Source organism: Somniosus microcephalus, chromosome 6, assembly GCF_052327205.1.
Source record: "Somniosus microcephalus isolate GS21.2 chromosome 6, FLI_Smic_1.0, whole genome shotgun sequence".
Classification (NCBI taxonomy): domain Eukaryota; kingdom Metazoa; phylum Chordata; class Chondrichthyes; order Squaliformes; family Somniosidae; genus Somniosus; species Somniosus microcephalus.
In genome coordinates, this window is record NC_140992.1 from 192,244,892 (window position 1) to 192,389,070 (window position 144,179).

Below are 144,179 nucleotides of genomic sequence, written 5' to 3' on the forward strand. Positions count from 1 at the left end.
CAGGTCACTCCTCCCCAAGAACTGGTTCCAATGCCTCAAGAATTTAAATCCCTCTCCCTTGCACCACTGCTCAAGCCACGTATTTAGCTTATCTATCTTACTCTCTCTAAACTTATTAGCTCGTGGCACTGGTAGCAATCCAGAGATTACTACCTTTGAGGTCCTACTTTTCAATTTAGCTCCTAACTCCCTAAATTCAGCTTGTAGGACCTCCTCCCTCTTTTTACCTACATCGTTGGTACCTACATGTACCACGACAACTGGCTGATCCCCCTCCCCCTTCAGAATGCTCTGCACCCGCTCCGAGACATCCTTGACCCGTGCACCAGGGAGGCAACATACCATCTTGGAGTCTCGGTCTCGGCCACAGAAACTCCTATCTATCCCCCTTACAATTGAATCCCCTATCACTATAGCCCTATCCCTCTTTTTCCCGCCCTTCTGTGCAGCAGAGCCAGTCATGGTGTCCTGAACCTGGCTGCTGGTGCCTTCCCCTGATAAGTCATCTCCCCCAACAGTACCCAAAACGGTAAACCTGTTTTGGAGGGAGATGACCGCAGGTGACTCCTGCACTACCTTCCTGCCTTTACCCTGCCTTTTGGTCACCCATTTACTGTCTGAGCTAGCCTTTACCTGCGGTGTGACCAACTCACTGAATGTGCTATCCACAACATCCTCAGCATCGCGTATGCTCCAGAGTGAGTCCATTCGCAGCTCCAGCGCCGCCATGCGGTCCAGGTTCTGCTGTAGACCCTCCTTAGTTGGTGACAGCAGAACCAGGTCGTCGGCATAGAGGAGGAATTTAACCTTGGATTCATATAGGGTGAGGCCGGGTGCTGTAGATTGTTCAAGTAGTTTTGCCAATCCATTAATGTAAATATTAAAGAGTGTCGGTGAGATTGGCGAGCCCTGCGTCACCCCCCGCCCCTGTGGGAAGTATTTTGTTTGTTTGTCTCCAATTTTAACTGCACATTTATTGTTTGTATACATTGATTTAATTACATCATATGTTTTCCCTCCTACCCCGCTTTCGATAAGTTTCAGGAATAAACCGTCATGCCAGATGGAGTCGAAAGCCTTCTGGAAATCTACAAAGCATGCGTAGATTTTGCTTTTGTTATGGTGAACGTGTTTGTCAATTAGGGTCTGTAGGGTGAAGATATGATCGGATGTTCTATAGTTTGGCAGGAATCCAATTTGGCTTTTACTCAAGACATTGTGCTCTTCAAGGAAGTTTATAAGTCTTTTGTTTATGATGCTACAGAATACCTTCCCCAGGTTACTGTTTACACAGATGCCTCGATAGTTGTTTGGGTCAATTTTGTCCCCACTTTTGTATATGGGTGTTATGAGTCCTTTGTTCCAGATGTCAGGGAAATAACCGACACTCAGAACCAAGTTGAAGAGTTTTAGGATAGCCAGTTTCAGTTTGTCGTCTGCGTGTTTAATCATCTCGTTTAGTATGCCGTCTGTCCCGCAAGCTTTTCCTGGTCGCAGGTCCTTGAGTTTTTCAAGAAGTTCTTTTTCTGTTATTATGGCGTCTAGCGGGTTTTGGTTATCTTTTATGGCCATTTCAAGCTTTTCAAGTTTTTTGCGTATTTGGTGTTGCTCTGGTCCTAGTGTGTTTTTCTGGTATAATTTTTCAAAGTGGTTTACCCATGTGTCCCCATTTTGAATGGACAAATCGTCGTGTTGTTTTTTGTGTAGTGTTTTCAAGTTGTCCCAGAAACAATTCGACTCAATGGATTCCTCCATGGAGCTGAGTGTATTCTTAATAAATTGCTCTTTTTTGGTCCTGAGTGTGTTTCTGTATTGTGTTAGCGTCTGACAATAAGTAAGGCGTAATTCCTCGTTTTCTGGATGTCTGTGTTTTTGGTTTGATAGTTTTCTAAGTTTTTTCCTCATGTTATGGCAATCATGGTCAAACCATTTTTCATAGTTTTTTGTTTTGGGTTTGTTCTTGCGAGCTTTCAAGTTTGCATTTGTTGCCAAATTATCAAAAATATTGTTTAGTTTACTAACTGCCCGGTTTACGCCTTCTTTATTGTGAGTGTATATGTTATCCAGAAAGGTGTCTAAGAGAGCTTGAGTTGATGCATTGCTAATTGTTTTCTGGTATTTTTCCGTGTCGTTTTTGGCCCATCTGTACGATTTTTTGGTGTTGTACAGTTTACTGGGTTGTGTTTCTATGTTGTTTGTTTCTGTCTTTTTGAGAAACATAGTAATTTGACTGTGATCTGACAGTGTTGTTTGTGGTTTGACTGTGAATGCTCTGAAAGAGGATGGGTCCAAGTCTGTAATCATATAGTCTACTGTGCTGCAGCCAAGAGGTGAGCAGTAGGTCGATCTTCCTAGGAGGTCTCCTATGAACCTACCATTGACAATGTACAGACCCAGGTTTCGACAGAGCTGTAGTAGCTGTTTACCGTTGGTATTTGACTGCTTGTCGCAGTTATGCCTGTATGGAAGGGAAGGGATGTCAAAGTGGTTATTCCCGAATACGTAATTGTTTCCCTGATTATTGGTGAAGTCTGGTTCTTCGCCCGTTCTTGAATTGAGGTCCCCACAGATCAACACGTTCCCCTGGGCCTGGTATTGGATAATTTCCCCCTCCATGTTGGAGAAGGTGTCCTCTTTGTAGTACGGGGAATCGATTGGAGGGATATAAAGTGCGCAAATGTAAACATCTTGGGTGTTTGAGATAATCTCCCTCTCAAGTTTGAGCCACATATGGTTTTTGCCCTTTTTTATAAATTTGATGTAATTCTTAAGTTCTGTTTTAAACCAGATCAGTATGCCTCCGGAGTCTCTGCCTTGGGTTACACTTGGTAATTTATTGGAGGGGACCACTAGCTCAGTGTACCCTTGGGGACAGCCGGTGTGTCCTTTTCCTTTATACCAAGTTTCCTGTAAAATGATAATATCTAGATCTTTAGTTTCCTCTATGAACTCTGGGGTCCTACTCTTCACTTCTCGCAGTGAAGAGCGTAGACCTTGGATATTCCAGGTCGAAATATATAAGGATTTCATGTTAAGTTTTATCTTTTTCTATGATAGGTTAAAGAGTGGTACGTGTTTGTCGTGTCTAAGTGTGGGGAAAAAAAAGATCACCCCAGTTGTCTACAAAAGTTAATACAATTTGGTTACAGTTCTTTCTATTAATTAGTCCTTGATCCATAAGGCGGAAGTAGATGCTGCTGCACATCTGCTTATTGTCTCTTAATGGATTGTTTCTGTCTGAGGTATTGTGTACGTCCTGTGCATCTCTCCCTCTGTCTGGCTGGTAGCGGTCCTATTCCCCTGTGGGACAGGAGTGGTGCAGGTCTGATAATGTTGTTTTGCATGGGGATCCTCTCCGGTCTCGGTTGGTGTGGTGGTGGTCTTTGTAGTGTTCCTGATATGTACCCCGCTGATCTCTGGTGGTCGGGGGGGGGGTCCTCTTGGAGTCTGGGTATGGACCCGGTTAAAAGCGACGTCCTTCAGGGCTTTAGCAAAGATCGATATTTTTTGCCTTTGGATGTGGACGTGGTCGTAAAGACATTCTTCATCGAGGGTGGGGTGTTGGGCCAGGTGTACGTTGTGGTTTGATTCGCATTCTGTTGCTATGCTGGCATTTATCTCATGAATTGTGTTGTTGTTGAAGTCTGTTCTCGGCAATATTGTGGAAACAGTGATTCTAGTGTTTGGAAATGTACTGCTTGCCTTCCTAATCATTGCTCTGAGCGATGTTGCTACCTCTTTCTGTTTGGCCTTTAGGTCATTTGTGCCCGTGTGTATTATTATGTGTTGGGGGGAGCCTAATCTGGCTTTGGTCAGCCATCCCATGGCTCTGTCTGTTGTTGGGCACCAAATCTTTTCTACTTTACTTCTAGGGAAGAGCTTTTTCTCCCATAGAAATTTCCCATTTGAGTCTATGAGTATTATGACGTCAGCCTTGTTTGTGTTTACTGTCTGGTGGCTTTCGCCTGGACTCATAGTGTGTGTGCTGGGCTGGGGTGTCTGGTGTGTGCGTACCTCTTGTGAGCGGCTCGCTTGTGGTTCCATGGTGGTGGGGGAAGATTGCGAGTCAGCATGCTGGTCGGTCTGTGTGGCACCCCTTGTATTGTGTGTCTGTTGCTTTTGTTCCGTGTGGGAGTGCAGCCGTTCCGTCCGGCTCTGTCTTGTCTTATCTCTAGTCTCTGGTTGCTGGTCTAATGGTGTTTTCTCTCCTCTATGGCTCTCTTCTTTTTCCTGCAGCTCTTTCACCTGATTCTTAAGTAGATTCACCTGGTTATCAAGTCTATTCAGCTCTCTCTTGTGTCTCTCCCTCTCCTGCTTTTGTTTGTCATTCAATTTGAGGACCTCCTCTCTAAGTTTAACCATCTCTATCTCTAATTGATAAAATTTATCTTTTGGTTGTATCTGGCTGTGTGATCCCGGGGTATGTGTCTGGTCGGCCCTGGAAGGCTCACTCACTTCCTGGCTAAGCTGGTCGGCCCTGGAAGGCTCACTCACTTCCTGGCTATGCTGCTCTTCTCTTGGTGGGCTGGGAATGGTAGGGGAACTATGTGTGGCTTCCTCCGTGGTAGTTATGCTGGGGTTTGTCAGTTGTATCGTGTGGCTGTGGTTCCCCGGGGTTAGTGTCTGGTTTGAACTGTGTGGCTCGTTCATCCCTTGACCATGCAGATTTTCTCCTGGTAAGTTGTCAATGTTGGGGGGAGTGCGGGCCACTCTGGGGCTGTTCATTCCCCTCGTAGTTGATCTTTTCAGTGTCCTGAAGGCCGTTGCAAATTTGTCGAGGTTGCCTTGCACTAATATTGTTCCGGTATTGTACGCGTTGACAGTCGTGATTGAACTGTCTCCTGGTGTGTTAATTTTCATTATGGACCCATTTGCGGTATTTTTTAGCTTAACACTGGTATAGTGTGATTTTATTGCTCTGATCCAAGCCGCTGGCTGATCTGAGTAGAATATGAGGTTACTTTTTGTCCCATTGTTGTAACAGTCAGTAAAGAGAGTTTCTGGTTTTTCTCTCATCTGAGCATGCTTGATCGTTTTTATAGCTTTTTTTGTGGTGTTGGGGGGAATCTGGAAGCGGGGCTGTTGTGGATCTTCTGATTCGCTCATTTTTGGTAAAGTATTGTTGATCTTAGAATAAGCTTTTCTGGGGCCCCGGGTTTGGTGTTACCCTCTCCCTGTTCGCGAACTTTCCCGGTCCCCCTCTCCGACCCCGTGGTCCCTGGGCCTCGGCTCCTGGGTTCACCCTTCTCAGGTCTGAGTCTGTGAGCCACTGTTTCCCGGTGCCTTCGGGCTGTTCCCCTCCCCCTCAGAGGTCTCTGGGCCTCTGTTTCGGCCTGGCTCCTCGGGCCTTTCCCTGGGCCTCCCTCCCTGGGCCCTGTACTCACGGTCTTGGTTGCGAGCCTTCTGGTTGCTCTCCTTCTCCTCAGAGGTCTCTGTGCCTGCTGGCCTGGCTCCTCGGGCCTTTCCCGTGCTGGATTGTTGGGCTGTGGCCCGAGTCCCCTCGGCTGTGCTGATTGCTGGATTTCCGGGCTGCGTTCCGAATCTCCTCGGCTGTGCCGATTTCTGCGATGCGGCCCGAGTCCTCTCCGCTGTGCCGATTGCCGGGCTGCGTTCCGGATCTCCTCGGCTGTGCCGATTTCTGGGATGCGGCCCGAGTCCTCTCCGCTGTGCCCGTTGCCGGGCTGCATTCCGATTTCTGGGATGCGGCCCGAGTCCCCTCGGCTGTGCCGGTTGCTGGACCGCTGGGCTGCGGCCCGAGTCACCTCGCCTCCTCGAACTCGGTCCCGATGCCGCCGACTCAACCACCGCTGCTGAAGCCCCGTGTGGCTGCCGTTCACTGGTTTGTGTAGTTCTTCTCTTGTTTCTTTTTTTTTTTGCTTTGGCTTTTTTTTTCCTCTATTTTCCTCTGGGTTTTTTTTTTCTTTGGTAGTCTTTCTGGCGGTCTTTTCCTTCTCTACTTTGTCTAGACTAATCTAAACTTAAACTAACCTAAACTAAACTAACTTAACTAGAACTAAATTTAATTTTAAAACCTTTTTAAAAATTGAAATGAAATGAAACTTTTTTTTCCCCACTTTAGACACTAAAAACACTAAAATCTCAGCAGCCCATCTTCAGCATGTGTATTCACTCCGTCTGCAATTCTCTCTCCCCACAGCAGCAGCAGGAGCAGCCAGACCATAAACAGATATACCCAGCTGGACGCATACCCCCTCCCCCGCATATCTGACATGGTCAATCAGATTGCACAGTATAAAGTATTCTCGACCATCGACCTGAAGTCGGCCTACCACCAACTCCCTATCCACCCTGAGGACCGCCAGTATACCGCCTTCGAGGCGAATGGGCGCCTATACCACTTCCTTAGGGTCCCCTTCGGTGTCACTAATGGGGTCTCGGTCTTCCAAAGGGAGATGGACCAGATGGTTGACCAGAACGAACTGCAGGCTACATTCCCCTACCTAGATAACGTCACTATCTGCGGCCGCGACCAGCAGGAACATGACGCGAATCTGGAGAAATTCCTCCGTACGGCCCAACGGCTGAACCTCACCTACAATAAGGAGAAATGCGTGTTTAACACCACGCACCTTGCCATCCTCGGCTGCGTAGTGGAGAACGGAATCATCGGCCCCGACCCAGAAAGAATGCGCCCCCTCATGGAGCTACCCCTCCCCCACTGCCCTAAAGCACTTAGGAGAACCCTGGGGCTTTTTGCCTACTATGCCCAATGGGTACCCAATTACGCGGACAAAGCCAGACCCCTCCTGAAAGCCACTTCCTTCCCCCTCACGGAGGAGGCGTGCGCGGCCTTCTCCCTCATTAAGGGAGACATAGCCAAGGCCACGATGCACGCAGTGGACGAGTCCATCCCCTTCCAGGTGGAGAGCGACGCATCCGACTTCGCCTTAGCCGCCACCCTAAACCAGGAGGGGAGGCCAGTGGCCTTCTTCTCAAGGACCCTACAGGGCCCCGAGATCCGACATTCGTCGGTCGAGAAAGAGGCCCAGGCGATCGTGGAGGCAGTACGGCGCTGGAGGCACTACCTGGCAGGCAAACGATTTACCCTCCTCACCGACCAGCGTTCGGTGGCTTTCATGTTTAATAATAAGCTGAAGGGCAAAATCAAGAATGACAAGATTTTGAGATGGAGAATCGAGCTCTCCACCTACGATTATGAGATCTTGTACCGGCCAGGCAAGCTGAACGAATCCCCTGATGCCCTTTCACGAATGACATGCGCCAGCGCGCATATCGATAGGCTTCAGACCCTCCACGACCAGCTCTGCCACCCCGGAGTCACCAGACTCTACCATTTCATTAAGGCCCGCAACCTGACCTACTCCATCGAGGAGGTCAGGACCATGACCAGGAACTGCCAGACCTGTGCGGAGTGCAAACCGCACTTCTATAGGCCGGACCGAGCAAGCCTGATCAAGGCCACCCGCCCCTTCGAGCGCCTGAGCATCGACTTTAAGGGGCCCCTCCCGTCCTCTGACCGTAATGTGTACTTCCTCAACATCGTTGATGAGTACTCCCATTTCCCCTTTGCCTTCCCCTGCCCCGACATGACCAGTAGCACGGTCATTAAGTGCCTGAATGCCCTCTTCGCCTTGTTCGGGTTCCCGAACTATATACACAGCGACCGGGGCTCCTCCTTCATGAGCGAGGAACTCCGGCAATTCCTCCTAGAGAGAGGTATTGCAGCAAGCAGGACCACCAGCTACAACCCCAGAGGTAACGGTCAGGTGGAAAGAGAGAACGCGACGGTATGGAAGGCTGTCCTCTTAGCCTTAAAGTCTAAGGGCCTCCCAACCTCCCGCTGGCAAGAAGTCCTCCCGACAGCGCTGCACTCCATCCGGTCATTACTTTGCACGGCCACTAACACCACCCCCCATGAACGAATGTTCGTTTTCCCCAGGAAGTCGACTACGGGAACCACTCTACCAACCTGGCTGACCGCCCCGGGGCCGGTCTGGCTGCGGAAACACGTGAGGGCCCATAAAACGGACCCCCTGGTCGAGAGGGTGAACCTCCTGCACGCCAACCCCCAGTACGCCTACGTGGTGTACCCAGACGGGCGGGAGGACACTGTCTCCCTACGAGACCTCGCACCCTCAGCCGATCCGGAAACACCGCCACCACCCCCCCCAACCTCAGCCCAGGTAGACGGCATGCCGGAACCCCACGAGCCCTCGCCGACCACGCAAACACCAGCATCAACACCGGATAAGGCACCAGCACCGGATAAGGCAACACCACCGCTGCGGCGATCGGAGAGGCTTACGAAGCCTCCGGACAGACTGACCTACCAGAATTGGTAGTACACTTCACCCCGCCGGACTTAATTCTAAACAAGGGGTGAATGTGGTAAACCACGTTCACTATCGTATCACTGTTAGTAGTTAGCACTGTTCACCACTGTTCGTTATAACTGTATCACTGACCACTATTGTATCACGGTACGAGGTCGCCTCTTGCCACACTGCTATACCTGGGATGACCACTGCCGACTCCGCCTTGGCTCCACCCACCAGGCCAGGTATAAAGGTGAGCGACTGGCTGGTATTCCTCCTGCTTGGATCGGATCACCCACGAGAGTGGGCTCTGTTATTTAGTCAATAAAAACCTTTAGTCACCTTTGTAACTCTTCGCCTTTTATTGGAGGAATTGATAGGTATATCAGTGTGCAAGACTCTTCTTACCCAGCATGTAAAAAGCCCAAAAGGAGAGGGAGCACTGCTGGATCTAGTAATGGGGAATGAACCAGAACAGATGAGAGAAGTAAGTGTAGGGGAACATCTAGGTAATAGCAATCACAACATAATAAGGTTTAAGATAAAGATTGAGAAGGACATAAGTAAGACAAAGACCACAGTAATAAATTGTAAAAAAGCTGATTTTAAGGGAATGAGAATGGAACCAGGGAAAATAAACTGGTAAAATTTACTGACAAAGAAATAGAACAGCAGTGAGAAACATTTAAAACGGTGATCAAGAGCATCCAGGTAAAATATATCCCACTAAAATGCAAGAACAAACTAGCCAGTATTGACAAACCATGGATGAATATAGAAATAAGGGCAAAAAGGCATACACGAAATACATTGACAGCAAAGGAGAGGATGACGAAAGGGAATACGAAAAGCCTAGGAAAGTAAAAAATTTGGAAGACAAAGAGAAACTATGAAATTAAAATTATCAAGGAATATAGAAAGAAACAGTAACGTATTCTACAGACACACAAATAAAGGAAAAATCAGGATAGGAATACTAAGGGATACATACGATAAACTCACAGGTAATGACAGCGAAATGGCAGAAATATTAAATAATTACTTTGCCTCAGTATTAACCAGGGAGACTAATATGGTGGACATGACATTAGAAGAGGTCAAAAAGGATATAAAGACATTTAAGATAGAAAGGGGGGGGGGGGGGTGGTTGGAAGAGATCATTGATAAACTGATCAAACTTAGAGGATTAAACCCCATTCCAGATGGATTGCATCTGCACATATTAAAAGAAGTTAGGGAAGAGATAGCAGAGGCACTATTACATATAAATAAAAATTCATTAAAAAGGATTAGTGCCAGTGGACTGGCAGACAGCTAATGTTATTATTCCTATATATAAAAAGGAAGATAGAACAAGCCCAGGGAACTATAGTGTCAGTCGTGGTTCAGTGGATAGCACTCTCGCCTGAGTCAGAAGGTTGTGGGTCCCACTCCAGAGACTTGAGCACAAAAAAGAATCTAGGCTGACATTCCAGTGCAGTACTAAGGGACTGTTGCACTGTCAGAGGTGCCATCTTTTGGATGCAATGTTAAATCGAGGCCCCGTCTGCTCTCTCTGGCGGATGTAAAAGATCCCATGGCACTATTTCGCAAAAGATCAGGGGAGTTATCCCCAGTGTCCTGGGCCAATATTTATCCCTCAATCACCATCACTAAGAAAAACAATTATCTGGTCATCATCACATTGCTGTTTGTGGTATTTTGTTGTGCGCAAATTAGCTGCCGAGTTTCCTACATTAGAACAGTAACTACATTTTTTAAAAGTACTTCATTGGCTCTAAAATGTTTTGGGATGTCCTGAGGTTGTGAAAGGCGCTATATAAATGCAAGTCTTTCTTTTCTTTGTTCCTATAGACCAATTAGTTTAATGTCAGTGGAAGGAAAGATAATGGAATCCTTAATCAAAAATGTAATAGAAAAACATCTCGAAACTGAAAATATAATAGTAGTCAGCACCAATTCCAAAAGGGAAGGTCATGCTTGACCGACCTTATTGAATTCTTTGAAGGAGTAACAGAGAGGGTAGATAAGGGTAACATAGCAGACATAATATATTTGAATTTCCAAAAAGCCTTCGATAAGGTTCCACATAGCAGACTCGAGGCTAAGGTCAGAACATGTGGAGTCGGGAGACAAGTAACACAATGGCTAGAAATCTGGCTACAAAACAGAAAAGAGAGTAGAGGTTAAAGGTAGTTTACTCGGATTGGCAAATGGTGGGAAGTGGTGTTCCACAAGGATCAGTGCTGGGACCACTGTTGTTCACCATTTAGACAAATGATTTGAACTTGGGAATCGGAAGTACAAATTCAAAATTTGCCGATAACACCAAATTTGTGGGGGGGGGGGGGGTAGTTAATACCGAGGAAGACTGTGACAAAATACAGGAAGACATTAATAAACTTGCTGAATGGGTGTGTAATTGGCAAATGAACTTCAATATAGTTAAGTATGAGGTAATACATTTTGGTAGGAAGAATAAGGAGACCACATAGTCCTTGGAAAACAAATGTCTAAATGGGGTAGAGGAGCAGAGGGATTTGAGGTACAGATACACAGATCACTAAAAGTAGAGACGCAGGTTAATAAGACCATTAAAAAAAAGCAAACACAGCACTGGGGTTCATTTCTAGAGGGATAGAATTGAAAAGCAGACAAGTTATGTTAAACTTGTATAGAACCTTGGTTAGACCACACTTGGGAGTACTATGTACAGTTCTGGTCTCCATATTATAAAAAGGATATAGAGGCATTGGAGAAGGTGCAAAAAAAGATTTACTAGAATTACCAGAACCGAGTGTTTATACCGATCAGGAAAGATTGAACGGGCTGGGGCTCTTTTCTCTAGAAAAGTGATTGAGGGGTGACCTGATAGAGGTCTTCAAGATTATGAAAGAGTTTAATAGGATAGACATAGAAAAGATGTTTCCACTTGTGGGCGAGACCAGAACTAGGGGCCTTAATATAAGAGTCACTAATAAATCCATTAGGGAATTCAAGAGAAACTTCTTTACCCAGAGTGGTTAGAATATGGATCTCACTACCACAGGAAGTAGTTGAGGCGAAAAGCACAGATGCATTCAAGGGGAAGCTGGAAAAGCACGAGGGAGAAAAGAATAGGATATGTTGATGGGGTTAGATGAAGAGGAATGGGAGGAGGCTCGTGTGGAGCATCAACAACGGCATGGACCTGTTGGGCCAAATGGCCTGTTTCTGTGCTGTAAATAATTTGTAACTTGTAATACCCGCTAGATTCCTGCTGTATGTAATATTGTTACTGCACATTTATTGTGCATTGTGGTGTTATTCTTAAGTTGATGGCAGGTTCAGTAATAACCAATTCATTCAATGCCAGCAGCAACTTTGAATATTTTCAAATTCAAGCAAGTTAAGATTTTTAACTGATACACTGATGACTGTATAGGTGCCATTTCCTGCTCTCGTCCCAAACTGGAAATTTTTTAATCAACTTTGCTTCCAATTTCCACCCTTCCCTCACCTTCACATGGTCCATCTCCAACTCTTTCCTTCCTTTCCTCTCTATCTCCATTTCTGGGGGTAGGCTATTGTCCAATATCTACTATAAGCCCACTGACTCCCACAGCTACCTTGACTACACTTCCTCCCACCCTACTTCCTGTAAGGACACTATTCCATTCTCCCAGCTTCTCTGTCTCCGTTGTTCTGTTCTGACAATGCCACCTTCCATACCAGTGCTTCCGATATGTCTTCCTTTTCCCTCAACCGAGGATTCCCCTCCATTGTGGTAGACCGGGCCCTCGACCGTGTCTGTCCCATTTCCCGCACTTCTGCTCTCACATCTTCCCCTCCCTCCCAGAACCACAATAGGGTTCCCCTTGTCCTCATCTTCCACCCCACCAGCTTCCACATTCAACGGATCATGCTTCGCCATTTCCGTCACCTCCAGCGTGATGCCACCACCAAACACATCTTCCCCTCCACTTTCAGCATTCCAAATAGACCGTTCCCTCCGTGACACCCTCGTCCACTCCTCAATTGCCCCAACACCCCCTCCCCTTGGCACCTTCCCATGCACGTGCAGGAGATGCAACACCTGCCCTTTTACCTCCTCCCTGCCAACCATCCAGGGCCCCAAACATTCCTTCCAGGTGAAACAGCAATTTACTTGCACTTCTTGCAATTTAGTATACTGTATTCGCTGCTCATGATGTGGTCTCCTCTACACCGAGGAGACCAATTGCAGATTGGTGACCGCTTTGCGGAACACCTCCAGTCAGTCCGCAAGCATGACCCGAGCTTCCGGTCGCCTGTCATTTTAATTCTCTGCCCACTCTCACTCTGACCTCTCTGTCCTCAGCCTCCTACACTGTTCCAATGAAGCTCAACGTAAGCTCAAGGAACAGCACCTCATCTGTCGATTAGGCACTTTACAGCCTTCTGGACTCAACATGAAGTTCAACAACTTCAGATCATGACCTCTGCCCGCTTTTTCCGGACGACAGCTGTTGCTGATGATTCTGCCATTCCCATTTACACCTCCTCTGGACCCATCTTTTGTTTCTTTACTTGTCCCATTACCATCACCATTTGCCATGCACCATCATCTCTTTTGACATTTAATCTCTCCTGCCTTCCACCCTATCACAGACTTTTCCCTTTTCTTCTTTCCTCCCCTCCTTTTCCCTGCCTCTGTACTTGCTTAAAACCCGTTATATCTCTAACTTTTTCCAGTTCTGACGCAAGGTCATCAACCTAAAACGTTAACTGTTTCTCTCTCCACAGATCCTGTCTGACCTGCTGAGTATTTCCAACATTTTCTGTTTTTATTCAAGATTTTAATAAAATAAACCAAAGAAATAAACATCTTCACAAATACTCTTTGCTTTTGATCAAAGGTCAATTGTACATTGATAGAGGAATGAGGACATCAGAGATTAAATGCATCATCTTCTTCATCGGATAAATTATGGCCTGGAAAATGAAAATAAACTTGGTTTAGAAAACAGTCTAGCTGAACAAATTTTATATCAATTTTCTAAAGCACTTCTCAAATAAAGCTAGTTCCTATTGTGAAGATGCCAAAAATACACAAATCAGTCTAAGAACCAAGTCCAGCCACAATCTTACTGGAAGCCTGTAGAGCTGGCTTCAAGACCCCTTCACAATTAAGAGAGGTGGGTAAAGGGCAGGAAGAGTCAGCCAGCATTCCTGCTCCAGATCAAAATCCAGTGAATCCCCTGGAAAATGTGAGTGTGCAGATATGAAGCAAGGGCAAGATATAATGTCATGGTTAAATTCAAAGTCTATGCTCACACATAAAGAATAACTACGTGGGCAAGATACCATAGGATTGCCCGCACCTCTAGAACTGTATCCCAGCCAGAGTCAGTGCTTTCGTGGGAGGATGAAAACACCTTGGAGTAGATCTCTCATTGTAATGCTGGCGGAAACCCCAGTGAAACCCCATAAACAGTTGTTTCTTTGGGGTTCTCTCAATCTTCCACCGAAGTTCCAACAGGAGAACGGTAACGTAGTGGTAATGTCATTGGGCTAGTAATCCAGAGACCTGGGCAAATGATCCATAGACATGAGTTCAAATCCCATCAATTTAAATTCAGTTAATTAAATAAAAATCTGTAATAAAAAATATCAGTAATGGTAACCATGAAACTGTTGGATTGTCATAAAAGCCCATCTGGTTCACTAATGTCCTTTAGGGAAGGAAATCTGCCGTCCTTACCTGGTCTGGCCTATATGTGACTCCAGACCCACCAGCAATTTGGTTGACTCTTAACTGCCCTCTGAAATGGCCTAGCAAGCTACTCAGTTGTAACAAACCTCTACGAAAAACAGTAAGAATAAAACCGGACAGACCACCCGGCATCGACTACGGACATGGCAATGGCACACCCAGCCCAGTCAAACCTGCAAAGTCCTCCTCACCAACATCTGGGGACTTGTGCCAAAATTGGGAGAGCTGTCCCACAGACTAGTCAAGCAACAGCCTGACACAGTCATACTCACAGAATCACACCTCTCAGCCAATGTCCCAAACTCCTCCATCACCATCCCACCGGCAGGACAGACCCCCCAGGAGTGCCGGCACAGTGGAATACAGTCGGGAAGGAGTGGCCCTGGGAGTCCTCAACATTGACTCTGGACCCCATGAAGTCTCATGGCTTCAGGCCAAGCATGAGCAAGGAAACCTCACTCAGCTGATGAATCAGTACTCCACCATGTTGACACCACTTGGAAGAAGTACCGAGGGCACAAAATGTACTCTGGGGGAATTCAATGTCCATCACCAAGAGTGCCTCGGTCGCACTACTACTGACCGAGTCCTGAGCCTGCGACAGGTGGTGAGAGAACCAACATGAGGGAAAAGCCAGCTTGACCTCGTCCTCACCAATCTACCTGTCGCAGATGCATCTGTCCATGACAGTATTGGTAGCAGTGATCACCGCACAGTCGTTGTGGAGGCGAAGTTCCGTCTTCACACGGAGGACACCTTCCATCGGGTTGTGTGGCACTACCACCGTGCTAAATGGGATAGATTCAGAACAGATCTAGCAGCTCAAAACTGGGCATCCATGAGGTGCTGTGGGCCATCAGCAGCAGCAGAATTGTATTCCACCACAATCTGTAACCTCATGGCCCAGCATATCCCTCACTCTACCATCACCAACCCTGGTTCAATAAGGTGTGTAGAAGAGCATACCAGGAGCAGCACCAGGCGTACCTAAAAATGAGGTGCCAACCTGGGGAAGCTGCAACACAGGACTACATGCATGCTAAAAAGCAGAAGCAGCATGGGCCCCATAGACAGGGCTAAGCAATCCCACAATCAACAGATCAGATCAAAGCTCTGCAGTCCTGCCACATCCAGTGGTGGACAACTAACAGGAGGCGGAGGTTCCTTGCATATCCCAATGCTCAATGATGATGGAGCCCAGCACGAGTGCAAAAGACAAGGCTGAAGCATTTGCAACCATCTTCAGCCAGAAGTGCCGAGTGGATGATCCATGTCGGCCTACCTCCTGAGGGCTCCACCATCACAGAAGCCAATCTTCAGCCAATTTGATTCACTCCATGTGAAATCAAGAAACGGCTCAGCGCACTGGATACAGCAAAGGCTATGGGTCCCGACAACATCCCGGCTATCGTGCTGAAGACTTGTGCTCCAGAACTAGCCGCGCCCCTAGCAAAGCTGTTCCAGTGCAGCTACAACACTGGCATCCATCAGACAATGTGGAAAACTGCCCAGGTATGTCCTGTCCACAAATAGCAGGACAAATCCAATCCGGCCAATTATTGCCCCATCAGTCTACTCTCAATCATCAGCAAAGTGATGGAAGGCGTCATCGACGGTGCTATCAAGCAGCACTTACTCACCAATAAGCTGCTCATTGATGCCCAGTTTGGGTTCCACCAAGACCACTCTGCTCCCGACCTCATTACAGCCTTGGTCCAAACACGGACAAAGGAGCTGAAGTCTAGAGGTGAGGTGAGAGTGACTGCCCTTGACATCAAAGCAGCATTTGACCAAGTGTGGCATCAAGGAGCCCTAGTAAAACTGAAGTCAATGGGAATCGGGGAGGAAAATGCTCCACTGGCTGGAATCATACCTCGCACAAAGAAAAATGGTTGTGATTGAAGATCAATCATCACAGCCCCAGGACATTGTTGCAGGAGTTCCTCAGGGCAGTGTCCTAGGCCCAACCATCTTCAGCTGCTTCATCAATGACCTTCCCTCCAACATAAGGTCAGAAATGGGGATGTTCGCTGATGACTGCACAGTGTTCTGTGCCATTCACAACTCCTCAGATACTGAAGCAGTCTATGCCCACATGCAACAAGACCTCGACAACGTTCAGGCTTGGGCTAAGTGGCAGGTAACATTCGCGCCACAGAAGTGCCAGGCAATGACTATCTCCAACAAGCGAGTCTAACCTCCACCCCTTGACATTCAACGGCAATACCATCGCCGAATCCCCCATCAACATCCTGGGGGGTCACCATTGACCAGAAACTTAACTGGACCAACCACATAAATACTGTGGCAACAAGAGCAGGTCAGAGGCTAGGTATTCTGTGGCAAGTGTCTCACCTCCTGACTCCCCAAAGCCTTTCTACCATTTACAAGGCACAAGTCAGGAGTGTGATGGAATACTCTCCACTCGCCTGGATGAGTGCAGCTCCAACAACACTCAAGAAGCTCGACACCATCCAGGACAAAGCAGCCCGTTTGATTGGCATCCCATCCACCACCTTAAACATTCACTCCCTCCACCACCGGCGTACCGTGGCTGCAGTGTGTACCATCTACAAGATGCACTGCAGCAACTCGCCAAGGCGTCTTCGGCAGCACCTCCCAAACACACGACCTCTTCCACCTAGAAGGGCAAGGGCAGCAGGCGCATGGGAACACCACCACCTCCAAGTTCCCCTCCAAGTCACACACCATCCTGACTTAGAAGTATATCGCCGATCCTTCATCGTCGCTGGGTCAAAATCCTGGAACTCCCTCCCTAACAGCACAGTGGGAGTACCTTCACCACATGTACTGCAGCGGTTCAAGAAGGCGGTTCACCACCACCTTCTCAAGGGCAATTAGGAATGAGCAATAAATGCTGGTGTTTCCAGCGACACCCACATCCCATAAATGAATACATTTAAAAAAAGATCCAAAGAACACCCGTGGAAATTCCAGTTGTTGATTTCTACTTTCTCCACTTCAATTATTAACATTCATAATGGCCAACCATACTTCTGCCTTACAGTAGGTGCAAGATACTTATGAAAGAAGCATATATACTTGAGACACCAGAACCATTTTCACTTGTAACGGATCAGTAATATTTTCAAATGAATCGATTGTAGCTTTTCACCATTTTATTATACATTGACATGATTTATACAAATAGAATGTCACTGTCAGGGAAATTAATCAGTAGTCACCATCTTCCTCCTCCATATCCTCTCCACTATTCCAGTAATTTTCAGCAAACGCATCCTCATCTGGGTAATCATTCCGCCAATTATTTTCTTCATTCTCATCATCTTCATCCTCATATGCTTCATCTGCAATCACTTCCTCGCCAACCTGTAACACAAGCAGTGTCACACAGTGTACCAAGAACATGCCCATCAGTTTGCACAGACGTACCACTGTCCAGGCCACAAAGATGCTGGTCAGTCTGCACACAGTCATTTATAGTCTTCTGGTGACATTAGGTCCAAGGGCCATCAATTGTAATGGACAACCTGGAATCACCCTGTACATTGTCTTCAGAGTTACTTACTTCTAGAAACTACACTCAAGTGTGACATCTTGCAATCCTGCCTTGTTTCGTAGCAAACAAGCAACACTTTGCTGAATAACAATGTGTTCAATTGTTGCTACATTCACAAACAAAGAAAATAACTCGACATGGAGCAGGCTGTGCAACTGCTAACTCACCAGTTCATTCTCCTCAAAATATGGTACCACCGAGAGGATGTCTTGGATCCCACCTCCAGTAATGTAGCTGTCAGTGTAATATATATCATAAACGTACTCCTCCATATTCTCCCGGTGCTCTGACCCTTGACCAGAATCCGACACTGTAAGCTTCTCCCGGATCATTCTTACAGAATTGCACAGAATTGCCTGAGGGTCGTCCTGCCCTGGACCAGGATCCTAAAATAGAACAAATCCTACAAGTAAGATAATGGGCTTCCCATGATGGTTCATTTGGCTAAGAAAATATGCAGCTGATCTCAGCCACTATGGCATTCGACCACCATTGGGTTAAGAAGAGGGAAAATCATCCGGGGCTATTGTTCTTATGTGAATGTCAGGTGATGACAGAATCAGAAGCAAAATACTGCGGATGCTGGAAATCTGAAATAAGAACAGAAAATGCTGGAAATACTCAAGTTAGACAGCATTTTTTTTATTCGTTCATGGGATGTGGGCGTTGCTGGCAAGGCCAGCATGTAATGTCACTCTCGCCTCACCTCTGCAATTCAGCTCTTTTATCCATGTTTGGACCAAGGCTGTAATGAGGTCTGGCGCCAAGTGGTCCTGGTGGAACCCAAACTGAGCATCAGTGAGCAGGTTATTGGTGAGTAAGTGCTGCTCGATAGCACTGTCGACAACACCTTCCATCACTTTGCTGATGATTGAGAGTAGACTGATGGGGCGGTAATTGGCCAGATTGGATTTGTCCTGCTTTTTGTGGACAGGACATACCTGGGCAGTTTGCCACATTGTTGGATAGATGCCAGTGTTATAGCTGTACTGGAACAGCTTGGCTAGAGGCGCGGCTAGTTCTGGAACACAAGTCTTCAACACAACAGCCGGGATGTTGTCGGGGGCCCATAGCCTTTGCTGTATCCAGTGCGCTCAGCTGTTTCTTGATATCACGTGGAGTGAATCAAATTGGCTGAAGACTGGCTTCTGTGGTGGTGGGGACCTCAGGAGGAGGCCGATATGGATCATCCACTCGGCACTTCTGGCTGAAGATGGCTGCAAACGCTTCAGCTTTGTCTTTTGCACTCGGGTGCTGGGCTCCACTATCATTGAGGATGGGGATATTCATGGAGCCTCCTGTGGAGAGAGAAAGAGAGCTAACGTTTCAGGTCGTTAACCTTTCGTCAGAACTCAATGACAGAATCAGGCTCAGATGTGGTGCACCCAATGGTCAAATAGCTGGCCAACCTGCACAAGAATGGCCTCGAGTAAGGTACTACAGAGCATCCAGCAGCCATGGACTCATACTCCAACACGAGTCAATAAACTTCAGGAAAAAAGTAGCGCACAAAACAAGTGAGATATTAACATTATCGAGTTGCATCTGGCATGGACAAGGAATATCAGGGACAGGAAGGGTTTGAGTGACAGAGGGCATGAAGGAGGGAAGGGGATGTGGACAGATACATAAAGCTTGGAGGCATAGGAAAGAATACTGTGGTCAAAACCATGTAGCGCTCCCCCCAATAGAAGACACTGGTAGAGTTAATCTAAGAATACATGTACCATCTAAAACAGCAGTAGCTACTGTTGTTATAGTGAATGGGAATTGGGCCGAATTCCCAAACTAACTTCACACCATTCTATCAACAGAAATAAGAATTTAAGCATATCTGTCAATGATGATCCCTTTCCTCATGTACCCAGTGCCCAATTTTCAGGACATCCTTACAGATAACATGGACCACATCTCCTCCTTTCTGTTGATGTACCAGACCAATGGCGTCTATTGTCAGAACTGACCCACTTTGGACCAGAGCCTGAAACAAGTATATCGGATATCCTGCTCCAGCCCACTTATATGCCAGGTGGACTGAAAAATGTTTCTATGCACCCTGCCCTATCTGTCATCCAACTAGACAAGCCTTTTATAGAGGGTAGCACCAGTGGTCAGTTAGAGGGCAGTGAGGGCTCCAACATTATATCAACCAGAATACTGCTTCCAACCTGGCATGTGGCTTCTGCCCATGTAGAGTTTACCAGCCCGTTTGATCATTCATGATTAAATGCACAGAGCTGAAGGATTGAATTTCAACCAGGCACCACTGGGAACTATTTTCCACTGACTTGTGACATGAAGCAATCTGCCCTGATAGTGGACAGTATCTTATCAATAACAAATACCTCAGCTTCATATTACGGAATGGACAGAAAGGCAGCAGCTAATTCCTTCTCTTGGAACCCATGGGAGTTGGCACTTGGTTTGTGGAGAAGCCTTTTTCCCCCTAAACAAACCTTGTTTATGTGCCAACTTTTCCTGTCCAGAGACTGTCAAGGAAGCTTAGATTTAAAAGCAAGACTAGGAATGGCCTGTGTGGCATATTGGCTCTCCTTGGAACTTGGTGAAGATCAGCTTAACCTCAGCACTGAGGAGTCACTCACCAAAGAACATATTTGCTACCAGATTCTGCATGCCCGTGAGGTATTCCCAATAGCAAAATCTAGGCTGTACACAGAGCATCAGCTCCAGTGTCACTACCATCAAAAATATTGGTCTGAAACAGCCCTGCTATAATCACAACCCAACATAATCACAGAACATACAAACAATACTCTTTACTGCATGAAGTGAAATTAAGCATACGGGATCCTTGGCTTTATAAATAGAAGTAGATTACAAAAGCAAGGAAGTTATGCTAAACCTTTATAAATCATTGGTTAGGCCTCAGTTGGGAGTATTGTGTCCAATTCTGGGCACCGCACTTTAGGAAGGATGTCAAGGCCTTAGAGAGGGTGCAGAGGAGATTTACTAGAATGGTACCAGGGATTAACAACTTCAGTTATGTGGAGATTGGAGAAGCTGGGGTTTTTCTCCTTACAGCAGAGAAGGATAAGGGGAGATTTGATAGAGTAAATGAGGAGAAACGGTTTCCACTGGCAGGAGGATTGGTAACCAGAGGACAGATTCAAGGTAATTGGCAAAAGAATCAGAGGAGATGAGGAAAATTTGTTTTTTAACGCATCAAGTTGTTGTGATCTGGAATGCACTGCCTGAAAGGGTGGTGGAAGCAGATTCAATAGTATCTTTCAAAAGGGAATTGGATAAATACTTGAAGGGGAAAAAATTGCAGGGTTATGGGGAAGAGCGGCGGAGTGGGACTAATTGGATCGCTCTTTCAGAGAGCCGGCACAGGCATGATGGGCCAAGTGGCCTCCTTCTGTGCTGTATGATTCAATTATTCTATGAAAGCAAAACATATCAGATAATTTCACAACAGTTCAGATCAGTTTCACAAGTGCCTGGCCTTACCTTACAACCTTTGTGTTTTGAGCTTCCTTCATCCTTTTCAAGCTGTTCATCATGCTGGACAATATCAAACACTTGGAATTCCGCTGCAGACCCAATGCCATCTTTGTTACTTCCAGAAGTTGTGTCGCTTTTCTTTAAAACAAGCACCACCAATACATACTTATATAAAAACAAGTCATGAATTTTATGTGAAACCAAGCTCTGCCCAAGTCAGGAAGAACTCAATACTCCCCCCTGCTGAGTCCATCTCAGTATTGCGGTGAGACCCGAGAACACTCAGTGCTACATTACCCATTCCAACTATCTGGACATCAGCCATCATTCTTTTCCTCCCACAAAGCATCACTCTCCTCTCTCTCTTCTTGTGCCCCCCCCCCTGTTGATCCTTCACACAAGATCAATAGAAATGAGGGAGGCCATTCATCCCAAATGAGCTGATCCTTTCAGAACAAAGACCTACAATCACCATCACATCATCTAACTGACGAATAATTCTAAGATTTTCCTCTCTACTACCTTACCCAGAAGGCCATTCCAAGTACAGGTCACTCTTTGCATGAAGAACTTCCTAACATCAGTCCCAGATTTCCTTTCATTGCTTTTAACCTTGTTCTAGTCTCCAGGCTTAAGAACATAAGAGGAGCAGGAGGAGGCCATTCAGCCCTTCGAGCCTGCTCCACCATTCAATGAGATCATGGCTGATCTTCTGCCTCAACTCCATTCACCGGCCCTATCGCCATATCCCTTGATGCCCTTACTGGTCAGAAATCTATCGACTTCTGTTTTGAATAAACCCAATGACTGAGCCTCCACAGCCCTCTGGGGTAGAGAATTCCAAAGATTCACCACCCTCAGTGAAGAAATTTCTTCTCATCTCAATCCTGAATGGCCGACCCTTTATCCTGAGGCCCCTGGTTCTAGACTCCCCAGCCAAGCATGTCTTAAAAATAATCCTCCAGGTTAATCTTCTCTGTGCCATTAACATCTTTTTATACTTTTATCAAGTCCCCTCTAAGTGGCCTCTTTCCAAAGCTGATGAGCCCAGTTTCCCCCCTCATAACTCAATCCTTTAACTCTAAGGGACAGCCTTGTGTCTGTTCCCTGCAACACCACACGACTTGAATGTGTCAGACCATCTGCTGCTGCCTTGTTCCAGAAAAAGTGTTGAATGAGATTGATGCTATGGGAGATGGAGCTTAGCCATCAACCTTGCTGCAAGTGAAACCACCGTGCTGCTAACAACCCAAATTGAATGCCGTATTATTACCACAGTTCTTTTGCCTGTTCTATGAAATCTTGAACCAAAAGAAACAAGTTATTTAGAATCTATAACGCAGTTGAAAATACAATTGTGCCACCAACATTTTCCAATGGCTCAGTGGGTGAATGCACTGCATGGTGTGGTTTGAGCCCTAGTCTCTGCAAAGTTCTCTGATCTCAGCCAGGAGGGTGGTAGGGGCACAACAAATTAGCCTCACTGTTCCTAAAGCTAGGGAGATGGGGGGGCGAATAATGGCCAGCTTTCTACTCCCGATTTCTATCCAGTGACAGTCCTGCTGGAAAGTGCAGATTTTTGGCTTAGCTGGGATCTCCAGACGCGCTCCACAGTCAAACAGTTTACCAATACTCACTGTCTACATTTACGCATAGAAAATAGGAGCAGGAGTAGGCCATTCGGCCCCTCGAGCCTGCTCCGCCATTTAATGAGATCATGGCTGATCATCCAAATTCAGTACCCTGTCCCTGCTTTCTCCCCATATCCCTTGATCCCTTTAGCCTTAAGAAATATATCTAACTCCTTCTTGAATATATTTAATGAATTGGCCTCAACTGCCTGCTGTGGTAGAGAATTCCATATGTTCACCACTCTCTGGGTGAAGAAATTCCTCCTCATCTCTGTCCTAAATGGCTTATCCCTTATCCTTAGACTGTGACCCCTGGTTCTGGACTCCCCTGCCATCGGGAACATCCTTCCTGCATCTAGTCTGTCTAGTCCTGTTAGAATTTTATAAGTTTCAATGAGATCCCCTCATTCTTCTAAACTCCAGCAAATATAAGCCCAATCGACCCAATCTCTCCTCATACGTCATTCCTGCCATCCCAGGTATCAGTCTGGTGAATCTTCACTGCACTCCCTCCATGGCAAGAACATCCTTCCTCAGATAAGGCGACCAAAAACTGCACACAATACTCAAGGTGAGGTCTCACCAAGGCCCTGTACAACTGCAGCAAGACATCCTTGCTCCTGTACTCGAATCCTCTCGCTACGAAGGCCAACATACCATTTGCCTTCTTAACCGCCTGCTGCGCCTGCATGCTTACCTTCAGTGACTGGTGCACAAGGACACCCAGGTCTCGTTGCACTTCCCCATCTCCCACTCTATTGCCGTTCAGATAATAATCTGTCTTCCTGTTTTTGCCACCAAAGTGGATAACCTTGCATTTGTCCACATTATACTGCATCTGCCATGCATCTGCCCAATCACCCAACCTGTCCAAAACATACTGGAGTTTCTCGGCATCCTCCTCACAGCACACACGCCCACCCAGCTTTGTGTCGTCTGCAAATTTGGAGATATTACATGAAGAACGCCTGTTTATGGAAGGTACTGAAAGGCTGTTGCCACCCGTGTAAATATATTCCAGCATGGCACAGCACCTTTAAGAGAGGATGGGAGAAACCTGGGGAAGCGACGAATGATAAACAGAACTGATCCTGGCCAGTAGTGAGATATGATAAATGTTCTGAAGCTTCTCATAAATCACTCACACAAAATGTCACTTGAGAAAGTAATTGTTAGATCATTGGTCAGCAGTAGTTTCCATTTACTACTGAGTCTTACATCAACTACTGTTCGCTACAGACAGGCAATTTTTAATACAGTTGTCTCTTTAGTAGAGGCAGTCACATTACCTTCCAGCTGTCTCGGTCACGTTCACACTGAGCTCCAGAGGTTTCTGTTCCACACTTTCGAGCATCCTTCACATCACCTGATTGAGGTTCAGAAACCTCTTCTGTGGAAAGATTTCTTCTGTGGCTAGCGATGACTTTGTACCGACTATCCTGACTGGCTGCCTGGCGAGATGCTCGTGCACAGAGTTGGATACGTTCGGCACTGGTCCCAGAGGGATAAAGGGCCAGCAAGGCCTTGTCTTTAGAGATTGCTTCTCTCACGTGCTTCTGAACAGGGTCATCCTACAGAGACAGTGCAGTCAATCCCTCTGCTGTTACAGTACACAATTTATCAAACTGCTTGTGTATAGATTATTCATGCATTTAAAGAAGGGAAGTCCTCTTCCATTTGATCAAAGAAAGTAATAGGCCGAGGAGAATTTTGCTTTCATATTAGAAAAAACACAATTTTTATGCCAGGCCGCGACAGTGGTATTACTGATGACAAAATGCTCCTCCATCTCCTGGAAATTTGCATTCCTGCCATTAATATTGGTTCCAGACGCTAGGTAGGGCTACGGTGCAGGCCCTGCTGGTTTTTTTTTTTAATGGACACATGGGATATCTCCCATCAGTGATACTGCAAGAGTGGCTTTAAACATCCCTTCAGCAGCCTATTATTTCTTGCATAAAATAGGGAAATACCTTAAACAAAAGATATTTCTCCTAAACTTTCACCTTTAATAAATGCATATTTCAGCACTGCTGGTCAATGGTTTGCGTCAAGATCTCACCTCACTTACTCCTCCTGAAACTGCCCCTTAACAACTACACAACATGCTTTCTCAGCTTTGCTTCAAAGAAAATCACAGAGAAATAAATGCGCTAAACTCCTTTCATGTCAAGTATCTGAGCAACCATCAACCCGCATGCCTTGCTGAGTAAAACTGTCAATAGAATGTTTCCATGGAATTAGACAGCTCCATATTGGTGCCCTGCGGCCAGGCCAAACCTGCGTTGTAACATCCTATAAATACATTAATGGCCCAGAAATTCCGATCGCAGGCCTCCCGCGGGCGGAGGGCTGCAATCTAGAAAAATCTGCGCCCTCACCTGAGGGCTCCCGGGAGGCGCACAGTTCCGATGCTGGGCCTCTCCAAACTGCCGGTGCGCAGGGCCCACGTATCCCAGAGGCGCAGGTAGTTCGCAGTGTCCCTGGGATCACGTGGGCCATGGGGAGCCAATCACAGAAGGGAATCTCCCTTCATACATTTGACAGGAAGACCTGTTAAACATATGAATGGAGATCACCCCCAAAACATAGTAAAACTTCAAATAAATTATTTAAAAAACATATTTTTAAAATGACTTGAAATTACATAAATTAAGTATTTTAAACAAAAATTAAAATTTGTGAGAAAAAATTAAAGTTTTTAACGGGGCTAAAAATAAACTTACCTTTCTTTAAAGTATTTTTAAATGATAAATCAGTGTTTTTTTCACTTTTTTCAACTCTTATCCTGGTAAAAGCAGGCCAGCACAAACAGGCCAAACGCCTGCTTTTACCAGGCACAAGAATTGTAAGTGTTTTCTGCGGGCGGAGGGTCTCCAAAAAGCGGAACTATCTGCCTGCAGAGGCCCTTCTCTCGGGCAGCCAGAGGATCTGTCAAGGGCTTTCTTGACAGATCGGAAATGCCGGTTTCCAGCGCATGCGCAGTGCATGCCTGAAACCGTCATTTCCAATGTCCCTACGGGTGGGTACACAACGCGTACCCACCCGTGGGAACGGAACATCCGGCCCATTAAGATCAAGAGGATAACTAAAGTAAGAATAGGGCCTATTAAGGACCATAACGGTAACCTGTGTGTGGAGGTGGAAGACATGGGTATGGTTCGTAATTAATACTTTGCGTCTGTTTTCACAAAATAGAGGGATGATGCAGACATTGCAATCAGGGAGGAGGAGTGTGAAATATTACATGAAATAAACATAGTGGAAGAGGAAGTATTAAGGAGTTTAGCATCTTTGAAAGTGGATAAATCCCCAGGCCTGGATGAAATGTATCCCAGACTGTTAAGAGAAGTAAGAGGAAATAGCAGAGGCTCTGACCATCATTTTCCAATCCTCTGTGGCTACAGATGTGGTGCCAGAGGACTACTAACATGGTACCGTTGTTTAAAAATGGAGAAAGGGATAGGCCGAGTAACTACCGGCCAGTCAGCCTAACCTCGGTGGTGGAAAAATTATTGGAAAAATTCTGAGGGGCAGGATAAATCTTCATTTAGAAAGACACGGATTAATCAGGGACAGTCAGCATGGATTTGTCAAGGGAAGGTCGTGCCTGACTAACTTAATTGAATTTTTTGAGGTGGTAACAAGGAGGGTCGTTGAGGGTAGTGTGTTTGATGTAGTCTATATGGATTTTAGCAAGGCTTTTGATAAGGTTCCGCATGGTAGACTGGTCACAAAAGTTAAAGCCCATGGGATCCAAGGCAAACTGGCATGTTGGATCCAAAATTGGCTCAGAGGCAGGAAACAAAGGGTAATGGTCGAAGGGTGTTTTTGTGACTAGAAGGCTGTTTCCAGTGGGATTCCGCAGGGCTCAGTACTGGGTCCTTTGCTTTTTGTGGTATATATCAATGATTTGGACTTGAATGTAGGAAAGTATGATCAAGAAGTTTGCAGATGATACAAAAATTGGCCGTGTGATTGATAATGAAGAAAGCTGCAGACTGCAGGAAGCCATCAATGGACTGGGCAGAACAGTGGCAAATGGAATTCAATCTAGAGAAGTGTGAGGTAATGCATTTGGGGAGGGCTAACAAGGCAAGGGACTATACTATAAATGGTAGGACACTGAGAAGTGCAGAAGATCAGAGGGACCTTGGAATGCACGTCCACAGATCCCTGAAAATAGCAAGACAGGTAGATAAGGTGGTAAAGGAAAGTATCCCGTATGCCTTCTTAATTAGCCAAGCCATAGAATATAAGAGCAGGGAGGTTATGCTTGAACTGTATAAAACACTATTTAGGCTGCAGCTGGAATACTGTGTACAGTTCTGGTCACCACATTACAGGAAGGGTGTGATTGCACTAGAGGGGGTGCAGAGAAGATTTACAAGGATGTTGTCTGGGCTGGGTACTTTTAGCTATGAGGAAAGATTGGCTAGGCTGGAGTTGTTTTCTTTGGAACAGAGGAGGCTGAGGGGAGACCTAATTGAGGTGTATAAAATTATAAGAGGCCTAGATAGAGTGGATAGGAAGGACCTATTTCCCTTAGCAGAAGGGTCAATAACCAGGGGGCATAGATTTAAGGTAATTGGTTGGAGGTTTAGAGGGGATTTGAGGAGAAATGTTTTCACCCAGAGGGTGGTGGGGGGTCTGGAACTCACTGCCTGAAAGGGAAGTAGAGGCAGAGACCCTCATCACATTTAAAAAGTACTTGGATATGCATTTGAAATGCCATAACCTTCAGGGCTATGGACCAAGTGCTGGAAAGTGGGATTAGGGTGGATAGCTGTTTGTCAGCCGGCTCAGACAAGATGGGCCAAATGGCCTCCTTCTGTGCTGTAAATTTCTATGATTCTATCAAAATTAGTAAACTTTTCCACATTAGTAACATTGCCAGAGCAACCATCAAGGGAACGAAGTTATAAAAAGATAGGTTACCGTCAAAGCACGATTTATTTACAGTTTTGAAAAGATATATTCTTTTAGGAGGCACCCGGTGACACTGGCTGTCCCGGGCCTTCGGAATAGTTCATGGAAAAGCTGGGGTTTGGGTCTAATTTAATGGGGAGCGGCAGTGACTGTGGCCCAATCCCTCCCCCAGGAGCCTGTCAAGGGGCAGGGAGGCTGTGGCCTGTTGTTGAGGCCCACCGACACTGCTGGCCGAGCTCCCGCGGCGTTGCTCACAGGAGGAGCCGTGTATTATTCTGCTGCTCGCAGTCTGCTGGTATCGGGAGGTCGGTCCGCGGCTCACGGTCACTCCCTCTGCCCGGAGCCGGGTCTCTCCAGCTTCTGTGTCGCCTGACTTTCTTTAATAATTTTTATACAGTGTGACGCGGTGAGTTGCCGCATCGCTCAGATGATCGGCGGTTGTTGAGGACTCGCTGTGGCCGCACGAAGCCCGAGGCCCAGCCCAGCCCGGCCCGGCCTTACCTGAGCGCCGAGGGTGGCGGCCAGTTTGAAGAGGGTCCGAAGAACATGTCCCGAGCGCTGCTCCCCGGGCTCGCCGCCAGCCCGCGGCCGCTTACAGGCCAGCAGCAGGGCTTCGGCGGGCTCTTCGCCGCGCTTCCGCTTCACCCGCAACAGGGCGACCGCCATGGCCGGGGAGGAGGAGGACTCGGCCAGCTCTACGCTCACTGCCTGAGAAAACAACGCCGCTCAAATAGGGCCTAACCCCACTGGATCCAAAGCTCCGCCCCCACTGAATACAGAACCCTGTCCCGCCCCCACTGAATCCAGAGCTCCACCCCGCCCCCACTCGATCCAGAGCCCCGCCCCAACTCCACCGGATCCAGAGCCCCGCCCCAACTCCACCGGATCCAGTGACCCGCCCCAACTTCACTGGATCGAGAGCTTCAAGCCCCCTCCCCCCACTGGATCCAGAGCTGCACCCCACCCCCACTGGATCCAGAACTTCACCCCGCCCCCCGCTGGATCCAGAGCTACACCCCACCCCGACTGGATCCGGAGCTACATCCTGCCCCTCACTGGATCCAGAGACGCACCCCCCCCCACTGGATCTAGAGCGCCACCCCCACTCGATCCAGAGCTATACCACACCCCTCACTAGATCCAGAGCTCCACCCTGCCCCCACTGGATCCAGAGTTCCACTCCACCCCCCATTGGATCCAGAGCCTCACCCCGCCTTCACTGTCTGCAATGGATCCAGAGGTTCACCCTGCTCCCACCCACCGTCTGCACTGGATCCAGAGCCTGACCCTGCCCCCACTGGATGCATTGGTTCAGCCCCCCCACACACTGCTTTCCCTGTGACCTGGAGACTACTTCAGGATTCTTCCTCTATCACCAGGAAGAGAATCTCTCTCTGTTAACTGCTGGGAAGTTAGCATGCTCCACCAACACTGGATATTGGATGTTCCCTCCATGAACTGGAGGGAATGATTATCCAGCTTTTCTGTGCTCTATCATGGCAATTATGAGGCTCTTGCCTCAGACAGACGAGTTCCTAAACTTCTTGACTATCGCAGATGAATTCAGGAATTATGAAGTATAAGTGGCTTGAGAACCGGGCATAACTACTCCTTTCTGGCTACACCTTTTTGCTTTTGGACTGGACAAAATGAGCTGGTGGTCTGATTTCTAAAATGTAGACTGAATGGAATCACAGTAGGTGGTCCTGGCATTGCCACCCAGCAGATAATAAAGCTCTTCCTGATCTCATCTCACAGTTGTGTTCCTTATAGATTGAAATTTGATGGCACTGCCACTTTTAATCCCACTCCCAGCAGTCGCATTGAAGTATACAGTCAAAGAGACGCTGTGTCAAATAACTTCCCAAAATCCAGTTTTGGATTTAGCAATAGGTAGCACCCCAATCCAGCCCACGAGAAGGAAAAGTGTACCTTCTCCTTCCGATTACAATTTAACACAATGCTAGATGGGAAACAAAAGAATAAATTGTGGAAAACTAAAACATCAGCCATGAACAGGATCATGTTATGCCTTGCAACAGGGTCCATAGGAATTTTTTTTTAATTCATTCTTCTGGATCTGGGCATCGCTGGCAAGGCCAGCATTTATTTCCCATCCCTAATTGCCCTTGAGAAGGTGGTAGTGAGCAATGTTTCCTCTAATTTTTTTTCCGTGTGCGGTTCCTTTTACTGGCTGCGCAGCTCATTCAAATTTTTGCACGTGCGTGGTCTCTTTCATGTAAAAGCTGGTGAGCGGCCTGAACGGGACCTTCAGACCGCTGTGCAGCTTAGTGGGAACGTTGGTGGTGAGCCACCTTCTTGAACCACTGCAGTCCATGTGGTGAATGTGCTCCCACAGTGCTGTTATGGAGGGGAGTTCCAGGATTTTCTCACAATGACTATGAAGGAACGGTGATATATGTCCAAGTCGGGATGGTGTGCGATGTGGAGGGGATCTTGGAGGTGATGATGTTCCCTTGCACCTGCTGTCCTCGTCCTTCTAGGTGGTGGAGGTCAGGGTTTGGGAGGTGCTGTCGAAAAAGCCTTGGCGAGTTGCTGCAGTGCATCCTGTGAATAGTGCATGCTGCAGCCACGGTGCGCCAGTGGTGGTTTAAGGTGGTGGATGGTTTGCAGATCAAGGGTATTCAAAAGGAAGTGGATAAGTGGAAGTTCATCAGTCCTTGAGATTCTGGGCATTCTTAAAGATCTTCAGTGGCAAACAGGTTGAGACATAAAGGTACTGGCAATGTCTGTCAAAGTAGATGTTTCATGGTCTCTATGTGTACCAGTCAACATTAGTACAGTAGATCCATCTACAACTGAAGTTAAACAAGTTTGGACTAAAAGTGGTGATTATAGAGTGTACGATTCTTAACGACAGGAACGGAGATAGAACCTTTTAAAGGAACATTTTGTGCAACAGGAAATATTCTTGCTCTCTATCCATGTGAGTCACGTCAGTTAGGAGAGGGGTTAAGAGTAACTATAGTGAAGGAGCAAAAAGTAATTAAATAACTTCAAGGTGAATAGGAAGAGCCATAGCTTACGGCAGATAAGAGAGAGGTTAAGGATAATGAAAGAGAGAAGAAAAAGTAGAAGGGGAAAAGGTACCGTGGAATTACAAAAGCATCAGGCTCGCATTGTTTATATGTGAATAAACAAAGCATTAAAAATAAAATCAAGGGACCAGAGGCACTAATTTGAATGGAGGGACAGATTGTGGCCTTGATGGAAACTTGGCTTTTGAGGAAGACTGGGAACTAAGTATTCTTGGCTATTAATTTTTTTTTTAAAAGAGATAGAAAAAGAAAACAGGGAGGAGGGTGACCTTATTAATCAAGGACACAATTACAACCATAGAAAGATTTTATTGATGGTGGTGCTCAAATGGAGTCTGTCTGGATTGAGTTAAGAAATAATGAGGCATCTGTTACCATATTGAAAATACATTATAGGCTACCAAATAATGGGAAAGGATGAGATTTGTAGGCAATTTATAGAGGGTTGCAATCGTAATGGGGAGAGATTTGTACAATGCATTAGACCTTTTCCTTAAATCAGTGCATTGCATGTCCAACAAGAAGGATGCGATGCCATATCTGATTCTGGGTAACAAAGCAGGACAAATAAACAGGTAGGAGAGTAGGGATAAAGGGAGGGTACGCTGATTGGAAGGATGTGGCAAGGGATCTGTACTGAGGCCTCAGCTTTTCACCATATATATCACTGACGGATGAAGGAATAGAGTTGTATACCCAAGTTTTCAGATGACATAGAAACATAGAAGATAGGAGCAGGAGTAGGCCATTCGGCCCCTCGAGCCTGCTCCGTCATTCAATGCGATCATGGCTGATCATCCAAATTCAGTACCCGGTCCCTGCTTTCTCCCCATACCCCTTGATCCCTTTAGCCTTAAGAAATATATCCAACTCCTTCTTGAATATATTTAATGTATTGGCCTCTGCTGCCTTCTGTGGTAAAGAATTCCACAGGTTCACCACTCTCTGGGTGAAGAAATTCCTCCTAATTTCTGTCCTAAATGGCCTACCCCTTATCCTTAGACTGTGACCCCTGGTTCTCGACTCCCCGACCATCGGGAACATCCTTCCTGCATCTAGTCTGTCCAATCCTGTCAGAATTTTATAAGTTTCAATGAGATCCCCTCTCATTTTTCTAAACTCCAGCGAGTACAAGCCCAATCGACCCAATCTCTCCTCATACGTCATTCCTGCCATCCCAGGTATCAGCCTGGTGAATCTTCGCTGAACTCCTTCCATGGCAAGAACATCCTTCCTCAGATAAGGCGACCAAAACTGCACACAATACTCAAGATGTGGTCTCACCAAGGCCCTGTACAACTGCAGCAAGACATCCTTGTTCCTGTACTCAAACCCTCTCGCTACGAAGGCCAACATGCTATTTGCCTTCTTAACCGCCTGCTGCACCTGCATGCTTACCTTCAGTGACTGGTGCACAAGGACACCCAGGTCTCGTTGCACTTCCCCTTCTCCCAATCTATTGCCATTCAGATAATAATCTGCCTTCCTGTTTTTGCCACCACAGTGGATAACCTCACATTTATCCACATTATATTGCATCTGCCATGCTTTTGCCCAATCACCCAACCTGTCCAAATCATCCTGGAGTTTCTTGGCATCCTCCTCACAGCACACACGCCCACCCAGCTTTGTGTCATCTGCAAATTTGGAGATATTACATCTAGTTCCCTTGTCTAGATCATTAATATATATTGTGAATAGCTGGGGCCCAAGGACCGATCCCTGCGGTACCCCACTAGTCACTGCTTCCCACTCGGAAAAAGACCCGTTTATTCCAACTCTTTGCTTTCTGTCTGCCAACCAGTTCTCTATCCAAGTCAATACCTTGCCCCCAATCCCATGTGCCTTAACTTTACACGCTAATCTCTTATGCGGGACCTTATCAAAAGCCTTCTGAAAGTTCAAATACACCACATCCAGTGGTTCTCCCTTATCTATTTTACAAGTTACATCCTCAAAAAATTCCAGTAGATTAGTCAAGCACGATTTACCTTTTATAAATCCATGTTGACTTTGTCCGATCCTGTCACTGTTTTCCAAGTGCTCTGCTATTACATCTTTTATAATGGACTCTAGCATTTTCCCCACTGCCGATGTCAGGCTTACCGGTCTGTAATTCCCCGTTTTCTCTCTACCACCTTTTTTGAATAGTGGGGTAACATTAGCTACCCTCCAATCCATGGGTACTGTTCCAGATTCCATCGAATGCTGGAAGATGATCAGCAAAGCATCAACTATTTCTAGGGCCACTTCCTTAAGTACCCTAGGATGTAGATTATCAGGCCCTGGGGATTTATCGGCCTTCAATCCCATCAATTTCCCTAACACCATTTCCCTACAAATACTGATTTCTTTCAGTTCCTCCCTTTCATCAGACCCTATGTTCCCTGACATCTCTGGGAGGTTATTTGTGTCCTCCTTTGTGAAGACAGAACCAAAATATGTATTTAATTGGCCTGCCATTTCTTTGTTCCCCATTATAAATTCCCTGATTCTGACTGCAAGAGACCTACGCTTGAGTTCACCAATCTTTTTCTCTTCACATATCTATAAAAGCTTTTACAGTCAGTTTTTATGTTCTCTGCAAGCTTACTCTCATATTCTATTTTCCCTTTCTTAATTAATCCCTTTGTCCTCCTTTGTTGAATCCTAAACTGCTCCCAATCCTCAGGTTTACTGCTTGTTCTGGCCAATTTATATGTCCTCTCCTTGGATCTTATGCTATCCCTAATTTCCCTTGTTAGCCACGGTTGAGTCACCTTTTTTGTTTTATTTTTATGCCAAACTGGGATGAACAAATTCTGTAGTTCATCCATGCGGTCTTTGAATGTTTGCCATTGCCTATCCACCGTCAACCCTTTGAGTAACATTCCCCAATCAATCCTACCCAACTCGCGCCTCAGACCATCGTAGTTTCCTTTATTTAAATTTAGGACCCTAGTCTCTGAGTCGACTACTTCATTCTCCATCTTAATGAAGAATTCGATCATATTATGATCGCTCCGACCCAAGGGGCCTCGTACAACAAGATTGCTAATTAATCCTTTCTCGTTACGTAATACCCAGTCTAGGATGGCCTGATCTCTGGTTGGTTCCTCGACATATTGGTCCAGGAAACCATCCCTTAAACACTCCAGGAATTCCTCCTCCACAGTATTGTTACTAATTTGGTTAGCCCAATCTATATGTAGATTAAAGTCACCCATGATGACAGTAAGTGAGGAAGGTACAGTGAGTTCTGATTATGTAAGTTGGGCATGTTCTCATTGGAAAAAGTTTTCTTTCAGGAAATAACATTCTGGGATACAGTATATGAGAATTTGAGATATGTCATGTGGTAAGTGTAGCAGATTTGGGAGGAAAAATTTGATTTTGGACCTATGGTTCCCAAACCACTGGGGTTTTTCTCCTGTCTTTTCCAGGTCTGTTGTAGAGTAATTGATAGGTTGATTGCTATGACTAGTCAACAACTCCATTATCATTGTATCATGTGACTAACAGAATGGTAGAAGGCAAACTAGATGGACACTGGTCTTTTCTCATGCAGCAAGTCTTTATATATTCCTGGGATGTGGGCGTCACTGGCAAGGCCAGCATTTATTGCCCATCCCTAATTGCCCTTGAGAAGGTGGTGGTGAGCCACCTCCTTGAACCGCTGCAGTCCGTGTGTTGATGGTACTCCCACAGTGCTGTTAGGGAGTTCCAGGATTTTGATCCAGCGACGATGAAGGAACAGCAATTTATTTCCAAGTCAGCACAGTGTGTAACTTGGAGGTGGTGGTGTTTCCATGCACCTGCTACCCTTGTCTTTAGAGGTCGCGGGTTTGGGAGGTGCTGTTGAAGAAGCCTTGGCGAATTGCTGCAGTGCATCTCATAGATGATACACACTGCAGCCACGGTACGCCAGTGGTGGAGGGAGTGAATGTTTAAGGTAGATTGGGTGCCAATCAAGCGGACTGCTTTGTCCTAGATGGAGCTTCTTGAGTTGTTGGAGCTGTACATAGCCAGGCAAGTGGAGAGTAGTCCATCACACTCCTTACTTGTGCCTTGTAGATGGTAGAAAGGCTTTGGGGAGTCAGGAGGTGAACACTCACTACAGAATACCCAGCCTCTGGCCTGCTCTTGTTGCCACAGTATTTTTGTGCCTGGTCCAGTTAAGTTTCTGGTCAACGGTGACCCCCCCCCCCCCCGATGTTGATGATGGGGAATTTGGCGACCGTAATGCCGTTGAATGTCAAGGGGCGATGGTTAGACTCTCTCTTGTTGGAGCTAGTCATTGCCTGGCACTTCTGTGGCACGAATGTTACTTACCACTTATCAGCCCAAGCCTGAATGTCATCCAGGTGTTGCTGCAGGCGGGCACAGACTGCTTCATTATCTGATGAGTTATGAATGGAACTGAACACTGTGCAATCATCAGCGAACATCCCCCATTTCTGACCTTATGTTGGGGGGAAGGTCATTGATGAAGCAGCTGAAGATGGTTGAGCCTAGAACACGGCCCTGAGGAACTCCTGCAGCGATGTCCTGGGGCTGAGATGATTAGCCACCAACAACCACAACCATCTTCCTTTATGCTAGGTATGACTCCAGCCAGTGGTGAGTTTTCCCCCCGATTCCCATTGATCAATTTTACTTGGGCTCCTTCATGCCACACTCGGTCAAATGTTGCCTTGAGGTCAAGGGCAGTCACTCTCACCTCACCTCTGGAATTCAGCTCTTTTGCTCCTGTTTAGATCTAAGCTGTAATGAAGTCTGGAGCCAAGTGGTCCTGGCGGAATCCAAACTGAGCATCATGAGCAGGTTATTGGTGAGTAAGTGCTGCTTGATAGCACTGTCGACAACACATTCCATCACTTTGCTGATGATTGAGAGTAGACTGATCAGGTGGTAATTGGCCAGATTGGATTTGTCCAACTTTTTGTGGACAGAACACACCTGGGCAGTTTTCCACATTGTCGAGTAGATGCCAGTGTTGTAGCTGTACTGGAACAGCTTGGCTAGAAGCGCGGCTAGTTCTGGAGCACAAGTCTTCAGCACGACAGTTGGAATATTGTCGGGGCCCATAGCCTTTGCTGTATCCAGTGCGCTCAGCCATTTCTTGATATCACGTGGAGTGAAATATATTGGCTGAAGACTGGTTTCTGTGATGGTGGGGACCTCAGGAGGAGGCTGAGGTGAATCATCCAGTCGGTACTTCTGGTTGAAGATGGTTGCAAATGCATCAGCCTTGTCTTTTGCACTCGCGTGCTTGGCGCCGCCATGATTGAGGATGGAGGTGTTCATGGAGCCTCCTCCTCCCATTAGTTGTTTAATTGTCCACCACCATTCACAACTGAATGTGGCAGGATTGCAGAGCTTTGATCTGATCCATTGATTGTGGGTTCCCTTTGCTCTGTCTATAGTATGTTGCTTTTGCTGTTTGGCATGCATGTAGTCCTGTGTTGCAGCTTCCCCAGGTTGGCACCTCATTTTTAGGTACGCCTGGTGCTGCTCCTGGAAGGTTCTTCTACACTCCTCATTGAACCAGGGTTGGTCCCCTGGATTGATGGTAATGGTACAGTGAGGGATATGCCTGGGTATGAGGTTACACATTGTGGTGGAGTACAATTCTGCTGCAGCTGATGGCCCACAGCACCTCATGGATGCCCAGTTTTGAGCTGCTAGATCTGATCTGAATCTATCCCATTTAGCACGGTGGTAGTGCCACACCACACAATAGAGAGTGACCTCAGTGTGAAGGCGGGTCTTTGTCTTCACAAGGACTGTGTGGTGGTCACTGCTACCAATGCTGTCATGGTCAGATGCAATAGGTGGATTTGATTGACGAGGAAGAGGTCAAGTAGGTTTTTCCCCTCGTGTTGGTTCTCTCACCACCTGCCGCAGGTCCAGTCTGGCAGCTACATCCTTCAGGATTCAGCCAGCTCAGTCAGTAGTGGTGCTACTGAGCCACTCTTGATGATGGACATTGAAGTCCCCACCCAGAGTACATTCTGTGCCCTTGCTACCCTCAGTACTTCTTTCAAGTGATGTTCAACATGGAGGAGTACTGATTCATCACCTGAGGGAGGGCAGTAGATGGTAATCAGCAGGAGGTTTCCTTGCCTATGCTTGACCTGAAGTCATGACACTTCATGGAGTCCAGAGTCAAAGTTGAGGACTCCCAGGGCTACGCCCTCATGACTGTATGCCACTGTACCGCCACCTCTGGTGGGTCTGTCCTGTTGGTGGGACAGGACATACCCAGGGATGGTGATGGAGATGGAGGGGTCTGGAACATTGTCATACTTGCAGAATCATACCTTTCAGCCAATGTCAGGCTGTTGCTTGACTAGTGTGTGTGATAGCTCTCCTAATTTTGGCACAAGACTCCAGATGTTAGCGAGGACGTTGTTGCAGGGGCGACTGGACTGGGTGTGTTGTTGTCGTGTCCGAAGCCGGTGCCAAGGTCGATGCCGGGCAGTCTGTCCTGTTTTATTCTTATAGTCTTTCATAGTGGTTTGTTACAACTGAGTGGCTTGCTAGGCCATTTCAGAGGGCAGTTAAGAGTCAACCACATTACTGTGTCTGGAGTCACATATAGGCCAGACCAGGTAAGGAGGGCAGATTTCCTTCCCTAAAGGACATTAGTGAACCAGATGGGTTTTTACGATAATCCGATAGTTTCATGGTCACCATTACTGATAACAGCTTTTTACTCCAGATTTATTTTATTCCAGATTTATTTAATTAACTGAATTTAAATTCCCAGCTGCCATGATGAGATTTGAACTCATGTCTCTGGATCATTAGTCCAGGCCTCTGGATTACTCATCCAGTAGCATAACCACTATGTTCCTGTTCCCAGTGAAATTCCAATATGTAGATGGGAAAAGGAAGTTACAAAGTGACAGAGAGACTGGGTGGGAAAAACTATGGTAGATGGAGTTCAATAGTGCAGGCGTGCGTGTAAGGTTATGCACTTAGGATCTGAGAACGGCAAAGGGGAGTATTTTCTCAATGATAATAGGAGCTGTGACAGAGCAAAGGAATTTAGGTGTCCAGGTACACAAATCACTCAAAGCTAGCACACAAATACAAAAAGTAACCAAAAAGGCAAATGGAATGTTGGCCTTTATCTCAAGAGGAAATGATGTCAGGTATGCAGAGCCTTGGTCAGATCCCAACTGGAGTGCTGCAGGCACCGCACTTCAGGAAAGGTATGTTGGCACTGGAGGGGGAACAGTGTAGATTCACCAGAAATATACCAGGGCCTAAAGGTTTAAATCATGAGGACAGGTTACATAAATTTGATTTGTATTCCCTTGAATTTAGTAGGTTGAAATGATTAAGGGATTGGATAGGGTATTTCCTGTGGTGAGGAATCCAGAACAAAGGGCACAATCTTAAAATTAGAGTTAGGCCAGTTAATAGTGAAATCAGGAAGCATTTTTCCCACAAAGGGTAGTGGAAATCTGGAACTCTCTCTCCCAAAATCGTGGAATGATACAGCACAGTAGGAGGCCATTTGGCCCATCGCGCTTGTGCCAGCTCTCTGAAAGAACTATCCATATAGTCCAATTCCCCATGGCCCTGTAAATTTTCCCCTTCAAGTATATATCCAATTCCCTTTTGAAAATTAAATCTGCTTCCATCACCCTTTCAGGCAGTGTATTACAGATCATAACAACTTGCTGTGTAAAAAAGTTCTCATCTTGCCCCTGAAGGCGCTATATAAATACAAGTTGTTGTTGTTGATTCTTTTGCCAATTACCTTAAATCTGTGTCCACTGATTACCGATCCTTCCGACACTGGAAGCAGTTTCTCCTATTTACTCTATCAAAACTGTTCATGATTTTGAACTCCTCTTAACCTTCTCTGCTCGAAGAACAACCAGTTTCTCCACATAACTAAAGTCCCTCATCACTGGTAGCATTCTAGTAAATCTCCTCTGCACCCTCTCCAAGGTCTTGACATCCTTTTTAAAAGTGTAGTGCCCAGAATTGGACACAATACTCCAGCTGGGGCCTAATTAGTGATATATAAAGGTTTAGCATAACTTCCTTGCTTTAGTACTATGCCTCTATTAATTAAGCCAAGGCTCCCGTATGCCTTTTGAACAGCCTTCTCAACTTGTGATGCCATCTTCGAAGATTTGTTTATGGGCACCCCCAGGTCTCTGTATCTACACCTCATTCTTCCCATTAAAATGCATCACTTCACACTTCTCTGCATTAAATTGTATATGCCATGTTTCTGGCCATTTCACCAGTCTGTGGACGTCCTCCTAAAGTCTGTTACTATCCTTCTCACTGTTCACTACATTTCAGAGTTTCATGTCATCTACAAACTTTGAAATTATGCCCTGTATACCAAAGTCCAGGTCATTAATACAGATTAAAGAGAGCACTGGTCACAATACCAACCCCTGGGGGACACCACAGTATATACTCCACTCTAGTTTGTAAAACAACTGTTCTCCACTCTCTGCTTTCTGTCTCTTAGCTAATTTCATATCCACGTTGGTACTCCCCCTTTAATCCCATGGGCTTCAATTCTGCTAACAAGTCTATTATGTGGTATTTTATCAAACACCTTTTGACAGTCCATATACACATCAACCACACTACGCTCAAAGAACTCAAACAAGTTAGTCAAACACAATTTGCCTTTAACAAATTCGTCCTGACTTTCATTTATTAACCCGTATTTTTCCAAGTGACAATTTTGTCTCAGATTATTGTCTCTAAAAGTTTCCCCACCACGGAGGTTAGGCGGACTGATCTGTAGTTGCCACGTTTATCCCTCTCCCTTTTTTTTTTTTTTTTGAACAGGAGTGTAATATTTGTAGTCCCCTAGTCCTCTGGTACTGCTCCCATATCCAAAGAGGATTGGAAGATTGTGGCCAGATCCTCCACTATCTCTACCCTTAGTTCCCTCAACCATCTAGGATGCAACTCATCTGGACCAGGTGACTTTGAGTGCTGCCAACCAGTACCTTCTCTTCATCTATTTTTATCCTATCCAATTTCTCTACTACCTCCTCCTTTACTGTGACTGATGCAGCAGCATCTTCTTTAGTGAAGACAGATGCAAAGTACTCATTTAGCCATGCACTCTGCCTCACAAGAAGCGCTCCCTTTTTGGTCCCTAATCAGCTGTGGATGCTGGGTTAATTGAAATTTTCAAGACTGCGACCGATAGATATTTTTTAGGCAAGGGTATCAAAGGCTATGAATCAATGGTGGGTAAATGGGATTGAGGTACAGATCAGCTATGATCTAATCACAGAATCACAGAATATAATGGCCTACTCCTGTTTCTATATAAGGAGTGACAATGTGGAAATAAAAACAGTTAGCAGGCCTCCATCAACCAGACTACTGAAGGGAGAAAGTAGTCAGGTTTCCCATTCCTTCACTGGAAGTGTGAAAGAGGACAGGGTGGGGCTTGGGTGCGATGTCCCTTAGGCTTAAATATTCCACCAACACTCGACGTCAAGCTTCACATATGAATACTTAGCACAGGTGGAGCTGTTGCCCAGCAAGTAATAAATGCTGCAGGAGAGTTCAGGAGGGGAGAAAATTGACAAGAGGAAAACAAAGCTTCAAAAATATAAAAACAGGGCAGTCCTGTTAACCTGTTAACTGCCTGAGGGGAAGAGGAAGGTGGATAATGTAGTGTATGTACCCGTCTATCTTTAAGGGAACTATTGAATGTAACCGTTCACCTTTAAGGGAACTACTTTAGGTGTGGCACTATTTGTTTGGCTTCTGTATACTGTAATACCGATAGTGACCACACCAGTATATAAGTGTTGTGCCAGGAGTTATTGGGCAGATTCGCCCGGACCTTCGAATAGTAAAGACCTGTTTTGTTTGTTACTTCTGAAGTCTGTGTATTTATTAACTGCACAACCCACAGACTTTACAGTGGCGACGAGTCCGATCATACCCTGCGGCAAGATTACCAAAGCAAGAAGAGCGTCGAAGAGAGGCAACCGCCCTCGTCGTGCTGCTGGAAGAAAACACGAGGCTGCAGCAGGAGAGAGGTGGAAGACTTTAGCAACAAAAGCTTCCATTAGCAACAGGCACTGACTACCCTTCTACCACGGTGCGGAGTGAGCCGATCAGCAGGGAACAAGGCGGCCGAAGAGACTGTGAGTAGGGGAAGGTGTAGAGAATATCTGGAGGATAAGGGCAGAGCACTCGACCTCGGTCGAGGGGGAGCTGTGCCGGCCAAAAGTCGGGTCCAACGGCGTCGGGTGACAGCCGGACCGCGATCGGCGGGAAAAATCCGGCCAGCGACCGCAGCCACGAAGCGCTGAGCCTGCGAGTAGGCGCGGGAAGAGAAACCCAGCCGCAGCCGGGGAGGGAAACACCGGTCTGCGAGAGGGCTGGGGAGGCGAACGGGAACCGTGCGGGTGAGAGCCGGGTGCGGAGAGACTGCAAGGAGCCAGTCCAGCGGCTGAGCTGTTCTCCACCAACGGGGTGCTCAGAGCCGGCAAAACCGAACGTGCGGGAGTGGGTGAGAGACACAGCTGAAAACGAGGTGAGAGACTGCGCGAGAGCCAGTCCAGCGGCTGAACTGTTCTCCACCAACGGGGTACCCAGGGCCGGTAGCACCGAACGTGCGGGTGAGAGAGCGACAGAGCCGGGTACGGAGAGAGAGACTGCGCGAGAGCCAGTCCAGCGGCTGAACTGTCCTCCGTTAACGGGGTGTACCCAGCGCCGGTTGGGCCGTGCGGGCGGGAGGAAAAGACATAGCCGAGTAAGGGGAGCTGTGCGGAAGCCAGCCAGCGGCTGAACCTGTCCGCTGTGGGGGAAGCGTACCCCTTCCACCGGGAAGAAACGCGGGAAGCCGCCATTAGGCGGAGAAGACGCCAGAAGCGGGAAACCGCCATTGAAGTGGGCGGGGCGAGAAAGGAAGAGCGGGAAACCGCCATTTTCGCGGGCAAACCGCCATCTTGATTGACATACCGCCATTGAAGTGGGCGGGGAGAGAAGGAAAGAGCGGGAAACCGCCGATTTCGCAGGAAAACCGCCATCTTAGAAATACACAAATAAATAAGAATACTTAAAGAAATACTGGTGCTGCTCCCAAGATAAGAAAAATGCCTAAGCGAGGGAATATTAATGACTTTAATTCGGAAATAGAAGACTGGGCCACGTACGTGGAACGCATAGAGATCTATTGCGAAGCCAACAAAATAGAGGAAGACGACAAGGCGATAACATTGCTAAACTCGATGGGGGCAAAAACATACGGGCTCTTGAAGCATCTAATAGCACCAAATAAACCAGCGGATCAGACCTTCGAAGAGATTGTGGCTGTGCTGAAGGACCATTTGAACCCCACACCGCTGATGCTGGCTGAACGATTCAAATTCTACGCAAGAACGCAGAAGAAAGACGAAAGCAATGCGGAATACTTGGTCGAACTGCGTAGGCTAGCGAAATACTGCCAGTTCGGAGGGAATCTGACAGAAGCGCTGCGGGACAAGTTCGTATGCGGATTGTCCAAAGAAGGGACGCAGAAGCGACTACTGGAAGAGAACGACCTCACACTGGACAGGGCTGTCCTTATAGCTGCATCGCACGAAGCCGCAGCGAAAGGAACGGCGGAAATGCAACTAAAGGCGGCGGCACTTGGGGTGGACCAAATTACTTCAAGCACAACAAAATGCTACCGTTGTGGGAAGACCACGCATGACCAGAATCAATGCTGGTTTAAGAACCAAGAGTGTAGGAAATGTGGCAAACTGGGTCACATCGCGAAGGTATGCCGGTCCGGGAAAAAGACCAATAATCAAAGGAAGCCACCACAAGAAAAGTACAACAAGGTACACAAGGTGGCTGAGAAGAGTTCAGACGAACAGAATTCAGACTCAGACCCAAACAACCAGGAGCTGGGTAGGCTGAGAATCCACAATGTGGGTAAAGAAACGGATCTACAGGCCATCTGGGTCATACTAAAAATAGCTGGAGTCCAAGTAAGAATGGAGCTGGACACTGGATCAGCTCTATCAGTCATCAACCGAAGGGACTACCACCGGCTATTCTCTCACATACCTTTAAGAAATACCAAGTTCGTATTACAGACATACACGGGGCATAACGTATACCCCGTGGGGAAAATAAGAGTCAAGGAGAGAGATAGGGGTAAAGAACACCCAAGAATGAACTTGTACGTATTACCTGAGGGAGGACCACCACTTCTAGGACGGGAGTGGATTAAGAAAATAGACATGGAATGGCATTACCTAAAAGCCATAATGAGGGAGGACTCGGTGCAAGCTATTAGCTCAGATTCTGAAATGGATGATGATAAGACCAAGTCGAATATGGAAGACAAGGCTAAAAGGGACTTGCCGACAATGGGAAAGAAAACGAAGACATGCAGAAGGACTTATGGTACCAAGAAGAATAAAGCTGCAGAGCAGAACTCCAGGTTGACAGAGAATTCTGAGCCTGTTCAAGCAAAGGATTCATCCATGACGGAAGAACACCGAGCTCGGACGCAAACTTATGTCAAAGTACGACAACAATTAGAACAGTTGAGTGACCGTCTCGTACAAGAGATGAAAAATATGGAAAGGTTCTGGGACACCGAATGGGAGAACCTGGAAAGACTACAGAGACAGCTAGCTCAAGCAGAGAGTGACCATAGAGCCATCGTGGTCAAATACCAATCACATTCCCCTGATGCTGTTCAGGAACTAGAATATTTACAGAATGAACCAAAGGAAGAGGAATCTTCAGGGAGCCAGGATTTTATTCCAGTTCTGCTCTACGACTCCTTACAAGCAGAGTGTGAGAAGTTGAAAGAACAGTATGAACAGGCCCAGGCTACAATTCTGGAGGGGGTTAACTCGGCAGCCTCCGAAAAGCTAGTTTCAGTAGAAGCATATGAACAACTAAAGGTTGAACATGAGCAAGAAGTCCAACGGCTGCAGGAAATTCTTGATGAGCTCAAGGCCAAGACAGACTCATCGGTGGGAGATCCATCCATAGATGAGAAATTAGAGGTGAAAATCATGGCAGAGCATGAAAGACAGGATGTCCAAGAACTTATAAAAACATTGAAGGACACCCAAGACAAATATGAGGCGGCAATGACCGAGGTTCAACAACTTGAAGAACAGATTCAACTGGGAATCCTTTCAGTGGAAGAACAGGACACTGTAAGAATGGTCCCTGAACATGAACTAGAGAGCATCAGGGCGCAACTTTTCCGAGCGCTGAAAGCCAAAGTTCAAGAGGAGCGTAAGGTGGAAGTATTGGAGAAAGAGGTGGAGGAAATGGAGAAGACTCTGATCCACCGTGTTCCCAGGGAAGAGTTAACGGTCAGCCAACTCCTTCATATGCTGAAGGACAAGACTCTGCAAGGGGAACAATCTGAACACGAGCTTCAATCTTCAGGGGGAACGAGTTCGGAGCTCTCAAAAGTCACGGAGATAGCTGAGGTGGCAACACAAATTTTGCAAGGATGCCAAAAGTACGTTGAATCACGTCAAGGTGAACAGAAGAATGTGGAAACTGTTACTTCAGTAGAAGGTTAAATAGCCTGATAACGCAATTACCGATGGAAAGGAAGGTATTGAACTCACAAATGAGGTCCGTCGTGAAGGAATGGCAGATAACCCAGGAAGAGCGGGATGAATATGAATGCATGAAGAAGGCTTTTCAAGAAAGATGTTTAGGGAAGGAACCACCGTCAGCTAACATCCAGACGGGTGAGGAGGAAGAAGAAGTCTCTCTCGCTGGCCTAACTCAGGACGAACCCGAATATTACCATGACCTGTTGAGTGACACTGAATATTACGAGGATGTGGTCTGCCCAGCTTGTGATGAAAACTCTCAAAGTGCTGAAATCCGGAGGAAGCACTTAAGGTCTAAGGAACATAGAGAGTTGGTGGCGCTACAGCTGGCAGCCGAGAAAGGAGCGCCGAGAGTTTCAAAAAGGCAGAAAAGAAAAAGAAGCAGAAGATAATAACTGTCTAAAATATTAGCACTTCTACCATTCCAGGCGGGACATTACGAAAGGAGCTAAATTAGTTGAAAAACTGGAAAATGTCAAGACAGCCAGTTGGTTGTAAAAGTCCGCACTGCTGGTTCAACAGGACGAAGGTTCAAGCTGTTACGTCAAGAAAAAGGCTATGGAGGAGTCACGCTAGCCAGGTAATCCGGCTACACCAAAGAAATGTTGTTCGGAACGAGTCAAGATCAGAGACTGAATCTATGAACTGTTTCTGCAGAGACTGAACCTGTGAACTGTTTCCACCGAGATTATATTTGTAAATTGTTTTATATGACATTGACTCCACCGAGATTATATCTGTAATTTGTTTTATAGGAAGTTGAAGATATGTATGTTTAACGGGGACTCTGTAAGTAATAAGCTAAAAAGGGAGGATTGTAGTGTATGTACCCGTCTATCTTTAAGGGAACTATTGAATGTAACCGTTCACCTTTAAGGGAACTACTTTAGGTGTGGCACTATTTGTTTGGCTTCTGTATACTGTAATACCGATAGTGACCACACCAGTATATAAGTGTTGTGCCAGGAGTTATTGGGCAGATTCGCCCGGACCTTCGAATAGTAAAGACCTGTTTTGTTTGTTACTTCTGAAGTCTGTGTATTTATTAACTGCACAACCCACAGACTTTACAGATAACAAAAGGAAGTAATCCAAGTACATGGACATCTCCAACTAATTAATCTTCCATATAAAAAGAGTTCTTGTTACATTGTTTTAGTTCATACGTTCGACTTCATTCACTCACTATCTGATAGGAAAGACTCAGTATGTCAGTTTACACTGCTTATTAGGACCAAGTCAACACATTAGATCTCCATGTTTTTTTTAAAAACATAAACCCTTACTGGGGAGGGGACGAGAGGAAGGTAAACTCTGAAATCGTGATCATCCATACTGACAGGTCATCAAATGCCAGTTACCAAAAGCAAGATCATAGCAGAAAGATTTACTTTCAACAGTACAGTATGTACAGTGTCCACTTTATACACAATTTACAAGTTAATTACAAAATGTAGCTTCAGTTCCTGAACTTGGTAGCTTAGCAATGTAGTTTCTGTAGCAGAAATGGAGCAGCAATATTAACATTTAAACAGTGACAGAAATGATGTAATCATTAAGTGGGTTCTTACTGAACAGGGCATGTCCCATTGAACGGAACGTGACACAAGCATAAGCGTGAAGGAACACCTCAGATGTGCACAGGTCTAAAAATAAAAACACCAAGTGGATAAATGCTCATGAAGATGTATAGCTTATTGTCCTGGAGTCTTCAGGAATTAAAGGTTAATCTCCAGGACACTGCTATGAGCAGCCAGGGAGAAAAATCATAGGGGCATTAAAAAGTGATTTTTGTTTTTTGTTTTCCTTGAACACTTGTGTTTATTAGTTATAAAAATATTAGATGGGGAAAAAAAAGGCTGTTTGACTGACGGTCAAGAATCATCCAATCTGGTGAGGAAGAATCTGTTTGGGTTCCAATTGGTGGGGGATGTGGGTGTGCCGCGAGGATTGACATGTCGGGTGACCAATAGCGGGAGCGGGGCGTTTGGAGGTACCGGGTCATGTAATGAAACCTCCAGGAATACAGCCGTGGCAACCATAATAGCTTTGGAATGGTCCACACAAGATGGAATTAGACCCTTGACCCTCGAGAAGCAAGCCTGCTGCTTACTCAACTACCCAAGGGATTAAAATAGTCAACATATTAATCAGCTCTGTAAGCTTATATACAACTGACGTATGCTTAAACGGACACTGAAGAAACTGCCCAAGTACAAACCACGGAAAGCTCTTCTCTGCAGCTCCCTCACCAGCCTGTACTATCACCATGGACTGCTACAAAGAGGGCGAAACAGCAGGCCAACAAAAAGTAGGCATTACAAAGACCATGGACTATGGGCAAGGAGCACCCCAAAGATATAACTGCTAATGCCTCCACTGATCCTTCCTCTCCATGCCATGGATTTTACACGAGCTGCTGTCAGGCAAAGTTTAACTCCCTCTCCCAGAAACAATGTACACAAAAGAACATGCAATTAATTTTTTCGTTTATACCTTGTGTGCCAGCAGGAAACCAAGCTGTATGAAAACCAGGGTGCAGGAGGCCAGAAATAGTGGGGGAATCAGAGGCTACTGCGCATGACGCAAGAGACAGTGGGGGTTCAGAGGTCACTGTGCAGGGGACCTGGGGCAGTGGGGGATCAGCGGCCAGTGTGTGTGTGTGTGTGTGTGTGTGTGTGTGTGTGGGGGGGGGGGGAGGGGGCGCCCAGGGACAGTGGGGGAATCAGAGGTCACTAAGCAGGGGGTGCAGCGACAGTGGGCAATCAGAGGTCATTGTGCAGGGGGGGCAGGGACAGTAGGGGATCAGAGGTCACTGTGCAGGGGTGGCAGGGACAGTAGGGGATCAGAGGTCACTGTGCCGGGGGGGGGGGGGTAGCAACAGTAGGGGATCAGAGGTCACTGCGGGGGTGGGGGATCAGAGACCACTTGGTTCATCACACGGTCGAAATGGGGTGGTTTCATTAAGCAGAGCAACAACCTATTCATTTCATACAAATACAATACTGGGTTTTAATCATGCAGTCTAAACAATTCTTACCCTTAGCTGACCCAACTACATAAAGTACTAAAAGAGGAAGCGGTTGGGGAAGTGTTGGGAAAACAAAACAATTGACCCACGTAAACCAAAAACCAACATGTGTAAATAGCTGTTTGCCTGTAATACTAGGACTGCCACAAATAGTACTTTCAGTCGATCAATTCTTTAGGGGGACTAGTGGATTATATGATCCATTAGTGTATTTTTAACTTGGCCACTGTGCAGGAGGCCAGGGGTAATTCCTTGAATCAACTTATGAAGAATTTGCTATTCATTTTCCTGTCAGCATTAATGAATAGAGTTTAGCTAGAAATGTCAGTCACACAGACACAACCCCAGTGTACAGAACTGAAAACGACACAACCCCAGTGTACAGAACTGAAAACCGGCTGGTCTGCTCAGAAATAGGTTCAGTGCTTCCTAAGGGTACAAGAACTTCAAATTATATGTGCGGCGACTTTCATTAAGCTGCAAGCGAGAGTAAACAGAACACTGCTTCTCCCAGAAACAGCCTGAAGAATGGCTCTTACTGCAGATGAAATGCATGGATTGAGAGTCCTGTATCCTTAGCATTGGATAACACACTCCCCGCTACGGTTATGGGCCCAGTGAAAACCAGAATAAGTTACAATCAAAGCTGTGCTTCTCTTGCAAAATCAAGCAAGCCCTGTCCCCAGTAATGATGGCAAAGGGCCTGGTTAAATTACCTGTCAGCACTACAGTTACAACCTATGTTCAATCCCACCAACCAGTCAGTTGCCAGGCAATTCTTTAGCTTCTGACAGAACTTGCCAACTTAGCTGGAGGGCCCGCTCAACATTAGCATACAGACAACGAAACCGATTCGACGTGGCCAATCCATTCAAGAACTGCCCTACTAAGCTTCATGAATTTTTAAATTTTTTTTTTTTTTTTTTTTTTTAACGAGAGTATTCTGTGCTGAAGATGAGGGATGTTAGTGCTAAGAAATAGACCATTTTCCATTTGGAGCATGTAGCGTCAGTATCAACCAGTCCCAGGTTAGGTACTGCACTGTTAGAAACAGAGTAAAGCTCCCTCTATTCTGCCCCAGTAATATGCCTCAGCCCCCGGTCTCAGAGAGGACCCCCTACTGCATCAGTGGAGCATTTCTTTCAATTTCCCACACTACCCATTCTGCAGCGTATTGAGCGACATTCACAATTTAGTGCCAAATTCAAGGCAGTTTTATGCTGTGGGCCTATGCCCATCAGAAATGTAATCTAGACTGCCCAAACTCATATCATGTAGGATGCTTAGAGCAAATGGACAGAGGAGTCAGTTTGGGCTGGATTTTTATCAAGCTTCCAGGAGTGAAGCCAGCATCTAACCCACTGCAGCACCCAGTACCTCTGCCAAACTTAATTATCATTACTCTTCAACTTGTGGAAGTCAATACAAACACTCCACAAGCAGTGTGGAGATATATCAGCAGCAAACCATGAAAACTAGAAAAAAAGCCCGCACAAACCACTGAGCGAGTAATACTTCTGCTAAACAAAGCCCTGGTTTACCAACCACAGCTTTATCGATTGTAGTCATTGCAAGTCTGTGCTTGTGTTAGTTGTGAAACATTTTCATTCGTACACGGTAAGTATGTAGGATCAGCATTAACAGCTGCACAGTGATTACCGCTAACAATGAAACAAATCCCCATTTTAGTTAATTTAAAAAAAAAGTTTTTATAAATAAATCTTGCTTTTGAATCTCGCCATTCATCGTTGCTGTGCCGGAGAATATGTGCAACCCGTGTTCGCTCCACTCTTGAAAGCAGAGCCCAGATGATTTGAAAGTCTGAAGATTTGTCCTAGTGCCTCTAAGAATAAAACTCCAGTCTCAAAGTTCTCCCACTGATTAAAGTTTCCACATCTCTGTTCAATTGACGGTCACAATTTCAGTTAAGAGCAACAGATAGAATATTCTGGAATGCTATCCAAGGCCTCCTATAACTAGCAGTGGCGGTAGGCTTCTTTCAGAATGTGCTCTCGAGCAGGCAGTGGCAGCCACAGCCCGTGGGGCACACTTCCTGGGTCCGGAACCACTCCATCATGTGACTGGTATGGCCGCCATGCCCACAGGTGAGACAGAAGTTGGCAGATCCCCGGACAGCAACATGGCAGATGGCACATTGGAAAGTGAAACCTTTGCAAATAGCACACTGTGTCCCTCGTACCTCACTGCGGCAGTGACAGCAGTACACCCCAAACTCTGAAGGAGAAAGCAGAGAAAAATTAAACTGTAATTAAAACATTTAATACTGGGCAAAGAACTGTCAAAATATTTCTGCCCTAAACTCAGTTTAAAGCTGCCTCATCTTTCAGCAAATAGAACACATGAAACCTACACAATCAATCTCTGTAACCGTTTCTCTCCTGTAATTAACGTCTTTTGTCCACCATCACTCCCTGTATTAAGTAGCATCCTCCTTACACTGGCATGTCCTTGTGTGAGCTTTCTCCCAACACCTCCATCCTACACAGAAGATAGGAGCAGGAGTAGGCCATTAGGCCCCTCGAGCCTGTTCTGCCATTTAATGAGATCATGGCTGATCATCCAAATTCAGTACCCTGTCCCTGCTTTCTCTCCATATCCCTTGATCCCTTTAGCTTTAAGAAATATATCTAACTCCTTCTTGAATATATTTAATGAATTGGCCTCAATTGCCTTCTGTGGTAGAGAATTCCACAGGTTCACCACTCTCTGGGTGAAGAAATTCCTCATCTCTGTCTTAAATGGCTTACCCCTTATCCTTAGACTGTGACCCCTGGTTCTGGACTTTCCCGCCATCGGGAACATCCTTCCTGCATCTAGTCTGTCTAGTCCTGTTAGAATTTTATAAGTTTCAATGAGATCCCCTCTCATTCTTCTAAACTCTAGCGAATATAAGTCTAATCGACCAAATCTCTCCTCATAAGTCATTCCTGCCATCCCAGGTATCAGTCTGGTGAATCTTCGCTGCACTCCCTCCATGGCAAGAACATCCTTCCTCAGATAAGGTGACCAAAACTGCACACAATACTCAAGGTGTGGTCTCACCATGGCCCTGTACAACTGCAGTAAGACATCCTTGCTCTTGTACTCGAATCCTCTCGCTGTGAAGGTCAACATACCATTTGCCTTCTTAACCGCCTGCTGCACCTGCATGCTTACCTCCTGAGCCCACAACGCCGACGGTTTCCATGAGTGGACAAAGTTTCACCTAAACAGCAACCTACACCCTTATACAGTGTACTGTGTGTGGGACAGCACGTGTCCAGGACTAACAATTGCCCTTAATTACAGAGTAATCCACAGGAAATCCCCACCACCTATTCAGTAAATACTACTGGCCAGACTGTTACTTTCAGCCTACAACTAATAGATTTATTTACAAGAAAGATAATTATACAGAAGCAAAAAGACACCGCAAAAAACTAGGCCTGAACACCTTGTTATTTTTAGTAGCTTCCAACGGAGTCTCTACTAGACGTTACATAGGGGATTAATCTCTCAGGAGCACCGTTAGCTCTCTGGTGGTTCAGGCACTGTGAGCAGTGACCTGGGGAGCACGGGGCTGCCCCTCAATGACACTTCTGTCCCTGATATTAACATAGGCTCATTTGGTGACTAAACAAATTCTTCTCAATTGTTAGGCAATTAAGATATTAACTAATTCCCATGCTTAAGTGGATAAGATGTGAGCAGTAGTCTCCTGGCTATCTGATGATGCATTTGTTTTTGATTCCTCCTAGAACAAAACTCCCTTGATGGTCCATTTCTTTATTCCCGCCACCCGCCCGCCATCCATATTCCTTGATGCCCTTACCGAACAAAAATCTGTCGATCTCAGTCTTGGCGATTTCAATTGGCCCAGCATCCACAGCCTTTTGGAGGAGAGAAACCCAGATTTCCACTGCTCTTTGAGTGGAAAAAATCCTTCCCGATTGCACTCCTGAATGGCCGAGCTTGAATTTTAACATTGTGCCCCCTTGCTCTGGATTTCTCCACCAGAGGAAAAGCTTTTCTGTATCTATCCTATCAAACTCTTTCATCGACCTAGAATTTCCTTTGTGGACGCAACTCGGAGGTTAGACCTGAAAATGTGCCCATTCACATGCCCATTCCACCGATGTCAAGTTATGCTCAAATTTCTTATTAGAATATGCCCGAACGTAAAAATGACCGTAAAACAGCGTAAACATTGGGGCCCAAAGAAAGTGCTGAACTCACACCCTATATTCCTTCTTTAAGTATGAAAATTAAAGTTTCAACTGACTCAACCATCATTCATGCACCTTAGACAGGTGGTTAAGAACCTGTAATCGGGGAAGCTTTTTAATTTTTTTTAATGTGACTTAGCATAAAATGCATTAAAAGAAACAGAAAATGCAGAGCAGATCTTTTAAGATCTTTTTTTTTTTTAACTCAAAAAACTGCAATAACCTACAGAATGACTGTTTTCTGCTGCGCCTGAAAATCTGGTGTTAATTTTAAAGAGAGCCTTTGAGCAAGTGCAACTGCAGAAAACTTGTACATGAGGCTCTGTAACTTGAGGACACGGCCAGTGTTATAGGTGGAGATGCGTTCAGGCGGAGGGATTGACAGACAATTGGATTGGGGCGTACTGTAATTACGTGCGTAACTCACTAACACCCTTTTAGGCCACATATTTGATTTGCGCGTGTCTCTAGGCACAAATACGCAGGAAATTCAAGGCCATCATTTTGAACACTTTAATTAGATCACCCCTCAACCTTCCAAACTCAAGAGAATACAAGCCAAATTTATACAACCTGTCCTCATACATTAACCCTATAAGCCCCAGTATCATTCTGGTGAATCTGCACTGTGCCTCCTCCAAGGCCAATATATCCTTCCTGAGGTGTGGTACCCAGAACTGAACGCTGTACTGCAGATGGGGTCTGACCAAGGCTCTGTACAACTGAAGCATAACTTCCGCTCTTTCGTATTCCAGCATCCGTGAGATAAAGGCCAACATTCCATTCGCCCATTTCAATATTTTTTGTACCTGTTTAGTGATTTGTATACCTGGACACCCAAATGCCTTTGCTCCTCTACAGTTCCTAATCTCTCACCATTAAGAATTTGCCACAGTCATTATGATTTAGAGAGCTGACCTTTTGTAGAATAACCCATTCAACTTCAACACACTTGAGCCATAACTAACAAACTCACTAGAGCACTGGCCACACAAGGTAAAATCAGATGGGTATTGAGTACTGAAGTATCACCAGTTTGAGTTTCTGGTACCTCCACTGCACCAACCAGCATAAACCCAGACCAAAATGAGGTTACTGCTTTAAAATCTGTACTTACCAATCCCCTTGTGAGGGTCTGGAGGACAGGAGACAAACTTTAACACCTCTGCACGTTTCTCTCGCAGACCCCAGCGGTACAGGATCTCCCCATAACACTTCTTAAAGTCATCATATTGCAGCATGTTGGCTGGGTCAAGTAGCCTGGAGATTGAGGGAAGGGAAGCTAAATCACAAATTCAGAAACTATGCAAACAATATTAGCTCAGCATGAGAAATACACAGGCAGATTTTCCATTCAGTGAAGTGCTTTAGTTCAACTCCCTCAGTTTCTCCTCTTTCCCCAATTGAATCTCCCCAAGTTATGTATCCCTCAAATTATTTGAGAGGATGAAAGACCTGCCCCAGGGTCTCTGCAAACGACAGCAGTTGGTGGATATTGCACGAGCACAGCCCAGGCACAAGGTTTCCCTCCCACTCTGCAGAAGCTCCTGGCCTCACTCAGTTCTTGCCCACAGTGATGACGTTGAGGTCAGGACTTCGAGGTGTGGGGATCCCAATGCATACCTATGTTCCACATCACTATGTTGCTGCACATTATTGCTACCCACAACCTAACAGGCACTCTCTTTCAGAGGCCACTGCCCCTTTCTATCATCAAGGTCATTAAACTGGGATGATGATACAGTCAGTACTAACTTTTGTTCTGTGAATTACACTACATCTAGTAAGCAGCCGAGGACAGAGAAAGTCCAGAGAAAGCAGACAGATTGAAGCAGCGTGCACCACTGTGGTTCAAATTTCTTTCTATTCCCCCATGGCCTATTTTCATCTCTCCATTGAGTCTGCTACCAAAGAACTCCCAGCCCAGTACAAATGACCAGATTTAAATCACAATGAATCATCCAGGCCTCTAATCTTTCTTCCCTCCCCACCCCAAAAAAAATCGTAACACTAAGGGACGATTCAGCAAGTCTACCCAGTGAGTAGCTGAACCATAGAGACCAACATGGAGCCAGATCGGATGCCTGGGCTGTACTAACTGACTTCTGCCAGATGGGCAGTAGGAGTGCTACAATTGGCCTCAGCAGCCTCGGTTAAAGGGGAGGGAATATTTGGCTAAGGTCCCTGCATTTGATTGTTACCCAGCAACTCCTATTGCACCTGCATGGACAGCCCATGAGAGCAGGTTTGGGCTTTCCTGTGACGCCCTTCATAGTAAAATAGTTCACTGACAAAACTCACACATAAACAATAGCCATTTGACGAGATACTGATTGGCTAATGCTCGTGTCCCCAGTAAGGAGTCAACATCTGCAAGAGGGAGGGAAGACATTTTTTTTTTAAACCAGAAGACTAAATCAAAGCTTAAATGATTGGCCGCCAGAGGTTTCTCGTAGTTGTTTTATACCATATAAGGATGGGTAAAGTGTGGTCGCTCACTTTTTGTTCTTTTCATGTTGCTCCTTCTCTCGTTCCTTTGGATCCATGTAGATCTGGTTTCCAGAACGATAGTCATCTGGTGACTCGTAGCACCAAGAGCTGAAGTGCTCGGATTCCCGGCCCACTGAAACATAGTGTGTTAGCATATTTATTACACATTACACACTGAAGTCAGTGCAACAATCACCACTGGGTGAGGCTCGAAAACCCTCAGCATCACTACCGACCCTAAACATGTCAACAGCATATAGAGAAACAGTAAGAGCTCAGGGCCATACTGCAGACATTCATGACATTGCTTCATCCTGTTTGAACATTCGGAGTCGGCTCATACGGCAAGTGAAATGAACAGCAGCAGTATAGGATCAGTCAGTGACTTATTAGCTCAGTATTAATACTGAAAACTGGGCTGGGCTTGGTTACAGGCTGCAGCTCAAAATCAGTGGGTTCAAATGATCACAAACCACGCGATTGTTATCATCTGAATACATGAAATGCTTCACAGTCTTGCAACCTACTCCAGAATTCAGTTCCCATAAACCTCAAAGACTTGGCTAATTTTGGAAAATTAATTTGCAAGACCAATTCTGGTGGTAATGAGCTGCTAAGTTGTTATGGTGATTATGAATGGCAACTCATGCAAGTCTGGAATGAGCCACTGTAATGGGCTGAAATTTAAAGGTTAAATATCCTGATTCATGTGGTGAAGTCCTCTGAAACATCACAGGAACAGTCAGTGAGCGTCATTACTCCAGTGATTATTGCGAAATTACATCGTTCTGTGCTATTCCATTTGGTGGCTACAACAGCCCACAGTTACTGATATACAGACGGTATTAAAAAAAGAGGTGGTATCTGCATAAAGAAGAGTGGGTTTTGTAGAGATTACATTGTGATGTAGTGTATGACGGAGGGGAGTGTTGTAGAGATTACACTGATGTACAGTAGGATAGAGTGGAGTGTTGTAGAGATTACACTGATGTACTGGTAGGATAGAGCGGAGTGTTGTAGAGATTATACTGTGATGTACTGTAGGACAGAGCAGGTTTTGTAGAGATTTTTTTTAAAATTTGTTTATGGGATCAGGGCGTCGCTGGCAAGGCCAGCATTTATTGCCCAACCCTAGTTGCCCTTGAGAAGGTGGTGGTGAGCCACCTTCTTGAACCGCTGCAGTCCGTGTGGTGATGGTACTCCCACAGTGCTGTTAGGTAGGGATTTCCAGGATTTTCACCCAGCGACGATGAAGGATCGGCGATATACTTTTAAGTCAGGATGGTGTGTGACTTGGAGGGGAACTTGGAGATGGCGGTGTTCCCATGCACCTGCTGCCCTTGTCCTTCTAGGTGGAAGAGGTTGCAGGTTTGGGAGGTGCTGCCGAAGAAGCCTTGGCGAGTTGCTGCAGTGCATCTTGTAGATGGTACACACTGCAGCCACGGTATGCCGGTGGTGGAGGGAGTGAATGTTTAAGGTGGTGGATGGGGTGCCAATCAAGCGGGCTGCTTTGTCCTGGATGGTGTCTAGCTTCTTGAGTGTTGTTGGAGCTGCACTCATCCAGGCAAGTGGAGAGTATTCCATTGCACTCCGTACTTATGCCTTGTAGATGGTGGAAAGGCTTTGGGGAGTCAGGAGGTGAGACACTCGCTGCAGAATACCTAGCCTCTGACCTGCTCTTGTTGCCACAGTATTTATGTGGCTGGTCCAGTTAAGTTTCTGGTTATTGGTGACCCCCAAGATGTTGACAGTGGGGGATTCGGCGATGGTAATGCCAAGGGGAGGTGGTTAGACTCGCGCTTGTTGGAGATAGTCATTGCCAGGCACTTCTGTGGCATGAATGTTACCCTGCCACTTATCAGCCCAAGCCTGAACGTCGTCCAGGTCTTGTTGCATGCGGGCATGGACTGCTTCATTATCTGTGGAGTTGCGAATGGCGCTGAACACTGCAGTCATCAGCGAACATCCCCATTTCTGACCTTATGTTGGAGGGAAGGTCATTGATGAAGCAGCTGAAGATGGTTGGGCCTCGGACACTGCCCTGAGGAACTCCTGCAGCAATGTCCTGGGGCTGTGATGATTGATCTTCAACCACCACAACCAAAAGGATAGAGCAGAGTGTTGTAGAGATTACACTGTGATGTACTGTAGGACAGAGGAGGGCGTTGTAGAGATTACACTGTGATGTACTGCAGGATAGAGGGGAGTGTTTTCATTTGTTTTGCTGTTTTTTTGCCAACACAGAAACCTCTCGTTAATGATTAAATCTCATTTCTACTGTCTTGTAGAATACCCTGTTCCATCCACTCCAACAGCCCCCAAAATCAGGGCATCTTTACACCAAAGCTATCTGCTCATATTACTCCATTCTTCCAGGACTGCCTTACCTGTGTTCCATCCAGTAGACCCGACGATAGTTTCAGATGTGCTTGAGTAGGACCCTGAAGAGGCATAGCCTGACTGTGAGAATAGAGAAGCTGCTTTAGAGTACTCTACAGAGCAGAGCTATGGAAACACTGATGCAATCAGTTTACAAATGTTAAGTGGATACATGCTGATCAGAACTTGAACTCAGGCCACAGACAACATTCAAATAACATGAAATAATATTCAAACCACCTGCCCCTAACAGACAGAGAATTAACCCCTTCACTTCCACAAACAAACAGATTGCGACTTAACCCCGCCCGCACCCCAGGCAGGCTTGAACCTCCCCCCCCGCCACGCCCCAGGCCAGGCTAGACCCCCCCCCCGTGCCCCAGGCAGGCTAGACCCCCCCCCCCACCCCGGGCAGGCTTGACCCTCCTCCCGTGCCCCAGGCAGGCTTGACCCCCTGCCATCACCTATGAACAGCCAGGGCTATGCTCACAAAAAGGTCAGGCCCCAGGCAGGCTCAACACAAGCATCAGAGCATCAGCAACACTTCAGCATTCAAGGCAAGGACCAGTTGCACAACTACCCACCAGCATCTCGGTCTCTCCCTCAGTCCATTTGGTTGGCATAGGGATCTCATTAGGACTATTCTAACTCAACGTACTGTGGCTGGTAGAGAGCAGCCTGTAGCACTGGCTCCAACCGTACCTAATTACATCTATACACTGCAATTAGGAGTAGAAGCATAATGTGGTACAGACCCCAGAATGTGCTAACAGTAAATATACACTTACATAGTGTAAAAAAGGAGTAGAGGTAGAAGTGCGCTGGTACAGTTGCTGTCCTATGCTGCCGTAGCAGTCCTGAGGCCTGGACTGAGCCTCAAACACACTGCATAGCATGGCTAGTGTCTGAACATCATGTATTGTGCTGTAATGAGTCAGGCTGTGGAGAAACACAGAACCAATTAAGGATACATCAATAAAGCAGTACAGGAGGTGGAAGTGGGACCCCTCCTGTTCACTATCGTAACCACATTTAAAATGACTCCTATTCACAGGGCCTTGCTTTAAATCTGTGGTCACTGAATGTGGCCACCCTTAAAAACAACTGCCTCTGGCTGGAGAGCCTTGCAGTAGCACTGAATCCCATTCTGGGGTGTGGAAAGAGGGAACTATTCAACTCTGCAAAGCACAGCACCTTCAGATCAATCATTGTGGAGATGCCCACATGCCAGATTCTCCCAACAACAGAAAGCATGGAATTGGGAAGGCAGGAGACGTTCTTTTTTTTGTAAATTAAAATTAGCACAGCAATTCAGGTCATGGTGAAGTTCCAAACATTTAGCAAAACCACCAATTTCTGAGCTCCCGCAGATGTCCCTAGTTTCAACAACAGTGTTCCAGTCCTAACAAATATACCATGAAGGTGTCAGCTGTGGCTCAGTGGCAACACTCTAGCTTCTGAATCAGGTGGTCAGGGGTTCAAGCCCCACTCCAGAGACTTGAGCACAAAATCTAAGGGATTACTACACTGTTGGAGGTGCCGTATTTCAGATGAGACATTAAACCATGGTCCCTCGCAAGTGGACGTAAAAGATCCCATGGCACTATTTCGAAGAAGAGCGGGGGAGTTATCCCCGGTGTCCTGGCCAATATTTATCCCTCAACCAACTTCATGAACAGATGATCCGGTCTTTATCACACTGCTGTATGTGGGACCTTGGCTGCCACGTTTCCTACATTACAATAGTGACTATACTTCAAAAGTACTGCATTGGCTGTAAAGCGCTTTAGGATGTCCCGAGGTCATGAAAGGCACTATAGAAATGCAAGTCTTTCTTTCTATGAAGCAGGGTAAAAAAAGGCTTGCAGGAGCCTTCAGTACGGAGTGTTTGTTAAAATTTAAGAAATTACAAGATGATAGTACACTTCATTCATAAGTTCCTTAAAAATTAAGTTTTTGATTTTTCCTGCACTGAATATATAGGAAACTTTGTTATATCCGGCACCGACGGGACCGAGCTGTTGCCAATCTATCAAAACTGCCGGACATACAAAGTTAATGTTGAAGCATACGGAGGTTTTCATCTCCGTATCTGACAACAAACACTGTTGCTTAGCAACAGCTTGTAAACAGTCGGCCCGTACCTTGGAAGCGTCTCTGTAGCTTAGCAACAGCTTCAGAGAGACTTTCCAGAGCCCGACTGTTGAAAACAAAGCCACGAGAAGAAAAAAAACCTAACGAAACGGCTCCTGATTTCTGCCGGTAGATCGAGGTTTCCGGACATACAACCTCCGGATAAACCAAAGTTTCCTGTAGTTTCAAAGGGATTTCTCACAGCGCCTTGCCGCTTAATGAGGGGTCGCACAGAGACAGGCTTCAGGTCATTTCAGACAAGCCAGGCCCCGAACTCCTGTCCAATTTGCCACATCCCTTAATTACAAGTGTCTCCCAAATCAATCTTACAGCGACTCCAGGAGCTGCCGGCCAAATGGATGTCGTGCCCATGGTGTTTCTATGTCGGGGTCCGGATGGTGACTGAGGAAGGAGTCTGTGGCAACAGCAGCCAGAGACCACACCTAGAATACAAGGAAATGCATACTGAAATTAGTAAGTACCAAGGGATGGGAAACGTAACATTACACATGAAGTTGCATCACACAGTTTGAACAGGATTAGTTCGTCCGGTTGCCAGTTACCTGGTTGAACTGAATATAAAAATAGAATCACTTTCACATTTTATTCTATAAAATCAAGGATTCTAAGTTAGTTGTTTGCAGATTATAGACCTCACTGTTGCTGTGCCAGTAGTTTAAATAATACATCAAGGAACCAAAGTGAAAAGCCAAGGTGCAGATTGCAGGACACCACAAAGATTGAGAAGATTAGATTGTACCAAGATTGGATTTTAAAACCCTAGGATGCAGGAAAAACTCAAGGAGGCATGGAATTCTACAATTTGAAGTCCCAGAAAAGAATGGGACAGAGTAGAGATTGTCCAATGAATCTCAATTTCATCACAGTAAAGATAGGAGGAGAAGGAAGAGCTCATAAATGTCAGCCTTGGCTCCGTTGGAGCACTCTTGTTTTAGTCAGAAGGTCATGGATTCCAACCCACTCTGGAGACTGGAGCACAAGATAGGCTGACACTCCAGTGCAGTACTGAGGGAGTGCTGCACTGTCAGAGATGCCATCTTTCGGATGAGATGTTAAACTGAGGTCCCATCTGCCCTCTCAGGTGGATGTCAATGGTCCCATGGCACTATTCGAAGAAGAGCAGAGGAGTTTTCCTGGTGTTCTGGCCAACATTTATCCCTCACCAACATCACCAAAACAGATTACCTGTTCATTTATCTCATTGTTGTTTGTGGAACCTTGCTGTGGCTGCTGCGTTTGCCTACGTTACAAGAATGACTATACTTCAAAAACGTAAGTAATTTTCTGTGAAGTGATTTGGGAAAGCCGAGGATGTAAAAGGCACTATAATGAATGCAATTTCTTTCTTTCTCAAGGGATGGTCCATTTACATATTGATGGAGCAAAAAGACAGAACAGTTGCATAACTACTACAGATTAAATTACTTAAATTGGGGGCTTGGTTGTTAGCGCGTTGGTGTTTCAATGCACTACATCAGAGTGGGTGACTGAACTGATCCCTGCGATTGTCACAGGAGCTTTTTGAGCACCACCATGCTGCTGGGAGGTGCCAAGTGGAAGCCAAGTGCTTCACCTTTGGGAGTTAGACAGAGATGCACAGGGACTGTGTTAGTTACCCGAGACAGCTTGCCAAATAATCATCCAATCATTTTTGATCAGTGTGGAAATTATATGTAAACTGAACTGTTTCACGTCCCCTGATTAGAAGGAAACCACTAATGGGATGCAAATTCACCAATTTGGACTCCTTAAAGAAAAGAATTCTTGGCATCCCTTTGACTACGTGTAAAATAACAACCTATTATACAACACTAATGGGTGGGGGGTGGGGACAGTTTTCCACTTCAGGGTTGCAGGCATGTGCTGGGAGCACATACCAGAAAGTCGTGCACCCTCTGCCTGTGATTTACTACCCATTAAAATTAGTAGAAAGTACATTACAGGTTGAGAGTTCATAATTTCCTGGTATGTGCTTCCAGTGCTTGCCTGGGGCACAGAAGTGGAAAATCTCCCCACAGTCCTTAGTTTGGAATATATGCATGTACTGAATCAGTAAGAAATATCAAACAGCAGATAGAGCTGACTGTACAGCAATGCACAGTGTCCATAATAAAACAGGGGAACTAGAGGCAATAATACGTTGCTAGGAACCAGATTTGGTAGGGATTACTGAGACATGGCTACAGAAAAATGATGACTGGGAATTAAACATTGCAGGGTATTAAATAATTAGAAAAGAGAGAGAAAAGGGGGAGGTGGAGTAGCTGTACTTATTAAAGATAACATAATGGCAGTAGAAAAAAGTGACACAGTTATCAGTAAGGCAGAAATAGAATCCATGTGGATAGAGATAGAAGATAATAAAGGATCAATCACACGAATAGGGGTAGTCTACAGACTACCTAATAGTGGAAGGGAGGTGGAGGAAGAAATATGCAAACAAATTGGGGAAATAAATAAAAACATAAAATAATAATCATGGGGATTTCAACTACCCTGAAATGAATTGGGAAGAGCTGGTAGGTAGAGAAATGGAGTTCCTACAATGTGTACAGGACTTCTTTCTAATCCAGTATGTAAGAAGCCCAACAAGGGAGGATTCGCTACTGGATCTAGTAATGAGGAATGAACCAGAGCAGATAAGAGAAGCAAAAGTAGGGGAACATCTAGGCAATAGTGATCATAATATATTGAGAAGCACATAAGCATGACAAAGATCAGGGAAATAGATTGGAGAAAAGCAGATTTTGAGGGGCTGAGAATAAAACTTGGGAAAATAAAATGGACAACAATATTGGCAAACAATGATGTAGAACAGCAATGGGAAACATTTAAAACGGTGTTCAACAGAATCCAGGAAAAATATATTCCGGTAAAAAACAAGAACAAACTAAACACCGAGACACCATGGATGAGTAAAGACAAGGGAAAAATTGAGGGTAAGGAAAGAGGCATACACATGGACAGCAGGGGAGAGCGTGACAAGGAAGATTACGAAGAGATTACTAGAGAAGTTTAAAAAAAACAAATAGAAAGGCAAAGAGGAACTATGAAATTAAATTATCAAGGAACATAAAACAAAAAATAGTAAAAATAGTCTATAGGCATGTAAATAACAGAAGGAAAGCCGGGATGGGAATAGGGCCACCAAGATAAAGTCACAGGCAGGGATAGCAAAATGGCAGAAATATTAAATAATTATTTTGCTTCACTATTTACTAGGGAGGGGGATCAGATGGACATGACATCGGAAGACGAGATTAGAAATGATTTAATCGCATTTAAAATAAAGAGAAATATTAACTAAACTAATCAAACAGAGGATAAAACCCCTGGTCCAGATGGATTGCATCTGCGCATTTTAAAAGAATATAGGGAAGAGATAGCAGAGGCATTATACATATTTAATAATTCATTAGAAAAAGGTGTAGTGCCAGAGGACTGGCAGATAGCTAACGTTATACCTATATTTAAGAAGGGAAATAGAACATGTCCAGGGAACTTTAGACCAGTCAGCTTAACATCGGTGACAAGAAAAATAATAGAATCTCTACTAAAAGAGAAAATAGAAAAACATCTAAGAACCAAAAATATAATAATGAATACTCAGCATGGATTTCAAAAGGGAAAGTCTTGCTTGAATAACCTCACTGAATTCTTTGAAGAGGCAACAGAGAGAGTAGACAAGGGTAATGCAGTAGATGCAATATATCTAGATTTCCAAAAGGCCTTTGATAAGGCACCACACAATAGACTAATGAATAAGGTCAGAGCATGCGGAATCAGGGGACAAGTAGCAGAATGGATAGCTAGCTGGCTGCAAGACAGAAAGCAGAGAGTAGGGGTAAAGGGTAGCTATTCAGAGTGGCAGAAGGTGGGAAGTGACATTCCACAAAGATCGGTGCTGGGACCACTGTTGTTCAAAATTTATATTAACAATTCAGACTTTGGAATCAAAAACACAATTTCTAAATTTGCGGACGACACCAAATTTTTTGGGGGGGGGGGGGGGCGGTATAGTCAATACCGAGGAGGACTACAGCAAATTACAAGACATTAATAAACTTGCAGAATGGGCATGTAATTGGCAAATGAATCTCAACATAGATAAGTGTGAGGTATTACATTTTGGTAAGAAAAATAAGGAGGTCACATATTACTTGGAAAATAAGAATCTAAATGGGGTAGAGGAGCAAATGGATAGGAGTATAAATATACAAATCACTAAAAGTAGCGATGCAGGTTAATAAGGCCATGAAAAATGGCAAACCAAGCACTAGCGTTTATTTTTAAATTCTATCCCTCTAGAATTAGAGAAGTTATGCTAAACTTGTATAGAACCTTGGTTAGACCACACTTGTGTACAGTTCTGGTTGCTATATTATAAAAAGGATATAGAGGCACTGGAGAGGGTACAAAAAAGATTTACCAAAATGTAATACCTCACACTTATCTATCTGAGCGGCACGGTGGCATAGTGGTTAGCACTGTTGCCTCACAGCGCCAGAGACCCGGGTTCGAATCCGGCCTCGGGTGACTGTCTGTGTGGAGTTTGCACATTCTCCCCGTGTTTGCGTGGGTTTCCTCCGGGTGCTCCGGTTTCCTCCCACAGTCCAAAGATGTGCGGGTTAGGTTGATTGGCTATGATAAAAAATTGACCCTTAGTGGTAGGGGGATTAAATACGTGGGGTTACGGGGATAGGGTGGGATATGTGTTGGTGTAGGGGTTACGGGGATCGGGTGGGATATGTGTCGGTGCAGGCTCGATGGGCCGAAATGGCCTCTATCTGCACTGTGGGGTTTCTGTGATTCTGTGATACCAGAACTGTGAGGTTATACCCATCAGGAAACGATGAACAGGCTGGGTTTCTTTTCTTTTGAAAGAAAAGGCTGAGGGGTGACCTAATAGAGGCCTTCAAAATTATGAAAGGTTTTGATGGAGTAGACACACAGAGTGTTTCCACCTGTGGGGAAGTGCAAAACTAGAGGTCGTCAATATAAGATAGTAACCAAGAAATCAAATAGGTAATTCAGGGGAGTGGTGACAATGTGAAACTCACTACCACAGGGAGTAGTTGAGGCGAACAGTATAGATGCATTTAAGGGGAAGCTAGATAAGCATATGAGGGAGAAGGGAATAGAGGGTTATGCTGATAGTTACATGAGGAAGGATGGGAGGAGGCTCGAGTGGAGCATAAATGCCGGCATAGACTGGCAGTGTATATTCTATGTAATTCTATGAGATGGCTGAAACCTACCCAAAAGTCAAATACATCCAGAGGGCTCTAGCCCAATCTCGTAACCAGTGAAATAGGGCTGATCTTCAATCAGAAATCCCCCCTCCCCATCAACTTCCTTAATACCTTTTTAGATAGAATAATTGAATAGCATCAGTACCTGTACAAGGTCTCTACGTCCAACTGACAGAGCCGCTGCAGCATTCTTCTGACAAGTATCCTGGATGTCATTTACATTCAGTCTGCACAGAAAAGTGAAAATGAGTGAAATTTCTGTCAGAGAAATAGAGCAGTCCTCAGTGTTTCTGCATCTTATCTGCCTATGGCCCAAACTGTTGGGAACATAAAAACCTGCCGTCTCTTCTGAAAATCTTGTAATTATTGCCATGGGAGTTCAAAAGAAAGACTCTCCAGTGGCTGCTGTCATAAGATGGTTGTGGTTATCAGAAGTCAATCATCATAGAGGACTTCACTGTAAGAGATCCTCAGGGAAATGCCCTCTGCCCAACCATTTTCAGCTACTTCATCAATGACCATCCCTCCATTGTAAGGTCAAGAGTGGAGTGATGATTCTACAGTGTTCAGCTCCATATGCAACTCCTCTGATAATGAAATAGCCCATGCCAGACTCTAGCAGGGCTTGCATAATATCCAGGCTTAGGTTGACAAGTAGCAGGTAACATTCGCGCTCAACCCACCTAATTCAGTTAGTGTGCAGGAGGCAGAATTGTGAGCAGTGGAGTATTCCTTCCTGGAGGCACTCCGATGTCTTAACAATTCATGGATTGATATGGCGTTCATTAGCATTTGGTAGACCGACTCAGTCTTGCTGAGATCTGTTGACACACTGAGGAATTGTATCTCTTCCCACTGTGAGAGAAATGCAGGTAAATAGCTTCTTCCAATCAGAGCAGCAGTCATCTTCCCCCCCCTAGTTGTGAGCCACAAGTGATAAAATCTTGATCTTGCTGTATCAAAAACTTGCTGGTCATTGTGGCCCTTCCTTCTGCCACAACAAATTCTCAAAGCAGAGCTGAAGGACTCCTGGTGGAGTCTGAATAAGATGCATCTTCAATTACTCCATGCAAAAGTTTTTAATACCTTCACTACACCTAGCTAAATTATGAACTCAATGCTTATTTATTTCTTCATATCTCAAAAGCTGAATTTAAGATTTTGACAGCAATGCCAATAAAAACTCATTTTCTTCAAAGTTACCTGGGTTTACAGTCTAACTCTTCCCTCCTTATATTCTCCAAGTTTTTGAAACTAAAGTAGAATTTAAAAACCACCCTGGAAATAAAACACAGTTTTTATGAAGGGGAAGTCATGTTTGACAAATTTGCTGGAGTTCTTTGAGGAAGTAACGTATAGGGTGGATAAAGGGGAACCAGTGGACGTAGTGTATTTAGACTTCCAAAAGGCATTTGACAAGGTGCCACACAAAAGATTATTGCTTAAGATAAAAAATCACGGGATTGGGGGTAATATTCTGGCATGGATAGAGGATTGGCTATCTAACAGAAGGCAGAGAGTTGGGATAAATGGTTCATTCTCAGACTGGCAATCAGTAACTAGTGGTGTTCCGCAGGGGTCAGTGCTGGGTCCCCAACTCTTTACAATCTATATTAACGATTTGGAGGAGGGGACCGAGTGTAACATATCAAAGTTTGCAGATGATACTAAGATGGGAGGGAAAGTAGTGAGTGAGGAGGACATAAAAAACCTGCAAGGGGGCATCGACAGGCTAAGTAAGTGGGCAGAGATTTGGCAAATGGAATACAATACTGGAAAGTGTGAGGTTATGCACTTTGGCAGGAAAAATCGTAGAGCAAGTTATTATCTTAATGGCAAGAAACTGGAAAGTACTGAAGTACAAAGGGATCTGGGGGTCCTGGTGCATGAAACTCAAAAGGTTAGTATGCAGGTGCAGCAAGTGATTAAGAAGGCCAATGGAATGTTGGCTTTCATTGCTAGGGGGATAGAATATAAAAATAGGGAGGTATTGCTTCAGTTGTACAAGGTATTGGTGAGACCGCACCTGGAATACTGCGTACAGTTTTGGTGTCCATACTTAAGAAAGGACATACTTGCTCTCGAGTCAGTACAAAGAAGGTTCACTCGGTTAATCCCGGGGATGAGGGGATGGACATATGAGGAGAGGTTGAGTAGATTGGGACTCTACTCATTGGAGTTCAGAAGAATGAGAGGCGATCTTATTGAAACATATAAGATTGTGAAGGGGTTGGATCGGGTGGATGCGGGGAAGATGTTCCCGATGATGGGTGAAACTAGAACTAGGGGGCATAGTCTTAGAATAAGGGGCTGCTCTTTCAAAACTGAGATGAGGAGGAACTACTTCACTCAGAGGGTGGTAGGTCCATGGAATATGCTGCCCCAAAAAGCTGTAGAAGCTACATCATTACATAAATTTAAAACAGAAATAGACAGTTTCCTAGAAGTAAAGGGAATTAAGGGTTACGGGGAGCGGGCAGGAATTTGGACATGAGTCTAGGTTCGGATCGGTCATGGCCCTGTGGGTAGCGGAGCGGGCCCAGGGGCCGTGTAGCCTGATCCTGTTCCTATTTCGTGTGTCTAATTCTGTTAGATTCAGGAGATGGTTCTGTGATAGTGGATTGGCGGTTAGGATCAGATCAGCCATGATCTTATTGAATGGCGGAGCAGGCTCGAGGGGCCGATTGGCCTACTCCTGCTCCTATTTCTTATGTTCTTAAATTGGCAAGAAAACAGATTTTAATGACCCTTGAACAGAGGCCAATCGAACCAAGTGAGGTTTGCAATTGAAGCAAGGATAACAGTGGGTTAACTGCTCCTGATGACAGCTATCTGGTGACACCCCACCCCCATATAAATGGGAGTTGTTAGCTCTGGAAAAGATTAGTATCCCCACTGAGGCAACATGCCAGAGTGCTGCCATCACCCATGAAATCACACACTACTATGAGTCACTGAGGAGGGGAGAAAATTTGGCCATTGAAGGGAAATATGAGTGAGAACACTGCATCTCAGAAGGGAGAAATGCTCCATTTAAAAAATATACAATACAACTGTTATTTAAATTAATTCTCAGGATGTGAGCGTCGCAAGCGAGGCCAGCATTTATTACCCGTCCCTATTTGCCCTTGAGAAGGTGGTGGTGAGCCTAAAATTGTGTGTTGTTCAATGCAATGGCGACACTTACATGTACAATTCACCCAGTGACTTGTGCACTGGAAGGAGACAGGAGATGTCCTGGATGATGACTTTCCCTGCAGCTTTAATTGGTCGGTTGTTTGAGTCGGTCCCTTCTCGCTTTCCTTTCCATCGACGTGATTTCTGTGAACGGGAAAAGCATTTTAGTTTCTGTTGCTCTGTCAGTTCTGTTGGGCAAGGGAAGTGTCTTTATCCTGGTGGAACTAATTAAAGCAAAATCATCAGAAATTAAAGCAAAATCATCAAAAATTAAAGAACTCTCTGGGCTTTGTGAGAGCAAAGATAGTTTGCTGTAGTTTAGTTAAACCTATGTATATTACTGAATTTTATTTTGAGAGTTCATTAACAAGGTTTACATGGGGACATTCCTACATCTGATCTAAATAAATGAAATCATTACTGTGTTCTCAAAAGGTTTTCATAGAATTTGCAGTATCCATTCCAGGGCCCGCAGCTACAGACTGAACACTGGAGACTCCATGGACTAAATGGTCCATTATACCGTGCACCCTACAGAATTATCAGGACAAATGCAGAAATTGTCTATGCACCTGGGAGACCCACAGTAGCTCAGACTGTTTGCCAAACAAAGATTTTGTTGCTGACAGTGTTTAGGTAAAGTCCACGACAGCCAAATTGGTCAATGACAAACCAAAGGAGACTCATTTGATGGTCTTTTAATCACAAAATAGGACAACGAAAATCATTGCTGAAGCACAAAATCCAGTTAACAGCTTAACATTGGTACAGTGTTTGCAGTTATTTAAACCAGGTATGGAGTGATTAACCTCTCACCCAGTGATCCAAACTGAAATAACAGGCAAGTAATGGAAGATACTGCATAGAAAACAATCATGCGTGAAGCTTATTACACAAATTAAATCCTGATCTCCACAAGTGGAATAGACATGTAGGGCTTGTGTAGTGTTACCATTAAAAGCTAAGAACTTGCAGGTTACATGTGGAGTTTTGCTCCACTATGGTGGTTATACAATGTAAAGCAGTATATATAGCCAGTCACCGTGATTCTTGTATCATCAGTTGCTATTTGATCAGACTGTGTTTATCAGTGTGTGTGTGTGTGTGTGTATACTGGTTATAAGGAAGAGGGTGAAGTGATGGAGTGTGCGTGCTGGTTATTAGGAAGAGGATGAAGTGTGTCCGTGTATGAAAGACATTGTACATGACTGACTGTGGCACTTTATCCGTCCTCAACCTTCTGCAGCATCGGACAGTTGATCAGGTCATCCTCCTTCCAACACCTCTCCTCAGACCTCTAGTACCCCAAAGGACCTATTCCTGCAACCCCTCCTCTTCCTCATCTACATGCTGCCCGAGGGCGATATAATGTCCAGTAATGAGGTGAGCTTCCACACATACGCAAGTGTCACGTAGCTCTCCCTTTCCACCACTTTCCTTGACTGCCTTTGCGCGTGCCGACATCTAGATTTGAATGAATCACAACTTCCTTCAGCTCATCAGGAAGAAGTCATTGCCTTTAACACTAGCCAAAAAACTCCACACCCTTCCCTCTTCCTGTCTTAGGCTCAATCTGAACATTTGCAATCTTAGTGTCCTGTTTGACCCCGAGCTTGGTTCCAGAGCCCATATCCTCCTTACCACAAAGACCACTTACTTCCAGCTCTGTAACATTGCTTTCCTCCGCCCCTACCTCTGCTCTTTTGCTACTGAATCCCTAATACATGACTCAAATCAGTCTAACAATCCCCTTTTTGGCCTCCCTTCCTCTACAAACATGTGCAAACACCCTGTCCAACATTGATTCCCAATCACCCATTACCCTGACCAACAGTGATTTCCCATCTCGTGTCTCAAGTTTAAAATCTAAGTCTTGAAATCCCTCATGGCCTCACCCGATCCCATCTCCACAATCTTCTCCAATCCTGTATCATGGCCCCAAACTCTCTCGCTCCTTTGACACTGGCCTCTTGTGCATCCCCTACTTTTCACCCTGCCACAGGTAACAGGGCCTTTATCTGCCTAGGTGCTAGTCTCTGTACTTCCTCCATCTTTCCACCTCCCACTCCTCTTTATAAACCTTCACAAGAACCAATCTCTTTACCAAGCCTTTCATTACCTTCCTAACCTTTCCTTCCTTGGCTTGTTTGCCATTTTCCTTATAGCTTTCTGTGAAGCTACTTGGGACATTCTTTATATTAAAAGCACTATATAAATGCAGCTTATTGTGCTGGCTGTTAAGAAGAGGATGGAGTGTGTGCATATATGTGTGTTGGTTTTTACGAAGATGATGCAGGGATGGAGTGTGTGTGCTGGTTATAAAGAGAATGTAGGGATAATGTGTATGCTATTACTAGGAAGAGGATGGAGGGATGGATTACGTGTGCTTGTGATTAAGAGGAGGATGTGTATGTTCTAGTTATTAAGAAAATGATAGAGGGATAAGTGTACTTGTGCTGTTTTTTAGCAAGGAGATGCAGGGATTGTGTATGCACATGAGTGCGTGGTTCTTAGAGGATTCAGGGATTATGTGCGTGTGTTGGTTGTTAAAAAGAGGACACATTGATGGAGTGTGTGCTGAATATTAGGATGAGGAATGCAGGGATGGAGTGTGTTTATTGGTCATTAGAACAGAACTTTGGTGAAATTTAACTGGTTCTACTTTAGTTAGGTTATGTTTATGTAAATGTGTTGTGGATTAGTATAAAAGTTAACACAAGAAATCTAAAGGAAAAGACTTGCATTTATATAGTATCTTTCACAACCTCAGGATGTCCTAAAGCATTTTACAGCCAATTAAGTACTTTTGAAGTGTCACTGTTGTACTGTAGGGAAATGCAAGGTCCCACAAACAGCAATGCGATAATGACCAGATAATCTGGGTTTTTTTTAATTTTTTTAAATGATGTCCGTTGAGGGATAAATATTGGCCATGACTCCCCTGCTCTTCACCGAATAGTGCCATGGGTTCTTTCACATCCACCCGAAGGGGCAGATGGGACCTCAGTTTAACATATCATCCGAAAGACGGCACCTCTGACAACGCAGCACTCCCTCAGCACTAAAATGAAGTGCCAGACTAGATTATGTGCTCAGGTCTCTGGAGTGAACACACCATCACACACACAACCTCTGCATCAGAGGTGAGAGTGCTACTGAAGAAAAGGCCCATTCAGATCACTGAAGCTCATCTATCTCACATCCTAACTCTCCTATCTTAACTAGATTCTGAACAACCCCAATGATTTTGCATCTATTACCCTTCCAGCAGATTAGCCCAAACTATTTAGCAATCTTTCAGTAAAATTCTTCCCAATATCAATTTTTAATTTTACTTTTCACTCATTTCCATTTATTTATATTATATATATTGCCTGTTTCCAGTTTAGGCAAACAGGAGATCTATATTTAAGGTAGTTCAGTAATTTGGAGAGTTCCTTCCGAGATTGTAAAGCTTAATATTCCCTGATCTATCCTCAGATCAGTAATGCTGCTCTTCTCTGTACCCTTACCAATCCGTATATATTCTTTTCATGCCAAGGTGACAAGACATGTACACAGTACTCTAGTTGTGCACTGACCATTGCAATCTAAAGCTTCAGCATGACTTCTGGAGACTTACCTCATTGCTCTAATCATATATCCCAGCATTCTATTATTACCTTTTCCCCACAGTGTCTGGATATTGTAAGTGATGTGCATGCTATTACTCCCCAGCATTTTTCTAAGGTGCCCTATATTAATTTAAATAGTGAGGGAATCGCCACGATTGCAACAACAGCTTGCTGATGGTGGGAGTAACTGCGCAGCTGCATTACTTTAAAAAATCTGGCAGCTTGTGAGAAAGTAGCATTGGTCAGGGAGTTATCTCACGTGCGTGGAGTAAGTTCTGTGTATGGATAACAACAAAATGTGCATCACATCTTGTTCCGGGCTGCACTGTATGAAAAGTTTATGTAAACATTACTATCAGCCCAAGTCAATTCATGGCAACTTTATTTCATGTGGCCTGGCCAAATGGATAATACCTGCGAGAACAAACTATAATCTTTACAAACCAATTCGAGAACTCTAGAGACTGCCAATGTGGAGAGAAAAGCTAGCCACTACCTACAGAGGTGTGAAGATTAACAGGATTCCTGCAAAGTGTTAACACAGATTTGGCAAAGTTACCAGTCGGGGTGTAAAGCCCTTTTCAGGTCTGGAACTCCAGCAAGTTGTACTGATCTGCCAAAGGCTCCCACCCTACCACATTGGTTCTACATGCAGCAGAGATAACATACCACCACCAGCACATTAATTAGACTGCCCGACTTTCAAAGGCACCCAAGCAGCATCCACTAGGAACACAAATTGATATCTAGACAGCCCTTGCCAGATGTGACTGCACACTCAACACAGGTATCCAGACAGCCACCACCCAGTCTGTCCAGCGGACAACCTCAATCAAGCACAGGAACCAACGGGGTGGACTGGAGTAGGAAGTGCATCAAGTTCTTTATACTGCATTAAGAAGTTTCATCTAGTCTCAGCAGGGCCTTGCGCTCTCAGTAAAGCAAAGTTTTAACAATATTAGTGGAACATGGAACACACCTTGATGAACCTTCCACGATGCACACACATGCACAGGGGCGCCATTGATCTGACAAGCACAAAGAGGGCCTTTCGTCACCAGTTGTCACTGTGCAGTGACAGTGATCATAGCAGGTTCTGCATGTAGACCAATGGCTTGCACTTTAGTCACTGTTTAAGTTCCATTGGAATACATTGTGAGGCTCACAAGAGTGTCCACAGACAGAAGCGTAGCGAATGAAGGGATGCCTCTGAAGTCAAACTCATCTCCTAACTGAGGTACATGAAGTAACCTGGATTAACACAGCACAGAAATGCCCCTGTAATCTGTGAATGGAACAGCACATTCTTAGAAAGCTGCACAAATGCTAAAAGCCCAGCTCCCATTCAGTAGCATGCACATTAGTAACCATTTGGTGAAGTTAAAATTATGCAAAAAAAATTAGTGTGGACAGCAGGGACTGCTTTGAACTGCCCAAGAAACATGGGATGGCCAGCTGCACCTCATCTTGTCCTGATCAGGACAACAGATATTGATTCAGAGACTAGGAACTTCCGACTGCACTGAATTAGGTGATCTTATCTTGGGTAGAAGCTGAGCTGCTACAATGTCCTCAGCGACCCTTGGGCTAGGGAAGGGAAAGCAAGAAACAAAATCTCAGCCAGGGTTCCTGCCCGAAGGCCATCAGTGACTCCGCTGGCAAGTAACTCGCAAGTGTGGATGTCAGGCAAGGTCAGGAGTGGGCCCAGCTGTGGTTCCCCTTATGGCAGAATAGTCCACTGACATTCACTGTCTGGGTTCATTCATAAGGAAGGGGCCTTTATGACACCATGGAGACTTGCTCACGCTCTTGGACCTGCACCACCTGCACCCCCCAGCATGGGTCAGCAACTTTAAAAGATTGAACAAAAAAAGTCAACCAAAGTCCATTTGTTAACAGAGTTGACTGATGGTGAAGGGATCATCACTGATACAGGGCGTCTGGCCATCCCAGAGACACAAGGGCACAAATGCAGGATGGTAATGTGCACAGTACCGGGAACTCATTAATGGCTTGAGTGGACCAGCGTCGCCGGGTAGAGAGAGGAGACATCTGTAAGTATGAACAACACCAAAAAAAGGAGAAACACCAAGAAAACAAAAAGAAATTAAATCACAACAGAAAAAAAACAAAGATCCAAAATAAAATAAAATGCACAGAAAAAATAAACTTCATTCACAGACACCAAGTGAGAAGCTGGCTGAAGAGCTATATATTTCAGCTTCTATTCTACATGGTCAGAACCCAAGCTGTACATAATTATAGCTAAAAACCCTATATAAACAAGGAGATAGGTTCGTCAGTCAATTATTACTTTATAATTTGAATCCCCTCTCTCATCACCAAGTAGATGCAACCACCTTCCATCCACCACTAAAATATTCCCAGAAAGAGACGGATGAGTACAGAACAGATGAGATTTCTGGAACGTTGTGTGAAATGCATTAACCAGCAACATACATGCCAAATATTTAAGCCCCACACCTCCCTCCTTCGCCCCCACAACCCACCCCTCCCTCCCATACCCCACCCCTCTCCCCCACCTCACACCTCCCTCCCTCCACACCCCGCCCTCCCTCACCTCCCTCCCCCGCCCCTCCCTCACACCCCGTCCCTCCCTCCCCCACACCTCCCTCCCTCCACCCCGCCCCTCCACACCCCGCCTCCACACCCCGCCCCTCCCTCCCCGCCTCCACACCCCGCCCCTCCCTCCCCTCCCCCACACACCGCCCCTCCCTCCCCTCCCCTCCCCCACACACCGCCCCTCCCCTCCCCCACACCCCGCCCCTCCCCTCCCCCACACACCGCCCCTCCCTCCCTCCCCCCACACACCGCCCCTCCCCCACACACCGCCCCTCCCTCCCTCCCCTCCCCCACACACCGCCCCTCCCCCACACACCGCCCCTCCCTCCCCTCCCCTCCCCCACACACCGCCCCTCCCTCCCTCCCCCACACCCCGCCCCTCCCTCCCCCCCGCCCTCCCCCACACCCCGCCCCTCCCCCCCGCCCTCCCCCACACCCCGGCCCTCCCCCACACCCCGCCCCTCCCTCCCCCCCCGCCCTCCCTCCCTCCCCTCCCCCCCGCCCTCCCTCCCCTCCCCCCCGCCCTCCCTCCCCTCCACCCCGCCCCTCCCTCCCCCCACACCCCGCCCCTCCCTCCCCTCCCCCCCGCCCTCCCTTCCCCCACACCCCGCCCCTCCCTCCCCCCACACCCCGCCCCTCCCCCCCGCCCTCCCTCCCCTCCCTCCACCCCGCCCCTCCCCCACACCCCGCCCCTCCCCCACACCCCCCTCCCCTCCCCCACACCCCGCCCCTCCCTCCCTCCCCTCCACACACCCCGCCCCTCCCTCCCTCCCCTCCACACACCCCGCCCCTCCCTCCCTCCCCTCCACACACCTCCCTCCGCCACCTCACACCTCATCTCTATCACTCACCTCACACACACTGCTGGGCCTCATATTTTAATTAGTGCTGGATGTTCTTTATAAACCCCTTAAAACACACAGTCACATCATAGAATGGTTACAGCACAGAGGAGGCCATTCGGCCCCGTCGAGCCCTTGTCGGCTCTCTGCAAGAGCAGAGTAATCTAGAGGCTTCTGTCTCCACAATTCGCTCATCTCAGCAGCATTTTGAAGCCACAGAACTGCTCAGGACATTTAAAACAAGAGCCAATCATCTTCACATTTCCACTTCTGGAATAAAAATGCAGAACAGAGAGGGCAGCTCATGACTCTCAACACGAAAACCAGCTCATTGGTCACTTCTGTATTTTCAAACTCCGCACTCCTCACTCGTGGGAAAACCTCAGCATTCTGCAGTTCCTCAATGCTATACTGCAGCCGCGGTCAGTACGGCATCCACGGCACACACGCTGTCACATTCTAAAAATAACTTTCTCAGCTGCTCACCAAAGCCAGATTTGTAAATTCTCAGCTCACCAGAACCCAAACAGTTGCTCTGAAAACAGCATGGGACTCGGGGGTGTCATCCTGCACATGCACAAGTAGTGAGTGGATATGAAAGGGCTGTAAACCAAAGCAACCCCACAAGCATGGAAGTGCAGGAGGGCCAAAGGGGATGTCAACCCAGTTTACACAATACAAAAGCAAAACGCGGGTGGCAGTAGAGTGAATGCCACGTGGGGAGGGAAGCCTCCATTAAATGCACTGTGCAGGGGAAAAAGGGACCGCAACCACCATGCCATCTGTGCCCACCACCGCCCTCCCCCGAAACAGGTTTTTATCTGTTGTCACACCAAAGATGCAGCATTGGGTCAGGACCTGATGCATACATTAGCTAAGTTAATGCAAGCATTGTTGACACTAGTCAAACAGGGAAGGAAAAGCACCAATTCTGCAAGAGAGGTGAAGAGATCCAAAGTTTAATTTTAATGGACGAGAGGTTAGACACAGAATCTCTTGTTCACGGGCAGAGAGTTGCCAAGAGTGCCTCAGAGTTAAATCAAAAAGACAAGCCACGTAACTAAAGAGCTCCCATCTGTGAGAGGATGCTTATTGGCTGCAGCTGGTGTGCCTCTGACCAAAAGTAACTGTTCACTCTTCAGCCAGTTAAAAATAAACAAAACTCACACATACAGGTGACAGATCATGGGCTAGCCATCAATGGAGGTCAGAATTTTAAAATAAAATAAAATTAAGCCTCTATCAGATTGTGACTAGTTAAATTTTATACTGGATTTATTGTATTTTTAGATCAATTATTTGCACTTCAAGTCCCATCACATCACCTTTTCTTTCTCCAACCTGGTTTAATGACCACACAAATGCCCGTGTAGTATGGCATCTGGCTAGCTGGGACTTCAGAAGTGGACAACAGGCAGAAAACACAGGGCCACTGACTGCTCCAATGCTCATGGGACAGACAGGTGAGACCACTCTGGGCAGCAGAGTGACCACACGCTGCAGCACATAATTCAGGCACGTGGCACTGAAAGTATATCATACCGTGTGCACGAGAAGTTCCACTCCTTGCAGAAATGTGTGAAACTCTGGCGAAAATGCAATGAATTATTTGTTATGTAAGTGATGTAGGGTAGACTGATGCCTGGGATAAAGGCAATGGGCAACAGATTGTGCAGCTGGTCAGAGGTACAATGCACTCTACTCACTCGCTCCTTGTAATAGAAGGAGCTAATGGAGACCGGCTCCTTTTCACTGCGGGTCGGGCTCCCACTGTATAACCTCAAGTTACTCTGCGATTCCGTCCGGATCTTCATCGGTGTGATTCCTCCACTGTGATAGGCAGAGAGCGCCGACAGCGACCTAAACACACAATATAAGGTTGCGATCAGTCATGGGCAGCAGGAATATTAATAAATTACAGCACAGGTTGCAAGAACTCCAAGATCTCAGCAGTCAGCAGGAGCAACAAGATCGATGAAATAAACATTGCTGGGAAAAACTAAAATGGGATCAGCTGACAACACAGTGACAACCTTCTTCCCCGCCCACTGCGTCCCCCCCGGGCAAGTGTCATCCTTGACTCACCATGAGCAGCTCCACAGGAGATCCACCAGTAAGGTGTTAAAAGCAGTACGTCACCGTAACCAGATATTTGATTGCAGATGCAAAACAATCTTAAAATGCTGGGTGATTCTCAGCTGCCACCTAAAACTGACGATCCCATTCAATCTGCAAAGTTCCTTGAAGAAAACAATCCCAATGTAAACTCACTGATGATATATTCGTCTTTCTTTACCTGGGCGTGGGCTCCGTCGGAGACACTGTCCGGTGAAGAGTCATTGGTCTCATGAAGTACACAAGGTAACCTAGACAAGACAATCACATTCAAATTAGGCATCAGTTGATATGGGGCACCACGCCAGCTAGATTTAAATGTAGACACTGTATTTACATTATGTTTATCTCCTTATTCGGACAACTTTCTGCTTTCCTGACTTGTCCTGCTGCAAGGTCCCACACATGCTGACAATCTTCTGGACTTTGGCCAAGTGGCCATTCTTCATGCAAGAATCTAGGTGGTAAAATGGTCAGCAGAATGCTCAACTGAGAGAGTCATCACAGCTGAGCTCGATCCTGATCCAATCCACACGCGCACAATTCCAGCAAGGGTTGCTAGTTGGAAATCAGGAATGGAATTGCTGGCTGATTTTCCCCTCCAGAGATGAGTAACACTGACGCCAAATGTAGCAACCAATTAAGATCAGCTAATTCAGCATGACCAGATCTGCCTCATCTGTAGAAGTCAACTACTCACCACCTTAAGTAGCTAAGCAATTAGGAAATGCAATTTTTCACAAGTTCAAATTCTTGGATGGGAACACAAAACACAAGTGATCATAGCCTCTGGATGTGTGGATATTGAAACACGAATGCCAAATCCATACGATGAATCCAGAGACAGATTCCACTTATATTGGGAGGGAATGAAACATAGAAGATAGGAGCAGGAGTAGGCCATTCGGCCCCTCGAGCCTGCTCCGCCATTCAATGCGATCATGGCTGATCATCCAAATTCAGTACCCTGTCCCTGCTTTCTCCCCATATCCCTTTAGCCTTAAGAAATATATCTAACTCCTTCTTGAATATATTTAATGAATTGGCCTCAACTGTCTTCTGTGGTAGAGAATTCCACAGGTTCACCACTCTCTGGGTGAAGAAATTCCTCCTCATCTCTGTCCTAAATGGCTTACCCCTTATCCTTAGACTGTGACCCCTGGTTCTGGACGCCCCTGCCATCGGGAACAGCCTTCCTGCATCTAGTCTGTCTAGTCCTGTTAGAATTTTATAAGTTTCAATGAGATCCCCTCTCATTCTTCTAAACTCTAGCGAATATAAGCCTAATCAACTCAATCTCTCTTCATACGTAATTCCTGCCATCCCAGGTATCAGTCTGGTGAATCTTCGCTGCATTCCCTCCATGGCAAGAACATCCTTCCTCAGATAAGGTGACCAAAACTGCACACAATACTCAAGGTGCGGTCTCACCAAGGCCCTGTACAATTGCAGCAAGACATCCTTGCTCCTGTACTCAAATCCTCTCGCTATGAAGGCCAGCATACCATTTGCCTTCTTAACCGCCTGCTACACCTGCATGCTTACCTTCAGCGACTGGTGCACAAGGACACCCAGGTCTCGTTGCACTTCCCCTTTTCCCAATCTATTGCCGTTCAGATAATAATCTGCCTTCCTGTTTTTGCCACCAAAGTGGATAACCTCGCATTTATCCACATTATACTGCATCTGCCATATCGCCCAACCTGTCCAAATCGTACTGGAGTTTCTCTGCATCCTCCTCACAGCACACACGCCCACCCAGTTTTGTGTCGTCTGCAAACTTGGAGATATTACATCTAGTTCCCTCGTCTAGATCATTAATATTTATTGTGAATAACTGGGGTCCTAGCACCGATCCCTGCGGTACCCCACTAGTCACTTCCACTCGGAAACAGACCCGTTTATTCCAACTCTTTGCTTCCTGTCTGCCAACCAGTTTTCTATCCAAGTCAGTACCTTACCCCCAATCCCATGTGCTTTAACTTTGCACGCTAATCTCTTATGTGGGACCTTATCGAAAGCCTTCTGAAAGTCCAAATACACCACATCCACTGGTTCTCCCTTATCTATTCTACCAGTTACATCCTCAAAAAATTCCAGGTGGTTAGTCAAGCATGATTTACCTTTTGTAAATCCATGTTGACTTTGTCCGATCCCGTCACTGTTTTCCAAGTGCTCTGCTATTACATCTTTTATAATGGGCTCTAGCATTTTCCCCACTACCAATGTCAGGCTTACCGATCTATAATTTCCCATTTTTTCTCTACCACCTTTTTTAAATAGCGGGGTTACATTAGCTACCCTCCAATCCATGGGAACTGTTCCAGAGTCTATAGAATTTTGGAAGAAGGCATCATCAGTTAGGGCTATGTGAAAATAGAAAGGCCCTGTGAAATTCATCAAGTCCACCCCCTCCCCAAGCCTGGCATTACAGTCAATTTTATTTTATAGATTGTTATTTTCTTCCCCTCTGAACTTGTGTGCATTCAATCTGCTGTTCTGCCATCTCCTATCAGGTCTCACAATTGGGATGTTAAGGACTTGCTGATTATCAACAATATACTGGATTGGCTCACTTTTCAGCGAAGAATTAAGCTCGTTCAAGTTTCATCTGACCAAATTTTGTTGCGCTCCTGATCTGCGAGGTTCACCAAATGCTCAATGAGAAGAGTTTTCGCGGTGGGAACACAGAGATTCCACATCCTGCTGGTGGAACCAAGAACCAGCCTGGTCCACCCCTGTGTATTCCTGACCCCTGTGCACGAGCCAAGCACCATGCAACAACTAGACTTTCATCCGGACAGTTTACAGGTACTGAATCACTTCAAAAACAGGTGCACAACTCATAACGTTTCTCTCTTCTGAATGTGCAAAGATTATTGAATTTGACCAAAAATCCCATGGAAAGTGTACATCCCTAATTATCAGGCACTGTGGCAGATACACTGGGGCATGACTAGCAGTCAGGGAAAGAGCCCAGAAATACTGAAATCTGATATGAATAGAATCAGTAACCGGTGTCAATTTGTACTGATATCCCACACATCCTGGCAGTGTTGTCCAATATGTTAGGCACTAGCATTGAGAATCCAGATGTGGCCAATTGCATTTCAGATTAGCTAAATAAAATGGGTAATAGACACCGTCGCTGGGCATGTGATTTCAATACTCAGATTCACATGGTGCGTGCATGTGTACCTTAATCTTTGTGCGTTTGCTGGTAAAATCGTAAGAGGAGAGGCAGAGTGCTTTGAGCTTTTGTGAGTGCATTACTTCCTTGGTTACTGAATGGTGGTAGATTTTTGTTAAGAAATATTCACACGTGAAGTACATTTATCTGTATGTGTGTGTATGTAAGGTTTTTTCTACTAAAATTGGTTAAAACAGCGTCGCCGTAGCCACACCTGCGGTTAGTTGGCAATGTCTATTGGACAACACCGTCCTAACCCACTCTTCCTTCTGCAAACACAGACCCTCTAGAAGTGATTTCCCAGAAAGGTTATATGTAGGTCAGCATTTGTATTAAAAGGCAGATTATAAATAGTTTCTCCTCCCTGGTTTATAGCCTTCCCTCACACTTTGCATTTGTCAGAGTTGCAGTGTAAAGCATGATATTTAATTTTGTGTTTGCAGTATCAGTGTGGTTAAGCGGCTACCAATTCCCTGGTGAAATTCCAATGTCTCAGATCAAAACCAATTAGATCTGAGGCTTAATAGAATTCATGTTTAATACTGTAGAATAATTTATAGGTGCATCCTGACTATATTCAATACAAGTGTACTACAGGTACACATACGCCTACACCTTACTAGGGCAGCTACTCCTCGCAATTGGGTGCTAGTATTTTATTACCTACTCCATTCAAGCTGTTGTTTGACTGGCAGTCAGGACCCTACCTCTCGCAAATCCAAGCCATCAATGCCAGACACAACACGAATAACTTAAAGTGGGGGTTCCAACCAATGTTCCCTCTAATACTATTTTCATGCGCGGTTCCTTTAAATTCGCTGCGCGGCCGGGCATGCGGGTATCTCTTCCAGCTTGTGAGCAGCCTGCGCAGGACCGCCGCACGCCCGCGCACCTTAGGGAGAACGTTGGTTTCAACCCACAGCTGGCACACCATCAGGACTGGGCAGTGACTTCTCAATGAGAGTTTCCCTTAAATGCTCACTAACCAGCTCCACAGAAACGTGCCCCAGAGGTACGAGGAAAGGGAATGTTGGCATCTTGGTAGGAACCATAGGTGTTAGTGACTCGTGGAAAAGTCGGCAATGGTGGCGTCACAGAGTTCCCGAGGACAAATGGATTCTGGGAGTTAGCAGAGCCGCTGTTGTCCTGATTCTAGAAATCAAAGAACATGAAAAATTACGACCTATAAAAAGTGGCAGTTCCATTAGGACAGGCAAGTGTAATCGTGCACGGCACTGCTGTGGTTTCTTTTGATCACTTGTAAATGAAGACTTTGAATTCTACAAGGACCTAGTTTGAAGTTAAGAAAACAACTTGGACTTATACAAGCTTCACATGCCTCTCGAACGTCACTGTCAGGTACTTTCCCCATGGAGCTCCGCCTTGAACAGATATTTTTATAACTCTTGGTTTGTGAATGATTTTCATTTACAGGGTCGCCACATTGGAGTTTTGTGAGCATCAGTTCTACACAGTCGTACAATGGTGCAAATACAGCAGGCTGGCATCAGGTAGGGAATCCCTATCATCACAGGGATCAATTTTTACTGTCTGGTCTGATTCCAGTTTTCCAAAGATCTATCAGGGTTCTTTTCCCCCCCTGACAATACTTAGCCGCAGAATTACCTGCCCCTTTAGGTGACGATTTGATTTCTGGTTGCTGTGATTAATGAGACAGGAATTCCCCCCTCCACTAAAAATGCCACAAGTATTAATTACATATAATTCCATAACATTTGACTCTAAAAGTAGTTGAACTAGCAGCACAGATCATGCACTATAAGCAAAAATACTTACTTTGGGAATGTATAAGAAGATGCTTTGTGAAAAGCTGCGTCAGGATTTCCATTAGTCCCACTCCTTCCAATTCACGAGGTAACAAAATATTCACTCAAGTTCGTATAACTTGATTATGACATCATTACATAGGATATACGGCACAGAAACAGGCCATTCGGCAGAACCAGTCCATGCCAGTGTTTATGTTCCACTCGAGCCTCCTCCCGTCTTTCCTCATCTAACCCTATCAGCATAACCCACTATTGCCTTCTCCCTCATATGCTTATCTAATCACCCCTTAAATGCATCTATACTATTCGCTTCAACCACTCCCTGTGGTAGCGATTTCCACATTCTCACCACTCTCTGGGTAAAGAAGTTTCTTCTGAATTCCCCATTTAATTTTTTGGTGACTATCTTATATTGATGGCCACTAGTTTTGCTCTTCCCCACAAGTGGAAACACTCTCTCTGTATCTACTCTATCAAAACCTTTCATGATTTTAAAGACCTCTATTAAGTCACCCCTCAGCCTTCACTTTTCAAGAGAAAAGAGACCCAGCCTGTTCATCCTTTCCTGATAGGTGTACTCTCACATTTCTGGCATCATCCTTGTAAATCTTCTCTGTCCCCTCTCCAGTGCCTCCACATCCTTTTTATAATATGGCAACCAGAATTGCACACAGTACTGTACTCCACGTGTGGTCTAACCAGGGTTCGATACAGGTTTAGCATAACTTCACTATTTTCAATTCTATCCCTCTAGAAATAAACCCTAGTGCTTGGTTTGCTTTTTTTATGGCCTTGTTAACCTGTGTCGATACTTAGTGATTTGTGTATTTGTACTCCTAGATCCATTTGTTCCTCTACCCCATTTAGATTCTTATTTTCCAAGTAATATGTTACCTCCCTATTTTACTTACCAAAATGTAATACCTCACATTTATCTGTGTTGAATTTCATTTGCCAATTATATGCCCATTCTGCAAGTTTATTAATGTCTTCTTGTAATTTGTTGCAGTCCTCCTCAGTATTGTCTATCGCCCCCAATTTGGTGTCATCCGCAAATTTAGAAATTGTGTTTTTGATTCCAAAGTCTAAATGGTTAATATAAATTTTGAACAGTGGTCCCAGAACTGATCCTTGTGGAACACCACTTCCCACTTTCTGCCACTCTGAATAGCTACCCTTTACCCCTACTCTCTGCTTTCTGTCTTGAAGCCAGCTAGCTATCCATTCTGCTACTCTTCCACTGACTCTGCATTCCCTGACCGTATTCATTCGTCTATTATGTGGTACCTTATTGAAGTCATTTTGAAAATCTAGATAAATTATATCTACATTACCCTTGTCTACTCTCTCTGTTAACCCTTCAAAAAATTCAATTAAGTTGGTCAAGCAAGACTTTCCCTTTTGAAATCCATGCTGACTATTTATTATTATATTTTTCATTTCTAAGTTTAAGTTATAGTCACATTTCCATGTGTAAATAAGATTTTTAAATCTCGTGGCTGTCCATCACACACACACGGCCCCCTTTCAATGTGACAGCATCTTAGAATTATATCTGCCATACGGTAATGAACAGTGATGAGACACAAAGATCTCTTACCACAATGGCCTCCAGGCTGGACACCAGCTGGCGCAGACAGGGTTCCAGGCAGCTCTGGTTTCGCTTCACCTTCTGGAGGGATGTGTCTTTCAGGATCTGCAGCAAACATGGAACAGGTTTACTAAAGTCCTAATGGAGCGAAAGCACCACACACATCAAGACTGCCACACAGCCAAAAACACACCATACTCCCATACACGGGAAAATACAATCCACATACACACACAAAATACACACCATACACATTATACAAACACAGACAAAAATAAACACAAAGAAAAACAACCAAAAAGACAAATACAATACGCAGCATAGAGACAGGACACGCAAAACCAGCCACATACGGACACGAGCAGCCAACCAGATAAATACCATCGCAACCAGTCATCTCACGATTCACACACAGCAATAAAACTAGATACACACCTCACATTTACATAGCACCTTATCATCTGTTTTAGAAACATCTCACACCATTTCACATACAATGAATTATTTTGAAATAGTGACTGCTGTTACGTATGCAAACAGCAACCATTTTGTGCACAGCAGGATCCCACATAAAATAGGGTGACCATATTTTCTAAACGGAATCCGGGGACGCACAGGGTGGGAGCACAGCAAAATAACCAGGATGGAAAATGTAGGTTGCTCAGCGCAGCAAAATATTTTAGCAGCCTATATTTTAATAGTTGCACATATACGCTACAAATGCAAAACAAATGTGCATATAATTATCACGGATGTGACGCCACACTATTGAAGCGCATTCAGACACCTGATCCCCCTCCCCCCGTGACTGAGGTCACACCTGACTCCCTAACATAAAACAAGACCAATTAACCTGTTTGGTGCTGGTGGCCGAGGGAGGTATGTTGGCCAAGACACCAGCAGAACTCTGTGGTCTTCTTCATTGACCTGATCCACTGGAACAGGCAGATGGAACCCCAATTTAATGTTTCATTTGAATGATACACAAGTTAGCACATTTACTTGCCATACTGTAACAAAATGTTCTACAATTAAGGGCTCTACTTAAAAGCTCTCTACAGCAACCAATTCTCATAGGATTAGTTATTTTTCACACGGTCAGTTTACCTTAAGAAGTTTGGTCCTCATGCTGGAACTGATGGTGGTGGGATTAATGAACTGGAAAGAGGGGGCAGCGTTGTTCGGGTACTGTATTGGAAACATCACAACCATCTTCACCCGTAGATTGCCACAATGCACCGAGACTGTGCAGTTGCGATTTACAGCATCCATCTGTACCACACAGAACATAATAGTGTTAGTACCATTCACACAGCTGAAACAAAGACTAAAATCACAATGATCCAAAAAGTGTTCAGCGGAAACTCAATTTTCATTGAACTCAGAGACTATAATGGAATTTATCTTGCGCCAGGCTTACAGCTAGAATTTCTATTAAAAAGTTGGAAAGAAAAATAAAAGTTCAATAGTAGCTTAAAGCAAGTGTCTGAGTGCGGGTGTACTGAGGACATTATACCGCAGTTCTCTCATTATTTCCACCAAGTTTGGCAGCCAGTCTAAAAAATATAATTAGTTGACCAACCTTAATAAGATGCCCTGTGAAGCAATGCACGGGGACGGGAGGGGAAGAGAGCGGAGAGACACACACACAGCAGTCATGTGGAAAAATATCTGATCTTCCTTTAAACTCAGACTGAAATTTCCATCTCTGATCTTTTAAACCCAAACTGCAATTCTTAACCACAGAGCTGTCCTGTTTTTTTTTTCAAAAGTGAGGCAGCCTGCAGGATAGGCTATGGTTGGACAGTAAAGAAAACCGTGTGTCAAAATTACATAGTAATGTGCAAACACGTCAAAGTCATGTTGCTAACACTTCCATTTTCATTTGTGGCTTATCTATTTGGTACTATTAAAGTGTGCAGTTCACCAGAATAGAAAGGAAAGACAGAAACATGTAAAACTTTCAATTTTGGTCAAATAGTTGTACTCTTGTCACAATGTTATAAGCTATATAGTGTTGATTAACCAAAAACATTGCTCGAGAATGGGTGGGGGCAGGAGGGGCAAAGTAAGGCAGCCCAACCACTGAAGCAGTGACTCAATGCATTCACACTCACCTCATCTACCATCACGTTGCGAATTTGCAGATTGACCAACGAGAATTCTTGCTGCAATGTCTGTGGTAGTCCTAGGTAATCGGGTTTAGAGCTGATGGTGACGAGATTGTGAAAATCTTCCCTCAGTGCTGGAAAAAAAAGGACATGCATAGTGTAACTGCAGTCCATGCAATGCAAATATCTGTCTAAAGGAAACATATTTGAGCAGGGAGGGGAAGAGAGTGGTGGTCAACAAGCATGGGACACAAACATCTGTCTCATAAAATGCAGCGGGAGAGGGACTAACTGCATAAGGACTTAGTCGGATCCCTGTCGCTTAGTTAAACAAGATTAATCTGACAAGCGAAGAACGCATATTAAGAACACATATTAAGAATGACTAACATACATGGCCCGCATATATTTTATACAGACATTCAGCACCCAGATCCTATTATAAAAACATTCTTACCTCCTGAGTTCACAGGTAGATCATATGTGCTTCCTCAAATTGACAGCCAATACTAAACTGTTAAGTATAAAATTAACATTCCAATCGCAGGGAACAGAAACAAGCATCCAATGTGGATACATGCCTCCAAAATAAATGCACAGTGCAAATACCTTCCTCTGGAATTATGATCAAGGCACAATAAGCATACAAAATACCTGCAGCTTAGACGTTGTCCAGAACGGGATATAGCATTTAATATTCAACATACTGTTTTTCAAAATATTGTTTTAATTCAGCATTTAAGTTTAAAAAAAATACAAAATTGCACTGAAAAACCAAAGTTTTTAAAACCAGAGCAATGCCAAGAAGATACCATGCGCCTTGATGAGTATTTTGCACTCACTCTATTTTAAGCCCACATTCTAGATTATATATACAAAATTCCGAAGTGACTTCCCCAGTCTAATCGTAGCTAAATGTCACAGGTAATGCCCGTCAGCTCCATTGTCAAGAGCCGTTACAGAATCACTGCACGAGACTTCATGGCAACTTAAGCAGTGCAGCAAAGACAGGTTACTTTTTTAAAAATCATAACAATGCTGCCTATGCTAGTTTACGAACAGATAATTGTGCACATGCAGTGTGTGCTGAAATGTTAACACCACTGGGTGGTTGCACAGTCATGTGCACTGTAGAAAATAGACACAAACCATACAAATCAAATGGTATTAACTGGTGGGATGTTTGGCATTTCTGCCCCAATCCCTGGACAGCAACCAGAGCCAGACCTCAAGGCTGGTAGCAGGCTAGGTTTAGGTAGACAAAGGAAAATATCAGAACCTCCTTTCCCCCACCCTTCCAATACAAGACAACACGTTTTGACTTCTACATGTTGTTGTGTCAGGGCATGCCTGAATAAGAACTGAGCAACAGTGGCAACTAACTGGAAGTAAAGAAAAGCTGGGATTGAATCAGAAGATCTTGTAGATTGGGCCCTCAACTTCTGCCACTTCAGATACCTGCCACACTCTCAGAAACTCCCTTTTCACCAGCTTCAGCACGAACACTTGATCTACAAGTCTCCACTTTCCTACTACTTAAGCAGTAGTTCACAGAAGCAAATATAATATAGAAATAACAACAGAAAATGCTGGAAAAACTCAGCAGGCCAGGCAACATCCGTGGAGAGAAATTAGAGTCGACGTTTCGGGTTGAAAGCCTTTTTCAAAACTGGAAAGGAAATGAAATAGATCGAAAGGAGGGCTGGGGAGGGAACAAAAGAAGTGAATAGACATTAAGAGGTATTCAAAACGAGACGAGATGGTGATAGGACTAGTAAAGAGACAAAAGATGGCTCAGATTAGGTGTGAAATGTACTGGCAGAATGAGAGACAGCGGTCATGTAAAAAAAAGAGGGGGGCCAAAACAAAGGGGTGGGGAGAAAAAAATATATAAGTAAAAATATAAGTAAAAACTATCGTACAATATAGAAATGTCTGTTTAGAAGTTAGTGATTACATTACCTTCATCCTCCTCGTTTACATGACTTAGTGTTGGGTGAGGATCAGTATCCTGTGAATGAAGGGCTTTATCCGTCTCTGGGAGCAGGGAAACACCATCAATTAACTCATCGCCATCCAGCATGTCATTTGCACAGAGCTGGAACAAAATAGCTGATCAAAACCTTGTGCTGGTGAAGTTGCATTGAAAAGTCAACTACTACTACAGCTAAATAACCACACCCTCCACACTGCAAGTGCTGCATGGTCATAGCCTCCCAACCCACCCTCTTCCCCCCATCTCAACCATTATATATTCAACTACCATACAGGGACACCCTCACTATTCTAACTAGTACACATGCTCCCCCACTGAAATACTACACAGCCAACTTCCCTGCTCAGTTTGTCACTAAATAGAAAACAACTCACCCCCTCCAACCCACAAGAGGAAAGAACCTTCAATAGACATCCACGTCCTCCCATTCGCTCAGCCTCCCTTCATACAGGTATCAACATCTTCTCCCAACTTTCTCACTGCAATCCATACTCTAAATAAAGCAGGGCAGGTTAGGGAGAACGCTCCATGTGCAACATGGCTTAATGCATCACAGAACAAGGTTTTGAGTAAGAACTTAGCTTACCATATATAACCGCTATCAATTCCAGTCCCAGGCTTCAGATGTTTAGTTGAAGGGATGTGCTGATGTAACATTCACCCATAAATATGTCAATCTCACCCTAAAATTGCATTCAAACGATTGAATATAAAATGGAACTTGATCTTCTATCGTTAACCCAGTTTTTTCCCCAGTCATGCACACACATGCAATACAAGAAAGGAGATCTTGATGTAAACCCTGCCCTCATCTGAGAAGATCTAACATGGCCCTTATTCTGTAGGAAACTATTTTTGAACAGGTTACTGTGCTGAGGGAGCTAACAACTGTTATTCTATTGTTAAGATAAAGGTAGTCGTTACTGTAACAACAGTTTACACTACCTGATGAGGCATTAAGTGAGAAACCACTTACCCGCTGTAACTGCATGTCAATCCGCCACATCCGCAGAGTCTGGTCACGAGACCAGGTAACCAGCTGATAGTCTTTCAATTCTACAGAAAGCGGGAAACCAGATTTAGAACACAGCCAGACTCCAGCTTCATCTAAAACATTCCATACATCTGCAAGTATCGTGAAAAGAGCTATTAACGAAAGAAGACCCTGCAGGCAGACTGAGGAGCAGAAATTCTTAGCACAAGTGCATGCACACGCAACGGGGAGAAGAGGACATTAAAGTGGATGGTGAGGGAAAAGGAAAGGCTCCTACTGGAGCAATAACAGATGCTCTTCTGAACTTAGGGTTAGGGCACAGAATAGAGGGTGCTTTGCCTTACTGCTGACTATGCTATACCTAACCTGACAGCAGTAAGTATTTAAAACTTACCTGTAACTAATACTTTATTAAATTAATAATTTCAACTAGTTAAATTAATTAGTTTTAAAAAACTAAAAATAAACCAAGTGATTTAATTACATAAATCTTCAATTAATTAAATATATAAAACAAGGTTAGAGAGAGATGGCAATGCAGGAGGCGTGCCACATCTGCAGCATGTGGGAGTTTGTGGAGAGCAGTGTAATCCCAAGGAACCACATCTGTAGTAAGTGTCTGCAACTCGAGGAACTTCAGCTCAGAGTTGTTGAGCTAGAGTCCAAGGTGCAGACATTGTGATGTATCAGGGAGGGGGAGAATTACCTGGACCCAGGAGATAGGCACACCCCTTAGGTTAGGTAGCGGTTTAGATCTGGTTAGTGGTCAGGGACAGGAGGATGTGACTGCAACTCAGGCAGGTAAGGGGAACACAGTGGTGGAGGAGCCTCAGTCTATGCCATTGTCCAACAAGTACGAGATACTTGCAACCGGCGTGGATGAGAACAAAGACTGCATTGAGCATGGGCAAATGGACCACAGCACCGTGGTACAGGAGGCCACTCAAAAGGAATGTGGCAGTGGTAGGGGATAGTAGAGTCAGGGGGATAGATACTATTCTCTGCAGCCGAGACTGGGAGTCCCGAAGGCGGTATTGCCTGCCCAGTGCCATGGTTACGGACATCTCCTCGTGGCTGGAGAACTTGGAGGAGGGGGGCAAGGATTCAGTTCTCGTCGTCCACATAGGAACCAATTACGTAGGTAGAACTAGGAATGAGGTTCTGCTGAGGGAGTTTGAGGAGCTAGGATACAACTTAAAAATTAGAACCTCAACGTTAATAATCTCTGGATTACTACCTGAGCTACGCGCAAATTGGCATAGGGAGAAACAAATTAGAGGTTTAAATGCATGGCTGAGTGGTGTGGGAGGTAGGGGTTTCAATTCATGGGACACTGGCACTAGTACTGGGGAATGAGGGAGCTGTTCCATTGGGACGGACTCCAATTAAACCGGGCTGGGACCAGTGTCCTGGCGAAGCGATTAACTAGGGCGGTAGATACGGCTTTAAACTAATAAGGGGGAGTGAGGGTTCAGGTAACGGTAAATTTATAAGTCTGAAGAGAAAAGTCAAGGCTGCAGAACAGAGTAGCGATTTGGGTAAAATCAAGCAGATTGCATCAGGAAAACATAGAAACATAGAAGATAGGCGCAGGAGTCGGCCATTCGGCCCCTCGAGCCTGCTCTGCCATTCAATGTGATCATGGCTGATCATCCAAATTCAGTACCATCCCTGCTTTTTCCCCATATCCCTTGATCCCCTTAGCCTTAAGAAATATATCTAACTCCTTCTTGAATATATTTAATGAATTGGCCTCAACTGTCTTCTGTGGTAGAGAATTCCACAGGTTCACCACTCTCTGGGTGAAGAAATTCCTCCTCATCCCAGTCCTAAATGGCTTACCCCTTATCCTTAGGCTGTGACCCCTGGTTCCGGACTCCCCCGCCATCGGTAACGGCCTTCCTGCATCTAGTTTGTCCAGGCCTGTTAGAATTTTATAAGTTTCAATGAGGTCCCCTCTCATTCTTCTAAACTCTAGCGAATATAAGCCTAATCGACCCAATCTCTCCTCATACGTCATTCCTGCCATCCCAGGTATCAGTCTGGTGAACCTTTGCTGCACTCCCTCCATGGCAAGAGCATCCTTCCTCAGATAAGGCAACCAAAACTGCACACAATACTCAAGGTGTGGACTCACCAAGGCCCTGTACAACTGCAGCAAGACATCCTTGCTCCTGTACTCGAAGCCTCTCGCTATGAAGGCCAGCATACCATTTGCCTTCTTAACCACCTGCTGCGCCTGCATGCTTACCTTCAGCAACTGGTGCACAAGGACATCCAGGTCTCGTTGCACTTCCCCTTTTCCCAATCTATTGCCGTTCAGATAATAATCTGCCTTCCTGTTTTTGCCACCAAAGTGGATAACCTCGCATTTATCCACATTATACTGCATCTGCCATATCGCCCAACCTGTCCAAATCATACTGGAGTTTCTCTGCATCCTCCTCACAGCACACACGCCCACCCAGTTTTGTGTCGTCTGCAAACTTGGAGATATTACATCTAGTTCCTTCGTCTAGATCATTAATATATATTGTGAATAACTGAGGTCCTAGCACCGATCCCTGCGGTACCCCACTAGTCTCTGCCTGCCACTCGGAAAAAGACCCGTTTATTCCAACTCTTTGCTTCCTGTCTGCCAACCAGTTTTCTATCCAAGTCAGTACCTTATCCCCAATCGCATGTGCTTTAACTTTGCACGCTCATCTCTTATGCAGGACCTTATCGAAAGCCTTCTGAAAGTCCAAATACACCACAGCCACTGGTTCTCCCTTATCTATTCTACCAGTTACATCCTCAAAAAATTCCAGTAGATTAGTCAAGCATGATTTACCTTTTGTAAATCCATGTTGACTTTGTCCGATCCTGTCACTGTTTTCCAAGTGCTCTGCTATTACATCTTTTATAATGGACTCTAGCATTTTCCCCACTACCGATGTCAGGCTTACTGGTCTATAATTCCCCGTTTTTTCTCTACCACCTTTATTTAAATAGTGGGGTTACATTAGCTACCCTCCAATCCATGGGAACTGTTCCAGAGTCTATAGGAAGGGACAGGGAGTTTAATAACGGTAATAGGGCATTAGCGACTAAGGTAAAATAGTAAAAAGCTAAAATTAAAGGCACGATATCTGAATGCACAAAGCATTCGTAACAAGACAGATGAATTAATGGCACAAATAGAGATAAATGGGTTTGATCTGGTAGCCATTACTGAGACGTGGCTGCAGGGTGACCAAGGTTGGGATCTAAATATTCCAGGGTACTTGACTTTTAGAAAACAGACAAAATGGAAAAGGAGGTGGGGTAGCCCCGATAATAAAGCTTGAGATAAAGGCAGGACGGGGGAAAGATTTTAGCCCAGAAAATCAGGATGTAGAATCAGTATGGGTGGAGCTAAGAAATAACTAAGGGCAGAAAACACTGGTGGGAGTAGTTTATAGGCCCCCCAATGGTAATCATAGTGTTGGACAGAGTATAAATCAGAAAATTAGAGGAGAATGTACAGGATGTCAATGAGTGTCTGCAGGACATTGAGGAGGGAGGGCGAACAGCCAGAGGTTGTGGTCCATATCGGTACCAATGACATTGGTAGAAAGAGGAATGACATCCTGCAATTGGTTAATAAACAGGACCTCAGAGGTAGTAATCGCTGGATTACACCCAGTGCCACGCGCAAGTGAGTATAGAAATAGGAGGATCGAGCAGATGAATGCGTGGCTGGAGAGATGATGCAGGAGGGAGGGCTTTAGATTCCTGAGGCATTGGGACCGGTTCTTGCCGGGGGGGGGGGGGGGGGGGGGGGGTGGCATCTCTACAGGCCGGACAGGTTGCACCTCAACAGGGCCGGAACCAATGTCCTCGCTAGTGCTGTTGGGGAGGGTTTAAACTAGCTTGGCAGGGGAATGAGAACCTGAGCTTAGATTCAGAAGGGAGAAGCAAAGCTGAAAATGGTAGGAAGAAAATTAGTAAGTGAGTTTGGAAGGCAGAGGAAACAAAGGCTAGACAATAAATGGGCAGCAGAATGTAGCATTAGAATGGAAAAACAAGTGCACAAAGGATTGGGAAAGACAGAAAGCACTAGAGTAAGAAATAGTACGGTATTGGATGGTGTCAGGCTAAGAGAGAATACAAGAAAGGTCTAAGATAGGTTCAGAGTGCACGGAGCATGGTCATAGAGGCACAAAAGGAGGCCATTCGGCCCATCAAGTCCGTGCCAGCTCTCTATAGAGCAATCCAGTCAGTCCCATTCCCCCGCTCTATCCCCGTAGCCCTGCAAGTTTATTTCCCTCAAGTACCTATCCAGTCTCCCCTTGAAAACAGAGTGTCTCTGCTTCCACCACTTCCGTCGGCAGCAAATTCCAGGTCCTCACCACTCGCTGCGTAAAAAAGTTTTTCCTCGCGTCCCCCCTGTATCTCTTGCCCAAAACCTCAAATCTGTGTCCCCTAGTCCTTGTACTATCAACTAGTGGGAACAGCCTTTCCCCATCTAGCCTATCCAAACCCGCCATAATCTTGTACACCTCTATCAAATTACCCCTCAACCTCCTTTGCACTAATGAAAACAAATCCAGCTTCTCCAACCTGTCCTTGTAGCCAAGATTCCCCATTCCCGGAACCATTCTGGTAAATCTCCTCTGCACCCTCTCAAGGGCCTTCACATCCTTCCTAAAGTGTGGTGACCAGAACTGGATGCAATACTCCAGTGTATATTGCCTCTCCCTGTTCCTGCTGCCAAAATGCATCACCTCACACTTCTCTGTATTAAATTCCATCTGCCACTTGCCTGCCCATTCTGCTAGCCTTTCTATGTCCTGTAAATAAGGTTGGTGAGCTGGAGGTGTAGTCACATGGCAATATGATGTTGTAGTGATAACGGAGACCTGGCTCAAAAAAGGGCGGGATCGGGTATTAAATATTCCTGGATATAAGGTGCTCAGGATAGACAGGCAAGGAAAGAAAAGAGGTGGGGTGGCAGTACTGGTTAAGGAGAGTGTTACAGTGCTGGAGAGAGAGGATGTCCTGGAGCTGATGGAGGATAAGAGGATAGCCAGAAGATCACTGTAGTAATCGAGTTTGGAGAGGACGATGGCATCGATGAGGGTTTCAGTGGCAGATGGGCTAAAGAGCTGGCCGAGGGAGTATCATGACAGATGTGGAATTAGGCAATCGTTTTGATGGAGAGCGTTATGGGTCGAACAGGATCCAGAGATTGCGAACAGTCTGGCTGGGGAGTGGCGAGGGTACCAGGTTTGTGGCAGGGGCCGAAAATCTTTGACTTCGGTCTTCCCAATGTTTAACTGGAGGAAACTACAACTCATCGACGACTGGACATCAGACAATCAATCTGATAGCACAAGGGGCAGTGCAGGAGTCGAGAGAGATGGTGGACAAGAGATAGATGTCATCAGCATACACGTAGATGCTGAGCCCCTGCCCACAGATTAGATCGCCAAGAGGCAGCATGTAGATGAGGAAGAGGAGGAGGAGGGAACCAAGGATGCACCTATGACAGTGGACAATGCAGGAATAGGAAGAGAAGCTATCGCTAGAGATGCTCTGGCTAGAATTGAATAGGCAAGAATGGATTAAAGTAGGGGCAGTCCCACCGAGCTGGATAAGAGAGGATAGACATTGGAAGAGGATAGTGCAGTTGACCACTTCAAAGGCTGCAGAGAGCTGGAATTATGCACAGTGGTCACAGTCACAGAGAATGTCATTCGTAACTTTGGCTCAGGCAGAAACCTGATTGGAGGAACTCAAACAGGCAGCTGCAGGAGAGATGAGCATGAATCTGGGAGGCAACAACACATTCAAGGACCTCGAAGAGGAAAATGAGTTTCAAGTCTGGTAGTTGTAAGGACAGAAATAAAACCCAATCTCATGACCTATAGGATAAACCTTTATGAAGATAACACAATAATCAGGCTCAAGTAGCAGGGGAAAGCTCAATGGCGATAAAGCATGAGCCAGGTTAACAAATGGGTTTGTTAACCATCCCCATATATGAAAATGCAGTAGGCAGCTCTAACTGTTGCTCATGTAGCCCTTTTTTCTTTGAATGTCATGTTGATTTTTAAATGAGCAAAATATTTAAGGAGCTTATAAGCTGGAGACTATTCATTTTGTGTAGCATCATGACTTCTCCCACAGGATAGGGAGAGAAAGAGAAGGGAAAAATGGGAAAACAGTTCACAGATTAAAGCTGGAATAGTAAAGACATCTCACAGGCCACACATGACTGGATCTCACCTAAGGACTTAAGGCCGAGGACCACTTGCATGCATGTGTTTTGGGGCTCTTACCTTCCCTCTGTTTTCGCCACTGAAATTCTAGCACCACATCGTCATGTCCAACGAAGGTATGAACAGGGACATTCAGGTCTAAAACGTTCCAGAGAAGGAGGCTGTTCTCACCACGACGTAACTGTGGTACCATCACCGTTACCAAGCCATTGCTGAATGGCTGCCAAGGACAGAAAACAATTCTACTGTAAATTACAATAACCAGACAAACTGCAGTTAATTCTTAAAGGAAAATGTCATGCCTAATTGTCACACACAGAAATCGCTCCAGCATCTACTTCAGGTTAACAGGAGGAAACCAAAACATCGGACCAAAGTTACACAGTGATGAAGGTCATTCAACTATTCAAGCTTATTTCTTCCAATGCACCCTGTTGGGACTTGGGTAGAATATCTAGGAATCAATTACATGGCAGTGCAATGCACTGCACCAATTTAGTTGGACATGGCAAGTTGTGCTTTCTGCTGTGCTATGAAAGGAAAGAGTTAAGTGGAAGGTAGGTGCTTACCAGAGAAAAGGCAAAAGAAAATTAAGTTATCGTCACTTGCTCTCGAATAATAACCAGTACCAAAAACAGCTGAAATCGCAGCAGGCTACTATCTTAATTTTTGTGAAATTGGAAAGAAGGGCAGGAAGGAAAAGGGGCACAGACTAAAAAACCCTATTAAACTTTCCCGTTAATTTATCCTGTGCTTGGCTCAATGCCAATAGGCAGTCCTTTCCAGCTCCTCATTATTCAAAATCTAGAGTAAGTTCATCAATGTTCTTAATGCTGAACAAAACACAGTCAATATCAAAATGAAATGGGGAGAGGGTGAAAAGGGATACATTTTGGTAGGAAGAACAAGAGGCACTATAAACTAAAGGGTGGTGGAGGCAGACTCAATCGTGGCTTTTAAAAGGGAATTGGATAAGTACCTGAAGGAAAAAAATTAGCTGAAGTGCTCTTGCAGAGAGCCGGCATGGGCTCGACGGGCTGAAAGGCCTCTTTCTGCGCTGTAACCATTCTATGATTCTCAAAGATAACCATCTTTCACCCGTTAACGGCGAATGGGAAAAATCCTTACCGTGTACCGGGCCTTCCACACCGGCACTTGACAGGAGAGGATGTTCAGATACTTCCGTGGTTGTCGGTGATCCCAAAACTAGAGACCAGAAGGAAGAAAAATGACTTGTGTTGGATAGATGTTTACCTCCCTCTTAACACAGATGAAATAAGAACCACGGGCTTATGGGGCCCAGCACTTACCCTGACAGAGTTGTCCTGGCTCGATGTAGCAAAGATGTGCTCGTTCTCCGGGTGCCAGTCCAGCCCATGGATTTTTGACAAGTGAGCAGCTATATATTCCACTGCTGTGTTAGGTTTCTAGGAAAAAACGAGAGGGGTCTTGTCTAGATCATATTTTAAAACACTTGTACAGCCTCTCTGTTTGAGGCAGAAACCTTCATAAAGCCTCAACCACCCCTCCTTGCCAGATTCAGAACTTTTCCTGATAACTCTCTGTATACCTTCACTGCTCTGGAAAAGCTGATGACCAGTGCACTCTATACATACCAGTCTATACACAGGTAGATTATACCCACTCCCCGGTGTTACACCTGTCCATTCCATTACCTCATCCAGCATTGTTGTTATTGTCTGGCTTCAATCTATTACCAACAGCAACGGCAGACAATGGCAACCCCCAACAATTTTCCTTGCGACAGTATAGCATCTTTCTTTTTCTAGTCAGCTGTGGCTCAATTGGTAGCGCGCTCACCCGAGTCAGAAGGTTGTGGGTTCAAGTCTCACTCCAGATACTTGAACATAAAATCTAGGCTGAAACTCCAGCGCAGTACCGAGGGAGTGCTGCACTGTTAGAGGTGCCGTCTCTCAGATAAGACGTTAAACCGAGGCCTTGTCTGCCCTCTCAGGTGGGCATAAAAGATCGCATGGCATTATTCGAAGAGCAAGGGTGTTATGCACAGCGTCCTGGTCAATATTTATTCCTCAACCAACATCACTAAAATAGATTGTCTGGTAATTATCACATTACTGTTTGTGGGACCTTGCTGTGCACAAATTGGTTGCCACATTTACTATATTACAACAGTAATTACACTTCTTAAAAAGTACTTCATTGGCTGTATAGTGCTTTGAGATGTCCTGAGATCGTGAAAGGGGCTATATAAATGCAAGTCTTATTTTCTTTAAATCGACCTCCATCATTTCTCTCTTTTTGTACGAGTTCAAGGGCCCTTTCTTCTTGCCAACTAATTTTTAGCACATATCTGTAGTACCACATCTCAAACGTTGTCGCTCTTCCTACTTTAGTTTTCACATCTGTGCGGTGCTGTCGACCACACTTCAGCATTCTACTTATCAGCTGGATTCTTTGGTTGCATGATAACATTGTCATGGTATTGAACACTTCTTGCGCAATTGCTATTCTTTGTTTAACTTCTCTGTTGCTTCAGCTGTCTGATGTTACTGAACTGTCAATATAAACAATTTTAATCGACTCACGCCATATCCACATTGTTTACTCTAAAAAGGTCAGTTTTTCCAGAGGTCCTCTTTCTTTGCAGTTATTTATTCCCCTAAAAGGCTGGAGAATTCCCCTTGATCCATATTCTTTGGTGTGGGAAAAGGCTGCTCCATGTCTTACTACGTTTTCTTTCCTGCACAAATACCTGTGCCAACAATTTACTAATTGAAAAAGAAATGCAATATATTCAAGGAAAAATATAACACACAATTTCCCCCAAGTGTCCAGGTTTTGTAAGACGCAGAGATTAAAATTTCAGTAGTTGAAGCTATGTCCAGGAACCCACTGTCCTCAACCAGCTCAGCCTTGGTATTCTCTAATAGCCATTAGTTCATTTTGGCTCGTCAGCCTTCTTCCAGCTCTCACTCTCGCCAAAGGGAGGCTGGACGATGCTGGCCACACTTTAGACCCGTGTCTGCCTGAAGCATAATTCACTCTGGAAATGAATCACCTTTCCATCTACAAGGGGGAAGGGAAGAGGCCAATGCAATGCACAGCTCCAACACTTAATGTGCACCCCCAATCCTTTCAGTGAGAAATTTCTTCCACCATCTTCACAGCTCTCTCAAACCAAGAAGTTACTAAATTAGTCAGGAGCAATTAGTTTTGTGCTCTGGGATTCTACCCATTGGGAACTGGACTGAACCAGAAACTCACTGCTCTTGTGAACTCCATCGGTCATGCAAAGGCTATTCAAAAAAACTAATTCAGAGGGGTCCAAATGTTTTTTTTTAATTAATCTGCCAGTGCACACAAGCGCATTGTCTCGGAGGCTCAGCAGGGGCTTTACCTTCTGCACCACTCACCCGCTTGTCCCAGATCCGGACATCTCCGTCATGGCTCGTTGCCAAGCAGCACGGGTTCTTTTTGTTCCATTTCACCTGAGAGGCTCCAGCTACACAAAATGTGGAAAAGAGATAAAGAGTAAGAGACCGCTTGCGCAATACAAGTAAATTACAACCACTTTCTCGTCACTTGCATTGTTTAACCCAGTTCCCAAAAACATTCTTCCTTAATCTCCTTGACACAATGCAGTAGTGATTGCACCAGCTTTGCACAGAAATAGAAAATATTCCCACTGGACCAGCCCCAGCACAGCAACAGCCATGTTACTGTAAGAAAACCTATCTTGAGGTTTTTCCACTGCCGTTATTACATTTATCTGATGCAGAAGTCAACTACATTAATCATGTGGGGAAACCCAAGCATCTTTACATACCGCTCTGCTGTATCTTTCAACTTTCATACAATTCTCAGGTTAACTCTGGCAAACAGGGACGAGGGGCTTCCAACTGTTTGGTTGGTTTGCATGGTTTTTCCAAATATTTGGTGGCCAAACCCATGAGTCTCACTCTTTATAAGTTACCAGTTTAAATACACCAAGTTATATACTCTATATAAGGGTTGTAATGCAATGAAGGCAAGACTGATAATCAAGTCGATTAGGTATATTAGATGCAGGAACAGAGTGACTTGGGGGTTTATTTACAGAAATCTTTGAAGGTGGCAGGACAAGTTGATATGGCGGTTAAAAAAGCATACGGGACCCTTGGCTTTATAAATAGAAGCACAGCATACAAAAGCAAGGCAATTAATCATTGGTTAGGCCTCAGCTAAAGTATCATGTCCAATTCTGGGCACCACACTTTAGGAAGGATGTCAAGGCCTTAGAGAGGGTGCAGAGGAGATTTACTAGAATGGTACCAGAGATGAGGGACTTCAGTTATGAGGAGAGACTAGAGAAGCTGGGATTGTTTTCCTTAGAGCAGAGAAGGTTAAGGGGAGATTTGATAGAGATGTTCATGAAGGGTCTTGATAGAGTAAATAAGGAGAAATTGTTTCCACTGGCAGAAGGCTCGGTTTTAGAAGACACAGATTTAAGGTAATTGGCAAAAGAGCCAGAGGTGAGATGAGAAGAAAATAATTTTTTTCTTTTTACGCAGCAAGTTATTCTGATCTGGAATACACTGACTGAAAGGGTGGCGGAAGCAGATCCAATAGCAACTTTCAAAAGGGAATTGGATACATACTTGGGGAAGGGGAAAAAATTGCAGGGCTGTGGGATTAATTGGATAGCTCTTTGAAAGAGCCGGCACAGGCACGATGGGCCGAATGGCCTCCTTCTGTGCTGTAAGATTCTATGATTACATTAGTAGGTCTCTAGCAGCTAAGTCGTCACTAAATTAGTTAAGCACCATTATTTTTGAATTAAGGGCAGTTTTATGCTGTGGGATCCTGGGCACTGGGAACTGAACCAGCACGGTGGCATAGTGGTTAGCACTGTTGCCTCACAGCACCAGAGACCCGGGTTCGAATCCGGCCTCGGGCGACTGTCTGTGTGGAGTTTGCACATTCTCCCCGTGTTTGCGTAGGTTTTCTCCGGGTGCTCCGGTTTCCTCCCACAGTCCAAAGATGTGCAGGTTAGGTTGATTGGCTATGATAAATTGACCCTTAGTGTTAGGGGGATTAAATACGTGGGGTTACAGGGATAGGGTGGGATATGTGTTGGTGTAGGGGTTACGGGGATCGGGTGGGATATGTGTCGGTGCAGGCTCGATGGGCCAAATTGGCCTCTATCTGCACTGTGGGGTTTCTGTGTTGTGAAATCCACTGCCTTTGTGAACTCCAACAGTCAGGCAAAGGCTATTCAAAAATCAAATTCACAGGGCTGCAAATATTTTTGTTTTAGAAGCTGCTTCTGCACACAAGCACACCATTCAATGCTTTCACCCTTAGCAAGAATAAATGCTGGCCTGTCACGTTCTATGCGTCAGCTTCAATCCAATTTCACATCCCAAGAAATGCTCCTGTTTCACCATTTGACCCATTCCCCATCACTTTTCAGCACTCTCTGCATAATATGATAAATCCAGTGTTTCTCCCATCTACCCAGTATCAAGCATCCGTGTACAGGTCAATCTAAATTAGGCTTGAGTTTCACTGGGAAGCCAACTTGTATGTGCAATTTACTAGGCTTTAACTACAGTTTTGTTTTATGTGGCAGGTTTAAATTGGGAATATACTACTTAATCTGTAAATTATGCAAAATGGACATTTTCAGGTAAAAACAATGCCACGCACAAACATGGATACACAAGTATTTAACACAATTCTTCTTATTTTAGGACACACACTCATCCAGATCTACTTTCTCCGACACAGCAGTGAGTTTTACCCTCAGATCTCAGCATAAGAACCTAAGACGCAAGAGCAGGAGTAAGTCATTTGGCCCCTCGAGCCTGCTCCGCCATTCAATAAGATCATGGCTGATCTGATCTTGGCCTCAACTCCACTTCCCTGCCCGCTCCCCATAACCCTTGACTCCCTTACCTTTCAAATGAGGTATGAGGCCCCTTTTCAAAGTCACTGGTCAAAGCTGCATAATAGTGCAGGGTATCATAAAGGGGCCTGCTCAGTCAAATTATAATGATATATAAAGATTGCATGCAAGACTGTGACTGGAATATGCTTCATGGCACATGCAAGGGGGTTCTTCAAAAGAAACTAGCCATCACGTCAAAAGGAAATGGAGCTATATCTAGTTTCTTTAGTTCACTTGTTTCAACTGTTTCACTCCACATAAGTGGTGACAGAACTCCATAGAGCTGAATTACCCACAATGTGCTCATCCAAGTCTCAGTTTAAGAACTCTAGGAAATCAAAATACTGTTACTTTGGTTTCAGGAAATGGTTGAAAACATTGGTAAATGCTAAATACTACATTGCTGTTTATCTGCCTATTCACCTTGCTTCCATGTATATTAGTCTCGTAATAATTTTTTTTCGTATTTTAGCCTGAACTATATTGTCTGTAAGCATTTTACCACCCACAGAGATTAGTTCAGTACTGTGAGCATCCAGTTCATTTTTTCCGACATGTTACCCAGTTTTTGTTAATCACAAGACACGTTACTATGTGCTTTAAATCACAGTTTCAGCTCATAAAGGGACATCAGTCCACTTATCATAATTGCAATTTGCCATGAATATAGTGTGGGTTGGGTGGGGCCCCAATTGTAACAGAACTGCCAAATTCTTAAGAAACCTCATTGCTTGCCATGCTAGTGCAGCTGCACACACTACTCACCTACAGCTGACAACGACACTGATGGCTTCCGTGTGTCCCTAAAGAGAGAGAAACACCTGGTTAGGGGAACTCAAATCTTGATTGGAATAGCGATAGTTTAACATTCAGACACATCAATACAAAGCTCACCTTTACAACCAGGCCCTATATGATGCTCAAGTCTCCCAAGAGAACAACAGTGATTGAGAACCCCAAATACCAATTTCTCACCAATGATAATCTTATTAATTTTTTTTGAATATACACAGCAACCCCCATCACTAATGAGAAAGTTACGCCTACCTGTAGAGTATGTTTGCCCAATATGGAGTACACAGTCTCTCCCTGCAGAGACACACCCTATATACCCAAGTCCAGTGAGCTTGGGTACAAGTTTGCAGAGCCAAGGCTTAGGAACCCCCAGGTGTACACAGCAGTAGTGTTAGTGTTTAACCTGATTAAACTGCACAACTTCCCAATATTGAGCATTGGTATGCTTCCTACTACTTGTCCAGCTAGGGCTAATTTATCTGATGGGGCACTGGCCTCTTTCCATTTCTCACTAACAATGACCTTATGGATGGGTATCACACGAACACACTAAAGGCTCCACTAACCGAGGTGAGTCATGAAAGTGAACAAAAATTGCAATTATAAACCTAGTTCCGACCCATGTATCAGACTTCGTAAGTGTAAGAAATGTACACTCTCAATGACTGCTTCACAAAGTCAAAAATGTTTCTCCAGATGGACAGCATGGTGTGGAATGGGACATTTCTGTCTTAAATAAGCCAACCCCAGTCACAAAGCCAAAGGCTGAAATTCATAAGATAAGAGCAGCTGCATCTATAAATGATCTAATTCTTCCAGTACTTTTACATTTGCAAAGAGAACCTGATTTATATAGTACCTTATCATAGCAATATAAATATCTACATATCAATGATATATCAGAAAAGGTGAGTGATCTCAACACCGTAATGGAATTCAACAGGTGCTGACATCTAAAACTAATTTCAGTGAAAATGAACATGACATCATCTTGCAATCAATGTTCCCTCCAATTTTTTGGGGGTCGCGTGGCCCATTCAAAATTCCATGCATGCATGGTTTTTCCTATTTAAATGTCGGTGAGCCAGCTGCGCAGGAGCTCCAGAGCGCTGCGTGGCTGTGTAGCTTACAGGGAACATTGCTTGCAACCCCCAAGCTAGCATAAAACATCCACTACTGAAACACGAAAAATTTACAGAGCTATTGGGAAAGAGCAGGGGTGTGGGTCTAATTGGACAGCTCCTTCAAAGAGCCAGCACAGGCACAATGGGCCAAACGGCCTCCTTCTGTGCTGTATGATTCTATGATAAGAATTCAATCCCCTACCTTCTCCCAATAATGAGAAGGATTAAACCTCTCCCCTCCAACACCACCCCCCCCCCCCCCCCATTACACAGGATTATGGTAGTTACACCAGTCCTCGTCACTGAGCAAGCCATCAGGCCCAAACAACCTCTCCCCGCATTTGCCACACCATAGGAGTTCAGGTAGTCTCTCAGAAACATCCCCAAAGTGCTTTACATACAATGAATTACCTGGAATTGCAACCATTATTACTGTGTGTGTGAACTAGTACATCCAGCACTTTATTCAGCAGAACAGCATGCCCACGTTTACATACTCATAATTCAGAACAAAAAGAAAAATAATTGCCTTCTTTCCGACACCAGCAATGTTTCATAATTTCTCCCCCCCCACCCCCCCGACCAAAGCCCTGGACTTACTTGATGTCCCAAATGTAGATGTAGGTGTCAACAGAGCTAGTCACAAGCAGCTCAGGTTCAAAGCACGACCACTCCAAATCACTACAAACAAGGGCATACAAAGAAAACAAATTTTAAGAAAAAATGGTTAGAAAACCCCACTCTAGGAGAATGACCCTTTCTCCATGACTAACTGAACATGAGCACGAGCATACGCACACAAATTCAATAATCAACAGCCGCAACCTCGTCCCAACCCAAGTCCTGCTCACCTTCCTACACAAATACAAATACTGACAAGGACAGTAGCTTCAGGCTCCAACAGCAGTTTGCAAGTCCCAACTCCTTGCCAGAGGCTGCTCAAGGTCACAGACCTTTACGACAGGAGACAAGATCCAACATGAAGCCAACAAAACAAAAAAAATCCCTCCCTTCCCTGGAGGAATGTCAATGAGACTGTTTCAGTTACTCAAAAAGCCAACTTAAATTGAAGAGAATAAAACAATTGCTTCAAGCAGACAACTGTTAATTATTATTCTAACAGTATCTGCAATACTGTAAGAAGGACCAGTGCAATATATCCACACTACTTATGAAGGGGATGTAATTCTAAACAAAATACCTTATAACGCGAGTATGACCCTGCAGTGAAGTGTGGATCTCGCCATTTCCATCATGCCATTTGTATAGGTCCACTCGCTGGTTACACTGAAACACACATCCAGATATCACCTCACATCAACTACAAAATAGACACTGCAGCAATACACTGTCTCAGCCAGCTGAATCAGGGTTAGAACTCCACCCTTTTCGCTGGAGACCAGTGCAGAACAGTCAACAGACATAAGATATCATTCAACAATTTTAACCAATTTGTTTGTTTGTTTTTTTTAAAGCATTTTTTTTTTACAAGCATTTTAAGATTGATGCATTAGGAGTCACAGGAAACTCACTTTTAATGAGCATGCTTAAAAGATTTCCTTAAAGTCCTTACCAATTCTGAAGAAAGATATGCAGCCAGTAAACAGTCTCCAAATTAGAGAACTGGGCACCTTATTCATACAAGGTATATTGTTAATGACGCTTTTCACCCCCTTGTCGCAAACACATTGCCAGCACTGAAAGAACATATTCAGAGCTCCTCTTGTTCTCATACAGTATACAGCATGGCCCTTGCTGCTCTGTTGACAGTCAACAATACCTTAAGTACTAATAAACCGAGACCATAACATTTGTGCAAGGACAAAGAATGAATCACAGCTGTCATTACATAAAGGGGGGAAGTTTAACTGCCCAAGACGGGCAGGAGAGGGGTGGGATTAAATTCGTAAAAATGGGAAACCGAAACTCAACCCACTGCAAACATGCCTACTTCTGGTTTGACCGGGACAGGTTGGGTTTGGGCAAGTACCTGCTCTCAAGAGGCAGATCAGGAATTATAATATTTAAATGAGGCTACGTGCCTCAGATTTTAGCATGATAGTGGATTTGATAGCTGCGGGCCGGGTTTCCCAGGGCTCGTAAACCCAGCAGGTGAAAGGAGGAGAGAACTGCTATTAGCTTTTGCAGGAATGCTTCCCCCACCCAGTCCCACAAACTAACCTACCGCGATCCGCCACCCTCCCTGCGATCAGCTGACCCCCACCCCCCCCCATGATCCGAACATCAGCCCCCTGCAATCCAAACTTCAGCCCCCCCGCCGCGATCGGCTATCTCCCCCCACGATCTTTTTTTGTACATTACCGATTTGACCAATAATATTATTTAAAAATTGCCTTATTTTGCAATGCCTACAGCCTAACTGCCTAAACTCACAAATACCAGAACTGATGAAAGGTCACATTCTAAACAAAGAATCATAGAAACTTACAGCACAGAAGGAGGCCATTCAGCCCACTGTGCCTGTTTGAAAGAGCAGTCGTGCTTAGTCCCACCACACCCCACCCCAGCTTTTTTGTCCCTAACCCTGTAAGTTCCTCATCTTCAAGTACCTGTCCAACTCCCTTTTAAAATTATTTATGGAATCAGCTTCCACCGTAGAGCGTTCCAGGTCCCGATAAATCGGAGTGAAAAAATCTCTCCATGTCTCCCCTCTAGATCTTTTGCCAATGACCTCTGGTTATTGACCCACTCGCCAGAGGGAGCAGTTTTTCCTCTGTAAAAACCTCTCATCATCTTGAAAACCTCAATTAGCTCACCTCTTAACCTTCTCTGTTCCCAGGAGAACAGTCCTAACTTTTCCAACCTCTCCTCATAACCAAAGTCCCTTCATCCCTGGTAACATCCTGGTAGACCTCCTCTGTACCCTCTCTAAGGCCTTTACATCTTTCCTGAAGTGTGGTGCCCAGAATTGTCCAAAATACTCCAGCTGAGGCCTAACCGGTGATTTATAAAGTTCTAGCATGATGTCTTGGCCTTTATATTCTATGCCTCTATGTATAAACCCAAGTAACCCATGTGCTTTTTTAACCACCTTATCAACTTGCCCTGCCACCTTTAAGGATTTGTGTATATGGACACCAAGGTGTCTGCTCATCTACACTTTTCAAAATCATGCTGTTTATAGCATACTGTCTTTCCACATTTGTCCTCCCAAAGTGCATCACCTCACACTTCCCCACACTGAACTCCATCTTCCATGCTTCTGCCCATTTCAGCATCCTAAAGTCTACAACTATCCTCATCACTATCTACTACGTCGCCAAAGACATTAACCTGTCTTTCTCAGATTCTGATCAGCCTGCTTTGCATTTCCAGCATTTCATATTTGAGATTTCCAGCATTTATAGTTTTTTTTTTTATCTCAGTAATATTTGTGATATTTTTACCTTCACTCTCACATGTCAGGATTCCCAATCAGCTCAACCCAATGTAATACTTACTGAAGCTGCAAAATAGTGGGACGAGGTCTCATGTGGGTTCCACTGCACCGCCCCGATGTCCCACTTGCTCTGCCTTGCAATCTTTCTTGGTACTTCTGAAGGAGCATCTAAATTTATAACATACAAGAAACGGCGCCTGTGAAGAAATAAACATTGACAGTGACGAACCAAAACTGCTGCATTCACAAAAAGGCAGCCTACTCCACCTCCCCCCACCCGAGTAATGAAAAACTGTTCCTAAATGAGCATAATTGCACATAGGCAGAGTGACTGAAAATACAGAAAACATGTTCCCGCTCTTGTGGGAAATTTAGATTAAAAATGTTTAATATTCCGGCACAAATGGCCATCTCCTATCTTGATTGTGGAGTAGTGGGACATGGCCTTGTGCTCCTAAATTCCCACACATTGCTGTGTTGTTTTGTGCAGAAGCACCCAGCAGATATCGAGCAGTTCCCAATAGGTAGAGGCGGAAAATGAAGAGGACTGTCACTCACCTCCTCATGGTTGCTTCAAAGTGGCAGTGGCAGCAAGGACTGCTGTGGATCGCCCACCTGAGCATGACTGGATGAAATGAGTCTGGGGCAATTCCTATTCGGCACAAGTCCAGGGCACACAGCTGCCCAAAATTCAGCACAATTTGGCGCTCAATTTTTAATCATAATCAGACACTCCATGAGGTTGGCTGAGGCATGAAGTAGAGAAATCGACACTGACATAATAGGGGGCACTCTGAGGTTTTAACAAAAGAGGATTGAATGAGGTGGGCATTTTCAGTATAAAAGTACCATTCCCAACCTTAGAATGCTAAAAATAAATCAGTAAAAATCTACACGCACTGCCCCACCACAAACACAGTGAGGGACTGTAATAGATCTTGCCTCACACAACTTGACGATATAGTTATGGGCACATCAGGGAGCACCTCCATAATAAAATCTTGGGAATGGTCTGGATGCCACGCAAAAGCTGGGAAATGACTCCTCCACGGGCGTCTCTGTCTGGCAGTTTTCATGAATAAAATAAAACAGGTATAGGACTGCAAGACACCAGTGATGGTACTGAATGTACCATGAAAGGAGACACAGCTATCAATATCCTTTTCTCTCAGCACTGATCTGCCCTTCAGTCAGAGGCCAGCAATCCCTCAGTAATAAATGACATTGTAGTTTCATAACACTACTGAATCACACAGTGTACATTACTCAAAGCAAAAACAAGGAGGTGCATTAAACATAGCACTTTTGTTTCTGGGTTCGGAAGATATTCAGGGCCTAACTAGAGCCTCCCTTCCCATTTCCTAATTTATATAAGACTGCAGGCTTAGATTGACTATGATGATACTAAACTGTAACAAGAACATTAACAGGCCTATAATCAACAGGATAATGTAGAGTTGTGTGCTGCTGTAGATTCCCCATTTCAGAAAACAGGCTGGTAGGTAACAGGCTGAGGATGTGTTCATGGATGGAAACTAACACCTGGTTTACACTCAGTTACTACCTATCCCTGGACATTTGCTTACCCAGAGAGCACTGCAAGCTGGCCGTGGCAGTTCACAGACATCGCAGTTGCCTAGTATTAAAAATAAATTACAATTAATATTTTAAACAGACGTGCATCAAATAAGAATAATGTACTCAAGCCTAGTTTTTATACATATATATCACTGCCAAACAACAACTTGTATTTACATAGCACCTTAAACATCCCAAGGCACTTCACAGGAGTATTATAAGACAAAAGATTTGACACTGAGCCACATAAGGAGAAATTACGGCAGGTGACCAAAAGCTTGGTCAAAGAGGTAGGTTTTAAGGAGCGTCTTAAAGGAGGAGGTAGTGAGGCAGAGAGGTTTAGGCAGGGAATTCCAGAGCTTAGGGCCTAGGCAACAGAAGGCACGGCCACCAATGGTTGAGTGATTATAATCAGGGATGTTCAAGAGGGCAGAATTAGAGGAGTGCAGATATCTCAGGGGGTTGTGGGGCTGAAGGAGATTACAGGGATAGGCGAGGCCATGGAGGGATTTGAAAACAAGGATGAGAATTTTGAAATTGAGGCGCTGCTTAACCGGGAGCCAATGTAGGTCAGCGAGCACAGTGGTGATGGGTGAACGGGACTTGGTGCGAGTTAGGACACAGGCAGCCGAGTTTTGGATCACCTCAAGTTTACGTAGGGTAGAATGTGGGAGGCCAGCCAGGAGTGCGTTGGAATAGTCAAGTCTAGAGGTAATAAAGGCATGGATGAGGGTTTCAGCAGCAGATAGGCTGAGGCAAGATGGAGACAGGTGATGTTACGAAGGTGGAAATAGGCGGTCTTAGTTATGCTGCGGATATGTGGTCGGAAGCTCATTTCAGGGTCAAATATGACACCAAGGTTGCCAACAGTGTGGTTCAGCCTCAGGCAGATGTTAGGGAGATGGATGGAGTTAGTGGCTAGGGAATGGAGTTTGTGGCGGTGAACAATGGCTTCGGTCTTCTCAATATTTAATTGGAGAAAATTTCTGCTCATCTAGAACTGGATGTAGAAGAAGCAGTCTGACAACTTAGAGACTGTGAAGGGGTCGAGAGAAGTGGTGGTGAGGTAGAGCCGGGTGTCATCAGCGTATATGTGGAAACTGACGCTGTGTTTTCAGGTGATGTCACCAAGGGGCAGCATGTAGGTGAGAAATAGTAGGGGGCCAAGGATAGATCCTTGGGGAACACCAGAGGTAACGATGCGGGAGCAGGAAAAGAAGCTGTTGCAGATGATTCTCTTCTACGATTGGATAGATAAGAATGGAACCAGGCAAGTGCAGTCCCACCCAGCTGGACGACGGTGGAGAGGCATTGGAGAAGGATGGAGTGGTCAACCATGTCAAAGGCTGCAGACGAGTCAAGAAGGACGAGGAGGTATAGTTTACCTTTGTCACAGTCACAAAGGATGTTCAAGCACCCAAGAGAAAGGGAGGTTGGAGATGGGGTGGTACTTTGCAAGGACAGAGGGGTCAAGGGTTGTTTTTTTTGAGAGGGGTGATGACGGCAGATTTGAGGATGAGGAGGACAGTACCCGAGTGGCAACCGTTAACAATGTCAACTAACATGGGAGCCAGAAAGGAAATGGGGTGGTCAGCAGTTTGGTGGGAATAGGGTCGAGGGAGCAGGAAGTGGGTCTTATGGACAAGATGAGCGCGAAAAGGTCATGAGGGGAGATTGGAGAGTAATTGGAGAAACTGTATAGAATTTCCAATCAAGCACAAAATGATCCCAGTTGTCCTGGTTTGTGCACTTACAGAATATGGTCAAGTTTCATCTGTACATTGCAGTAAGCCAATCAATTTGTATGACATGTTTAGCTCAATGTTTGTGGTTACTGAACAACTGAAAAACACCATTTTAACCAACTGTCTTAAATCGACATTTCATAGCATTCCTAATCTTGGTTGATTGGATCCAATGTTTAGAAAATCTAACCCACTGCTACCAGAGTGTAAGTGCTACTGTAATGAAACTACGTTTGCGTGCAACATTTCTGCCCACTTGCTTCCATCTCAAAGGGACCAATTAAATGGATTTCACAATCAACACTCGCAAAACCCTCTAGTGGGTAAAGCCACTGACCATAAGAACATAAGACGTAGGAGCAGGAATAGGTCTCGAGCCTGCTCCGCGATTCAATAAGATCATGGCTGATCTGATCTTGGCCTCAACTCCACTTCCCTGTCCGCTCCCCATAACCCTTGACTCCCTTACTTTTCAAAAATCTGTCTATCTCCACCTTAAATATATTCAATGACCCAGCCTCCACAGCTCTCTGGGGAAGAGAATTCCAACGATTCACGACCCTCTGAGAAGAAATTCCTCCTCATTTCCAATTTAAATGGGCGACCCCTTATTCTGAAATTATGCCCCCTAGTTCTAGATTCCCCCACGAGGGGAAACATCTTCTCTGCATCTACCCTGTCAAGCCCCTTCAGAATCTTATATGTTTCAATAAGATCCCCTCTCATTCTTCTAAACTCCAATGAGTATAGGCCCAACCTTTCTTCATAAGACAATCCCTTCATCTCCGGAATCAACCTCGTGAACCTTCTCTGAACTGCCTCCAATGCAAGTATATCCCTCCTTAAATAAGGAGACCAAAACTGTACGCAGTACTCCAGGTGTGGTCTCACCAATACCCTGTACAGTTGTAACAGGACTTCCCTACTTTTATATTCCATTCCCTTTGCAATAAAGGCCAACACTCCATTTGCCTTCCTAATTACTTGCATGCTAACCTTTTGTGATTCATGTACAAGGACCCCCAATCCCTCTGTACCTCAGCATTTTGTAATCTCTCCCCACTTAAATAATAATTTGCTTTTTCATTTTTCCTACCAAAGTGGATAACCTCGCATTTTCCCACATTAAACTCCACCTGCCAGATTTTTGCCCACTCACTTAGCCTATCTATATCCCTTTGAAGATTCTTTGCATCCTCCAATTTGCTTTCCCACCTATCTTTGTATCATCAGCAAATTTGGCTACATTACACTCGGTCCCTTCATCCAAGTCATTAATATAGATTGTAAATAGTTGAAGCCCCAGCACTGATCCCTGTTACAGTTTGCCAACCTGAAAATGACCCATTTATCCCAACTCTCTGTTTTCTGTTAGTTAGCCAATCCTCTATTCAAGCTAACCCCGTGAGCTCTTATCTTGTGTAATAACCTTTTATGTGGCACCTTATCGAATGCCTTCTGAAAATCCAAATGCACGACATCTACTGGTTCCCCTTTATCCACCCTGCACATTACATCCTCAAAGAACTCCAGCAAATTTGTTAAACATGATTTCCCTTTCATAAAACCATGCTGACTCTGCTTGACTATATTATGATGATTTTCTAAATGTCCTGCTACCACTTCCTTAATGATGGACTCCAGCATTTTCCCAATGACAGATGTTAGGCTAACTGGTCGATAGTTGCCTGCTTTCTGTCTCCCTCCTTTCTTAAATAGGGGTGTTACATTTGCGGTTTTCCAGTCCACTGGGACCTCTCCAGAATCCAGGGAATTTTGGTAGATTACAACCAATGCATCCACTATCTCTGCAGCCACCTTTAAGACTCTAGGATGCAGGCCATCGGGTCCAGGGGACTTGTCCACCTTTAGTCCCATTAGTTTGCCTAGTACTTTCTCTCCGGTGATAGTGATTGTTTTAAGCTCCCCCCCACCCAATAGCCCCTTGATTATCCATTATTGGGATGCTTTTTGTGTCTTCTACCGTGAAGACCGATACAAAATACCTGGAAATGTCAGCCTAGATTTTTGTGCTCAAGTCTCTGGAGTGGGACTTGAACCCACAACCTTCTGACCCAGAGGAGAGAGTGCTGTCCACTGAGCCATGGCTGACATTGGAGAAGTTCCAATGCAACATAAACAGACCTCACAGTCTCAGGTTTAATTCCAACTGTGCGAGTTGGCCAATTTCAGCCACTGAGGTACAGAGCACCCCCTCCCCCACCGCGCAATTCACACATTGGAACCATTGTTTCAGCAACTACCCTAGATACAGTTGCCAGCTCGTAATCAAGGTCAGAACAGAGATGTGGACACACCATTTAGAATTAACCCTTCACACAGAGGGTGGTGAATGTGTGGAACAGACTAATAATGGAAATGGATAGCACAGTCTAATTCAAGGAGGCATTGGATTTTTTTTTTGGTGGCAGAAGCAATAAAAGACTTGCATTTATATAGCACCTTTCACAACTTCAGGATGTCCCAAAGCGCTTTACAGCCAATTAAGTACTTTTGTAGTCACTGTTTTAATGTAGGAAACACAGCAGCCAATTTGCACAAAGCAAGTTCCCACAAACAGCAATGTGATAATGACCAGATAATCTGTCTTAGTGATGTTAATTGAGGGATGAATATTGGCCAGGACACCGGGGAGAACTCCCCTGCTCTTCTTCTAAAACAGTACAGGAAACTCTCGATTTACCGGCACCTAAATAACCGGAAATCTCTGTTAACCGGCAAAATTCAGGAGTAGGTTCAGGTAAGTTTTACTTCATATTAGTGGCCGTTCCTGGATCTGTGGCTGTGTAACCGGGGCTCCTACACCAGGGACGCTTGGTCTGTGGCCGGAGTTCCTGCACCTGTTGCTAAGCAACAGGGAAGCCTGGATTTGTTGCGGTGTACGGAGCTCTCGTACCTTTTAACTATACCTCTCTGTAATCCGGACTTTTTGATAAACCGGCACCACGCCGGTCCCGTCGGTGCCAGATAAAAAAGTTTCCTGTAGTACCATGTGATCTTTTACATCCACCTGAGAGCAGATGGGGCCTCAGTTTAACGTCTCATCCGAAAGGCAGCACCTCTGACATTGCAGCACTCCCTCAGTACTACCTTGAAATGTCAGCCTAGATTTTTTGTGCTCAAGTCTCTGGAGTGGGACTTGAACACACAACCTTCTGACTCAGAGAGAGTGAGTGCTATCCACTGAGTCACGGCTAACATTAGAGAAGTACAAGAGATATAACATGACATTTTTCAAACTTTGAGATTGGCCAGATGTAAAGCAATGGTCTTTTCCAGTCCAATAATCAATTAGCGTGTAACTCCTCATGCCTGTTTTCTACAAAAACCATCTATATTAGGAACATCTCAGACTCAATTCCCATTCTGTAGAAAGTTAGCTGATCCCAGCTAGTCCAGAGGTACAGTGGTGTTACAATTGGCCTTAAATCCCCTGGACTAGGAAGGGAGAATCAGGCAAAGATTCCACTGATGTTCACTACATGGGCATGGATATTGGGTAAGGACAGAATAACACCCTGAATTCCTATAGTTGAATAATCTGCCTGCCAAGGCTCACACATTAATAATGGCCACCTGGGAAAGGTACCAGTAAGATGTTAACATGTTTCGAAGAGGGAGACAGAAAACTGGTGGAATTTTTTTTTTTTTTTTTATATATAAAAACAGCAAAATTATCTAGGCGCCTTGACTAGATTTTAATTAAATACTCACTCCAATGCATTTATCACTAAGTATATATAATCCTCTGTTTTAATAACACCTGGATTGTTTATGAAGTAGATCATACAAATGTGCCAGATATTATGATCATACAAATAAATCAGGCTTATTTCTCCAACAAGAAATGTAATGGTTAGTGAAAATGCACACAGCTTATGGACACCATACTCCACTTTTCACAGACTGCCCATTAAGAAGCCAAAGCACTGACACAAGTGGTTGGTTACTGTTACCAATTAAAGAAAAAAACAGCAGGAATAACTAAGAACCCTCAGTCAGCATCTTTCGTCTTGGGACCATGCAAAAGAATAGTTTCAATAAGCCAAGTTTCAAATCTTAACCAAAAACAGATGTGCAATTTGCAATGTGTGCAGAATAGTTTGAAATTCCTCATCCATGCCTTTGTTACCTCTAGACTTGACACTCCTGGCTGACCTCCCACATTCTACCCTACATAAACTTGGTCATCCAAAACACAGCTGCCCGTGTCCTAACTCGCACCAAGTCCCGTTCACCCATCACCCCTGTGCTCGCTGACCTACATTGGCTCCCGGTTCTCAAAATTCCCACATTCCCCGAAAGTTATGGATAAAGGGACCCCGTATGGACAAGTTATTAAAAAGGGTACCCAAAATGGCTTCTGTAACCTCGTGACCAAAACCGACAGGATCTTAAAATCAAGGCCCTGCAAACAGGCAGGCCCTGAAACGAAATCTAACATGCAGGAATCTGTGAAAAGACTTTGTAAAGCCAGACAGAAAAGTAAACACAGAATATGCATTCTTCACCTTGGAACAGATCAAGCCAGGATGGCCCTAATCTGAAAGCCATCTACTCTTTGCATAAATAATCGGTAACAGCTCACAGGTAGCTGCTAAGTCAGGAAACCCGATTAAGTTTCATAAACGACAAACAGCCAGGATATTGAAGCTATTATACCAGGAGACAACCGCCCCAGAAGTCGTTAAAGTTAATGGCTGTAATCATTTTAAACGAGCCCGCCAAAAGTTAAAGGACTGACCTGATTTGGCGCGCAGATAAGGGTGAAGAACCAGGTATAATTGTAGGCCCATCGGCAGTGATCGCTCTCTTGCTTTTAGCTCTTATCTCTCAGCTCTTGCCGCTTGCCTCCTGCCCCGGGCTCCTGCCTCTCGCGCCTCATGGCGGGCCCTCTTCTCCCTCCCCGCACCGCTCAACACCAAGGACGCCCAGAACCCGATTCGAAAACACACAGGCCACAAACGGGCAGACGAGACAAGACGAAGAAACCGATAAGGGCAGAGAAGGGCAGCGGGAAGACGTGTTGGGGGACAAACGCCTAGTTATAAGCTGGCATTTGATAAATAAGTTGGCGTTGAATGCATGGACAGTGAAACCCCAATTGACGAATAAAGTTGGCGTTCGAAGCATGGATAGCAGCGTCCATGACGAATAAACTGGCGTTTGAAGCATAGGTAGTAAAATCAGTTTGACAGTATAAACCGCCAACCGAGCCCCAACCGTTTTTAAAAACCCGTCAGCAACCAAACCGCCCGAGGAAGACGACCCATCGCGACTCGACGACGTTAGCGGAGGAAAAGGAGGGTGATTCGTATAAACAACTTCAGCGCTGCGCCCTGTGACCACGTGGCGACGAAGTACCCCAGAGGACAGAAAGAGTGAACCTCAAAACCCAACCGGTTAAAACAACAGGTTTCGAATTGGTGAGCATGAATTCCTGGCCCCTCATAGCTTAATCTAGTTAGGTATTAGGGGGTGGGATAAGGATAAGGGGGTTTTTAATGTATTTGTTTCCCTCAATGTGCCGTGTGTTCCCCATTCCCATATAAGTGTAATTGTTTATGCCTGTATTCATATCAGTAATTCTTCAATGAGATTCTGTTTTATTCTGCTTTTAATAAAATTTTGGTTTTCTTGCACCAAACCACTTATCTACTCGATTTTCTGTATCGCCGCCTGTACCTAAGTCCGGTGTCTAGAACCCAGGGGTGTGGGAGCGATTCGAACCGCTCAGACAGTCAGAGGCGAAGCTGATTGGGCACACGCCACCCCCTACACGGTGAAGCAACGCCTCAATTTCAAAAGTCTCTTCCTTGTTTTCAAATTCCTCCATATCTCAGTAATCTCCTTCAGCCCCACAACCCTACCCCAGATATCTGTGCTCCTCAAGTTCTGCCCTCTTGAACATCCCCGACTATAATCGCTCAACCATTGGTGGCTGTGCCTTCAGCTGCCTAGGTCCTAAGCTCTGGAATTCCCTGCCTAAACCTTTTCGCCTCTCTACCCTCCTTTAAGACGCTCCTTAAAACCTACCTCTTTGACCAAGCTTTTGGTCACCTGCCCTAATTTCTTATGTGGCTCAGTATCAATTGTCTGTCTTACAACACTCCTGTGAAGCACTTTGGGACGTTTTACTACGTTCGAGGTGCTATATAAACACAAGTTGTTGTAAGTTAAACCGACCACCCCAATAAGAGGATTGCCTATTTAAGGAAGAACGGACGTGTTAGTCCCGCGCGTGCGCAGTCGCATTAACTCGGCTCGGCCCGACTAGCCCTCCGCCCGCAACCGCAGCGCTCACCAAACATGACCCCGCAACACCAGGAGTGCCACGACTGCTTTGTGTGGACTTACCTGCGAGTCCCTAACCTCCACCACCACATTCTCACTGCTCCAGCGAGCCGCCATGTCATGGAGCCAGCGATCAACAACAACACCATGCGTCATTACGCCGGACGTAACATGCGCCGCGACGTCACTACTACCCAACATGCACCGCCCACGCCGGGCCCTCCCAAGCAACAGAGGCCTGCCTGTCAAGAGTCTGTTGATGCCAGTTCATGGCGTGTGCACCAAGGTGTATCCCAACTCTGCACACTGACTCCACATATACCTGGATTCGAAAACTCAATGCAAGACGGTCCTAACTGGGCAAGTTTTGGGAAGCTTGCTGGTTTAGGGACAGCCATAGGAACAGGAGTAGGCCATTCAGCCAAAGGGAACATAGGAACAGGAGTAGGCCATTGAGCCCCTCAAGCCTGTTCCACCATTCAATGAGGTCATGGCTGATCTGTGATCTAACTCCATATACCCGCCTTTGGCCCATATCCCTTAATACCTTTGGTTAACAAAACGCTATCAATCTCAGATTTAAAATTAACAATTGATCTAGCATCAGTTGCTGTTTGTGGAAAAGAGTTCCAAACTTCTACCACCCTTTCTGTGTAGAAGTGTTTACTAATTTCACTCCTGAAATTTGGAAACACTTAATTTTTAGACTATTCTTCCTAGACTCCCCAATAGTTTCTCTCTATCTACACTATTTGTTCCCTTTAATATCTGGAAAACTTCGATCAAATCACCCCCTAAGCTTCTAAATTCTAGGGAATCCAACCCTAGTTTGTATAATAGTGTGAAGTTGCAGTACTTGCCCACTAGTTAACCACTAAACATGCCAGAAAAATGTAGGTCTTGTCCATTCACGTGTACTCTTTGGTGCACACAAAAAACAAATAAACTTAACTTATAACTTTAAATGAAACTTAATCAATTAAATTAAAATTTGGTTGCCGGGGGTGATGAAGCACTCCAGTCCCCGCGGCGCCCACCGGTCGCGGAAGGCCTCAAGCATGCCGGTGGACACCGCGTGCTCCATCTCCAGGGCCACCCGGGCGCGAACATGGCTGCAGAAGAGAGGCAGTCAGGCCGAACGACCCCCTCGACCGCCCACTGCCTGGACCAGTTGATGGCCACTTTGGCCAGGCCCAACAGCTGTCCTATGAGGAGGTCCTCCGATCTGCCCGCTCCCCTCCGCACCGGGTGACCAAAGATCAGGAGCGTGGGACTGAAGTGCAGCCAAAAATCGAGGAGCAGCCCCTTCAAATAATGCCATTCGAGTGTAAGTGAATGTTTAACTACTACTAAGTGTGGTGTCTCATTCCTACATATTTTAATTACTGTTGGAGATTGAAAACATTTAAATAAAATGTTTTATTTTTTACTTTTTCTTTCTGTCTCTTTTATCTTTCTTAATCCCATATTTCTTTCCCTCTCTTTATTTCACTTTCTGTACATAATTTGGCACTGAATTAAATATTCTAACTTACACTTCCTGGTTTAGACTGAAGAAGGGTTTCGACCTGAAACGTTGACTCTATTTCTCTCTCCACTGATGTTGCCTGGCCTGCTGAGATTTTCCAGCGTCTTCTGTTGTTATTTCTGGTTTAGACTGCGGGGTTGATTTTAATTGAGCCGTGAAGCGGGCTTTGAGGCGTGCGGGGGGTTAAAATCGCTAAAACTGGCAGGCGGGTCCCACCCCCGCTCCGTTCCCGACCCCGAGCCGTTTTAAACCAGGCGTGTCTGATGGTCCCGAATCAGTCCCGCCTCCAACAGGCGGGACTGGTCTTTAAGGCCCTTAATCAGCAATAATTGGCCTTTATAATGCCATTTTAACAGGCCCTTGCATTTTTAACCCTTTTCCCACGTAAAACACGCCTGATGGGATCACACCTGTGAAACCTGGCGTGAACACTATTGGCTTGCTGACTATCAGCTGCAGGTCAACCATTAAAAAGAGGAGATTTGATCAGTCATCATTTGCAGGTGGCAGGACTTTGTTGTTTCAGGCCTGGGGCAACTTTTACCAGGCTTAACCACACCTGTGGAAGGTTGGAGCCTCACACACATCTCCAGTGTGAACTCCTGGGAAACCCCTCTCGCCACCTTCACTCAACGCTTCCTCAGCGGAGGCATATGCCAGAAGTATGGGAGCCATTTTTCTCCTTCCCTTCTTGGCATTAGAGGAGCTCGAGCACCAGGCGCGGCAGCAGCAGAACCAGGAACAACAGCAGCACCAGCAGCAGCAGGAGTGACAGGCTGCTGCTCACCCACCTGAGGCAGCACAGGCCAGAAGGGGCCAGCGCATGGAAGCCCGTTGGCGCAGGAGATACCCCCCAAACAGGGCCTACAGACACAGGGTCAGCTACCTCAACATGACTGAGCAGCAGTGCCAAAGGCGGCTCCAACTTTCGCGACAGGTTGTGACTGACATCTGCGCAATGATACAGCAAGACCTGCTGCCCAGAGGACCAGGTGGACACTCCTTACCAGTGGCCATCAAAGTCACCACCGCACACAACTTTTTTGCCTCAGACTCATTCCAGGGATCATCAGCAGGCACCAGCGGCATCTCCCAGTCGGCCGCACACACTTGCATCATGCAGGTAACCGATGCCCTTTTTGCCCTCGCGCACAATCACATCCATTTCACCAGGGATCGCACAAATGTGACGGCGCGAGCGGTTGGATTAGCTCATCTGGCAGACTTTCCAAGGGTGCAGGGCGTCATTGACTGCACACCTGTGGCCCTTAGGGCACCCCATCGCAATCCAGGTATTTTTGTCAACCGCAAGGGCTTCCACTCCCTTAACGTTCAGCTGGTGTGTGACCACAAGAAGGAGATTTTGCATGTTTGTGCCAAGTACCCTGGCGGTTACCATGACTCCTTCATACTGCGCCAGTCTAGTGTGCCTCCGCTATTCAGGCCGCCAGACCAACTTCACAGATGGCTACTTGGAGACAAGGGATATCCCCTGAGGACTTGGCTAATGACGCCGTTGAGGAGGCCAGCCAACGAAGCTGAGGAGTGCTACAACTCCAGCCACATTTCCACCAGATCCATAATCGAGCAAACCATCGGCTTGCTGAAGATGCGCTTCAGATGCCTGGATAGATCAGGTGGAGCCCTACAGTACTCAGCAGCCAGGGTCTCCAGAATCGTCGTGGTTTGCTGTGCACTCCACAACATGGCACAGCGTCGTGGCTTGCAGATTCCTGAGGACCAAGTGGCTCCTCACATACCCTCCTCAGATGATGATGAGGAGGAGGAGGAGGGTGAAAACGAGCATCCTGCAGAGGCCCATCAACCAGTGGCAGCATTACGCAAGAACATTGCTGCCCGGGATGCAAGGAACGTACTCATCCTGGCCAGATTTGCTTAGCCGAGTAAATCAAACTCTTTTGCCTCGCAGCTTCTTACCTGAGCATCGACAATGGCCAAACCCTGCGGATTCCTAGCTATTTGACCAGCATCCTGATAACTGCAAGTAATCATAAGCCCTCAATATGAAAGCCCCATTCGCAAAATGACACACGCCAGAACTGCAACAGTTGCCATCAGAATTTTTATGCACAAGAACCAACTGATGGCATTTTTACAATATACGCAACATTTCACCCAAGTGACTACCCTTGTGACTACTTGTGCTTTATTTTCCTCTTACGCATGCTCCTACGTAGTGGTTCCCCTGTGGCTTCAGCAGATGTGGAGGCCCCTTCCTCACTTTCCTGCTGCTCCTGTCTCGACACCTTTGGCGGGCGTCCTCTTGGGTGGCGAGCTGTGAGGGCTCGTCAGCAGTCTGCTGCTCCTGCGGCTGTGCAGGGGTTGAGACGTCTATCTCACTTGGGTGTGGACTCCGGCGGGGCTCTGACCAAGGGCTCTGCAGTGGCATGGAAGTGTGAATGCTTGGAGGGGAACCCCCACTTCCTTGAGGCCTGCCACCAACCTCCCACTCATGGGTCAGCTCCCCCTCCGCGCCTGCAAGTGGCTTGAGAGCACCTTGCTGCACATCAGGGGGGCCATGGGGACCCGTATCTGCAATGGCAGTCCTACTCAGAAGGACTTCCATGAAGGTCTGGTTTCTCTGTTCAATAGATGCCCATCGCTCCTCAAGAGATGTCATTCTATTCTGAACACTCACCATGTTTTCCATACCCTGGCGACTAACCTCCTCCATGGCCATAGCCCTCCTCTCCTCTACCGTAGCCAGCCTTACCACGGAGGCAGCAATCATTTCCACGTAGGTAGCCATCCTTTCCATGTTGATGCGTTCATGCGCCACTGACTCCACAAAGGCTCTGCTCATGTTCGCTATGGACTCCTCCATTCACTCCACACTTGCAGCGACCCTAGAGACAAAACCTGCCAGAGACTCTTGCATCTGTGCATGGAGTTCCATCACCTCTGATCTTATGGATGGACCCAGAGGCAGAGGATCGACATGCAGCTGAGCCGAGCTGGCAGAGTCCTGCGCCCTCCGACGAGGACTCCACTGCTGTCCGTCTCCACAATCTGCTGATGCTCACTTGTGAGCTGTGATACACCAGGTGACAACACTACTCTATGTCCCGAAGGTCCCTCCGAGGTACGAGTGTCTGCGCCGGTGCTGGGTGCGCTTATTTCTGCTGACGTTGCGCCCTCAGAGGTTGCAGATTCCTCTGAGGAGTCTGGAATCTCAGGCTCTTCCTCCTGCACAGTGGGGACGGGGGCTCTCGATGTTCCTGTTGGGGAGTCGAGGAAAAAGTTAGAGATGTGATGCCAAGGTTACATACACATTGCATTTTGCAGATGATCATAAGTCCATATGATGTAGCTTCAGAATCATTATCAGCGACTCATGCAATGTCAATGAGAGAGATGGAAAACTATCTGTCACCAGCTTGCGGGGATGCACCTGTCTGTCCTTCCCCAACTTCCGCATCTGTATCAGCCCCGACAATCTCCAGGACGGCTTCCTCCAAGGGGTTGAGCTGGGCTAATGAGGGTGGCCCTCCTCCTGTCCTGGCTCGCTCTCTCCTGTTGTGAGCTCTCTTCTCCTGCAATGAGGGAGACAAGTGGAGGTTGAGTGAGAATGAAGGAGTGAGTGTAGAGATTGCATAACATAGATACTTAGAAGGAGACAAAGATGGAGTGAGGTTGCAAGACGAAGGGCCCTCCCTGTGTGTTGTCAGTTGTGTTCAAAGCATCAGAGTGAGAGGGAGTGTGAGGGCTGCATGGTCGAGTAGTTAGGTGAATGTGAGCATAGAGAGAGAGGGAATGGCTATGGGTGCATGGATGTGAGTGTCAAGTGGGATGTGGAGGAAGAGATTGCTAAAGCAGAGTGCTGGTGAGGAAAGGCAATGGGGATCAGATTGAGGGTGATGGAAACTTCATACTTACTTTTCCAGTGCAATGAAGGTCATGGAATCTTTTCCTGCACTGCATCCAGGTGCGCCGTGTGAGCCCCAAGGAGTTGACTTCCCCAGCCACCTGTAGCCACACAGCCTTGGTCTGACTGGGAGGCCTCTTCCTCCCAGAAGAAGGGAACAGGACCTCCGTGTGGGCCCTCGCCCCATCCAACAATGCCTGCAGTGATGCCTCATCAAATTTAGGTGCAGCTCTTGACCTCCTGCTGGCCATTGTTCCTGCAGGCTCCTGTGCCATCATAAGGGGAAAGCTTGGAAGCCTGCAGAGGAAGCAAGGCTTGCTGTGGACCTTAAATGCAGCAGCAATGATGATGTCATCGGAGGGGACTTGCAGTTATGAAAAACCCATTTGCAAAGGCTTCCCCCACGTTGGAAATCAGTTGGCCAATTGAGTTAAAATTGCATCAATCTCACACATCCGAAATTCGGGGAACCCGACAATTGCCCACACCTGAGTTAAAATTGACCCCTGCGTGTCTTAGTAAAGATTCTTAAATCTGATTGGTTAAGGAGAAAAACAGTTGCTTGCCCTGTTCACACAGGTCCCAGATCCCCAGGAGAGGGCATCGCCCTGTTTTGGATTTCTAATAACTGCAAGTTCCAATTCTAAAGCCCACAGAAAATCTGTGGGCAAGTGTAAATGTAATGAACGGCTGGCACTGTTCGCTCGCCGCTGACCGCAAAATCCGGCCCAATATGTTCTCAGTGTAAATCCCTCAGTGTAGGAGCAGTAAATTTTATTGGCCCAGATTTTATGGTCAGCAACGAAGGGACGGTGCTCACCACGGACCTCGAACAAAGCTGCCCACAAAGATTTAGCAGGCTCTAGAGCATCGATTTCCTCTATTCCGACGAGACTTTGAATCTGGTGGTGTCTAGCAATAGTGCAGGCAGCAAGTTGGCTGATCAGCCAATCAGATTGAAGAATTCTCACAGACCGCAAAGCAGGAGGTAACCAAGGATTATAATTCACATTTTAGGACATTATTTTGTTTTCCATACAAAGATTGAGACGTACACATGGGATTAAGGTAGAAGCTGAAATATCATAAACAAACATTAAAAAAAGTAAAATAAAAATTAATTTTTATTGTTTTAAAATCCAGAATTTTTTAATGTTCTTCTGAGGGAATGCGATTCCACACTTATAAAATGCATTTTTCAGGGCCAGAGAGGTTGTTCAGCAGTAATGATGACTTAGTAAGCCGTTAAAAACTCAGTTACACCATATTCAACAAGGATGAACATTTTCAATTGTTTTTACAGCGAGAATAGTGCGTAAAAAGTTGAAGTTCACGTCAAATCCCAGATTCTGTGTTGATTCCATCTGCGAAGACTGCAACAACGCACCCTTTGGAGGAGCAGGTTATCACTGACAGCAACCTACGAATTTCCGCGTTTAACTGTGCATGTGTGGACGCCAGAAGTTGCTGTCAGTTTTACACAGTAATGACCGTGTGCTGACAGTTGTGCCGTCATTACAACCGCAAATTCCGGGCCAATATGTTTTCAGTGTAAATCCCCCAGTATAGGAGCAGTAAATTTTAATATGTTTTCAATGTAAACCCCCCCCCAGTATAGGAACACCACATTTTAATATGTAGGGAGTTGGTTAGGAGGTTGGCAACAGAGAGTAGAGATAATGGGTATGTACTCCAATTTGTAGGATGTGAGTAGTGGTGTCCCCCAGGGATCTGTACTGGGGCCTCAGCTTTTTACATATTTATCAATGACTTAGATGAATTAATATCCAAATTTGCTGATGACTCTAAGTTAGGTGGCACAGTAAGTAGTGTAGATGGGAGCAGAAAGTTGCAAAGGGACATTGATAGATTGATAGATACCATTGACCAGAAACTTAACTGGACCAGCCACATGAATATTGTGGCTACAAGAGCAGGTCAGAGGCTGGATATTTAGTGGCAAGTGTCTCACCTCCTGACTCCCCAAAACCTTTCCACCATCTACAAGGCACTTGTCAGGAGTGTGATGGAATACTCTCCACTTGTCTGGATGAGTGCAGCTCCAACAACACTCAAGAAGCTCGACACCATCCAGGACAAAGCAGCCAGCTTGATTTGCACTCCATCCACCACCTTAAACATTCACTCCCTCTGTGGGAACGAGGGTTCACATAACCTGAGTATCTCAAATGTTCTTTCAGCGCAGTCTGTGAGACCAGCACACGATGAGTTAAAAGTTAAAACCGCTTTCTACTGAGCATGGGTTGTAAATTGTGTAAAGGGATTTTAAAGCTAGGATATCTTCACAGGAAAGTAAAATAGTACAATGTGTAAGAGTCAGTCAGCCATATCTGTAATGGTCTGGAATGTGTCAGCTTGGTCACTTGTGTTTAGGGGAATGGGGAGAATTTCAGAAGGCAATATAACCATGGTGATAAAATTATTAGAAGAGTTAAATGCCTGTTTAAATTATGCTGTTATTCTGTTGTCATTTGTGTGTATCTTTGATGTACTATGATTTATTGGTGGTATGCATGCAATGTAGTGATCAAAGATGAAATTTGGTATAAGAGATGTGAGTGAACCACTGTTCAGCAGCTCGCTCTCATACTGGAATGGTGTAGTATGGAAAGCCTGAGCTCTCATGGTTTTGTGGAGTATGAAAAGACCTGGGCGCTCACACTGGAATCGTGAAGTGTGGTGCCTCACAGAGCCCATACCAGCTGTGGGGTTTCAATAAAGTCCTGATCCTGCATTGCTACAACTGATTGTGTGTGTAATCTGGCATTTAAAGTAACGAGACAAAAAAGAACAAGAAAGCAGTCCAACACTCTCCACCACCAGCGTACCGTGGCTGCAGTGTGTACCATCTACAAGATGCACTGAGCAACTCGCCAAGGCTTCTTCGGCAGCCCCTCCCAAAACCGGGAACTCTACCACCTAGAAGGACAAGGGCATCAGGCGCATGGGAACACCATCACCTCCTAGTTCCCCTCCAAGTCACGCACCATCCTGACTTGGAAATATTTCGCCGTTCCTTCATCACCACTGGGTCAAAATCCTGGAACTCCCTCCCTAAATGCACTATGGGAGTACCTGCACCACACGGACTGCAGCGGTTCAAGAGGGCGGCTCACCACCACCTCTTCAAGGGCAATTAGGGATGGGCAATAAATGTTGGCCTTGTCAGCAATGCCCACATCCCATGAATGAATTTTTAAAAAGTGAGTGGGCAGAACTGGCAGATGGAGTTCAGTGTAGGGAGTGTGAGGTCATCCACTTTGGACCTAAAAAAGATAGATCTAAATGAGAAGCTAGGAACTGTGAAGGTGCAGAGAGATTTAGGGATGCATGTACAGAAATCACTTAAAAGCTAGTGGACAGGTACAAAAAATAATTTAAAAGGCTAATGGAATGTTGGCCTTTATCTCAGTGGGGCTCAAATACAAAGGGGTGGAAGTTATGCTGCATTTGTATAAAGCTTTGGTTAGATCAAATCTGGAGTACTGCGCTCAGATCAGGGCACCGCACCTCAGGAAAGATATAACAACAGAAAATGCTGGAAACACTCAGCAGGTCAGGCAGCATCCGTGGAGAGAGAAAAACAGAGTTAACGTTTCAGGTCTGTGACCTTTTGTCAGAACTGGAAAAAGTTAGAGATGAAACAGATTTTAAGCAGGTGCAGAGGCAGGGAAAGGGAGAGAGGAGGAAAGAACAGAAGGGACGGTCTGTGATAGGGTGGAAGGCAGGAGTGGTTAAATGCTGCAAATAGGGATGGCAGAATCATCAACAACTGCCGACTGAAAAAATAGGGGCAGAGGTTATAGTCTGAAATTGTTGAACTCAATGTTGAGTCCAGAAGGCTGTAAAGTGCCTAATAGAAAGATGATGTGCTGTTCCTCGAGCTTACGTTGAGCTTCATTGGAACAGTGTAAGAGACTGAGGACGGAGAGGTAAGAGTGGGAGTTGAGCGGAGAATTAAAGTGACAAGTGACCGGAAGCTCGGGGTTACCCTTACCGACTGAATCAGGAGTGCGAGTCATCAAAGAGTGCTGTGAGTTTGGGTAAGTGTGAGAGTTCTTTAATTGTTATTTCTCTTTAAATCATTCTTGATAAGATTACTTAAGCAGTTTAAGTAAAGGGGAAAAGTTAAATATTTGGGATTCTGTTGGTTTAAGAAGAGTAAAACAAGGTTACACTGCAGTAGGAGTAAATTGGCACAGCAGGCAGTGGAAACCAGTTTTCTAACCAATCAGCAGGGGTGACTCATTTGGCTGTAAACAAACAAACAGTATAAAAAGACCAGGCTCGTGCGAGTCATCAAAGAGTGCTGTGAGTTTGGGTAAGTGTGAGTTAGGGTAAGTGGGGTGTTAGGTGCTCTTTTCAAACTTTAACTCTGTGGGTTGTAGTTAATAAGGCCTTTCTGGTGCAGAGTGACTGTTGGTAAACCATTTAACTGGTGTAACTAGAGGGATTGATTTAATTTAAATCCAATTAATTAAAGGGGATACTAGCATCTAAAATCGGGCAGAGGGTGTCCATAACTAACAATAAAAAATTTAATTAATTACATAGACTGGAGCAGGTGATGTGTTACTCTTGCGAGATGTGGGAGCCAGTGAACCCCATTGAGGCTCACTGTGATTACATCTGTGACAAGTGTCTGCTGCTACAGGAACTCCAGCTCCGTGTTGATGAGCTGGAGTCTGAGCTTCAGACACTGCGACACATCAGGGAGGGGGAGAAGTACCTGGACTCTGTGTATCAGGAGGTGGTCACACCTATGAAGTTAATTAATTCAGATGTAGCCCATGGTCAGGGACAGGACGGTGTGACTACAAGTGAGGCAGGTATAGGGATCCAGGAGGTAGAGCTGGAGGAGCCGCAGCCCTTGCTCTTGTCCAACAGGTTCAAGGCTCTTACTCCCTGTGGGGACAGGAGCAGGGACTGCAGGGAGGATGAGCAACCTGGCCACAGCACCGTGGAACAGGGGGCCACTCAAGAGGGGAGAGTAAATAGAAATGTTGTAGTGGTAGGGGATAGTATTATTAGGGGGATAGATAGAGTTCTCTGCAGCCGAGAGCGAGAGTCCCGAAGGCTGTGTTGCCTACCCGGTGCCAGGGTTAAGGACATCTCCTCTGGGCTGGAAAGAAACTTGCAGTGGGAGGGGGTGGATCCAGTTGTCGTGGTCCATGTTGGTACAAACGACGTAGATAGGACTAGGAAGCCGGTTCTGTTAAAGGAATATGAGCAGCTAGGGGTCAAATTAAAAAACAGAACCTCAAGGGTAATAACCTGAGCCACGAGCAAATTTGGCTAGGACAAATAAAATTAGAGAGTTAAATGCGTGGCTCAAAGACTGGTGTGGGAGAAATGGGTTTTGCTTCCTGGGACACTGGCACCAGTACTGGGGCAGGAGGGAGCTGTTCCGTTGGGACGGGCTTCACTTGGCCAGTGCTGGGACTAGAGTCCTGGCGGATCATATAACTAGGGCTGTGGAGAGGGCTTTAAACTAACTAGTGGGGGGGAGGTTCCTAGAGAGCAAATAATAAAAATGACAACAGAGAAGGTCATAGACTTAGGTAGCAGTGGGGAAATTAAAAACCAGAGTGTGTCAGGAAGGGGCAGAAGGTATGGAGTAAAAGGTAAAGTAATAAAAAGGGCAAAAGCAGGAACTGAGTGTCACAAAACATATTTGAAAGTTCTCTATCTGAATGCACGTAGCATTCGTAACAAAATAGACGAGTTAATGGCACAAATAACTACATATGGGTATGATCTTGAGGCCATTACAGAAACATGGCTGCAGGGTGACAATGCCTGGGAATTAAACATACCAGGTTATTTAACGATCAGGAAGGACAGGCAGGAAGGAAGGGGAGGTGGGGTGGCTATGTTAATAAAGGAAGGAATCACTGTAATACAGAGAAATGATATTGGGTCAAAAGATCAGGATAATGAAACAGTTTGGGTGGAGGTAAGGAATAATAAGGGGAAAAAAACACTAGTGGGCGTAGTCTATAGGCCTCCGAACAGTTGCAACTCTGTTGGATGGAGTATCAATCAGGAAATTGTTGAGGCTTGTAATAAGGGAACATCTATAATTATGGGGAATTTTAACTATCATATTAATTGGACAAATCAAATTGGGCAGGGCTGCCTTGAGGATGAGTTCATTGAGTGTATTAGGGATGGGTTTCTTGAGCAGTATGTAACTGAACCGACCAGGGGGCAAGCAACCTTAGATCTGGTCCTGTGTAACGAGACGGGATTAATTAAAAATGTCCTAGTAAAGGATCCCCTTGGAATGAGTGACCATAACATGGTTGAATTCCATATTCAATTAGAGGGTGAGAAGGTTGGATCTCAAATAAGCGTGCTAAGCTTGAATAAAGGAGACTATGAAGGTATGAGAGTGGAATAGAGTAGAGTGGATTGGGAAAATAGTTTAAAGGGCAAGACGATACATGATCAGTGGTGTACATTTAAGGAGTTATTTTACAACTTCAAAAAAATATATATTCCACTGAGAAGAAAAGGTTGTAAAAGAAAAGACAGCCATCCGTGGCTAAGTAAAGAAATTAAGGATAGTATTCGACTAAAAACAAGGGCATATAAGGTAGCCAAATCTAGTGGGAGGATAGAGGATTGGGAAAACTTTAAAAGACAGCAAAAAATAACAAAAAGATTGATTATGAAAGGGAAGATAGATTATGAAAGTAAATTAGCAAAAAATATAAAAACAGATAGTAAGAGTTATTATAGTTATATAAAAAGAAAAAGGGTGGCTAAAGTAAATGTTGGGCCCTTAGAGGATGAGACCAGGAAATTAATGGTGGGAAATATGGAGATGGCAAAAACACTGAATGAATATTTTGTATCAGTCTTTACAGTAGAGGACACTAAGAATATCCCAACACTGGACAAACAGGGGGCTATGGGGGGGAGGAGCCAAACACGATCAAAATCACTAAGGAAGTGGTACTCGGTAAAATAATGGGACTCAAGGCGGATAAATCACCTGGACCTGATGGCTTACATCCTAGGGTCTTGAGGGAAGTGGCGGTAGGGATTGTGGATGCATTGGTAATAATTTTCCAAAACTCCCTGGACTCAGCAAAGGTCCCGGCAGACTGGAAAACTGCTAATGTAACACCCTTATTTAAAAAGGGCAGTAGACAGAAGGCTGGGAACTATAGACCGGTTAGCCTAACATCTGTGGTAGGTAAAATTTTGGAGTCCATTATTAAGGAGACAGTAACAGGACATTTGGATAATCATAATTTAATAGGACAAAGTCAGCATGGTTTTATGAAGGGGAAGTCATGTTTGACAAATTTGCTGGAGTTCTTTGAGGAAGTAACATATAGGGTGGATAAAGGGGAACCAGTGGACGTAGTGTATTTAGACTTCCAAAAGGCATTTGACAAGATGCCACACAAAAGATTATTGCTCAAGATAAAAAAATCACGGGATTGGGGGTAATATTCTGGCATGGATAGAGGATTGGCTATCTAATAGAAGGCAGAGAGTTGGGATAAATGGTTCATTCTCAGACTGGCAATCAGTAACTAGTGGTGTTCCGCAGGGGTCAGTGCTGGGTCCCCAACTCTTTACAATCTATATTAACGATTTGGAGGAGGGGACCAAGTGTAACATATCAAAGTTTGCAGATGATACTAAGATGGGAGGGAAAGTAGTGAGTGAGGAGGACATAAAAAACCTGCAAGGGGACATAGACAGGCTAAGTAAGTGGGCAGAGATTTGGCAGATGGAATACAATACTGGAAAGTGTGAGGTTATGCACTTTGGCAGGAAAAATCGTAGAGCAAGTTATTATCTTAATGGCAAGAAACTGGAAAGTACTGAAGTACAAAGGGATCTGGGGGTCCTGGTGCACGAAACTCAAAAGGTTAGTATGCAGGTGCAGCAAGTGATTAAGAAGGCCAATGGAATGTTGGTTTTCATTGCTAGGGGGATAGAATATAAAAATAGGGAGGTATTGCTTCAGTTGTACAAGGTATTGGTGAGACCGCACCTGAAATACTGCATACAGTTTTGGTGTCCATACTTAAGAAAAGACATACTTGCTCTCGAGTCAGTACAAAGAAGGTTCACTCGGTTAATCCCGGGGATGAGGGGATGGACATATGAGGAAAGGTTGAGTAGATTGGGACTCTACTCATTGGAGTTCAGAAGAATGAGAGGCGATCCTATTGAAACATATAAGATTGTGAAGGGGTTGGATCGGGTGGATGCGGGGAGGATGTTCCCGATGATGGGTGAAACTAGAACTAGGGGGCATAGTCTTAGAATAAGGGGCTGCTCTTTCAAAACTGAGATGAGGAGGAACTACTTCACTCAGAGGGTGGTAGGTCCATGGAATATGCTGCCCCAAAAAGCTGTAGAAGCTACATCATTACATAAATTTAAAACAGAAATAGACAGTTTCCTAGAAGTAAAGGGAATTAAGGGTTACGGGGAGCGGGCAGGAATTTGGACATGCGTCTAGGTTCGGATCGGACATGACGCTGTGGGCAGCGGAGCGGGCCCAGGGGCCATGTAGCCTGATCCTGCTCTTATTTTGTGTGTCTAATTCTGTTAGATTCAGGAGATGGTTCTGTGATAGTAGATTGGCGGTTAGGATCAGATCAGCCATGATCTTATTGAATGGCGGAGCAGGCTCGAGGGGCCGATTGGCCTACTCCTGCTCCTATTTCTTATGTTCTTATATGTTCTTATGATATATTGGCCTTGGAGGGGTGCCGCCCAGATTCACCAGAATGATACCAGAATTAAAAGGGTTAAATTATGAGAACAGGTTGCACAGACTAGGGTTCTATTCCCTTGAGTACAGAAGATTGTGAGGTTAAGATGAGTAATGCAGTAGATAGGGTAGATAACATCTGCAAATTTTGAAATTGTGCCCTGTACTCCCAAATCCAAGTCATTAATATATATGAAGAAAAGCAGTGGTCCTAGTACCAACCCCCGGGGAACACCACTGCATACCTTCCTCCAGTCCGAAAAACAACCGTTCACCACTACTCTCTATTTCCTGTCACTTAGCCAATTTCGTATCCATGCTGCCACTGTCCCTTTTATTCCATGGGCTTCAACTTTGTTGGCAAGCCTATTATGTGGCACTTTATCAAACGCCTTTTGGAAGTCCATATACACCACGTCAACCGCATTGCCCTCATCAACCCTCTCTGTTACCTCATCAAAAAACTCAAACAAGTTAGTTAAACACGAATGGCCTTTAACAAATCGTGCTGGGTTTCCTTAACTAATCCACACTTGTCCAAGTGACTGTTAACTTTGTCCCTGATTATCGTTTCTAAAAGCTTCCCCACTACCGAGGTTAAACTGACTGGCCTGTAGTTGCTGGGTTTATCCTTACAACCTTTTTTGAACAAGGGTGTAACATTTGCAATTCTCCAGTCCTCTGGCACCACCCCCAGATCTAGGGAGGATTGGAAGATAATGGCCAGTATCTCCGTGATTTCCACCTTAACCTCCCTCAGCATCCTAGGATGTACCACTGGTGACTTATCAACTTTAAGTACAGCCAGCCTTTTTAGTACCTCCTCTTTATCAATTTTTATCTGATCCAGTATCTCCTCTACCTCCTCTTTCACTATGACTTTGGCAGCATCTTCTTCCTTGGTGAAGACACACACAAAGTACTCATTTAGTACCTTAGCTATGCCCTCTGCCTCCATGCATAGGTCTCCTTTTTGGTCTCTAATCGGCCCCACCCTTCCTCTTACTACCCTTTTATTATTTACTAGCTGGAGTGCCCGGCGGTGCCAAGGGTTTTTTGAGGGCATGTTGTTGTTGGAAGAGAGAGAGAGAGAGAGAGACTGGGGGAGAAGAGAGAGACTGGGGGGGAGAGAGCAACTGGGGGGGGGGGAAAGAGAGAGAAAGAGAGAGAGACTGGGGGAAGAGAGCGAGAGAGACTGGGGGGGGAAGAGAGAGAGAGAGACTGGGGGGAAGAGAGAGAGATGGGGGAGTGAGAGAGAGAGAGAGAGAGATGGGGGAGTGAGAGAGAGAGACTGACTGGGGGAGAAGAGAGACGGGGGAAGAGAGAGACGGGGGGGAAGAGAGAGACGGGGGGGGGAAGAGAGAGAGAGACTGCTGGATTTAGTTCGGGATTAGCCTGGAGAGAGAGGGGGGGGAAGGAGCGCCTCAGGCCTGGCCCGATGGACCCCTGCGAAGAAAGGAAAAAGGCGAGCTCTCCCTCCCTCCCTGTCCCACCCCCTCACTCTTTTGCTCCCTCACCCTCTCTCTCCTCCCTCCCCCTGTCTGTCCCTGCTTTACTCGCTCTCCCTCCATCCCCTCTCCTCCTCCTCCCTCCCCCTCCCTCTCCTCTCCCTCCCTCCCCCTCTCTCTCCCCCCCTCTCCCTATCTCTCCTCTCCCCCTCCTCTCCCTCTCCCCTCCTCTCCCCTCCCTCCTCCTCTCCTCTCCCTCCTCCTCTCCCCTCCCTCTCCTCTCCTCTCCTCTCCCCCCTCTCCTCTCCCTCCCCTCTCCTCTCCTCTCCCTCCCCCCTCTCCTCTCCCCCCTCTCCTCTCTCCTCTCCCTTCCCCCCCTCTCCTCTCCCTCCCCCCCTCTCCTTCCCCCCTCCTCTCCCTCCCCCTCTCCTCTCCTCTCCCCCCTCCTCTCCCTCTCCCTCCCCCCTCTCCTCTCCCTGCCCCCCCTCTCCTTTCCCTGCCCCCTCCCTCCCTCTCCCTCCCTCCCTCTCCTCTCCCTCCCTCTCTCCTCTCCCTCCCTCCCCCCCTCTCCTCTCCTTCCCTCCCCCTCCTCTCCCTCCCTCCCCCCCTCCTCTCGCTCCCCTCTCCTCTCCCCCCTCCTCTCGCTCCCCCTCTCCTCTCCCTCCCCCCTCTCCTCTCCCTCCCCCTGTCTCTCCTGATTTCCTCTCTGTCCCTCCCTCCCCCTCTCTGTGTGCCTTTCCTGAGAGCCCGGCCGTGGTGAGCCGAAGCCCCCGTGTGCGGATCAGGGCCGGCCGGTGTGTGGTCTAGCGCGAGGCCCAGCCGGACTCACCTTAGCTGAGGTCGCACTCCGGGCAGACGTTGACGCGCGCATTGACTCCCGCCCCGTCAGCTCGGCTCAATCCCGCGCCCGCCAGCCTTTACCAAGATGGCAGCGATCGCAGGGCAGGACGGGCGGTGCCTAGCTCGTGCGTGGCTGGTGAGGAGAGGCCGAGGCTTCGAGGCCTGCAGGTGGGGTAACCCTCCAAGGTTGCGGCGCCCGGCGGAGGCAGCGAGTCAAGAGGAAAAAAAAGGGTGAAAGGTAGGAAAATTAATCAGCTTAGAAAAAATATTTACAAATTAATTTACTTTTTTTAAAAACAATTTCCCCTCCACACACACAGAAAGTGGGAAAAATAAATCAATAGTTAGAAATCAAGATGGCGGCCACTCACCTCAGCTCAGAAGATTAGGCCTGCCCACACACACAATGAACCCCCCCCCCCCCCCATGATGCACCGATTGGTCAACCATCACGTCACTCAACGCTATTGAGCGGAATTTTGCCGTTTTTTTAACCTTTTTTGTTTGCTGTCGGAACAATTTTTGTCTGACCAAAAAGTTAATACACCTATTAGACTCCCCGAATGATAAGCTTTCTTTTGATATAACATGCGTGTAGGTACGCTCTATAACTTTTGAGTGTATAGCGGACAGACAGACAGAGAGACAAACAGACAAATCGCTTTATATATATAGACTAGCTGGGGGGGAGCCCGGCTTTGCCAGGGCTGTTTTGGGCCGGGCGGTTTAAATCGAGTGCCAGGCTTTGGGCCTCTCTGTGTCCCTCTGTGAATCTGCTGCCGGGGCAACATTTTAAATCGGGTCCCAGGCTTTTGGGCCCTGTCTGTGTGCCTGTCTCAATCTGCTGCCGGGCAACATTTCTACCTTTTAATACCTTGAAAGATGAAAGTGAAAGTACTTATAAAACGTTTTTGGTAAATCTTATGTTATTTTTAAAAGAGATACTAACTTTTTCAAAGCTGGATGATCAAAGTAGTTTGAGCTGGAAGCTGAAGTAATGGCAGTGAAACAATGGCTGCCAGATCCCTGAGATGAAAACGATTAGTCCCGCCCACACACCGATTGGCCAACCATCAGGGGACCGTACTGTAAGATTGGTCAATCGTGACGGCACAGGATTGGTCGAACCTTGACGTCAGTCAATCAATGCTAAGTAGCAGATAATGAGTTTAATTTTGAAGGTTTTTTTGCATAAGGCGCGAACAATTTTCGTCCAACCGAAAAGTAAATACGCTTATGACCGTCCCGGAAGCGTAAGCTTTCTTTGGAGGTAACGCGCGCGTAGGTACGCTCTATAACTTTCGAGCGCATAGCCGGACAGACGCACACGTGAGGACAGACAGACAGATAGACAGAAGTATCCGTTTATATATATAGAAGATAGATATGCCTATAGAAGATTTTTGAATTCCCTTTTATGTTAGCTGCCAATCTATTCTCATACTCTCTCTTTGCCCCTCTTATTTTCTTTTTCACTTCCACTCTTAATTTTCTATATTCAGCTTGACTCTCACTTGTATTCCCAACCTGACATCTGTCATACGCCTCCTTTTTCTGCTTCATCTTACTCTCTATCTCTTTCATCATCCAGGGAGCTCTGGCTTTAGTTGCCCTACCTTTTCCCCTCGTGTGAATGTACCTTGACTGTACCTGAACTATCTCCTCTTTAAAGGCAGCCCATTGTTCGATTGCAGTTTTGCCTGCCAATCTTTGATTCCAATTTACCCGGGCCAGATCCATTCTCAATCTTCTGAAATTGGCCTTCAATTAAGTATTTTTACTCCAGATTGCTCCCTGTCCTTTTCCATAGTTAATCTAAACCTATGATACTATGATCGCTGTTCCCTAAGTGTTCCCCCACTGACACTTGCTCCACTTGACCCATCACATTCCCCAGAACCAGATCCAGCAATGCCTCCTTCCTTGTTGGGCCGGAAATGTACTGATCAAGAATGTTCTCCTGAACACACTTCAGAAATTCTTCCCCATCTTTGCCCTTTACACTATTATTATCCCAGTCTATATTAGGATAATTGAAGTCCCCCATTATCACTATTCCATATTTCTTGCACCTCTCTGTAATTTCACTGCAAATTTGCTCCTCTATATCCTTCCCACAAGTTGGGGGCCAAGAGAATACACCCAGTAGTGTAATGGCGCCTCTGTTGTTTCTTAACTCTAACCAAATAGATTCTGTCCTTGACCCCTCCAGGACATCCTGTTTCCAACACTAACATTCTCCTTAACCAATACTGCCACCCCACCTCCTTTCTTTCCTTCCCTATCTTTCCTGAACACTTTATATCCAGGAATATTTAAAACCCAATCCTGCTCTTTTTTGAGCCAGGTCTCTGTTATTGCCACAACATCATATTTCCATGTGGCTATTTGCACCTGCAGCTCACCAACCTTATTTACCACACTTCGTGCGTTTACACACATGCGCTGTAAACCTGTCTTAGACCTTCTTGTATTTTCTCTTAATCTGACCCCACCTAATACCTTACTATTTCTTACTCTAGTGCTATCTGTCTCTCCCCATCCTTTATGCACCTTGTTTCTCCTTTCTAGTGCTACATCCTGGTGCTCATCCCCTGCCAAATTAGTTTAAACTCTCCTCAACAGCACTAGCAAACCCCCTTGCGAGGATATTGGTTCTGGCCCTGTTGAGATGCAACCCGTCTGGCCTGTACAGGTCCCACCTCCCCCAGAACTGGTCCCAATGTCCCAGGACTCTGAAGCCCTCCTTCCTGCATCATTTCTTCAGCCCTCCTTCCTGCATCATCTCTTCAGCCACGCATTCATCTGTTCTATCCTCACATTCCTATACTTACTAGCTCATGGCACAGGGAGTAATCCAGAGATTACTATCTTTGCGGTCCTGTTTTTAAATCTCTTTCCTAGCTCCCTAAAATCTGCCTGCAGGAACTCAACCCTTTTTCTACCTAAGTCGTTGGTACCGATATGGACCACGACCTCTGGCTGTTCACCCTCCCCCTTCAGAATGTCCGGCAGTCACTCAGTGACATCTTCGACCCTGGCACTGGAGAGGCAACATACCATCCTGGAATCACGTCTGCAGCCGCAGAAAATGTTGAGGCTAGGTCAATTAAAAATTTCAAAACTGAGATTGATAGATTTTCGTTAGATAATGGTATTAAGGGATATGGAACCAATGCAGGTAAGTGGAGTGAAATACAGATCAGCCATGATCTAATTGAATGGCGGAGCAGGCTCGAGGGGATGATTGACCTACTCTGGTTCCTATGTTCCTAATATATTTTCAGTATAAGTCCCCCCATACAGGATCTATAAATGTTCATGTTTTCAGTGTGAGACACAGAAAGGTCCCACAAACAGCAGTGACATAGATGCCCAACATTCTGTTTTAGTGATATCATTTGAGGGATAAATGACGGACAGGACACTGGATGGAGCTCCTTGCCCTTCTCCAAATAGGATGTTTTACATCCACCTGAGAGAGCAGACAGGATATCAGTTTAACCGAAAGATGTCGTCATCTCTGTCAGCACTCCCTCAGTACTAAAGAGAATGTGCACTCCATATCAAACAAATAGAAAGTCTACTTATATGAACTTCTCTGGTTTGAAGGGTGAATATCTGACATCTGGCTAAACAAAAAAAAGAACAACTGGTATTGAAGAAAATCTAACTGACCCCTAGTACTTCCTCCACTGCATAAAGGTTACACCATGAAGGATGCACATCTTCTCCATTTTCTAAAATAATTGTGGTGTCTTTATATCACTGGCTCACTATTTCCTAACTTCTCAGTAGACTTCTTTGAAAGATGGAAATAAAAAGTGTGAGACATACAGCACCTGTGAAAATAAAATCTGGAAAATAGAATTTAAGACAATGCTGATGTACCACATCATTGTTGCTGCACCAAAACCTTCCCAATACCAGATCTCAGCACCAGCAGCTGAGTCAGACACTGAAATAAAGAATAGATTTGCCTTTCTAATCTAGGCTTTATTAACTTTAAAAATCCAGTAGCACATCTTTCAACACCAGTCTCCAACCATGACTGGAGAGAACTGAATTTAAGATGGCCACCTCAAATCACCTGACATCCACTACCAATGAGTTTACAGCATATATCTCAAGGTAGAAACAAACAACCAATTACAATACTTCTTACTAACAGAGAACAACCACCCCATTCACCAATCACAATACTTCTTATTAAACATAGGAAATAATCACCACATTCACCCCTCCTTTTAAAACATGCTCCAACCTAAAACAACCTTTACAATTTATAATTAATTTATTTACAACTAAAATACAAATATAATATTTCAACAATTTTAAAACATTACTATCAATTTAAAAGTCCATTTTCAATCGGTCGACCGGATATCTTGTTCGTGTCGACCTTCTTAACCTTGGTGAAATTCCTTGCCCTCCCACACCCGGAGACACCGAAGTATCTTCTGCAGGAAGGCTATCCATATCCCGATTATCAACGGTTTCTGGATTGGAAATCCCATCAGGAAGTAAACTAGGACGGTCATGAACATTTATCAAAGGCTGACTAATAGAAGTATAATTATCTGCAGTAGGATTGGAAATATTCGTAGTATCTATAACAACATCCACATTATCTGAATCGTGACTATTATTAGTATCCTCAGAAGAGGGCTGGCCACCACAAGGAGCCAAATCTTTAATTGAAACAGTACTTTCTTTCCCATCTTGGAATCGAATATGAACATATTGGGAATTTGCCTCCAACAGCTCCACCTCCTCCAATAAAGGATCATATTTTGACAATCTAACATGGCGTCGAAGCAGCACAGGTCCCTGCATAGTAAGCCATGAAGGTACCGAATATCCCGTAGTAGATCTCCGCGGGTAATTAAAGAGCCTTTCATGGGGGGTCACATTAGTAGCTGTTGAAAGCAATGATCTAATGGAATGCAGGGCATCAGGCAGTACCATTTCCCACTGTGTATTCTTAAGGTTCCGGGATGTCAAAGCCAACATAACTGCCTTCCAGATCACCCCATTGTATTGTTCGCACTGTCCATTACCCTGGGGGTTATACGGGGTAGTTCTACTAGTAGAAATTCCCCGACTCTGAAGGTATTCCTTCAACTGGGAAGACATAAAAAGAACTTCCCTGATCCAAATGGATATACGCAGGCATCCCAAAGATAACAAAAAGTTGAGTCAGACATTTGATAACTGTAGCAGCTGATACATCTGCGCAAGGAAAAGCAAAAGGAAACCTTGAAAACTCATCCACAACAATGTATCGATTTTGAGTCGTTGAAGGAAGAGGCCCCTTAAAATCAACGCTCAGACGTTCAAAAAGAGAAGTAGCCTTTATAAGATGAGCTCGTTGAGGCTTAAAGAAATTCGGTTTACACCGAGCACAGATAGAACATGATGAAGTCATCCGCTTGACGTCTTCAACTGAAAAGGGCAAATTCTTACTGCGTACGAAGTGTATCATCCTCGTAACCCCAGGATGACATAAGGCATTGTGAAGATTAATAAGCGTATCTCCGTGAATCACAGAACAATAAGCCCTCGACAGTGCATCAGCAGCAACATTATCCTTCCCCGGACGATAAACTATATCAAAATGGTAACATGCCAACTCAATCCTCCACCTCATTATTTTGTCATTTTTGATCTTTCCAAAATGTTTAACATCAAACATAAAGGACACAGATTTTTGATCGGTTACCAACGTGAAATGTTGCCCCGATAAATAATGTCTCCATTTACGCAGTGCTTCTACTATTGCATATGCCTCTTTTTCTATTGAAGAATTTTTTTTTCACTATTGTTCAAGGTACGTGAAAAAAAGGCCACAGGTCTTCCATTCTGGTTCCGAGTAGCCCCAATTGCAAAATCAGAAGCATCCGTCTCAATCACAAAGGGAACCTGCTCATCAATAGAATGCACAACTGCTCCTAAGATATCCTTTTTAAAATGATCAAAACATGTCCTGGCCTCCCATGATAGAGGATATGTCGTAACCCAAATAAGGGGCCGGATCTTCTGCGAAAAGTTTGCAATCCAATTAGAATAGTAAGAAAACAGTCCAACAACTCATTGCAAAGCCTTAGAATTAGTAGGATAAGGTAAATCGATCAATGGTCGCAAACGTTCTGGATCTGGTTTAATCTTATTTCCCGAGATAATATACCCCAGTAGATTTACCTCAGTAGTCAAAAAGATACACTTCTCTTTATTAAAAGTTAAACCAACTTTTTCCGCAGCTTGAAGGAATCTTTCTAAATTAGAATCATGCTCCACCCTTGATTTACCACACACCGTGATATCATCTAAATATGAAAAGGTGTCAGAGAGAGAGTTATCACTTATAAAAGCATCAATTGCCTGTTGAAAACAAGCAACACCATTAGTAACACCAAATGGTATTTGGCAAAACTGATACAGCTTTCCACCAGCCTCAAAGGCTGTATATGGTTGATCCCTCTTAACAATAGGAATCTGATAAGCACTCTTTAAATCAATAGTGCTAAAAAACTTATACTGAGATACTTTGTTGATAAGCTCATCAATCTTAGGCAAAGGGTACGCATCTAATTGAGTATACCTATTAATAGTTTGAGAGTAGTCTATCACCATTCGTTTCTTATGTCTCTCGTTAGTGGTGACAACTACCTGAGCCCGCCAAGGCGAACAACTAGGTTCAATGATTCCTTCCAATAAAAGACGTTGGACTTCAGAATTAATAAATTCTCTATCCTGACTGCTATACCTTCTTGACTTGGTAGCAATTGGCTTACAATCCGGCATCAAATTGGAAAAAAGTGATAATGGAGAAATGGATAAAGAAGTTAATCCACAAATGGATAAGGGTGGCTTAGTCCCTCCAAACGAAAGACTGAGAGACTCATGTAATTTAAGCACATCATGACCAATCAAAATATCCGCACAAAGATTAGGCAAAACAGATAGGCATATATTAGTATACGTATTACCTAGAAGAATCATTTTCACAAGGCAACAACCAGCTACTTGTGAAGTAAGGGTCATCTGAGCCATACACACCTGATAAGTAACAGGCAAGATTTTCAAACACTTTTCCTTCGCAAACTGAAGACTTATAAAACTCTCGGTACTGCCCGTATCTATGAGAGCCTTCACTTCTAACCCATTAACTTGGGCCATAACTATAGCTTTGTTTAGGCCATGAGCAAATGCAGCAGAAATTGATGCAATAAACGCCCTCTCTACAGGTTGAATAGTCGCAGAAGAGGAGGTAATTAAACCTAATGATTTACAAACATGTGCATAATGACCTCTCTTTCCACATTTACTACACACAGCCTCCCGGGCAGGACACTTCAAACGAGGATGCCGGACATTCCCACAAAAATAACACTTCTGAATCCTAGAGGCAACAGCCGCCGAAGTAGAAACTGTTTCAGAATCTAGTAAACCACTCCCATTAAGTCCACCTAATTCTTTTTCGTCCGGAACTGCCGAAACCACAGTCGCAGGTCGATTAGAAAGAGCATAAGAATCCAAACTTCTCTGAGCCATATCCAATGTAGAAGCTTGCTCAAAAGCACTCTTGAGATCCAAAGTCTTATTTTCTAACAACCGCTGACGAATTGATCTAGACAGTAGTCCATTAATAAAAGCATCCCGTACCGATTCTTCCTTATATTCTTCGGCCGTCACGGCTTTATAATTACAGTTAACACTAAGGTGCCGAAGTGCTTGTAAATAAATATCCAAAGATTCTCCCACCTGCTGCCTACAGGCAGATAGAAGATAACGTGCAAATACCTCATTCTTTGGTTTAACAAAAATCTTCTCCAATGTAGAAATAGCCAATTCTTAAGTTTTACAGTCCAAAATATACTTATACACATCCGGAGCAATGTAGTTGATCAGCATATTCAGCTTATTCAGAGACTCTTGTTCCAACACACCCAAAAAGTTTGTAAATGTACAATACCAATGTTTCCATTTATCATCCACTCCTGCAGAATTAGGGTCAGCATTGAATCGTTCTGGTTGAAGATATCGCTCCATTCTGATAAAAAGTTAATAAATTGAAATAAATTTTAAAAAATTGCTTTTCTAATCTAGGCTTTATTAACTTTAAAAATCCAGTAGCACCACTTTCAACACCAGTCTCCAATCATGACTGGAGAGAACTGAATTTAAGATGGCCACCACAAATCACCTGACATCCACTACCAATGAGTTTACAGCATATATCTCAAGGTAGAAACAAACAACCAATTACAATACTTCTTACTAACACAGAGAACAACCACCCCATTCACCAATCACAATACTTCTTATTAAACATAGGCAATAATCACCACAGACACCTCAGCCTGTATCCAACTAATCAGGTACTGCCCCCTCCAGTCAGACATTCAACTAACGCAGGTATTAGGTAAAGAAAAGAACTTGCAGTTAAATAGTGAGGTAGATTTTCATCTTCACCGCCGAGGTGGTAATATGGGGGAGCGGATATGTGTGTTTGTACTGTATGTGTTTGGACAGTATTTCTCAGAGTCTGTGTGTGTGCCTGGACAGTATGTCTGAGTTTGTGTGTATTTGGACAGTATGTCTGAGAGTCTGTGCATGTGTGTCTGGACAGTATGTCTGAGTTTGTGTGTGTTTGGACAGTATGTCTGAGAGTCTCTGTGTGTGTGTCTGGACAGTATATCTGAGAGTCAGTGTGTGTGTGTCTGGACTGTATGTCTGAGTTTGTGTGTGGTTGGACAGTATGTCTGAGAGTGTGTGTGTCTGGACAGTATGTCTGAGTTTGTGTGTGTGTGTCTGGACAGTATTTCTAAGTTTGTGTGTGTGAACAGTATGGTTTTGATTTTATTTGTGACTTAGGGCTGGTGCGTGCGCTGTGTGTATTACATGTCTGAGTTTGTGTGTCTTTGAATTTGAACGTATTTATACTGTATCTGAATTTGTGTGTGCTTGTTTGTGCTGATGTCTGAGTCTATTTGTATGTATACTGAGTGTCTTTGAGTTTGTCTTTGTATATATGTGTTTACACTGTGTGTCTTTGAGTCTATTTCTATGTGTACTGATGTCTGAGTTTGTGGGTGTGTTTGTAGAGTATGTCTTTTGAGTGAGTGTGTTTGTATTATGTCTTTGGATTTGTGTACATGACAATGTGGCTGTACTGTATGTGAGTCTATTTGTGTGTGCGTATATTTGTACTGTATATTTTTGAGTTTATGTGTGTTTGTATTGTATGTCTGTGAGCCTATGTTTTGTAATGTTTGGCTTTGTGTTTGTGTATATACCTGCTGTCTTTGATTGTGTGTGTACTCTAAGTATGTACATACTGTATTCTTTGGGTTTGTTTGTGTGTTAGTGTGCTGGTGCGTGCCTGTGGTCACCTCAGCCACGCCATTTTCACATCACTCTGCTGCAACCAGATGTTAGGTGTACCTAAAAATGAGGTGCCAACCTGGGGAAGCTGCAACACAGGACTACATGCATGCTAAAATGCAGAAGCAGCATGTTATAGACAGGGCTAAGCGATCCCACAATCAACGGATCAGATCAAAGCTCTGCAGTCCTGCCACATCCAGTCGTGAATGGTGGGGGACCATTAAACAAGTAACGGGAGGAGGAGGCTCCATGAATATCCCCATCCTCAATGATGATGGAGCCCAGCACGTGAGTGCAAAAGACAAAGCTGAAACGTTTGCAACCATCTTCAGCCAGAAGAGCTGAGTGGATGATCCATATCGACCTCCTCCTGAGGTCCCCACCATCGCAGAAGCCAGTCTTCAGCCAATTCGATTCACACCATGTGATATCAAGAAACGGCTGAGTGCACTGGACACAGCAAATGCTATGGGCCCCGACAACATCCCAGCTATCGTGCTGAAGACTTGTGCTCCAGAACTAGTCGCGCCTCTAGCCAAGCTGTTCCAGTACAGCTACAACATTGGCATCTATCCAACTATGTCCTGTCCACAAAAAGCAAGACAAATCCAACCCGGCCAATTACCGCCCAATCAGTCTACTCTCCATCATCAGCAAAGTAATGGAAGGTGTCATCAACAGTGCTATCAAGCGGCACTTACTCACCAAAAACCTGCTTATTGATGCCCAGTTTGGGTTCCACCAAGACCGCTCAGCTCCCATCCTCATTAAAGCCTTGGTCCAAACATGGACAAAGGAGCTGAATTCCAGAGGTGAGGTAAGAGTGACTGCCCTTGACATCAAGGCAGCATTTGACCGAGTATGGCATCAAGGAGCCCTAGTAAAACTGAAGTCAATGGGTATCAGGGGGAAAATGCTCCACTGGCTGGAGTCATACCTAGCGCAAAGGAAGATGGTTGTGGTGGTTGAAGGTCAATCATCACAGCCCCAGGACATTGCTGCAGGAGTTCCTCAGGGCAGTGTCCTAGGCCCAACCATCTTCAGCTGCTTCATCAATGACCTTCCCTCAAACATAAGGTCAGAAATGGGGATGTTCGCTGATGACTGCACAGTGTTCAGCGTCATTCACAACTCCTCAGATAATGAAGCAGTCCATGCCCGCATGCAACAAGACCTGGACGACGTTCAAGCTTGGGCTGATAAGTGGCAGGTAACATTTGCGCCACAGAAGTGCCAGGCAATGACTATCTCCAACAAGCAAGAATTTAACCACCACCCCTTGACATTCAACGGCATTACCATCGCCGAATCTCCACCACCAACATCCTGGAGGTCACCATTGACTAGAAATGTAACTGGACCAGCCACATAAATACTGTGGCAACAAGAGCAGGTCAGAGGCTAGGTATTCTGCGGTGAGTGTCTCACCTCCTGACTCCCCAAAGCCTTTCCACTATCTACAAGGCACAAGTAATGAGTGTGATGGAATACTCTCCACTTGCCTGGATGAGTGCAGCTCCAACAACACTCAAGAAGCTCGACACCATCCAGGACAAAGCAGCCCGCTTGATTGACACCCCATCCACCACTTTGAACATTCACTCCCTCCACCACCGGCATACAGTGGCTGCAGTGTGTACCATCTACAAAATGCACTGCAGTAACTTCCCAAGGCTTCTTCGGCAGCACCTCCCAAACTCACGACCTCTTCCACCTAGAAGGACAAGGGCAGCAGGCGCATGGGAACACCACCACCCCCAAGTTCCCCTCCAAGTCACACACCATCCTGACTTGGAAATAGATCGCTGATCCTTCATTGTCGCTGGGTCAAAATCCTGGCACTCTCTCCCTAACAGCACTGTGGGAGTACCTTCACCACAGGGACTGCAGCAGTTCAAGAAGGCGGCTCACCACCACCTTCGCAAGGGCAATCAGCGACGCCCACATCCCATAAACGAATTTAAACAAAACCCAGCTAAGATCCGCTGGTAGTGGCGACTTGGATTGACAGATCTCCAAACAGATCCTCGGATGTGAGATCGGGGGAATTGGTGTACGACTTGGAAGGAAGTCCTCTGGAATTAATCCAGTCAGAGAAAAAACATCTGAAAAGTGACAGTGACTCAGAGAAAACGAAAAGAGGAATAGAAACGAAAGCAGAGCAGAGCGCTTGCGAAGCTGAAACAGAAGCTTTCAGGAAGTTCAGTGACTGACACCACGGAAGCGGAGTGAATCGGATAAGTCTGCCTTTCTGCAACACATTGTAGCCCAGACAGGAGCCGAAGCAGCCTTCCAACAGGTAACTGCCAGCTTTATCTGGATCCTGGCCCCCGGGTAGCATTCCCTTATTGTACAAAGACCATCCCAGGCTGTGCTCGTCCCTCGACCCTTTCTTGTGTCCAGTCTGAAAACAAATCAGTTCCAAACTCAGGCTGGTGGGCGATTGGCGTGGGGTGGGGAGGGGGCGGGGGTGCATGGAGTGACTAAGGAAGGGGGCTGGGACTCCTAACAGTCTCTTAATTCAGTTCAGTGACTCGGGATCCAAGTTCCTTCGAGGATGACCCTGGGGTTTCCAGGAATTGAAGATCAACTTCCTGGACAATACTGGGAGCAACCCAGGAGAGCAAAAAATCATAAGAGCATTCAAAATAATGTGGAGGAATGAGCAATAAATGCTGGGAGGAAAGAAAAGGTAAAAGTTTCACAGCTACAAAGTGCAGCTGCTCCTCCAGTCCTTCCCTGAAGCTCTGAATGTCAATGTTGCCAATATCTTAGTCTGGAACATGTGTTCAGCATCTGCTGTTTAGGGTCTAAAGTGGCCTGGTTAATGGAGTCTTAAACACTTCAGTTGCTTGCGGCGGGGGGAGTGGGGGGATCCTGAGAGCTGGAGGTGACAGGAGCCACAGCGCCACGGATATTTCGTCATTCTGAAGCTTTGATTGCCCTCTTTGAAAAGTAATTGGGCTCTTGTTAAAATTCATTTCACCCCAGCTTTTCAGCGTTAAAGGGCCTGTGCCTTTTTATGATGGGATACAATGCCACTTGCGCTGGTAGCCCTCTCATACATTGCCCAGGTGGCCATCCTTCAGCCGTGAGCTTGGACAATGGGTGTAGGTCAGCTACTGCTATAGGCAGGCATCACCCCCATGTGAGTAGTTTAAAACAGGAGTCACAGAACCATGATCAGCAATAGAAACCCAGATTGATTTTTATTCCTTCTTAGCTAAGGGTGCGGAAGCCTACTGGAGGACCCTGACCTCAGCTCCTTTAGATCACACTCAGGATCAAACCTGGGAATTCTGCTCCCCACAGCTCAGTAACACCCTGCGAAATGGTCATGACCCATTTCTAGTAATTTATCACAACCACTGAAGGCTAGAGAGACCCTCAAAAATCATTCTACTTAAAATACCAGAATTATGGTTTTCTCGGGGTG

At 45.3% G+C, this 144,179-nt stretch overlaps 3 protein-coding genes across 4 annotated transcripts in view; 1 reads left to right on the forward strand and 2 right to left on the reverse strand.

The window, feature by feature from the left end:
• Nucleotides 1-13,092: 13,092 nt before the first annotated feature.
• Nucleotides 13,093-28,360, reverse strand: slc7a6os (solute carrier family 7 member 6 opposite strand). Its single transcript, XM_085991120.1, has 6 exons — nucleotides 28,099-28,360; nucleotides 23,958-24,239; nucleotides 21,044-21,175; nucleotides 17,740-17,958; nucleotides 17,238-17,382; nucleotides 13,093-13,250 (listed from the first exon to the last, which is right to left on the reverse strand). The coding sequence occupies exons 1-6, from the start codon at nucleotides 28,261-28,263 to the stop codon at nucleotides 13,207-13,209; spliced, it is 987 nt and encodes a 328-aa protein (XP_085847246.1). The 5' UTR covers nucleotides 28,264-28,360; the 3' UTR covers nucleotides 13,093-13,206.
• A 19,807-nt stretch (nucleotides 28,361-48,167) lies between these two features.
• wdr59 (WD repeat domain 59) lies at nucleotides 48,168-115,055 on the reverse strand. 2 transcript variants are annotated; one of them, XM_085991121.1, is made up of 27 exons: nucleotides 114,948-115,055; nucleotides 106,833-106,882; nucleotides 105,308-105,443; nucleotides 103,048-103,133; nucleotides 102,447-102,527; nucleotides 100,693-100,730; nucleotides 97,412-97,500; nucleotides 95,327-95,443; nucleotides 95,145-95,222; nucleotides 94,077-94,236; nucleotides 87,754-87,833; nucleotides 86,744-86,879; nucleotides 84,788-84,915; nucleotides 83,778-83,942; nucleotides 82,680-82,775; nucleotides 80,276-80,441; nucleotides 76,281-76,350; nucleotides 75,691-75,844; nucleotides 72,555-72,611; nucleotides 66,956-67,089; nucleotides 63,914-63,995; nucleotides 58,826-58,938; nucleotides 57,151-57,301; nucleotides 56,371-56,443; nucleotides 53,993-54,116; nucleotides 52,611-52,753; nucleotides 48,168-49,502 (listed from the first exon to the last, which is right to left on the reverse strand). In XM_085991121.1, the coding sequence occupies exons 1-27, from the start codon at nucleotides 115,038-115,040 to the stop codon at nucleotides 49,267-49,269; spliced, it is 3,036 nt and encodes a 1,011-aa protein (XP_085847247.1). In that variant the 5' UTR covers nucleotides 115,041-115,055; the 3' UTR covers nucleotides 48,168-49,266. The 2 variants fall into 2 exon arrangements, with proteins under 2 accessions (XP_085847247.1, XP_085847248.1); XM_085991122.1 differs by lacking the exon at nucleotides 72,555-72,611.
• A 27,667-nt stretch (nucleotides 115,056-142,722) lies between these two features.
• The window catches only part of LOC147116292 (mixed lineage kinase domain-like protein), a 69,328-nt gene continuing 67,871 nt past the window's right edge, over nucleotides 142,723-144,179 (forward strand). The window contains exon 1 of the mRNA XM_085991123.1: nucleotides 142,723-143,042. The gene's annotated coding sequence lies outside the window, so the exon portion shown is untranslated. The remainder of the gene's footprint in view (nucleotides 143,043-144,179) is intronic.

Bases quoted from the DNA above. Each gene is read 5' to 3' on its own strand.
- slc7a6os (XM_085991120.1), bottom strand. From the start codon at position 28,263: ATGGCGGTCGCCCTGTTGCGGGTGAAGCGGAAGCGCGGCGAAGAGCCC. The intron at 21,176-23,957 runs GTAATGTGACTG...CTTGTTTTAAAG, and splicing joins GTGACCGAGACAGCTGGAAG to AAAAGCGACACAACTTCTGG. The intron at 17,383-17,739 runs GTGAGTTAGCAG...CTTGTGTTACAG, and splicing joins ATTTTGAGGAGAATGAACTG to GTTGGCGAGGAAGTGATTGC.
- wdr59 (XM_085991121.1), bottom strand. From the start codon at position 115,040: ATGACGCATGGTGTTGTTGTTGATCGCTGGCTCCATGACATGGCGGCT. The intron at 84,916-86,743 runs GTAATGTAATCA...TTTTTTTTCCAG, and splicing joins TGTAAACGAGGAGGATGAAG to CACTGAGGGAAGATTTTCAC. The intron at 72,612-75,690 runs GTGAGTAGAGTG...TCATACTTACAG, and splicing joins CCTTCTATTACAAGGAGCGA to ATGTCTCCTCTCTCTACCCG.